The 144,179-nt window shown below is 42.4% G+C and overlaps 1 protein-coding gene, 2 long non-coding RNA genes and 1 pseudogene across 20 annotated transcripts in view; 1 reads left to right on the forward strand and 3 right to left on the reverse strand.

The window, feature by feature from the left end:
• LOC144282826 (uncharacterized) overlaps positions 1–778 on the reverse strand; it is a 17,161-nt gene extending 16,383 nt beyond the window's left edge. Inside the window, exon 1 of the long non-coding RNA XR_013351242.1 lies at positions 402–778. This is a non-coding gene — a long non-coding RNA (uncharacterized LOC144282826). The remainder of the gene's footprint in view (positions 1–401) is intronic.
• Positions 779–14,232: 13,454 nt separating this feature from the next.
• AZIN1 (antizyme inhibitor 1) lies at positions 14,233–46,464 on the reverse strand. 5 transcript variants are annotated; one of them, XM_077846842.1, is made up of 13 exons: positions 46,099–46,464; positions 41,824–41,961; positions 34,318–34,463; positions 28,878–29,075; positions 26,166–26,339; positions 25,271–25,443; positions 23,427–23,561; positions 22,116–22,197; positions 21,521–21,595; positions 20,734–20,896; positions 17,849–17,964; positions 17,330–17,544; positions 14,233–17,055 (listed from the first exon to the last, which is right to left on the reverse strand). In XM_077846842.1, the coding sequence occupies exons 4-13, from the start codon at positions 28,977–28,979 to the stop codon at positions 16,947–16,949; spliced, it is 1,344 nt and encodes a 447-aa protein (XP_077702968.1). In that variant the 5' UTR covers positions 28,980–29,075; positions 34,318–34,463; positions 41,824–41,961; positions 46,099–46,464; the 3' UTR covers positions 14,233–16,946. The 5 variants fall into 5 exon arrangements, with proteins under 5 accessions (XP_077702968.1, XP_077702970.1, XP_077702969.1 ...); XM_077846844.1 differs by having other exon boundaries at positions 34,306–34,463; XM_077846843.1 differs by having other exon boundaries at positions 34,318–34,484.
• On the forward strand, positions 45,253–116,616 carry LOC144283132 (uncharacterized). 14 transcript variants are annotated; one of them, XR_013351482.1, is made up of 12 exons: positions 45,989–46,480; positions 63,243–63,415; positions 68,608–68,721; positions 69,681–69,802; positions 79,170–79,264; positions 79,483–79,593; positions 82,149–82,211; positions 82,514–82,610; positions 82,789–82,997; positions 84,267–84,581; positions 86,689–86,870; positions 116,521–116,616. It is a non-coding gene; the product is annotated as an uncharacterized LOC144283132 (long non-coding RNA). The 14 variants fall into 14 exon arrangements; XR_013351487.1 differs by having other exon boundaries at positions 82,522–82,610; XR_013351483.1 differs by lacking the exon at positions 79,483–79,593 and adding an exon at positions 81,073–81,169.
• Positions 116,617–136,611: 19,995 nt separating this feature from the next.
• LOC144283818 (histone deacetylase complex subunit SAP18 pseudogene) lies at positions 136,612–137,219 on the reverse strand (annotated as a pseudogene).
• Positions 137,220–144,179: the final 6,960 nt, after the last annotated feature.

A 144,179-nucleotide genomic window follows, 5' to 3' on the forward strand; every position in this document is an offset into this window, starting at 1 on the left:
GGGAGTGGAAGAAACCCAGGTGCCTGTGGAGGTCGACTGCCTTTCTGTCCTCCTGGCTTCTCTGCCTTCCTTCCTGTCTGATGGGGGATGCTGATGGGACACACACACACACACACACACACACCATCAGGATTAAAGCAGCAGCTTCTGAGTGCCTCTTAGGCCACTGCAGGCGGGTGCTTTTGCCCTCCTTGAGCATCCTAGAACCACAGGATGCAGGCTCTCAAAGTGGTTACTGAACACGAACTCGGTGGCAGACCACAGCACCTAGAGCCCCTCCAGCCTAGTTACGTGGAGGAGGAAGCCCTGACTCCTTCACATGTCTCATTACTGCCTACGACTTACCCATTTTCTGTCTTCAGGGGCCTAAGGCCTAAATTCTCGGGTGGTAAGAAACTCACCTTTCCAAGGAGTCCATTTATGTTCTTCACACATTCTCAAAATTCTTCTTTCCTTTTTTTATACAGCTTCCTTCCATCTTCCTACCACCACCCCCTTTACTAAACACCCACCCACCCTCAATTTACTGAGGTTCTGGAAACCCTGGGACCCACGTTCTCTTTGAAGGGCGGGAGATGGGGGGGTGTCTCCAGCCTCCACCCCACCCCCCAGGGTCAGGGGAGGAAGTTCGGTTAGGTCAGGGCGTCGCTTCGGCTCGGCTCGGCCGGAGCTGCCCCGTCGAAAGGAAGTGGAACACCTACTCCGGACAGACTCGTGCCCGGGTGCCCTGGGGCCGAGGGTGTCCCCGCGGGGCTCTCTTCCTCCCCGCGACAGTGGCCTGCAGCCTCCGCCGGCAGCACCCCCCCCCCCCAGGCGCCCCGCGGCGGGCCCGGCCGCCCTCCCCGCCCTCCCCGGCCCGGCCGCCCGCTGCCCCGCGGCCCCGCAGGGCGGTTTTCACCCTCTTTCGCCCCTCCCCGCCCCCCGTGACTTCTTGTAAAAAGCTGCGCCCGTCCCCACCCTCCTCCGCCCTCCCGCGGCTGCCGGCCCCGGGCCGGCCCCCCACCGCCTCCCCCGGGGGCAGCGCCGTCTCCGCCCCTGGCAGCGGGCTCCGCTCCGGAGACGGTTGACTCAGAGGGTGGCCGGGCGGCCGGGGTCTGCTGTCAGCTCGGAGCGGGGCCAGGGGCGGGGCGGGGCGGCGGGGGGGGCGGGAGCGGGCGCTGCGGGCCCGGGCGCCCGTGAGTCAGGCCGCGTCACCGGAGCAGATGCCCGGGGCGGCCGGAGGCTCCCGCTGACTCATCAGAAAGCCCTGCCGCGCGGCCCGGGCGGCGGGGGGCGGGGCGGGGCGGGGCGGGGCGGGGGAGGGGAGAGGCGGCGGGCGGCGGCCGAGGTCGTCTGAGGCTCGTGGAGCCGGAAAACCCCGAGAAGGCGGCGGCAGAGGGGCGCCGGGGCGGGCTGGCAGCCGCAGGAGTCCCCGGAAGCGCGGGGACGGCTGCAGGCGAACAAGTCCCGCCCCCGCCCCCCGCCCCCGCGCCGCGCCAGGGCCCACCCCCCCCAGTCTGGCATCGCCCCCGCCGCAGTCTGGCATTGCCCCAAGCACCCCCGCAGGGGGGCGGGTGAGGGCCGCGGAGGTTCCCCCGCCCCGTGTCGCACACGCGCACACGCGCACACGCGCACACGCCCAGCTATCGGGAGGAGGCGGTTCCGAGACCGCGGCGGGTCTCCCAGCAGTGGCCTCGGTGGCGCCCGAGGTCGCGGGGTTCTTCCCCTCCCGTAAGACTTCGGGTCTGTCTGGGAAGCGAGGCAGCAGCAGACCCGAGCGCCGGCATTCCTGGCCTCACTCTCAGTACCCCGCCCCCGGTGGGGGTGCTGCAGCCACCACGTGCTGGGTCACAGCCTGGCCCCGGCGCTTTCCTGTCACTGCCGGCCAACCACAACGCCCTGTGGCTCTCAGAAAATGGAACAGAGGGACCAGAGAACTTCAGGAAGGTGCATGAGCAGAGACGATTTCTCCGGGTGACTGTCATCCACCCTGTCCTGGAACCCAGACAAATTCTGCAGCATTCAAGAATTATGGGAGACCCTTCTGTGCAAGGTGCTCCCCACCCCCAATGACAGGTGGAGGAGGAAGAGGCACAGAAGAGTCCATTGGTCCTGACCCTGCATGGAAAACCTGGCCAGGGAAGCAACCGTGGGCAAACCCTGAGCAGAACTGGGGGGGGGGGGGGGGCGGGGGGGACAGGACAACAAGCACATAGGGAAGCCCTGGTGAAGCCCTGGTGAATCCCCCCTCGGGATTCGAACCCCCGCACGTCTCCTGGCTTCCTGGTGGAGCTGGCATTAGGGTAGGGACCTTGAAAAGGGATGATTTGAACAGGACATTCCAGACAGAAACAAATGCCTGAAACCAAGACCTAGAGGACGGGAAAGAGCAGGGTGAGTTCTGGGAATGGCAAGCAATCTAGTTGGACTGGAAGAACGGAGGCTTACAAGAGCATCAGCAGCTTGGCCTAGCAGACAGATGTGGATCTCAGAAGCAGGCACAGTGGCTCAGAGGGACCTGGAGCCACAGGGTTCCGCCCTCTGCCCCAGGGCACCGAGTCATGCCAGTTCCCAGACAGATGGATTCCTTCCAAGAATTCCATAGTCCTGCTCAGTCACAGCTCCTGGAGCCTCCCTGCCTTGGATGGCTTTTATTATTTGGTGTCTAATGCAAATCCTTTTCTGTTCAGATTTCAAATACTTTCCTCTTCTGTCCTTTGATCACTATCTATTTGCATTGATCTCCCTCAGTATTTCTCAACCCCAAGAGCACATTAGAATTACCTGGGGGTGCTTTAGGAAACAAAAATTTTGATGCACAGGCCCCCTCCCTGAAATCTGACTTCACTGGTCTGGAGCCTAGGCATCAGCATTCTTTCACTGGGCAGCCAGGGACGAGAGGCACTGGTGCAGATGTCACCATGGAGGGTATCCAGGTCAGGCCCACACTCAGAGTGGGGCCTCCTGGCCTTCAGACTTCCCAACTCCAACAAACCCTGAGAACGGTCTTGGCAGATCTCCAGGAGCAGTTGGACTCCCTGAGGCTGCAGCTGAAATGTGTTTCCCAGGCATCCACTCTGTAGCCAAGGCCAAAGTTTCCAACAGGAAGGGAGGGCGAGGCTTCTGTTTGCTTCCCGAGAGCCAACTGCCAGTGAGAGCTACCATGAGCCCCACCGTCAGGAGGACCAGAGGCAGTGAGAACTGCAGGCATTTCCCATCCACTCCACATGCTGGTGGGGGCCTAGGTGGAGGCAGCCGCATCTCCTGCAGCACTGGCCCTCAGAACTGGAGGAGGGCCCAGCCAAGGACACCCTGGGGACCTGGCCTATAGGTGCTCTCTTTCTTAGTGCCAAAATGGAGGTGAGGATTCCTGCCCCTTTGAGGGTCTGGAGATACATCACTTCAGCATGGGGACAGTTTTCAGTAAACATTTTCTTCCTCCCGTTTTGCTAGTAACTCATGTCACAAATTTAGGGAAAATCTCCAAATCTGGGCCTCAGCACTCCCTCGGTGTCTGTCCACCCCACCTCCCTAATCCACAGCTTTGGGGAGGACCTTGGAGCCATATCTGAGGCCCTGTGTTAGGAAGGTCAGGCTGAGGAACTTGGCAGCGGCCTCCCTGCTGCAAGGGAAATGATGTGGATTAACATGGGGGGAACCAGCCAACCTTCCCTGGGATGGGGCAGCAGAAATATGGCCTTGAGCCGGGGGAGGACTTAGAACTACAGGAAGAATTTCCAGACAAATGACAACGTTGCCTAAAGGACGCATAAAAGTCTGTGAAAGTTGGAGATTCCACCTCAGCGCCCGACCCTGTCACCACCAAGCAGCGTGGTTCCCATTTGACAGCTGAGAAAACCGAGGCTGACAGACATTCAATACCTTGGTGAAGCAGCCGCGTCACGCGGCAGGGAGGGGGCGGGAATCCGAAAGGCGCAAAATCCTCGGGTTTTGCGCCTTCCATCTCCAGCCTTACAGCCAGGGCCCTGGAGAAACCACACTTAGGTTTGGGCGTCAAACCCAAGGGGAAAGCGTCCTCGAAATGCTGTGCATTCTCCTCCCTTTGAGTCCCCCTCGCCGAAGAGGAGATCCTAGAAGTGTCTGGTGTTTACTGGATGGTCTCTCGCGGCCAAGCTCAGGGCGAGCTAGAGACCGTCCAGAGTCTGCGGAAACAGCCGCGGCGCCTCGGGATGGCCCGTCCTTGGATCAGGCTCGGGCAGTCTGTTCCCCCCGGGCTCGGACCCCGCACGTCTCCCGGCAGCGCCGCTAGGCCCCGCCGCGGAGTCCACGCTTTGCCGAGTCGCCGCGGGCGGCCGCACCGGAGGGCCCCAGCACCCCCGGCGCAGGGCGGCCACCCGCGCGCCTCTCCGCCCGCCCCCCGCCCGGCCGCGCCAGGTGCCCAGAGGCTCGGCCTCCCCTCCCCCGCCTGTTCCCGGCGCGGCCCGCGTCTCGGCGGTCACGTCTCCCCTCCCGGCTCCAGAGCGCGAGTCAGCCGCTGCCCCGCCGACCCCGCCGACCCCGCCGCGGGGCGGGCCCCGGGGGGAGGTGGCGCCGGGCGGGGCCGTGCGCTGGGCCCCCCTCCCCCTCCCCCTCCCCCTCCCTCCCGGCCGCGCCCCAGTCGGCCCCGGCCCACAGGGCGCGGCGCGGGCGAGGCCGCTGCAGCCCGGCGCTCGGCGGGCGGGGCGGGGCGGGGAGGCCGCGCATGGCCGGCGGCGCGAGGGCCGGTGTTGCTGGGGAGAAAAGTGCCGCCGCGGCCCCGCCCCGAGCCCCGCGGGCGCTGCGCCCTCTGCTGGTGCGACCTCGGAACTGCACGCGGACCCCGCCTGCGTCTACAGCGACGACCAGCTTCCGGAGGCTGAGGGCGGGTCGGGGTTGGGTCGGTAGAAACTACTAGTAAATTAAGGATCATCAAAAAAAAAAAAAAAAAAAAACAAGAACGACGAGTCCCACGTCCAGCTCCCTGAGTGGAGCCTGCTTCTCCCTCTGTCTCTCATGAATAAATACATAAAATCTTAAAAAAAAAAAAAAGCGAGTCCTGGACATTGCAGGAGAATGTGGGAATGTGGAGAAGAAAAAAATCACTCGTAGTGCCTACATCTAGGGACACACACTGTTCTATAGGGTCTACCCTTTCAGTGCTCCATATCGGCAAAACTGTGTGCGCATTCTTTATAGAATAAAAAGCACAGCACTATCAGCTTCGCGAACGCTGAGGCCTTATTTTATTCACTGCCCCCTGTTCGGGGTCTGAAACACTGGCAGTATTCCAGATGCTCTGAAACCATTTGTTCATATCTACATGGGATTGTGCTTTACCCAATGTCAGGATCATCACTGTGCTCATGCTTAAATTTTCTTTTATGATCCCTTGACTCCATACATGTGAGTATGTAAGAGATTGAAGGTAAAATGATCCACTAGCCCCCCTTAGCTAGAACCCGAAGGCAGAATTATTCGCACTATGCATATAATGTACCCCCTACACACACACACCCAGAGTCTGGACAACACCCCGCAATTGAACACACCAGCAAAACTCGAGGCTATTCACACAAAGTAGGATAAACACCGTAAACAGCTGCATGTCAATGTAGTCAACTTTTGAGTCCAAACGAGTTTCACCAACCTAAACTAAAAACTTTGGGTTTCCAGCGTACTTTGAATTTTGAATTTGTGGTGACTGTGGACTTGTACTAACCTCTGGTCACATTCAGGGTTGCGATGACATGAGTGCTATGAGCTCATGCTTTCCCATTTGCCTGTCTCGCACACAGTAATTCCAGGTAATTGTGGGGCCAATGGATCAGATGTGAAGAATGAGGGGTCTGGGGTGTGAAGGGGTAGCATTTTGGCTAGGTTAGGCTTTTGGATCTAGTCACACCTTCCCTACTCCTGGCCACCACCTTCAAACCAGTAGACTGCAGCCCTCGTGTGGTTGCATCTTCTTCCTGGATTTACCTCCAGCACCAAGCTTGTCCCCACCTGGGGATTTTGAAAGAGAGGAGTCAAACTCCCCTGAAACACCCCACCCTCCCAGAGCACTATCGTGACAAAAAGGACACGACGGAAACTTCTCAAGAAGGGTATGGGAAACAAGACATTCACGTATGTAGCCTTTGTGCTGGGCCTTTCTGCAAGCCCCAGACTAAATATCCAACTTCCTACTGACATCCCCATTTGATTCCCACCCCAAATTTACCTCAAATGTAACATGTCCAAGAGCACACTCACAAACCTTCCCTCAAAACCTGGCCTCTTCTGTTGTGACCCATATCAGCGATAAAGCTCACCATCTACCCAGTTACCCAAGCTAGGAACTCAGGCCATCTCCCTCCTTCTTCTTCTCCATCCTTATCCAACTCATCTCATGTCTTGCCCATTCACCTCCAAAATAGCCCTCAACCCTTCCCTGCTCTCACCTCCACCACCACTGATCAAGAGACTTACCACCTTCCCCTTCCAACTTTGACTCTACTCAGGTCCCTTCTCCACAATGAAGCTAGGCAAATCCCTTTGAAACACAATTGTGTCACACATACTCATATCCCAGGGCCACTAGGAGCAGATGCCCAGGTTTATGACCTCATCTAGGATTCCACAGTGCATGACCTGCAAAGTTATTTGACAGCTCTAAAATACACCCCACCCTTAGTTATAAAAATGGTAACGTCTCCCCCATTTCTTCTAGAAAAAAAATGAAAATCCATAAAAAAGCCTGCAGAGGGCAGCCCCTGTGGCGCAGCGGTTTAGCGCCACCTGCAGCCCAGGGCGTGATCCTGGAGACCAGGGATCGAGTCCCGCATCCGGCTCCCTGCATGGAGCCCGCTTCTCCCTCTGCCTGTGTCTCTGCCTGTCTCTCTCTCTCTCTCTGAATGAATAAATAAATGAATCTTAAAAAAAAAAAAAAAAAAAAAAAGGCCTGCAGAGCCCTGCCTGGTCTGGCTTGGTCCTGTGTGGTGCTTACATTATGAGCCTCTGCATTCTAGGGACACTAGCCTTCTTCCTCAGTCACCTGAGTTTCCATACTAGGGCCTTTCTCTGCACATTGTGCCCCCTTACGTGGAACATTCTCCCTCCATCTCTTCACCTATGTAACTCCCACTGTTCAGTCACATCTCAGTACAAGTGTTCTTTAAACAGGAAATCTTCCAGAACAAGCCAAATGCCCCATCCTACACCCTTTAGCACCACATGCTACTCCTGCACAGCTGTGACTCTCGGAGTCTTACCTGTATCTGCTGGTCCACCCTGCACCTGTTTCCCCAGGATACTGTCCTGTCTGGGTTGTCCATAGTGGTGTTGCCAGTCCCAGCCCAGAGCCCAGAGTACTTGCTTCATCAATGTGCAAGTGAATGAAGGTTGAACACCTTGTTGTGTCTGCTTGCCTCTGCTCCCCACCTCAGGGCAAGCCCAGGAAGAGGACCGGAAGCAGAGAAAGGAGGGAGGGTGTTTGTGAATTCCAACAAAAAGCATCTGTTCTGTGCTTGGCTCTGGCGTTAGGAAAAAGATGCAGCCCTGTCCTGAGGAGGTACTGAAACATGGCAGCCTGAGGAAGCAATTCACCAAGATCACCTTCAAGATCTTAATGTTTAGGGGCGCCTGGGTGGCACAGTCCGCTAAGTGGCTGACTCTTGGTTTTGGCTCAGGTCTTGATCTCAGGGTCTTGGGATGGAGCCCCACATCAGGCTCTGTGCTCAGCATAGAGGCTGCTTGAGATTCTCTCTTGGGGGCACCTGGGTGGCTCAGTTGGTTAAGCATCTGCCTTCAGATCAGATCATGATCCCAGCCAGGAGCCTGCTTAGAAAAAGATAGATTCTCTTTGCCCCTCCTACTCTTGCTATCTCTCTCTAAATAGAGAAATATATATTTTAAAAGATCTTAACATCTAAACCACAAAAACAAACCCATGGATCTAACAAAGCCCCCACCACACAGGGAACTTCCCCCACAGATAAAAGGCCCCTTCTCTGGGCCTGAACAAATCAGCAAAAGTCCCCTTTCTCCCAGCCAACCAGGCCTCACGGCTCCCTGCCCTGCCAGTGCCTCAACTACCTGACCCTCTCAGACTAGAGGCTCTGGAGGCTTGCCTGGTGTGGGAGTTTCTCGGATGTATCAAGCTACGGGGACTCGGCTTTGCGAGACCCTAGGCATGTCCCTCTGTGGGCCAGACATTCTAGCTGGAAGGAGGCCAAACCCCACCTGGAGAAAGCCACACTGGGAGTCTCACAACCATATCCCTTGAATATATCCAGGTCTTCCATCCAGCCTGGTCTTACTTGGTCTTCCGCCTGGGAACGGCTGTTCACATTGGGCTCAGGGCTCCAGACGTTGTCGGGGCACCTGGAAACTTGGCTCGGGGATTTGCCGCGGCAAAGGCTGCAGCTCCTAGGGGTGGGCGCAGGGGGAGCGCGCAGGGGTGGCCGGACTCGCCTCCTCCTCCCCGCTTCACAGCCCACTGGAGCGCGCAGAGCACAGAGAGGCGGGGGCGTCTGCGAGGGCCGCAAGCAGCTTGGAACCGGGGGATGAGCACCGTGAGCCGGGGAACTCGGCTGGACCACGCGGAGGACGGCGTGCGAACTCCCGCGGCGCTGGGCACAGTCCACGCGCGCCCTCTAGTGACGAGACCCGTCACTGCCGCCCACCCCGACCTCTGCAGCTGCCGCACCAGCGCGACACATCCGAGTTTCTCTGCACCGAGAGGGGGGCCCCGCCTGTGTCCCGGTCAGAGAGAACTTTTGGAGCTCAGGTACCCCTGGCGCGGTGCTCTGCGCCGTAAAAAGGAAGCCAAGAAAGAAACTCTCACTCATAATCTATAGATGCTTTGAATTTTGTTAATTTCTTTTTAAAAATTCAATTCAATGTGTTTCTCTTTAACCCGGCTGCTAGGAGTCTCAGCGCCAAAACTGGGGTCCATCTTTAACAGGACCTTATAATGACCACCTTCGTACTGACCTCACCTCTGTTTTATCTAATTTTTAATGTCCTTCCTCTTCCCCAATTTATTGCCATTTTCCTTATCTAGTTTCTATCTCATATGAAACCTATATTTTCAAATTTTTGGAAAAAGTTGGAGTCACCAGTTACTTCCCACAGGGTCTCCATTAGCTTCCTAAGCATCTTATCCAGCAGTCATCAGGAGTGAGAGGGTTCAGAACCCCAGGATACAGGAAGCTAAAAATTCAGTGAGCCGGGGACCTGGGAGACATATCACCTATTAGGACACTTTACTAAGCACTAAATGTAAAATTCATTGAATTTTTAAAAAGATTTTTTTGGGGGGGGAATCCCTTGGTGGCTCAGCGGTTTGGTGCCTGCCTTTGGCCCAGGGTGTGGTCCCAGAATCAAGTCCCACGTCGGGCTCCCTGCATGGAGCCTGCTTCTCCCTCTGCCTGTGTCTCTTATTCACGAGATACACAGAGAGGTAGAGACACAGGCAGAGGGAGAAGCAGGCTCCCTGGGAGAAGCCTGATGCAGGACTCGATCCAGGGACCTCAGGATCAGGACCTGAGCCAAAGGCAGATGCTCAACCACTGATCCAACCAGGTGCCCCTCATTGAATTCTTACAATCTTATTTCTGTAGGTGAGGAAATGAAGCTCAGAGGCTTGGGGCAATTTTCTATACAGCTATAAATAATATGCACTTTTTATGCAGAGGTGACTGAGGCTCAGAGAGGTTAAGTGACTCATCCAAGGTCACACAGCTGGTAAGTGGTAGAAATGGAGTTAAGATGCCTCAAGTACATGTTCTTAATCACTAGACTCTACTGAGGCTTCATGAGCTCCGAGTCAGGCATCTGCCAAAGCTAGAGGGGGGAGAGCAGGGCTCTAAGTTTCAGGGTCACAGGCTGGAGGAGGAACTTGCCAGCAGAGCTGGAGGCACTGTGTGACAGCATCACCTGCAGTTGCTTGGTGTGTGATTGGGATTGGGATTGTGTGGGATTGTGTTTACTTCTGCCCAGCCGAACATCCTGGATGGAGCATGAACAGCCTCAGACCACTTCCTACGCCAGTTGTAAAGATCAAGTTGGAGCTGGTTTGTCTCTCATTTTTTACAGGTCAGTCAAAAGGGCCTAGTTGGCTCCCAGGAGTGGAAGTGAGCAGGGATTTAGGACTATTTTATTGTCCTTCTCTTAAAATAGTGACTGGTTTCTAAATACAAAAATATATCTGGAGAATAAGTGAACAATCAAATGAATGAATAAAAAAGTCGAACCCTCCCTCAGGCTTTGCCATGAAAGAATCAAACTATGTGTGAGGTGCTGACAGCACAGCAAGACGACGCCTAATGCGAACCAGGGCTGCTCAAAAGCACAGATCCCAAATAGAACTGCAAGGGAGATTGTAAAGCGCAGTCATCATTCAATCAGAATGGTTTCAGAAGCTCCCTTTGCAGCCATAAGGATGGTGGCCTGAGGGGGAGTTCCTGGTAGCAGAGACCAGCTAGAAACTATTTAGTCCAGTTAAGAGACAGTAAGTCAAACTGACAATTTTTATTTAAAAATGGGGAGGGGCAGGAGAGGGAGAGGATCCTAAGCAGGCTCCACACCTGGCTCAGAGCCCTATCCGGGACTTGATCTCTCCAGCTTGAGATTGTGACTGAGATGAAACCGAGTCGACTGCTCAACGAACTGAGCCAGCCGGGTGCTCCCAAACTGGCAAGTCTCTAGAACCAGGCATGGTTTCTGGTGTGCCCTTCGCCCTCACATGGGTGTCTGGTCATAAAAAGGAGCCACTCAGGTTGAAGAAACTAGTTCTTGGGATATGCTCTCAGGCCCCATCTGGGCTAGGCCATGGACCTCTGAACCCCAGCTTCACCTTCCCCTAGAGAACCATCTGGAGAGTTGCAGAGTAGTCACACCTCTTTGGTAGTTTGATTCTTCCATTTCCAGGGTCCTGAATCACCGTCCAGGTACACCTGCGGAGTGGACTTCATGGTCTCCCTGGATCTTGTCCAGAGTCACAGTCTGCCTGTAATACTACTTACGCAGCTCCCTGCACTAGGTGAGGAAAAGAGTGATTGGAAGTGGCAGAAAGAAAATGCTGGGCACTCCGTGTTAATGAAATCCTACACTTCCAGGGAGAATGGGGGTTGGAATGTTGTGATGAAAACAGAGGTGGTCCAGAAAGCAGTGCTACAGAACATTAAAAATAGTTGTGGAGAGTGTTCAGGTGATTTTTAAAAACTATTTTACTTTTCTGTATTACCAGAATTTTTATAATTTCATAATAGGAAAGGGTGTGGCTCATAACACTTGGCAAACTGAGGTAGCTGGTAGATTGAGGAATGTTTTTTTAAAAATAATCCTAAACTTGATTCAACTGAGTGTTGCATTCTGCTTTCAATAGTGTTTCTGGAAGACAGAAATAAAATACTAAGCACCATGTTATCCTAATATTGGTCCCTAATAAAACCAATCACCTTGGAACAAAGGTCTCAGAACAGTAGGGCTTACTTACCTCAATGTCCGGGAGTAGAGTTGAAAAGTACCAATAAAGGATTACATTCAAGCCTTCACTATCAGCAGCAACCCCACTCTCCAAAAGATAGCAATTTTGGTGGCAATTGAGCAAATTAAAAATAGGACACACTTTTCTTTTTTTTTTTTTAAAGATTTTTTTATTCATGAGACACGGAGGTGGGGGTGGGAGATGTGGGCAAGTGAGAAGCAGGCTCTTCCCAAGAGCTGGATGCAGGACTTGATCCTGGATCCCAGGATCCCGACCAGAGCTGAAATCAGCCGCCCAACTACTGAGCCACCCAGGTGTCCCAGACATTGTAAATAAAAACCTAGCCTTAAGCCATGCAGTTAAGGACCAGTAACAAGACAACCCAGCAACTGCTGTATGACACACATATGAGAAGTTTTAAGTGTCCTAGGTTTTTTTCTCCCCTAATTTCGTTTTGCATTTGGAGGAATGGACACTCAGGTTAAGAAATTTGCCCAAGATTTTACAGCTAGAACAGAGAGAGTTCTTAGAGAAGGGATGTGAGTGAGCCCAACACTTGATAAACCTGTGTCATTGTCTTAGCTTGGGTTTCCTAGACACAGCCGCATGCAGAATGGTGGAAGAGCTCAGCCCTGCATTACACCTTGGAAAAGTACCCCAGTGCCAGGTCCTTAAGAGAAAAATAATGCCACATGTACACGACATGACCATTTTCAAGCCAAAGAAAGGGAACAGGTTCTTCCCTCACAGCCCTCACAGTAACTAACCCTTATGCCTTGATTTTGGAACTCTAGCCTCTAGAACTGAGACAATAAACCCCAGTTTGTGGTACTTTGTTATGACAGCCCTTAGCAACTAATACACATCTTAGCAGAAACTGTGGTTCTGACCTTAGGCATTAAACATAGTACAGCCTTTTCCCCCATCACCTCACAAGCCTGCAACCCTCCCACTTCCACAAACCCAGGGTCTTTCTCAAAGTGCTACTTTGTTCTACTTAACCTATTTAAATCTCAAATGTGTAAAATATCTATATAATAATGTTGCACTGATATTGAGTGCTGCAGCTCCAAGCCCATTTTCCCCAACAGCCTATGGTGCAATTTTCAGAGTGTAACAATTTTTAAGGAAGATCAAATTGTATCAACACTGCATAAAAGGGGTGGCGGCATGGGGAGTAGCATTATGCTACTTGGGAATATTTTCCTCAAATGTGAACTTCTCATATCAGCTTTACACTCTAATGCCCCCCCCCCCCCGAAAGCCTAACTCTAAACCCAGTTCTTAACCTGGCAACATGAAGTCAACGTTCATAAACATTTTTAAATGATGCTTTTCTTTCGTGAACCACTACAGTGCTCCTCCCTCTCTCAGCAAGTTGTTGCATCCTCGTAGAATTAGGAGAATAATCAACCTGAAAAACGCTCTTGCTTCATTTTGGTCTTAGAACAGTAAGGAAAACTATCTTAAGAGGGTAAGTTTAAGTCATGAATTAATGCTGAGGGACATTCTCAGAGATAAAAGATACTGCACCCTTGGTTTGGAAATTCAAGAGTTGCATCAGTGAAAAATAGACTTGGAATATGGAACAGAGAAAACCCCCAGAAAACAATTGTAAGACACAGAACAGATGGGAGGAAATCCGTGAAATCCAGAGAAAATTCCTAACCCTTAGTCAAGTGTCTCCCCCCTCCCACCTTCCTTCTACATCCTGCTAAAAATTGAGTGGTGTCAAGGGTATAGGCACAGATAGTCTGGCACCATTATTTAGAAGAAGCTGATTTATCTGGGCCTAAATTTAATCTAATATCCTACTAGTTTACTGTTAAGACTTTCTTTTGTACTCTTGCAAAGTCTGTGTGTGTGTGTGTTGTGTGTGTGCGTGCGCACTCGGGAAGAATACATGATCACTTCACCTGTCAACTGCAGATTCTTAACACTTTTCTTCAATTTTCTGTAACTGATCCAGTGGCAACCTTCTCCAACGAGGCCATCAACTGCACAGGGTTTTGACAAGCATAAGCAGCGTTACAGTAGAACCAGGATTTGAAAGACGATTTGACAACAGAATTGCTTTTGAAGCTATAGTTAGGTCAAGGAATTCAGGAGTTCTGGAACATGTTTCTTACCTGCTCCAAGACAACACACAAAATGAGCATGTTGGGTAAATTAGCCCTTCTATTCATTGCCTATTTTTAAAAAGTTTGCCCAGTCCCAGTTTCCAACAGATAAAACCCAAATTCTTCAACTGTATCAAACGCTGGTCAGAGTGCCTGAAGCCTGGAGTAGTTTTGTGTTCCCCCATCTATACTCCATTCTAGGTGAAGACCTAAACTATGATGAAGATAAATGTAGTACCCACAATTTGTAGTTAAAAAACAAAAAACAAATTTCCTCAGTAACATTTAAGAGCAGGCACTGTTTTCAGGTTAACTTTAACTTGCCCAAATGGATGATCATCCATCACCAGAATTTTAAACTTAAAAAGGCTTTCTTGTTTCTATACCTTCCCATCTTGAACCAGCAACAAGCTAGGAAAAAAAAAGAAATTGAATTTATACCATTCTTATTAACTCAAATTTGACTGCAGTCCCAGAGTAAAAGGCTCCAGAAATCATAAAATATCAAAACAGTCACCTTAAAGCTGGTAGATTATTTTAAGTAGGTATAGATTAGCCTCCAGCAGTGCCAGAAAAAGACCAGAACCAGTTGTTTCTTATTCCTAAGCTAGTTTTATTCCCATTATGAAAGCCTGAGTGTGCAAATATACCATTATTTTGCCTTCATTATGGACAAGACAGGAATTAAAGTATTTGGAGGATTTATTCACAAGTTGAATGTGGAAGACTATGAATTCTTCTCTGATCTTATACCTTGAAGCCAATTAAGTATTTTTACTATATTGTTGGTCAAGTTGCTAATATCTATAGTGAGAAAATACAAAGTCCCCAACAAGGGACAAAAAAGATTGAACAGTGGCTTTTTAAATACAATATTTGCATTGAATATTACAGTGCCCACAATTACTTAGAATACCTACCTTAACTTATATAAATCAATTTCATTTAGTCTAAGTTTAAACTTCAAGAGGCTGGTAAATTAATGGATCTAGAAAACATGGCCCTGGAAACCTCTCAGTGCTCACATATATATTGAACATCATCAAAATCTTCCACATGTAATGCCCAGCATCATTTTACCAGATTTGCTACTTTATAATAAAGATTCTGAAAGAATACTCGCAAGTTAATATAAACAAAGTTGATATGCAGAATTACCCTTTCACGATAGAAGCCAAAGTAAAACATAAGGAGGAATAAAAACATTTTATCTTGTGTATTCAGAATCACACACAAATTACCTTTACAGTTCAATTTACTATATAGAAATCATTTGGGTTTTATATTTTCAGTTAAATTCTGAGCGGAGATTACAATATTGTAAAAAAAAAAATTGTTACATTAATTCAGTACTTTTTAGCATACCAAATTGAAATACATTAAGTTCAAACTTCAAATTTATGGCAAACAGTCTTCAAATACAATACAGACATTTCTCAAAGTTACCATCTCATTCACATGTGATATTTGCGACTCTTGAGCTATAATACATAGAACTTTCCTATGACTATGGCAAAGTTGACATGCCATGAAGCTCAAAGCTGTGTAGTCAAGCCAAGGACTCAAAGTTGTACCATTTTGTAAAAAACGGTTTGTCATTTCTGGACCACAAAGCACAACATGTAAAGGAGGCTGGGAATAATTCCTCCACTTTATTATGGTTTAAAAAAGTTGCATGTAGCTTGGAACTTTGCATAAAACCCCATATTATACCTTGGTAAAGTCCAAGGGTAATTACAGAGGACAATGGACTGGGGTCTTAAATTTTATTATTAGAACCCATGAAATTCAAATGGGCATCAATCAAATCAAAAAATATTAAGCACCTACTGGTTTAGATTGAAATTTATTAGAGATTCATGATCAATTTCTTTCCACCTTGAAATCAAGGTGTAAAAACCAGCTATTAAGTGCATTCCAAACTTCTCCTATGTAGCACAGGTAGAATTTTCTGTCTATTGGCACCAAAGTGAAGTCACATTTCCTCTTGGGGAGACAGAAATTCCACATCTGAACATAGAGTAAGTTAGGAAAAAATGACCCCTGTTGTTTATTTTATTACTCTTGTGATTCTGAGGTCTAGGATTACTAATATACTAGCAGTGAACAACGCAAACTCCTGGCAACAACTGTCAGGTTAGTAACACTAACTCCCTTCCCCCAGTCACAAAATTTTAGTATGAAAAGAATTAAAATTACAAAGCTGAACAAATGGGAAATAAGAAACTAAGCATAACTAAAACAAAAACTCCTAAAGTTTGAAATCATTGCAATTAAGAAATTGAGAACAGGTGTGCTTCACCCCACTCCCTACAACTCTGAATTTAAATAATATTCCGTGCAAAAGAGCATCAGGTTTCTGGATATAGATGTAGCCCTTCTCTAAGTTTTAGTGCGTTGCAGAATTCTCTGCGATTTTATCCCCCCCCCCCCAGTTTATTCAAAGTATTTAATAGAATCTTCCATTTCAGCCGAAAGATTTGTAATTCAAGGATTTACTAAGGTATTCTATGCATCCTATCTATACAGAAACACCTATTAATTATTACAATTGGTTTATGCAGAATTAACATTTTTGGTGTTAAAATTGTTAAACATCATGCTTATCGCACATCAACTCTCCATGAATCTGAACTTCACAATGATTTACCAAACATTTTACTTAAATTACTATTTAAATAACTGAAAAAAATGTACTGAGCCAAACTAAACTTAAATGGGCTATAAAAGAAAAAAAACCTTCAAAACAGTCCATATACACATCTATTTCAAAACTACCTTTCCTAGCTAGCCCCTTTCCCAAAGTTTTAGCCTGAAAAAACAGTAAAATCTACACAAAATTTTATTGCAATCATACAAGTGTTACATTAGGTCAAATACAACAAATACTATGATGCAATTTTACATTTATTAAACTACAGTTCAAAGCACAAATTTACACATTCTAAATACACTAAACATATCTAATGAAGTCACACTAGTCTTCCACTGACATTTGATATATCTGGGTGAAAGACATTTAATTTTACAAGACTTTTTAACATGAATCCTTAGTATAAAAACTGTGTACTTGTATGTAAACGATTTAATGGGGAACCCAATTAATGGGCTTCCATCTCCACTAAGTCATCCATTTTGTTGCATATTTTATTTTAAACGCTTAAGGGGGTAGGACAAACTGGTAAGTTTAAATCTGGATACATTATCTAAATTTCCCAATTACCCCCAATGAATTATAGATGAAAGCTGATTTCGTCTGGTCCCAAATAGCTATTACTAATAGATTTTGTCTCCAAGAGAATTAATAGAGTAAGATTGTTTGAATTTGTTTCACACTGGAATGTAGACCAGACAAGCTTAACCTGCAACTTCAGATCTCAAGAAGCATTAATGCCTGTTTAAGCTTCAGAGGAAAAGCTATCTTCTTGGCTCAGCTGAATGCAAGGCACAAAGAAGAAGTTCTTCATCATTGTGTCTGAAGTAAGTCCAGCATCTTGCATCTCATACCTGTCAAAAAAAACAAAACAAAACAAAACAAAAAAACCCCCAAACCCCCCAAAAACATAAAACCGTTAATTCTGAGTTTAAGCATAAAGACCACATGAACACATAACAAATGGACAATGAAATAAGATTATAAAATAACTAGTCCTCCAATAACCCTTAACAGGGGCATTTTGCTATTACTTGTGAGGCATTTGTCACAGAATTAAAATTATTAGCCGACATGTTATGTCATCTTGAATATCCAATCAGCTTTACGATGAAAACAATACCTTACCAATCGCTAAATGACATCATGTAGTAAATAGCTGGCCTCTGAAAATCATTAAAAGCAGATGGTTCATGGAGAGAATCTGCTCCCATGTTATCAAAGATAAGCCAATCTCCCACATTCAGCTCAGGAAGAAGACAGCTTTCCACAATTTGATCAAGCTCATCACAGGATGGACCCCAAAGGCTGCTTGTAAACAGAGGCTCATCTTTCTTGTATTTCTGTCAGGAGAAAAAAAAAAAGTTTTCTAAATTAAGATTTTAACTCATGTTTATTTCATGCAGGTATTGAATTTGAGGGTAGATGAGAATATTTTTTACTCTATCAGATTCAATACGCCTATGAAAGGCAGGCTTGGAGCCAGGAGCATTGGTTTTCCTTCTTAACTCCATCTAAGGAAGATAAATCCTCAAAAGGGAGCAATATTCCCCATCTTAAAAGCATTTCTCCAAAACTTGGGAGGCACCTTTTAAAAAAAAGAGCTCAGTTTATAAATGCCAAATAAGTTGTTGTTATACAACTTGCCTTGTGAACCTCTGGAATGGTATTTAAGTCCTCAGACAGTTTACTTGCAAAAGAACCATAAATACCATCATTCATATAATACATGAAGGCTGGTTCATCACTTCCGGTTTTTTCTACTGAAATAAAGCAGAAAAATGAAAATGAATTTACATTAAAATATCTAATAAAGCTAACTATGCAAGGCATAGCCGATTGAATATTTATAGAACAGACTTACAGGTTTCACATTTCCCAAAATATTTAAATCAAATTTTAAAAAAACCTGATGTATACTGACATACCTCAATACTGTCAGCCTAAAAAAACTGAAAACATACTTCACAAGGAAGACGACCAATGAACACATGAAAATATGTTCTACAGAAGTCACCAGGTAAATGCAAATTAAACTATAATGAGTTTCTACCAACACACACCTTTAGAATTGATAAAATTAAAAAGCGACCACACACAAAAAAAATCAGTAAAAGTGGGGGAACAAACATATATACCATCAGTGGGGAGATAAAATACTACTTTGAAATTTTTAACATCTACTCTGACCCAGCAATTCTACTCTTAGTCATTTCCCCAATGACTTACACAAGAATGTTAAGTTTTATTCCTAACAGCTCAGAACTGGGAACCAAATAAATATTCATCAGCAAAGAGAATGGATAAAGTCTATTCACAGTGAAATATTAGCAATAAAGATGAAACAAAAGCAGCTCAGATATTTTTTAATCTTTTTTTAAAGATTTTATTTATTTATGAGAGAGAGAGATAGAGAGACAGAGAGGCAGAGACACAGGCAGAGGGAGAAGCAGGCTCCATGCAGGGAGCCTGACATGGGACTCGATCCCGGGTCTCCAAGATCAGGCCCTGGGCTGACACTGGTGCTAAACCGCTGAGCCACCCAGGCTGCCCTCAATCAGATATTATACAGAGTTGTCCTAAAATATATGCTAGATGATTCCATTTATATGAAGTTTGAGAGCAATCCAAACTAATCTATGGTGGAAAAACCTTCACAATAGTGACTGTCTAGGAAAGAAACGGAAAAAAAAAATCCTAAGAGATGAAATTTGTTTCTATAGGGATGTCAGTATATACTTTAATTTGTCACATTATATGCTTAAGATTGTACTCCTTGTATAAAAATTTATGCCAAAAACCAACCCTAAACAGATACCAAACTACAGGTTAAGTGGTTTGGTTAACTGCTGGGATAGGAGTTAGCTATTCGGGAAACACCACCTTCTATGTATTCCAGACTTAAGCAAACATATGTAGTATACGATAATGGGAGCTAGGTTTCTCATTCTTGGGAAAGTTACAATGTGTAAGGAGAAAAACAGAATGCAGCCTGTGATATACTACTGCATGCCTGGCTTCTGATATATAGTTATGTGTGCTATGGATATATATGCACACACACATTTCCCGGTTCTCCTCAGTGAGAAAGCTTGGATGAAATGATGTATCAGTAGTACTGAATACAACCAACTCCTTTCTTGTTTTTTCAAATACCACTCTTTGTTAAAATGAACTGGAGCTCCTTGGAGAAATGGCCAATTCTAGGACTGAGGCAGGTAAAGAACCTGGGTATCTTGATGTACCATGAAGTAAAGAAGTGCTCAGGCAGTGATGGAGGCATGTCATAAGGACCCCAATTTTGGATAGTAAAAAATAATTGATTACATACTGAGTATCTAGGAGTTTACACTAATATAAATAAAGAGAAGGGAAAGCTATTCTTAGACTAACAGTCAGAAATTCACTGATGTTAAAACTAATGGGGTAAAAGTATGAAAAGAAAAAAGGTTATTTATAAATTATCTTTCCACTTCATAATACAGAAATCCACCGACATCATGTTAACAAAGTGATCAAAATGGGAAGTTCCTGGTCTTTTTGTAGCTCTTCAACTTCAAGATATTTAAAAACTCAAAAGAAAAACTTATCCTTACTAACTGAAGGAAAAACAGTTTTCTTAACATAGAACAGTACTTTCTACATTTTTTTAAAATAAATTTTTATTTATTTATGATAGTCACACAGAGAGAGAGAGGCAGAGATACAGGCAGAGGGAGGAGCAGGCTCCATGCACCGGGAGCCCGACGTGGGACTCGATCCCGGGTCTCCAGGATCGCGCCCTGGGCCAAAGGCAGGCGCCAAACCACTGCGCCACCCAGGGATCCCACTTTCTACATTTTTTAAAGTGGTATTTGTCAGCAAGAAACAAAGTCTAGTACTTTTTTGTTGGTTTGACTAGAGACAGATTAAGACTCTGTTGGCCCTCATTATATAAGAAAGTATAAAGTTAGGTTCTCCATGTGAACCATCTGACTAAGAGGAACAGGACAAGAGACATTATAGTAACATACTGGTTCTTAACAAGATAGGAGAATCACCTGGAGGAAGCTTATCTAAAAGCTTATCTAAAATACACCTATCTAGAGGTATGTGGGTAGCTTAGTTGTTTAAGTGACTGACTGGATTTTGGCTCAGGTCAATCTCAGGTCACGAGATTGAGCCTGGCCTTGGGCTCTGCACATGAGCATGGAGCCTGCTTAAGATTCTCTCTCCCTCTGCTCTACGCCCCGCCTCCCCAATATGCACATAAGGTCTCAATTATTTGGGAAAAAAAAAAAAAAAAGTAAATAAAATAAAATTAAACATCAGAACCAAGAGTTAGATTCCGGAGGTCTTATGCAGTGTTAACTTCACTATGGCATTTTTGAAAAGCCTAGCTACCGACAGCTGGCTAAAGATCACCCACAATGTTATAATCCATAAATGTCCATGTCCTACAATATTTTATACTTGACTAGTATAGGATAATTGCAATTAGTTTGAAGATGAATTTAACTAAGAAAAACAAAATTATAAACTTCGTAACTTACCTCCAGAGGGAAATTTATCATTTTCAACAACTTTCTTTGCAATGATATTAACTGCAAGTGTAAATGCAGAAGACACATAGTAGCTTCCAGGTTCTGAGATTATCTTAATGCCAGATCCTTCAGGAAAGTAGACATCCAACAAAGGGCTGATAACATGATTAACCTATGAATTTTAAACCCCACATTATGATTTCAATATTGAACTAGATAATTCACATTAAGAGATGGATATATTTCCTAGAAAACTTAAAGCCATAGTTCCAGTTATAGACCAGAAAGCTTAGCTATTTAGCAGTTACCTTCAAACAATTAAGCAGGCTTTTGAGGCATCAAAGTTTATATTATCAGAATGGCATTAATTTAAAAAAATTTCTTAACACCAAGGGTGAATGGCTACTGTTGATTGTTTCTATACCCCTTAACACTAGCAAAGGAGCAACACATCAAATCAGTTTGAGAGACGGAGGGCACAGCAGGAAGGTGAGTAGTAATGTACATCTCGATAAAACAACTTAAGCTAAATAATAATTTCATTTGTGCCATCAAGTACTCCATAAGAGCAGAAACACAACTGAATACAAACTTTTTGTAAGTTATGCTACAGAGTTCAAGGAATATTAAGCCTTTCAAAGTGGGGTAGGTCTTCTCATTGCCTCTTCACCTTCTTAGAATCAAATTTTAAGCAGATGTTTTAGGGTTTATTTCCTGCTGTTGTTATACCATTGTCTATATCTACCACTTAAGCGGAGAGATTATTCCAGTATTCCATCCACCGAACAAAGTTTACCTCTTCCAACTGAAATTCAGTTCCTGTGAAGCCTCCACCAATATCTAACATGTTCATTGTGAAACCAAATTCTCCCTAGAGATGGAAAAAAATACTTTAAATGCTTATCCAAACTGTCATGACTACAAGGACATTTCAAAAACCCCTTCCCAAGGAGGTAAATAGAATCTGTTCTGATCTTTAGTATAGCTTCAGTTTTGGTATCTACCAATAAAAGCAGGTTTATTCAGTGTTGTGTATATACTGTCTTCCTAACGATGTCTGTACTGTCTTGTAGACATGCAAGTAAGTTACTATTTCATCCCTTTACCCACTTAAAAACCTTAAATATTATCCCGGAGGGGTGCCTGCGTGGCTCAATCAGTGGAGTGTCCCACTCTTGGTTCTGAGCCCTGAGAGGGCTCCATGCTGTGTGGAGACTGCTTGTCCCTCTCCCTCTCCTCCTCCTCCTGCTCTCAGGTGCACACACTTGCGTGCACACACTCTCTCCCCCAAATAAATGGTAAATAAAATCTTTGAAAGACAAAGGAAAAAAGAGGAAAAATAAGTAACACCCTGGCTTAAAATATCAAAATAACTTAAGGAAAAAACTTACAGCCATGTCAAACACACATCGAGCATCAGATAGAGCATGTACATATACTTGAGATTCTTTGCAAGCACTTGAAACATGAAATCTGGAAGAAAGAGAGTAATAAATTTAAAGCAACAGCAAATTTTAGACACCCTTCCTATAATTCTTTTCAGTTCTCCTTCACCATATTGACACAGTATTCGCAATAACCTTATTAAATACTTAAAGAATTGGAAGCACAGGCCTCTAATTATCCAAGTTATAATAACCTGCCTTTCAGAAAAGGCAATGTTTGGGTTAATACTTTAATTTTATAAAGAATTTTTAACAATGAGTTATCAGGCTTTATAAATATCAGATAAGGACATGCCTTTCTGTATCTATAGTAAAGTAACAAGCACCACTGATAAAACTGGGTCACAAAATCTGTAATTGGAATGTATAATTTTATCTGGCCAAAAATAAAAATGTCTATTATGAAATATAAATGAACATTAATTCAGCTGAGTATTACTAACACTTATTAGTATTACTTATTAAGAGATACTTATCAGACATTCAAAACAGAATACCTAAATTTAATCGAATATGGTTCTATATCCTGATTGTGGCAGTAGTCACACAAATACGTTAAAGTTCATGAAGTATAAAACCAAGAGTCAATTTTACTGTATGGTAACAAATAGAAATATGAAAACTCTCAAATATATGTCATTATTTGTCACTTAAGGGAAAATTAAACTTAACAGTCATGATTCTTTATCCATCTTTATGAACAATTTAAAAAGATTTTGCACTGTAATGAGATTAGCAATGGACTGGTGACTCAAAAATTTGGAGCTTTGTGTCCAAATTTGACTCAGATCACAGTTCTGAGATTATGATCAAATCATTAAATCTCTCTGGGTCTCAGTTTTCTGCGCACATAAAAATCAAGAAGGTAAAACAATGTCTGATTTACTGGCGTGCCCAAGGGATTGAAAAGGAAAAAAAATTTAAAGATGGGGAAAAAAAATAAAATGACAACTCAGATGAATGCCACTTTGGTATTCATTAGAATTCTAGTACAACCTTTCCCTTCAATTTAAAGGAGAGGTTTTACATTATGAACTTAATTGAATTTTTATTTACTATTTTTTCTCTTAATTAGGAAAGGGGAGGTGCATGTATAAAGTTATATGAAGGTTAAGTCATATGTTTTACCTAGATTAAGAAAATATGTATTAAACTGAAAGTTGAATCTACTAGAGTTCATGCAAATAAAGTCTCAAAAAAAATCATCAGAACGACAAAGGTTTAACATAAAAATAGAAGTTTAAAACAAATACTCACTTAACCCCAATTATTTGGACATCAAGTTCCTTAGCACATTCCAAGAGATGCCTACAGTTCTTCAGGGTAGTGCCAAACTTCATGTTACCCTCTTCGCCTCCAATATTATCTTCTGTTGCAATATGTAGTAAGACCCTAAGAGAAGGGGAAGATGATTGGGGCAGAGTTGGTTTACATCATCATCAGCACATGTGAAGCCTGAAGATTGTAGGAAGTATGTTGATTATGTTGCCAGTGCTCCCAAATCCAGCGACGGTTGAATCAAGTGAACCTAATGAAAAACAATCCTGTACAGAGAAAAAACTAGCCATTAGGGCCTAAAGCATGAAGCTTACAAGGATGGGAATTTGGAAAATGCAGGAAGTTAAGACTCTGTTGTAGCAGCAAGAGTCAGTTGGGCTCTGTAATGAAAGACGACATTACTTTCAAATGAAGTCCATCAGTCCGTAAAACCACCTAGAAAGACTAAATTGAATAGCAATGCCATCATTGTCTTTCAGTTAAAAATATCAGGGCTTTTACACGTTTCAAGTCTCCTAAATTGCTCCAGCTAGTTAATCTTCCACCACCTACTCCTATTAATCTCCTCCATCTTACAAAAAACAAGCAAGCTTGGAGTTATCTTATGTGTCTAAACAGTAGCCTTTTAGATACTGAGTCAAATCTACTCGATATTTTCTTCCAAATCATAACAACCAAGACAAAATGATCGAGACTATCTCAGGAGATACTCAAGTAATTACAAACCACTAAACCCCACAAATATACAAATGCTGTTTGTAAATTCCTTCCCCCAAGGAAGTCCTAAGGAATGACCGATGGTCAGAGATAGTCTCATAAAAGCAAAATTATTCTTCCTATGGGTAGAATCAACTCTATTAAGTATGTACCATCCACTTTACAGTTAAACACAGTAACCCCATATCAGGGCTTATCTTCTGAAGATCATATAACAAAGATTTTTTTAGAGATAAGTGGTTAACTAAATATTTCCCCAAAAGGCCTTTATGAAAAACAAAGGTTTCCAGGGTAATCAATCTTGTCAGGACACCTAGGAATACCAAAGTCAATAATAAAAAATGTACAAGGAAAATATGGATATGATATACATTTTTAAGGAACACAAGTAATAACCCATTAAAAAATAAGCAATTTTGTACATATTAATACAATATGCTTTTAGTATATCCTAAAGTCTTGACATACCAAATCACAACCATAGTAAATTTGCCTTTTTTGCTCTTTAAAAAGTAAACTTTTTAATAATAAAAAATCTTGGGATACATGCAGGTACAAGTAAAAAAGAAATTAAACTTCCTATTCAAAGAGAAGAGTGGGTTTAAAAGAGAAACCCTTCAAAAATGTACAGACTAGGCTCCTAAAACACTGTCACTAAGGACAAATCACTTAGAAACTACAGCCAAAGGAAGATTAAACCCTCAGCTAACTAGGAAAAACAGCTGACCAATACACATCCTATTCCCAACATGACAAATAACTAGTAGGGTTGATGTATTTTCATAATCACATCTGTGGCCCTCATTTCATCATCCCAACAACCACATTTTATTCCTTGAATTAAAGATTATAAATTCATATTTTAAACTGTCCTTATCTCATCCCAAATCTACAAACAGGATCCGAAGAGGGTAGGCAATAAAATGCCATTTTCCATATAGGAACTTTAAATAAGTAAAAAAATATTGTAAAAAAAAAAATATATATATATATATATATATTGTAATATACCACTGCTCTACATAAATGTCCTTTTCCCAGGCCAAAGACAAATCCAAACCCTAGGTTGTAAAGTAATATTCACATGTACTCAGTTTTACACTTACTTGGCATTTGGGTGATTACGTGCAATTTTTTTCAATTCAACTTCATTGTCACATGTCATGGTGTTCACTCCAATTTTTGCTGCATACTTTATTTGAGACACTTGTTTGCAAGGACTTATGTAAATGATGTTTTCTGGAGATACACCCAATTCTTGCACTAAAGCCATTTCAGTCTATTAAAAAAAATTTAAAGCGTTGTTTAAAAAGTAACATTTCTATTATTTTTCATTTAATTACTACTTTATACTTTTTTTTGGGGGGGGGCTAACCTCAAATTATATAAAGTTAAATTAGGATAGCATAATGTCACAGTTCACATATCCTGGTAATGCTTACTACACTACTGTTTAAAAGCCTTCAGGGATCCCTGGGTGGCATAGCGGTTTAGTGCCTGCCTTTGGCCCAGGGTGCGATCCTGGAGACCTGGGATCGAATCCCACATCGGACTCCCGGTGCATGGAGCCTGCTTCTCCCTCTGCCTATGTCTCTGCCTCTCTCTCTCTGTGTGTGTGACTATCATAAATAAATAAAAATTAAAAAAAAAAAAAAAGGCCTTCAAAAAGGTCGAACTATACCATCAGAGAAATCTCATGATTTACAATTAGCTTGTTGTCATCAGAAATTAATGGTCTAGCTGGCTCTATCTAGCCTAAGAATGAGGAATAAAAAGTTCTTGATTAAAGATAAAGCTTTTCAAGTTTCATCTCACTGAAACTTTCCTTTCATTGGTACACCTTAAAAGTTTGTAAATTTCCATTAGGCTGCAAATTTACACAAGAGTTTAAAAACATCCAAAAGTAAAATTACCTTGCAATTTTTCTAACTGCTGTAACTAAAAGTTAAAGTGTGTTCTAAAATGTTGCTGTTAAGTGACTAAGTAATGAAAAATACTTACTTTACTGGAACAAGCAAATCCAGTTCCAAGAGCTGCCAAAATCTCAAGTACAGCTGGAGTGGAGTTGCACTTTACTGTGTAGAATGGCTTTATCTGAGCCACTATGTTCTGCCACTGACTGTGTTTCTTCACAATCTTTCCAAGATCTCCCACAAAAAATGCATTTTTCCCTGTCTATTATGATCATGGGGAAAAAAACACAAAAGAACTATTGAAAATAGAGTACCACAAGTAGTAACTCCCTCTTTTCTCCACAAAAGAGCTAACCTATTCTTTTATATACACTACTACATTTAAGGCTTAAGAGTAATTAAGCAAGATTCAGCACACAGGGAATCCAAGTACCTTTTTCTTTCTTTTTAAACTTGATTTACTGTGCTAAGCTGGCATGTAAAATATTCTCTGCTTTTTTAAAAAAAATTATTATACGGATTTTCTACTTTACAACTGCCTCAAATTTGGGTGAGTACAGAAGGAGAGCACCGGTTTCCCTCCATGCTTTCGTAAGCTATTTAAATATGTATCTCCATTATAAATTGCATCTAACAGGACAGTAAAACAACAAAACAATACTAGGAACCAGTGTTTAAGGAGATAAAGTTGAGGGCAGCCTGGGTGGCTCAGCGGTTTAGTGTCGCCTTCAGCCCAGGGTGTGATCCTGGAGACCCCGGATCGAGTCCCACGTCAGGCTCCCTGCATGGGGGCTGCTTCTCTCTCTGCCTGTGTCTCTGCCCCCCACCCCATGAATAAAATAAATAAACCTAAAAAAAAAAAGGAGACAAAGTTGATACCCTACGTATCATAGAGATGACAAACTGGAATTTAAAAAATATATTAGTACACTAAATGGCAGATAAACCTGAGTAAGAATATTCTTCCCTCAAAAGTTGAGATTTTCAGGGTGCTTGGGTGCTTAGTCAGTTAAGCATCTGCCTCCAGCTTAGGTCATGACCCCAGAGTCCTGGGATAGTGCCCCATATGGGGCTCTGTTCAGGGAGTCTGCTTCTTCCTCTGCCTGCCACATCTCTACGTCAAACGGATAAATAAAATCTTAAAAATATTAAAAATAAATAGAAACAAATTTTAATTAGGGATCTGGGGAGACAGATAAGGATTTTAACATCGCTACCCTAGGGGTAAAAGAGATGATTATAACATGTCAGGCAAAGTATAAGTTACTCAATGTTGGATGGGAGACAATCTTACACATTATCTAAATATTGTTTGAAAAGCCACGAATACAACATTACTGCTTTCTACTCTTTAATACATACTGGAAAATGTACCTTATTGGAATATACGGACTAGGAAATAGACATGACTGGAAATGTTTTTTGTGTGGCAAATATAGAACAGTTATACTCAAGTTACTCCATCCTTTCAAGATATGCCATCCCTAATGTTTTAGAGACAAATTTACTTTTACTTTAACACAAAAACAGGGGGTGAGCAATTATAGTTACCAGCAAGAGAACCGGGGTTTAAAAACAACCCCCCCCCCCCGCCGGGCCCAAGATGTTCAGTTGTAATCATCCTTGAGCCATACAATTAAATGACACTGCTAGAAGAGAATAGGGTTGCAGACTAACCCTAAGTGTTACTCAATGTGGGATAATTCAAGATTGTGGAACAAGAATAATGAAAGAGCTATTTCAAAGATTGTTATCTGACCTACAAAGAATGTTGCACAAGTTAAAGAGAAAGGTCAGCGTACTTCCACTACGAGATTCTCTAGTGACATGAGATAATTAACTATAGAATGGCTTGACTATACAGACTGAATAGTATGAGAAGTATCACTTTTTTCTCCAAAATTCTGATGACAGAAGAAAGATAAAGGGATTTTCCTGAGGTGTGGGGAGATTTGAGCACATCTGTGAAGGTCAAGAGTAGTTTTCTGGTATCTTATTACTGAACACCAGTAACACGAAAACAATTTTTCAACAAATTTGGGGAATATGGGAAATAAGCTCCAACAAAGAAATTTTATCAATAAGACAATAAAGGTACTTCTTTTTTTTTTTTTTTTTTTTAAAGGTACTTCTATCACTAAGTATAAAACAAAAATAGGGGATCCCTGGGTGGCGCAGCGGTTTGGCTCCTGCCTTTGGCCCAGGGCGCGATCCTGGAGACCCGGGATCGAATCCCACATCAGGCTCCCGGTGCATGGAGCCTGCTTCTCCCTCTGCCTATGTCTCTGCCTCTCTCTCTCTCTGTCTCTCTGTGACTATCATAAATAGGTTTTAAAAAAATTAAAACAAAAATAGTCTTTAAGTAGCAGTGAATATGAGTCTATAGAAGCTGACACTTGGTGTAGTAGAGTAAGCATTCTGTATTGTTATCAAGTTCTCAGCCAATATACACAACCAAGATTATGTGAAATATAAATTACAATCTACTCAAGCATATAGCTGAGAAAAACAACTTATCAAGGAGAACAGCCATATACCAAGAAAATAGAACATACAAGAGCTGAGTGTTAAAAGGTACAGCAGAGAAAGAATGGTTGGGAAGCCACTAGTTTTAATGTGGGATAGAAAGAAAATCTCATCGCTACTCAAGGGAAGTGGTTGCATCAAATGAAGACAATGTGGAGAAGTTATAAACATCTGAAAAAAGTACTTTTATCAGATTAACATCTTGGAAATAGAGCAACTAGAATTCAGAAATTTATACACACCGTAACTGAGAAATATGAGATAGCACACTTACCAGGGTATGTTCATAAACATAGTTATCAATAACATTTCCAAGGTTTGTTCCTTCATCCAACAGGCCAACGGAGTAGTTTGCATCATCAAGAAATCCTTTCATCTCAGCCGTATTCCACAAAGCCGAAAGTCATAAACCAGGAAAAACAAGAGACGGGCCACCAAGCCTTACGTCTGGGTCCTTAGAATATGCAACAAACTGACAAAATAGAAGTTATTTCAAAGTCTGTATTATTTCACTAGTTAACCTTAATGTAGTAGCTGTCAATGAAAGTGTACTAAGTGCGTAATTTAGTGAGGAATCTGTGATCACTTAACATTTGCAGAAACACTAGATCATTCGATATCTTTTTGGTGCCCATTTTAAAGTGAATGTGTATTTTATACTTTTAAAAACCAAGCTCAATATGACAATTTAAGATAATCCACACATGCACAGTTTATTACCAGTCAATATGGTCACCTTATAGAGTTGTAGACCCAGTCAGTATTATTCATCTTGCTTTGTTGTTCTCTCATAACATACACAATTTTAGAAAAAAAAAAATGCATTCTAAGTAAAGAAAGCTAGTGAAATACCTATCTGCAGCCAAGTAATCAAAATACTGGTCTAAGCTTCAATATACTGCCAGCCACATCCCATAAATTCTAGAGTAGGGGAAAAATGAAGTCACAGAAATGAGTAGGGGTGGAGAAAGTGACTTTCGTGGATCATCTGTAGCTTTGAGACTGCCTAGGTCTCACTTCAAGCTGGAAATGATACTGGCTCTTTCAGGTTAGCAGTGTTTAAGTCTCTTATGAGGTAAGCTGAAATCCTTATTGGACTAGATGTAGAAAGACCCATATGTTTGTGGCTGTATCATTTAATATCTATGTGATCCTAAGTCAATTTCTTTAAACTTCAGTTAATTATATTAACTACTGCCTCAAAAGGTTATTGTTAAAAAAAAAAGTATAGCATATGAATAAAAAATATTTGTTTTAAGTGTTGTTTCAGGGATCCCTGGGTGGCGCAGCGGTTTGGCGCCTGCCTTTGGCCCAGGGCGCGATTCTGGAGACCCAGGATCGAATCCCACATCGGGCTCCCGGTGCATGGAGCCTGCTTCTCCCTCTGCCTGTGTCTCTGCCTCTCTCTCTCTCTCTCTGTGACTATCATAAATAAATAAATAATTAAAAAAAAAAAAAAAGTGTTGTTTCAGAATAGCTTAAGTTGCCAACTGCCAGAAACACAAAAATGCCATACTTTAAAAGTAGGTTACAAGCGGGCACCTGGGTGGCTCAGTTGGTTAAATGTCTGCCTTCAACTCAGGTCGTGATCTTGGGGTGCTGGATGGAGCCCCACGTCAGGTTCGCTGCTTCTCCCTCTGCCCCTCCCTGCTCATACGCTCTCTCTCAAGTAAAACCTTTAAAAAAGCAACTAGGGACAAGCTAGGCATCTGGTAGGTATATCCTAAACCATTTACTAAAAACACTGAAAAGGCTAAAATACAACCTCTTCCCTATGGAAGAAATTCTTTCCCCTCCCCAAGATCACCCATTCTCCTCTGGGTAACATACTGACATAAAGGTTTATCATCTTTTCTAAATTCACTGGTCCTTAAACTTTACTTTAAGTAAGGATATCTTTTAACATAAAAAGTCCATTAGCAGAACAAGTCTTCCAGACAGGATACTGCTTATTATCTGGTACTGATTTCTGGTTGCCACATTAATAATGGAAACAGACCAGATGCTCTTGGTAATCTATTTTAAAACTTGCACAGCTTTTCCTGTGTCCTTCATTCTCCCTTTCCCTCCCCTCCATGCTGCTCTATGGTGCTGGTGTTCACCTTTGGTGATGGCTCTTATCTTACAGGTATACTCCATTTCAATGGTTCCCAAAGTGTCAGCTTTTTGAATGCACCAAATTCATCAATAAGCCATCATATTAATCAAATTCCATGAAATACAAACAGTAGTTAGTTCTTAACTTTTAAAACACTAACAACTTCATTTCCAAGAAGTCAACTATATTCAGTTTAGCTCACCAAATCTCTTTCATTCAAGAGTAGAAATAGGAAAGTTGAGAATATCTCAGAAAAGGAGTTAAGTTAGGCATATCTAAGTGAGACTTAATACTTATGCAGTAAAGTAAAATTGTAGCCAGGACTGATGCAAACCTCTGCCCAGAAAGCACTTTAGGCCTGAGGAAACACTTATTTTAAATAATCTTTAACATTTTAGAGGAATATTCAGCTATGCACTAAGGGAACAAGAAAAGATAAAGGTTACTCATTTTAAAAAGCCTATTCAAAGAAAGAGTACAGTAGAAACTTTCAGTTAAGTTTAGCATCATGATCTTCAAGGTCAAACCGCTTCCATTTATGCTATTAATTATGAAACATTCTTAAGATCTTCAGCCTGACATTTTAGGTTCTTGAGACTCCTAAGTTTCTATGTAGTATTTAACTGGGAACCTTAGGTTATCACTCATGAATCTCCAAGTAAACTGCTGCCAAAAAATCTAGTTTAAAGTCACAACAGTATGTATCTCAATTTACTATAGTTGCAGTCCTTACAGAATAATTTTCCTCTAGCATCAGGATCCTCAGTACTTAACAAAAACATCATACCCATTCCATCCAGTCTCAACCTGCTGAATGCCTACATTCCTAAGGAAAATTTTTTATGGCAGTGTGCCAGGCACTGTTATAAGTACTTTATACATATTAGTTTTCTTAACCCTTAAAACCATTAACAGTATAATCTTCATTTTAGAGGTGAAGACACTGAGACACAGAACAATTTGTTAGCTCCAGAGATGCCAACAATCAAATTGTGTTTAAAAGCTAAAAAAAAAAAAAAAAGATCAGTCTCCTCAGCACATCCTTAGAAAAAGGATTCTTTTTTTAGAAACTCAATGTAACTGTCTCTGATAGAGCTTTCTTTATCACATTTCCATAATCAAGTAACTGTTTCTTAAACATATAAATTCCCCTAGTTGTAATAAATAAAGTTTATTTATATATGGTAGAAAAACATCCTATTATGCTTATTCATAGTCTTTTAACTATTTTCTAGATTTTAACCTTGCTGTTCCTTCTGTACCTTTTGTCTAATTCTCAGATTTGAAATTATGTTTTCCTTTTTAAATCTATTTAATCAGCAGTTTACATGAAACAATGTGCACCCATTTTGACAAATGTATACATAAGCATAACCACTGCCATGAAGGTAAGTTCCTTCTGTTCCTTTTGCAGTAAATCCCCAAATCCACTTCAGCCAACCACTGAGCTCTGTCAATACAGATCAGACTTGTAGAGGTAAAATTATTTTAAAGTATAACCCAGGACCAAACTAAAACAGCTGACAAACAGTAACATGAATAAAGATAGTGGAAAGCACACCCTGCTCTAAAGGATGCAATGCTTGTGAAATGGCTGTATTATTATTATTGAAATACAACTCTCAAGTCAAAAGTAACCATAGTATTATTTATGTTAGCTCACCAATTCCTACTTCACTCACAAAAGGACTCTGATGGAAAAAAAAATTCCATTTCTTATATTCGCAGTACTTAAAAAGAATGAAGGGACTAACACACCTAAACCACTAAAACAGATGTAGTACATGTAACATTATTTGATTTCCTTAATCATACAGAGCACTGCAATAAAAACTGTTAAACCAACACTAATAAAACCTATACATAAAAGATAGTTGACATAAGTGAGCTTAGTTTATCTTCTTGGATGGTCCCTGAAGATTTTGATGCTCCCACAATTCCTAGCTCAGAATAGGTGCTCAAACAGGTGGACAAAGGAGTTCACAACTCTTAAAAATGGGGAGTTCTTAAACTTAGGATTGGCTTGTGACAGCAATAAACTCTTCCAAAGTGTTGAAAAAAATGGTCTATCATTCACATCATTCACATTCTTAAAAGGAGCCCAAAAACAGGATACAAAAATGACCCACATATAAATACAAAGCTCAACTCTCAGCTGTCTTAGTTAAAAACTCAAAGTTAGGGATCCCTGGGTGGCGCAGCAGTTTAGCGCCTGCCTTTGGCCCAGGGCGCGATCCTGGAGACCCGGGATCGAATCCCACGTCGGGCTCTCGGTGCATGGAGCCTGCTTCTCCCTCTGCCTAGGTCTCTGCCTCTCTCTCTATCATAAATAAACAAAAATTAAAAAAAAAAAAAACAAAAAAAACCAAAAAAAAACCCTCAAAGTTATATCCAGGAAATACTAATATCTCTAAAGAACCTGCAACATATAAAGACCTTCAGGAGATAGCTTTCTACCATATTCTGAGCCAACAAACCCTTTGTTCAAATGAAATGTCACTTGGAAGTCCAAAATTTCCAACTGAAAGGTTGAAATAGGTGGTAATGGGTAGGCTGATTGTGTTTCTTTTCTACCCCAAATATTATACCCCAAACTCACTGAAAGAGTCCTAAAAAGGAGCCATATTTCCAGGAGCCTTTGTCTAATTTCTTAACATGTTAGCAAAAATATTTTAAAGCTCCACTATCTCAAAAAGGTTAATGTTCTACGTTTCTGCCTTAAAGCTCTAAAGAAGTATTTTTCTAGTTTTTCAAGAAGCATTTAAAGTTACTCAGTGATGATACATTAAACCAAAAATCTATGACATATACAATCACATTCTATGGAATCAGAAAGATAAGTCTCTATGTGTTGTGGGTGAGCAGAGTTTATATTGTATACCAGATGTGCCAAGTTAATCCATCTCAATTTAAAATACCACAGGGAAATTCCAGACACCTCTCCATTAAGAATGTACTCAAACTCAGGTAATGCCACACCTACCCCCAACACTCCAATCCTGGATGTAATTTCCAACGGATACTGCACCATCTTTTATGGCTTATTAATCAGAAATGGGACTTATTTACTGCTCCAACACATATATGACCCACTACACACTCTACTCTGGTGCTGCTAGACATTGAATTATTTGCATTAAACTTCAGAAAAATCTACCCTGTGTAAATCTTAGATTTCCAAATGGAGCAAATTCATTTTTTCACAAAAGCTCTGGGGTTTAGTTTTTAATCAACACATGCTAGAAAGTATTCTCTACTTACAAGCCTTTAAGCCATATTCACAACCAAACACATTACCAATATATGGTGAAAGCAAGCTCCACTTTTTCACAGTAATACAATTGCTATAATCATAGTACTACTTTTTAAAGTAATTTCCTCTTGGATATTGTAGCTGGGAATAAAAAAGTGTTTAACATTCCTTATTTACACCTTTATTTTGGTGTTTTTTGGTATTTTTTTTTTTTTAAATGAAGAGCTGCCAAAGAAACAAAGGTTCCAAAGAACTGCACACTGCTCCCTGGAGCCTTCCATGAGGCCGCTGAGTCCTCATGTTCAGTGAGGGTAGCTCCAAGAGTAGTGGCTGCAGCAGCTGGGCACTTGCCTTGTTACACACCTGCTACAAAGGCTTCTATAGTTGATTGTACTTCAGAAGAAACTGATACATCTCTCAAATAATCACAAGATAATTCTGGCAGCAACAGCCCACTTGACACCAAGCTGGATGAATATGAGTCTTGGATTTCTGAAGTGAAGACCTCCCTGGAAGTAGAACAGGGAGAGCTGAAAGGTTGAGAGTACTATTTCAGATACATGTAATAAGGAAACCCAACCTTAATATATCAACCACTTTTCTAAAAGGACTTTTACTCATTAAAGAATGAGAACTTCAGATATTTGAATTACACTACTACTGTAAGGAAGCCTAAGAGCACTTCTGGTTTTTAATATATGATTTGAGGACTTAAAACTCAGCTCACAGCCTTAACAATAGACACAATGCTGTCAAAGTCAACTCTGCATTCTACCTCTGACAGAAATGTTACTTACCATATAGAATACCTTTAGAAATAACTGGACAAAAGAACATTAGAAGAGGATTCTCAAGGATGACTTGGCACTATAGATGTGAGGCCTGGAGAAGGTTCGAATCACCAGAAACAGTGCCAGGAAGCTACATACTGGAAATGGTTGGAAGTTCCAATAAATTGTGTGATGACCATAAGACCATATGGATTTTCACCATACCAGACCAAAAGTAAGTGATGGATAATAACACTAATCTACACTGAGTAACTTAGGATAATCAGGACAAAATCTGCTTCAATCAATGGTTAAGTGGAAACCCAGGAATAGCAATAAACACCCTTAAGCTTACTTTTCAGGTGGTGAGGTAAAAAAAGAAAAAACAAAAAACAAAAAACAAAAAACCTGATTAACCCTAGAGAAAGAACATTAAAGGTGACCGCTGAAGAATTATTTTAAAAGACAAGAGCAAGAACAAATAGGATATACATAAGGGAGGGGAAAAAAAACAAAGGAAATGAGCCCAACAGACTAAGTTTGAAGATAAAGGCTGCCCTATGAAATGCCTCAGGATTCTAAAAATAAATCTTAATGAGAAAACAAAATACAGGATTGTAATACCAATATACTTTTACATATGAAACTGACAAGATTAGGCTCCCTTTGTCTTGAGGGCCCCTGGGTGGCTCAGTTAAGCCTCTGCCTTCAACTCAGTCACTGGGGTCCTGGGATGAGGTCCAGCACTGGGAACCCTGCTCAGCAGGGGAGCCTGCTTCTCCCTGTCCCCACAGCTCATGCTATCAGATAAATAAAATCTTCAAAAAAAAAATTTGTCTTGACTATTCGATGTGAAGGCTGAATTTTTTCTGAAGGAAGTGTATGTACCTCACACAAGTAAAATAATTAAGTATGAATGGGAAATATATAACCATATTAATTTCAAGCTTTCTAAGCTTTCTTAATGTAGTATAGGGAATAAAGTCTTCAAAGAAATGCACTTAATTACTATTTTGATTCCTTAGGGCAGATCTCACTGTCACCTCTCCAAAAAGAAAGATTATTAATATATAAAACACACATACAATACAATGACTGCAGCAAGTACAAGGTTAAGAAATAGAATACTCATGAAACCCTATACATCTTTCCCAGGTGGCAGTGGTCACATCTCCCCTAGAATAAGCATGTTCATGCTTTTTTAATCACTTCCTTGTTTAATTTTATTGTTCCCTATGCCCCTAAAACTTTGGCTTTACTAGTTTTGAACTATAAATAGCATCCTTGTCATTTTTCTACCGTGACTAACATCTTTTGCTCAACATTCACCTATAGACATGACCGGAGTCCATTAATTTTCATGGCTGTGTAGTATTTTGTGTAGATACACACTTGTCTGAACTGGATCTATGGTTACTTCCCATATTACTTATATTATTTATGACATAACCTCTGTTATTTATGTACCTAAGGGCAGGGCTATTCAGACTAAGGCCTGCAAACTAGCTGATTCGTAAGAACCAAGCAGTCCATGACATTGGGGGAACAAGAGCCTTGTCTGCTGACCGGCGGTTTAAGTAGCACTGATCTATGGCTACGTACTGGGAGAACAGCTAGGTTTTTAGTGAAAAATGGTCCTCCTCTGCTCATTTTTTTTTTTTTTAACTTGTGGAAGCTCCTTATGAGTTTAGGATAGCAAATACCTCATTTTGAGGATTTGGGGGGAATTGTTTTTATTACAGTGTCCATGTTGAACATACTAAGATACTCCCCTTCCTACTTTGGTCATGCCAAATAGAACATGGTTGACCATGTTGAACCTAGATAAAAAGATACTATGCTTATTTAGGAACTCTTTATAAACTGGGCATCAGAGGATTCTTGCAGCAAAAAGCAAGCAATAGATGAAAAGTCCTATATTCAACATAAATCTAACACTGTCTCTATAAGCACATAAAATCATAGTACAGAATCATACCATAGGAGTATGGTAAAGAATTAACTAAAATTGAAAAACAAAACAAAAAACAAAAAACAAACAAAAAAAAACACTAAAATATAAAACTGAAAAGCCCTACAAATTAAGGAAGTTTTTTATTAAATATTAAGAAGAAAAAAAAAATATTAAGAAGATACGTGTAATTCTTAGGATTCCTATTAACTGGTTGCTTAAGATTGTAACAGCTAATACTACTCATGTTCACAATTAACAATCAATACCTTAGAGCAATGCTGTCCAATAGAACTTCCGGTGGTAACTGAAATTTTGTCACTGCTCAAAACAATAGCCATTAGCCATATATAGCTTGCCAGCACTCACAATGTGGCTCACACAACTAAGAATTGAATTTTAAATTCTATTGCATTTTAACTTTTAAAATATAAATAGCCGGCTGGCTAGTGGCTACTTTACTGAACACAGCAGTGCCAGAGGATGCTATTTTCATAAGAATTTTTTTTTTTTTTTTTTAATTCACGAGAGACACAGAGGGAGAGAGATAGGCAGAGACACAGGCAGAGGGAGAAGTAGGCTCCATGCAGGGAGCCCAACGTGGGACTCGATCCCAGGTCTCCAGGATCACACCCCGGGCTGCAGGCAGCGCTAAACCGCTGCGCCACTGGGGCTGCCCTAGTAAGAAATTTTAAACTTCTAAGGATCAAGTCCACACACATCACAAATTAAAATTTCAATTAAAATTTTAATTTGTGATGTGTGCATCCAAGTAACTTTGTTCAAGGTAACAAAGATCAATTCACAAGTTTACAAAGCTAGACTATAGGAGCACAAAAAGTAACAAACCATAGCAAGTTCAGAAGAGAGATTTAAAATGTGTGCTTATATAAGATAATGAAGAAAAGGCAAAAAGTTCAGAAAGGATCATTTGAAAATAATTTATTATCTTGGGTACTTCTGGCAATCAGTTAGTTATAAGGCATTTGAGACCTCAGGGTGGCTGAGTATGGCCCAGGCAGGCTGAACACTATCACTCTAATCCTTTTATGCTGAAGAAGTATTTTCTAATTGTGCCATAACGTTCTTCACATTATTCACTGGAATAGAGAAAGGATGGCTAAATCTCTGCTTCAGTTAGCTTGTGACAAATTGCTTAACTGTGCAAGGATGGTCCTGGAATGGAGGTGAAGGACAAAAAAAATATCCGTTTCCTAAGCCTTATCAATGTGAGAGCACCTCACATAGGCTTCTCTGAACACTGGCCCGCCTAGAACTGCCTTCTGTTTATCTAGATTTCATATTTTACAAGGTACAAATACCTTATTCACTCCTAACTTAAGTGTCTCAAAATTTTGGGGAAGGGGTGGGAGGAGTCTGAAGTAAGACCACACAAAGGAGTGTAATGGAACACAAAAATTGGTAGTCACTATTAACCCCCCTGGATCACTGTTTTTTATAATAAATGTAAGAACCATTTTATTCCCTTTAAAAATTGGTCTACAATGCTTTCCAATCTTTTTGGCCCTCCCAGCAAAGACTCTGAATTTACCCAAAGAAAAAAAGGCATGTTCCCCAAACACTGTTTTATCTATTAAGGTATTTTCACATTGTGCTTGTACAGAATACTTTTCTACTAATTTACATGAGCAGTGAAGAGTCATCAAATACTATTTCATGTATACCAGGGGATACATGTACTTTAAAAACAGTGTTTTTCAAGGATAGCAGTTTTAGCTTTCTTGTCAAAGAACACCACCAACCATTAATGAATATTCTCCTGAATTTGCTTGCATCACAGAATCTATAAATTATCCAAACTAAAATTTCTTTTCTCCATGGTAAATCAAAAATCTGATTTTACTATTGACAACAGCAAAACATGAGAAAACAATACTAGTAAATTCATACAGAACATTATCTCCTAGTTAAAATAATTCATTTCAGTTTAGGGCAGGTCCTATTAAGGCATATGTAAATATTACCAATCAGGAGACAACATGAATATTTAAAATGCTGATGATTCTTACTAAGTTCCTACCTGAACATAGTCAACTAATGACAACCACAGAAAATATTTTAGACAAATATTAAGAGTCCATTTAAACCATTCTATTAATTGAAGCCTATTTCTAGATTTAGATACAACTTATTAAAAAGTATGATAATGATTAATTCAATAGGACTCCATCACCAGATCTGTTAATAAAAGTAGTTGGTTAGAAGAGAATTTAGTTTTCTGGAAAGGCCTATTTAAAAATTTTTCCATTAGGCTAATTTTATTAATTATAAAACAAGAGTGACAGCTAAAATAATTTGAGAACCTAGCCCAATGGAAAAAAACATACCAGCATAAAGCCCTAAGGAACCCTTTAAAAGACTTTCAAAAGCTTTGCCACAATGAGAGGATCTTCATTAATCTTAGAAACTACTAGTGTTGAAACATTTGTCAAATATCTTTATAGAGCTCACCTATTGCATCATACACATATTCCAAAGAAAAACTATTATGTAAGCAACCACCCAAGTTTCCAAATATTTAATAAACTATCTCAAGATTCAGATGGTTACCTGACTTAAAAACCTAACTCTGAAGGGAAATCTTAGAGCTTAGACCATTTGCACAGAACTATATGCTCTGCAATGCTACATACCAAGTATTTTCCACAAAGGCCAGTGTGTTAAAGCCCTTTTAATGACTTCTGGTTTTCCAAAACAGTATTGTTGCTCCACAGGATTTTAATGTCCACCATAACAAACTCCTATTGATATCTAAGGACATTTCTGGAAAGCAGAACTTTCTCTTGCCATTTTTACTAATTCTAGCCAAGAACCTTTGGAGTCAGAGATCTTTTCCAAATTCAAAATTTCTCAGATTTTAGAATGGTACTATAGTACATATACTTCATATATATATTATACAGCATTCTCCAGGAGGCCAGCACCCCGTAATCACAATATTTCTGCAACAAAATTTAAAAATATTGGCACTTAATGGGATAAGATAAAAATAGCAACATCTCAAGGTTTTGTTTCCAAATCAGTTTAGGTTGCTTCAAGAAAGCTATAAAAATCTTAAGTAATTTTTGGACTTCAGAATTCTATGCATAAGGGACTCTGGGCCTGTAGCTTTATAGCAAAGTTCCAAGTGCTATTGTTTTGTTCAACATAATATACATCATATCTAGACATAATAAGTCAGTTACTTCGGTTGCCAGAACCTTGCAGAGTAATAAGTATCTTTAATATATTCTATCTGTGCTCATCCACTCCTGAAAGAGGAGTAAACTATGGACTTTCCCAGTACTACAGTATATTAAATAAAAACTACTTTCCCAGATTTGCCAGACTCATTTATTAAGCTATCAGTTCACTGATACAAGTTTAAGAGGAAACACCACTAGAAATATTATTCAACTAAAAAAAAGTCCATCTTTTAATATGATCTTCCTTAAATCATGAAGCCTGTTCTTGAATTTCCATTTCAGAATCTATTTGTGACTGTGATGTCAACTAGACCCCACCCCAGAAAAGTTAAATCTCCAAGTCAATGAGGGGAGAATATTAGATATATTGGAAATAGAACTGATTACTAACAAAAATTAAGAAATCCCAGACTTGGTACTGAGATGGCAGCAACAGTGCTACTCTACTATGCATACAAGCCACCTGGTTAAAGTGCAGCTTGAGTCAGGTTTGGGTGGGGCTAAGATTCTACATTTCTATTACAGATGATGCTAATCCCCAAAACCACACTACATTAATAAGTGGTGCTTAATACACTCAAAAATGAGAATCATTGTTATCAGCTTAGGGCTAAAGGAACTGTTCTAGTTTTAGCTATGATTTTAAAAATAAGCAGTATGCTCAAACTCACACAGCTAGGAGAAAACCAGTATGAGAAATCTGCTAGTCAGGTTTCTAAGTCAGTAGAACTTGCAAGAAATCCTATTATTTAAACCGTTTTCCTCCCCTCTCTTTAGCCTTGCAAATGTGTTGAAAGGTCTGCTTTAACATACTTTAATTAGATAGAGCAAACATTTTTTTTTTGATAGAATCTATTTAACAACATCAGACTATAGAAACACTATATCGATACTCTAAACTTTTCTGAAAATTTCAATTGTTATCTCCTCCAAGTCTCTGGACACTTAGAAACATCCAAACCTCAAAACCCAAGTTTCAATAGCAAGAAACGTATAATAAATTTAAAAAATAATAATAATAAACTATGTAAATCTAGCAGCACAAATTCAAAGAACAGTTTACTGTCGAATTGTATGTTGCAGTTTTAGGTATGAAATTCATCCAAGAAAGTGGCATGCTGGAAGACATACATATATCATCTCTCAGTAAGTCCTCTAAAAGCAACCAATTTTTCTCCACCAGCTGAGTACTATATAAACCCATTTTATGAAACAATTATCAACTCTAGTAATCCATTATACCAGGCAAGACGCTCAAACTAGAAAAACAAGAAGATTCATCTCTTATATCCCATATTGTGGGGTACAGTTTCAGTTAGTGGAATGAAAAACAGAATCTTTTGCAATATTTAAATGCCTACACCTTAAGTTAAAAACAAACAAAATACAAAATCTTTCCAACTTATATTAAAACCTGGGCTAGGGGATCCCTGGGTGGCTCAGCGGTTTAGTGCCTGCCTTTGGCCCAGGGCCTGATCCTGGAGTCCCAGGATCGAGTCCTACATCAGGCTCCTCGCATGGAGCTTCTCCCTCTGCCTGTGCCTCTGGTACTCTCTCTCTCTCTCTCTCTCTCTCTCTCTCTCTGTGTCTACCATGAATAAATAAATAAAATCTTAAAAAAAAATAAAAAAATAAAACCTGGGCTAGTTAAGACTTCCTAAAGCTTGGCTTGTAGTATGTACCTAAGTATAGTAATACTTGTTATGTACCCAAAATAAATTAAGTGATCCAATCATTGGTAAACAATGCATACAAAGCTGAATCAGTATACCCATAACTGTCAAACCTTTATGTTAGAACTATAAAAAGCACTATAAAAGTCACTTCACTTTAAGAGATAAGAGATAAGTACAGTTTCAAGTTTTGAAAAAAACTGAGCAACAAAGAACTCTCCTTTACTTCAATTTTACAAGAGCCCCAGCATAGATATGAAAATACTTACATGGACAAGTTAGGAGATGGAACCCCCCTATCATCAGCTAGGTTCCCAAGGTGGCTCAGCGTTGAAGTCGAACTGCTCTCTATACAGCACTTCTCCTAGGCCCTCTGGGTAGTTGTATACTTGGTCAGAAAGTTCGCCCTAAAGAAAGGAATGAAAATAGTAGTAAATAGTCCTAAATTAAGAAAATTAGCTTGTTCTTCGAGCAGATTAAATTGACTTAAAGATTAACTGTGGGAATAAGTTTTAGTTTTAAAAGAGTGTTTCATCAGTCACATTATACAAACGATGTTTTCAAAAGGTTTACCATAATACCAAGTACTTTTTTTCTGTAGTAAAAATTTCCAAGCTGCTATAAGTACAAAATTCAGAGCTTGATGTCATGATCATCTTTCCAAGTCACTTTATCTACCTAACAGTTTCCAGCCTTCATCTAATTTCATTTTCACTTTTATTCATCTTCTAAAACCCAAATTTCTCAGTGCCCTAAAATTGAAAAACTTCCAAGTACCCTCATCAACCTGATGTATAATGTTCTGGCATGATCTGTAATCTGGAACTACCCAGAACATTTCTTTTACTCTCCAAATTTCAAGTCCTCTTTACTTAAAATGTAGAATCTTACTACATACCAAAAAGATCTTAGCTGATATGCCACTTATGTGAAATAATGCTTGATAATTGCCTTACACAGCAGGCAAGTATTTAAGGGTTGTATCTCTCCTCCACATACCTTAACCTATCTAGACTTTCGTCTACAATCACTAGAACTATGAATGTGAAGTGAACTATGAATGTGAACTATGAATGCTTAGCATGTTACAAAACGCTAAATTTGAGCCATGGTTATTACTGATTATGGTTTGCTTGGATGGATTTCTCACCTTCAAACAAAACTGCTACATCTATACTTCTAATCATAATTAGGTGGTTGCACTTTAAACTAATATAACCTGACAGGACTTCCTAGAAAAGGTGATAAGGAAGCCAGAAAAAGGATTAAACTAGAAAGTATAGAGTTAAGAATCAGAAAAATTTCAAAAGTACCCCAGACATATGTAAAGCATCTCAAAAAAATAAAAATTTTAAAAAAATAAAGCATCTCTCACCACCAGGATAGACGCATCCTTGTGGTTCTTCGACCTACTAGGAGAATATGCTCACACTCTTGGATGAGTCAAGAACCCATACAGACATATAACTGTGATTATAATCTTACTATTAAATTTCAAATAATATACTCCAAAACAAAGATTTTGATTCTTCCCACACCAAGATAATTTTTAAAATAAATTAAAAGCTGACTCATGCTGAAGACAGAGTTTATTCTCAATTATCCTGTCTTAGGATAATTACTCTGGGTGAAAAGACTCATCTCACCCCTACCAGGTATCCACACAGCTATTTTGCTTAATGTAACCCAAGAGCAGTGGCGTAAAATGTTAAAGATATTAAACTTTGGACATTCAAAAATGTTCTTCAGCATGATCTCTAAAACATTTCCATCTAACAAAAAGATACTAATAGGAAATGAAGGCCCTAAAATATGAAAGGCACATTTTAGTAAAATATGAAAGGCACATAGGCTAAGAGGGCCAGTTACATACAGGATATTTGTACAGTCAAAATAAACCATAAGGAAGTTAAATGAAAATGTGTAGAAAAAGAGGTATAGGAAAAGATAATTATTCTTATTTAGAATGGTATGTGTAATCAGTTGCAATCAAGTTCTTTAACTGAAGAGAATGTCTCGTTACATCTATGTGAATAAGCATGGGAAGAACTAGTCTTGACTGAAAGCAGTAGGTCTCTACCACACACACACAAAAAAACATTATTTTAGCCTAGTATCCTCAAATTATCAGCATTTCCCTGAATAACAAATATTGTCTTTACCAATGACTTTTTAAGAAGTTGCTACGTGGCATTCTTTCCCCAAACCCCAAACTAAAGTCTAATTATGAGAAAAAAAAAATCAGACAGCCAAATTGAAGGACCTTCTACTGGATATCAGGCCAATACTACTTCTCTAGGCTGTCAAGGACATGACAAACAAGGTTAAGAAACTGTCAGAAAGAATTGGGGAAAGCATGACAACTAAATGTAATGTGGTACCTTGGATTATCCTGGAACAGAAAAAGGACATTAAAAACTGATGAAATTCAAGTAAAGTCTGCAGTTTAGTTCACAGTAATGCATCAAAGTCAGTTTCTTAGTTTTGACAAATGTACCACAGTAAAATGCTAATAATAAGAACTGAATGAGAAGTATGCACCTCCGTACTACCTTTGCAACTTTTCTGTAAATCCAAAATTTCAGAATAATTTATTTTATAAAATTAGGCGAAGTATTCACATAATGGACTACCACTGAGGAATAAAAGTAACAACCTACTGATCTACGTATCAGGGTTAAGTATCAAAAAATGTGCTGAATTAAAGCCTTTTACATAAAATAATGCTAACAATATAATTCCATTTACATGCAAGTTTTAGAATAGACAGATCTATGGTTTAAAAAAAAAAAATCAGAATCCTGGCTGCCTCGGGAAGAGTAGGGCGGGGGGAATAGCATTTGAAGGGGTAAAAGAGAAGTTTCTGGCAATGCTCTACATCTTGATAGATTTGGATTACACTACTCTTATTTTTTGTTAGAACCTACAAAATGATAGATTAAAGATCTGCGCATTGTATCCAAAGGTTTTTCTTTTTAAGAATAAACAGTATTAAACTACAGCACATACTTATGAACTGAAGATTGGTAAAGTGTTCTGGTGTCTCCAACTTTGAATGAAATACACGGAAAAATGAGATGGATTGATGGATAGCAGGATGGCAAATAAAGCAAAATGTTGCTAAATGAATCTAGGAGAGGGTACAATTCTTTTGCCTTCTATGTTTGAAAATGTGTAAGTTAAATAAATCTGACAAGAGAGGAGGCACCGATTACGTGATCACTGCACCTACTGTAACTCATTTAATTAGGAGCCAATCTTTCCTACTAAATGTAAACTCCTCAGGGCTTCTTTGTCTTCATGACCATGATCTGCATTCTCACATTTGTAAAAAAATAATAATAAAGATCAGGGCCTTGCCTGACAATCATTAGCCATATTTCTGCCAGGTTCGTCCCATCGATTCTTCCCCCCACACAGCACTTCTCCCCTTTTAAGAGTCGTCAGGTTCCCACCCAAGCTGGGGGCTAAAGGTCGAAAAACTACGGGATAGAAAACATCTTAAAAGACCCAAGATGCCACCACAAAATCCAGTTAAATCTGAACATCATAGGGCTATAAACTGTGTCCCCGACTTCAGGTTTCTGACCCAGCAGTTTAGCCCAAGACACATACACGCTCAAATATTTTGGGCAAGAGTTAAAACACGTCACCATCATTCCTGTTGGCAGTCAAAATAGCACTTGATAAGCCACCCAAGCCTACCGTTCTCCCTCTCACTGCCCAGGAATCGTGGCGCGGACGGGAAAACGAAGCCATGGTGACTAATCCTCAGGCTCCAGGAGGTGACTGGGGTGAGTGAAGGCGACTTGGCCCAATCAGGAGCGCCGCAGGGGGCGGAGTAGCAGCCCCGAGGCTTCCAGAAGGGGCCAAAGGCCTCTCCCTCGCTACCTGACACCGGGGCTTCCCTGCCTCCGGGCCTCGAGTGGCGTCAACTTTCCTCCACCAGAGGGGGGCCGCACTCCCCGCACCCCAAGAACCAGTCCTCCTTCGGCAGCTGTCACAGGAGGCCGCCGCCGGGCCCGCCCCGCTCCATTCATAGGGCCCCAGCCGTTGCAACCCTTCGCGCCGCCCGCGGGGTTACCGGAGGCGACGGGGCTCCGGGCGGGGGCTGCGGGAGCAAGGCCCCTCAAGGCTGCGGCCCGGCCCCCCTCCCCGGAAACAGCAATGCACCACGGGAGAGGGGTGGGGGCCGCACGCCGCCGGGAGACTGCGCCGACCCCCGGCGGAGACCCCCACGAGCGCCCCCACACGCACACGCCCCCTCACCTTCACCGCGGCGGCGGCGGCGGCGGCGGCGGCGGCGGCGGCTCCCGCTCCGCCGAGCGCCCGGCGGCCGCCGGAGGGCCCCGAAGCGCGCCCGCCACCCCAGCCCGCCGCGCCGGCACCGACCGCCGCCACACACACCGCCGTCCGCCATGTTCGCGGCAGCCGGCCGCGGGGCACTGCGGGCCGCCGGTCGGGCGGAGGGGCCCAGCCGGCAGGCACCCGGCAGCTCCCCGAGGCTGGCCCCGCGCCCCCGCGCCCCTCGGGTCGGTACTCACGTGAGATAACGGCCCAAAGAGTCGGGTAAAGCGTCTTCTCTTTTTCGGCGGAATTTTTAAAGAGGGATGTGGTTACCTTGAGCAGAAATACCCAAGGCGGCCTGGGCCATAGGCTGCGGGGACGACGTGGGGGGAAAAGCGCGGCACCGACACCAGCTGTGCAGCAGTGGCGGCGGCGGCCGAAGGGAGAAATAGAACAACAACGCGGGTAGAAGAAGAATGGCGAGGGCTGGGTGGGGAGAGGATTCGGCCTCGTCACGCTGCAGAGCCGAAGACCGAGAAAGGATGAAAAGAGGCAGAGGTGGGAAAAAAAGGAAACACTGCAGCCGAGCGAAAAGCCAGAGAGTGTGGGAAGGCGGCGCCGGAGCCGCCAGTATTTATGGTAAGGGGGCGGGGCCTGATGACGTCACAGCCGGCCGGGCTGCCGCGCGAGCGGGGCGGAGCAGGGCTGCGGCCCGGGTCGAGGGGAGGGAGCGGAAGAGAAAGGCGTGAGGCGCGGGCAGCGGGGTGGGGGGCGAAAGGGGGCGGTGCGGGCTACCCTGCGTGCAGGTGCCCAACGCCTGTGGCTTCCCGCCCTCCCGAGGGCCGTCGCTCCTCACCCGGCGGAGCCCCGTGCGCTCGGACGGGGGCGGGCGAGGGGAAAGGGACGCGCCGGGGCCGGGGCGCAGCGTCGCCCGCGCCTGCAAGCCCCGGGCGCCCACGCTCCCGCCTGCGGCTGGCCCCGGCGCGGTGGGAGTTGGGCTCGGCGCCCCGGCGGCCACGACTTCCAGAGTCGTGCTGAGCCGGGGGCAGCGGCTCGCGTGCACCGCCTGGGGAGGCTCTAAGGGAGGCCTGCAGGGCCTTCGCCGGAGCTCCGCCCCTCGAGAGCGCGACGCTTTGGGAGGGTTCCACCGGCTGTGCCCGGGGACTGCCCTCCCAGGGTGAGTTAGCGCACTCCTCCGTGGAAGCCAGTTCCTAAATGGCCGGGATGGATGGGCCCAGCGCTGGTGAGGTTACCGAGAGCCTCCTGACCGCGTGAAAATGTCCCCAGTGCGCGTATGTTACAACATGGTGCAGTAGGATTTTTTTTTTTTTTAAAGGAGTGTGGCCTCTATGTCATTATTTAAAGGGTTGGTGCAATTACACCCAGCCCTTGTTAATGAAGGGTCAGTGTTGGTGAGAGGATTACTGATGTTACAAACGCACGATACTTTAATCCTCCACTTCATAACAAACTTTTTAAACTGGGGAACCTAATATGACCTACATGACTTTTAATTTATTCTCATCTTTTAAAAATGTCTTCATATTAGTGATCAGAAACTTTTGAGTCCTCTCATGCTAACTCCTTGTGAATCAAGAGTCAATGACATAAATGAAATGTATATTTATACATCCCTCCCAAGTTAAAATCTATGAGATTAAGACCCTGACCTTTTTCTTCGTTCGTTTTTCCCCACCTTCAATTTACTTTGTGAGCAGCACTGTGTCTGATTAATAAATCATAAATTAGAAAAGAAGAGTAATAGCCTTCCTAGATGGAAAGATAGAAAAGCTGAAATGTAGGCTTTTGGAGGAAAGTATTAGGTAAAAATTGGGAGCTGTGGATGCTCCCTAATTTTGTTTTTCTATATTTCACTCTGCTATATCTTGACTTTTCTTTCATTCCTTAAAAATTCTTTTTGATTCAGAACATTTAGAAACACAGCACTTTACTAAACCCCCTGGTGGAAGGAGGTGGCTAGAGATGAATACACTACTTGAAATCTTGCTTACAATCTAGCAGGAGAAATAAGACAACTACACAAAATAAATTTTTTTACAGAGAAGTGATATGCAATGTGGAACCTAGTGGAGAGAGGAAACCATTGCAGCTGAGAGAAAGGCTGCTACGGAAAGGTAGTGATAAATTTTGAGAGCAGATGTTCCAAACATTGGGAAAAAGTGATTTTGAGAGCAGATATTCTAGGTAAGGAAACAAGTGAGAGAAGGCACAGAAATGAGCCAGTTTAGAGAATTGTGAGTGGGCTTTCTGGCTCCAGTGTAGGGGCCTGGTTGCTAATGAGATAGAAAAGGTAGGTTACAGTGAGATCGAGAAATGATCAGAGCTTGGACTTTATTCTGGAACCATTTAAGCAGGAACACGATATACTCAGATGTTTTCAAAAGATTATTCTGGTATCAGTGAGATTAAAAATAGGTAGAAAGTTTGGAAGACACAGTGTGGGGACTCTTTAAAAAGTTAAGAATGCTAAGGGGATCCGAATGGATGGGAGAGAAAAGGCATAGAAAGCTAGAAGGTAATCTTTGAATGTCAAGAGAGATAAGAAGGTGTCAAATGATTTGGGTATATTAAGCTAATTAACAGGGAGGATTCTGGAATTATGAACATAGGTAGAAATAGAAGAACCCAGTTTGGAGGAAAGAATATGAGACTGCTTTGAGCATAGTTGAAGTTGTTATTGTAATATCCATGTAAAGATGGTCCAAAGGCCCCTGGAAATAGGGAGATCTGGAGCCCTTTGGGCTATGAATTTGGGAGCCTTTCTTATAGACATGATGATTAAGAAAATGTTGAGGTCTACAGGAAAAGGGATGTAAGTACAGGAACCTGAGAAATGCCAGAGAGAAGAGAGGCTGGCAGAGAAAACCAAGAGGACCAGCCAGAGAAGTGGAAGGAGAATCACCATAGTACAATGTCAAGCCATGTAAGAAGGATGGTGTTCCAAGATAGAAAAAGTGATTAAGATGTCTTATCACTCAAACAGGATGGGAAGAGGGTTCTGATTCTGGCAAGTGACAAATCATGGGTAAACTCTGATCTCCTGTTAAGTTTGGATTTTTATCCCTAAAAAGTTTCAATCATGGGAGTGGTTTGAATTTCAGAAAAAGACGACTGTGAAGATAGGAAGAAGGAGGGCTACAAGCAGAGAGAACACTTGGAAAGCTATTGTAATGATCCATCAAGAATGATAAGGGCCTGAAAAGAAGTTATCTGTGACTTTTAACTGAGTAATTTCAGTGGAGTGGGAGGCACAGAAGTTAAATTTGAGTGAGGAGTAGCTGAGGTGAAGTCATTGGATGTTGACCACTCTTTCAAGTGGAAGGTACTGGACCTGAGCCTAATTCAACATCATTTATACTATGAAGCAATTCAACAACCTATTATTCAAACGACACGCCCTCATGATTAGTGTTTGTGTATTCAAAATTAAAGAATAATGCAGCTAGCACTATTGTATTTATTGTAGTTGAGGAAAACAATAGAACCTTAAAAATTGTACTGCAGTGGACTAGCCAACATAGTATGTAACTTTAACAGAACGATAGCTTCCCTAATGAGAACAGCATATTTAATTGTGTTTGGGGTTTGAGGTTTTGGTTTTTTTGCCAAGTTAGGTTACTCATATATAAAAACACAGGTAGTGCCAGGGAAACTATTATTATTAAACAGAAAGCTCTAAGATAAAGTGATACAGTACCATTCACACTTAGGTCATCCTGGTCCATTGATTCAAACTTACTTGCTTTTGTGCCAATAGTTATAAAAGTTGGAATGAATTAGATTGATGATAAAAACAAGTCACTCAAAAACAATAGGTACACCTAAAAACAGACTATAATAAAAATATCTTGTTATCACATATATAAATATGACAAATGTAGAGCCCAATTATAATCAAGAGTAAAAATACCAGTTTAATGGGAATCTTTAAAGAGAGCTTAATAAGCATTTTTATTGCTAAAGTGCATTCTTTGAGTACTCATTATATAGAAAACTAAAATATATAGTTTTTGTTTTGGGTGTTTTCTGGGGATTTTTAAAGTTTTAATGTTAAGTTTCATAGGTAATGGTAATACTCTGAAATTCAAGCATTTTAAAGAATACTTTGTAAAAATAACATCTTCAAACTGATATATAGTAAAAAAAAGTACATTAATAATTTAATTAATCTATGATGTATAAATAATATTTCCACAGTTCAAGTTTTCACAGTCAAAATATATAGGTTTTGAATAATTAAAACATTCACATTTTTAAAAAAGTTTTATTTATTTAACTAATCTCTACACCCAACGTGAGGCTTGAACTCACGACCTCAAGATCAAGAGGCCCATGTTCTTCCAATTGAGCCACCCAGATGCCCCAAACATTCACATTCTTTTTTTTTCTTTTTGATAAGCAACATAGCAAAGTTTATTGAGTGATAGTAAAGTGATAGCTCAAAGCTTGCAAAGAGGGAAGGGCCCAAGAGGGTTGTCATTGGAGTTTCTAAGTCTAGGGTTTTTATGGACTTGCTGAAGGGCTTTTTTAATCTAATTAACCCTCCCTGCACCTGTCATCCAATCAGATTTTTGTTATCTATCACGTGGGAAAGGGGAAAGGGTAGAGGTCTCCTTCCAGGGTGGTGTAAATCCTTTTAAGGATTATTTCCTCCTGGCATGGGGGGGGGGGGGGGTTGTCCCTGCCTGCCTTTCTTCCAACTATCCTCCATCATTCCCCACTAACTGTAACCCTAACTGCTGTTAGGGGAAAAGGTTCACATCTGATCATAGCTACTTCCTGCTGGCATAGGAGTGGGTGTGTCAGGGTATTGGATGGGGCAGCAGTCAGGATCCCTCTAGTTCTAGCCTGTCAAGGGATCCCCTGTAGAAGTCTGGTTTGACCTCCATGTGAGACTCCACCATTTGGATTTTGATGACCTTTATTCTGGAAAATATAAAGTGGGTTAAGGCATTTAGGAGGCAAGTCCCAGAGCACAATGCAAGATGGAGCATAGCCTAGCATAAATCAGTTAAACATTACGTTTAAGAAGACTTACATGTGTCTTCTTGTTGCTTCCACTAGTTCAAGGTCCTCTCTGGATTCACAGAAGTGTTTCTGGTTCCTTATTGTTAGGCCCTATTGGGGACCAGGGTTTGACTCTGGAATGGTGGATCCAGGCTTCAAAAATCACTGTATATGGGCCTTCCCAGACTGGCTAGTTAGCTGTCCTTAATGGTTGAGATCCCAGACGACCTCCCATAAAATGTTACAGGATTTGCTCCTCCTTCAGTGCCCGTGATTCTTGGTCACACCACTTCAGAGAATGAAGAGGTAGACCAAAGAGTGGTGGGCAGTGAAGCAAAGCTTACTGAGCGATATTAGAGTGATAGATAGTATAAAGCTTCCAAAGAGGGAAGGGACCCAAGAGGGTTGCCCAAACATTCACATTTTAAAACATGATATTTGGGGATCCCTGGGTGGCTCAGTGGTTTAGTGACTGCCTTTGGCCCAGGGCATGATCCTGGAGTCCTGGGATCGAGTCCCATGTTGGGCTCCCTGCATGGAGCCTGCTTCTCCCTCTGCCTGTGTCTCTGCTTCTCTCTCCTTCTCTGTATCTCTCATGAATAAATAAATAAAATCTTAAAAAAAAAAAAAAAACATGATATTTCAGTTGTCTACCACATATTTTGGTACACTCATAGTCTTGTAAAAAGCTAACTTGTGGGCAGCCCCGGTGGCTCAGCAGTTTAGTACTGCCTTCAGCCCAGGGCCTGATCCTGCAGACCCGGGATCGAGTCGCACCTCGGGCTCCCTGTATGGAGCCTGCTTCTCCCTCTGCCTGTGTCTCTGCCTCTCTCTCTCCATGTGCCTCTCATGAATAAATAAATAAAATCTTAAAAAGAAAAAAGCTAACTTGCTTCTTAAGAATCTGGTGCTATTGGGCTAGTGAAAATGGGTAAAAGTGTTTCCAAATTACTTTGTAGAGTAGGGTTTCAGATTATATACCATTCTCTCCTTGAATGGAGTAGGTATAAGGTGCAGTCCTTTATTTGCTAAATATCTGTTGTTTAGAGCTTTACCTAGGCTGATTTACACCTCCGATGAAAAATGATTTGAAAAGAGATTTTTTTTATTGTCATGTTTAATTTTTTTCCTCACAAAATTTAGGTACCAGGTCAGTAGAGTTCTGTGCCCCTGCATCCCAGCACTGACTTGAAGTTGTTCATGTCCATCACCCATCTTTGTCCACAGGATCATTTAACCTGTTGAAGGGTAAGCCTGGCAAGCAAAGAGTGATGGAGCCCAGATTCAGACTCTTGTGTAAGGGAAAAGCAGGTTTTTTTCTATTTTCATTTTAGTGGCTGTGTATGTCATTACATATGGGTCAGCATTTTACTTCTCTCAAGTGACTTGGATGGTTTTTCTGTGATAAGCGGGTCATAAGCAATACACTGACGTCTTTTATTACAAATAAGAAATGTAACAAGTTATTCCTGTTAATTTAAGAGGACTGCTTCAGAAACCTGTGTAAGCAGCCAAAGAAATTATCCAGTTTTACAAATTAAATACAACATACATGACTAGAATAATCAATCGACATGATCCATGAGTTTGCTGTCTTATGTCTTCATCTAATCCTTGGAAGTGAGGAAATCCTTGGAAAGTTAATTTCATTGTCGCTTTGCTGCCACACATTGTCTGATAACAAATGTTTTATTGGTTAGGTAATATAGAGTAAGATAGGCTTGTGTCTCTCTGTTTCAAAACAGCTCCTGGGCAGATATCCCTAAACTTTTGGTTATGGACATAAAAAATAGGAGCTCTGAAATCTATGCTTGTCCAGTTTGAATTATGGTTTGCTTTATTTTCTCTAATAAATAACTTAGCCAAAGTGCTATCACATGAGTACCTATGTGATTGCTAATGAGAGTAACTCTGGGCTACATTGTATTTAACAAGAATTTTTAAATTACTTTGTCATTTAAAGTTTTGCAAATTGTAACATGTAACTTGTAAACATTTATGTCAATTTAAATTTGCTTTATCTATTGCTTTATGTAACTTTAACCAGGAGAAAAGTCCATGCAAATAAATAAATAAATAAAATAAAAGATTAGTTCTTTACCAAAATAGAAAGAAGAAATATAAATGACTTGCTTTCACAAAAATAATTAATCTTTTTGTGCCATTCTATCATCTATGACATTCTAAAAACTTTCATTTAGTCTTGGCTCTACTTGAGTAAGTCACTTAATGCTAAGCCACCTCCATTTCTTTTAAAAAACGTATTCCTTATTCCTCTGGAAGTACTTCTCCTCTGCCATACCTTGAGTTCTTCTGGTAACTGCCATCTTCTTCACCCTGGCCTCCCAAGCCACAGGAACTAGTCCAAGAATTAATCGCTTCTCATCCTATCTTGGGGGTAGGGACAGCTTACCAGTCATTGGTGCATGTTGGATTCAGACCATTCTTTGCTTGGTTAGTTGAAGGAGGACTGGACAATGGAATCATTTCTTCTGTGGCTCAAGTTATGACTATATGAGCCAGGAGTTACCAGTATCCATGGTCCCAGAGGAAATCTATGTGAGAAAATGAAGCCAAGTCACATATGAAGAAGGGAGACTTAGCATTCTGGTTGTCCCCTTTTTTCTTGCTCTTCAGTTATACCAAACAGAGAAATTCATCTTCCTAGTGTAAGTTAATAGCTTAGCTTTTTATCACTTACAACCAAGAATCCAGGCCTACACAAGCTAAAAAGAAAAGATATCATTTAGTTAGAAAAATCAGTTGCACAAGTATAAGACAAGAGAGGCCTGATTGTTCTCTATCTAAGTAGCACCAAGAGAAGGTAGTCACCCACAAGCTTGCCATGAATGAACAAAGGCATGAAATTGCTAAAACCCAAAAATCTGAATGCAATAATTTGGGGCTGCATGAATAAAAGTATAGGTCAGAAAGGAGGTAGCAATTTAGTTTACTAAGCCCCAACTGTAGCTCTTCTGTTTGGGAGTTTGTAAACAACTTGGAAACAAAGTTTTGTTGTAAAGTTCTAGGTAGTGCATTGTACAGGAGAGTGGAAACCACCCAGCTTGGAGTAAGATAGCCATAAAGGTGAGTCTAGAAAACAACATATTATTAGGAATGATAAGAGTATTAGAGATTGGCGGGCAAAGACAGAGGGAAAATGAAAAAAAGTACAAACAAAAGCTACCATTTTTTACACACCAAGTGCCAGGCACTATGCTAAAGCCCTTTGTATTAAGTAATCTTTCAATATGCCTCTCAGATAGGTTTTACTATGCCCATTGTACAAAGGAGAAAAGAGAACTACAGTGAGGTTCAGCAGCTTGCTCAAGATCACACAGTTGAAAAGAGAAGGTCTGGATTCATATCCAAAGATGTCTAATGCCCAAGATCCAGCCAAGCCCCTCAGCCTGATTGCTTCTTTGAACACGTCTGTAGAATATGTCAAGCTCTGTAGATGGATGAGAGAAACTGGTGTCAGTCCAGATGGGAGAGCTAGGACCAGTGGGTTCCCTTGGCTAGATGTGCTATTTTATCCCACCCCTTGAGTTTGTATGTGGTTTGGTTTGTGTCTTTCTATGGCCCTTTTACTTCCTTGTCTTACATTACTATTGTCTGAACTTTCTGAACAAGATATTATTAAGCTTCTTTAGGGCAATGACTGTGATTATTTTCTTTTTAAAAATCTCACAGAACACTCAGCATGGTGGTGCCTTACACATAGACCTCTAGTTACTTCCCAAAAATACAATAAGGGATAATGCCATGGGATGTCTTACAGAGGAGAAAGCTATCTTGCCACTGGGTTTGTTCAGAGGTACAGAGGAGATTTCTGCCCTGGGAGGATGTTGGACCAGAGGGACCTCTTAGACACTTTCCTTCCTTACCCACACTATTCGTTGCTATTCATTATATGCTATTTTTTTAAAAAACAATTTGATATTGTTTTAACTTTAAATATGATGATTGTATATTAACATATAAGAAAGTTTTATTTATAATTCCTACCTTGCATATATTGAAATTAGGATGATTTTTATCTGTGATTGGCCATTTTATTGATTCCTCCTCTTCCCAGGGAAATCAATAGCCTACAATAGAAGAAAAAAAAGAAAAGAAAATGCCTGTGTCCAATTTAAGAGGAATAATAGTCCTTTTAAAATAAATTTTAAGTTGTAGTCACTGTTTCATGTTATTTGTGTACCTCGTTACCAAGAAAAGAGTGTTGCTATTCAAAGAAAGTGAATAAATAGAAAATGAGGGACACTGTAATAGTACAATATCAAGAATGCTTAAAAAAAAAAAAAAAAAAGCTGGTCATTGTTCTTTGTATGCAAAAACAATGGTTCTTAACAGCATATTGACTCCTAAATCAAATTTCCAACTGCCAGCAGCAACCCTCGAGTGGGAGATGATTTAATGCAGAGGGTGTGTGTTGTGGCATGCCTCCAGCTTGCCAGGCACCGTATCCACTGGCAGCAGAGTTACATGACTTTCAAGCATTGGGATCCAACGTTTACGTGCTAACACCACAGTAAAATGATGAACTAAACCTTTTAGTTGTTAGAGAACAATGGTCAAAAAAGCAAAATCAGTATTCTTCCAAAACGATGAGCTGGCATTGTTTAGGGCTTCCCATCAATGCTTCATCTGCCCTCTGGTTGCTTGGATCTGGGGGAGACAGATCAGATTGGGCCAAAGCCTGGGCGATCAGACAACTTCAGAGATTAATGCAGACTTGCAAGGAAAAACATAAGACAACCTATTATTCTACAGTGGCACTCCGATTTCTGAGGAGAGAAGCCCTTGGAAAACCCACTTAATGTTCTGTTATTTGTGCCACTTTGGGAAATTACCAAAGTAGCTTACTTCAAGTTCAGCCACACTCTCAAACCAGCATCCAGAATACTAAATCTGTAGGTGAAGAAAGCAAGAAGGTGCTAGAAGGTGGGTCAAGTATGGAGGTATATGAAGCTCACAAAATTAATAAAAAATGAAAAAACTAAAACATCAGCTTTATTGTAATAGAGTGATAGCCTTGAAATAGGAAAACAGACTTTACGTTTTTCCTAAGTACATTGAAATTATCTTAAATTTCTGAACAATTTAATGCAAGTTTTTAGTTAGTGTACTTAAAAATATTATTAGAAAACAGTTGAAACTTAGGAGTGCTAATTTATTAAAATGGCTATAAGATCTGGTAAACTAAGTTAAACTATTATTTCTAAAGATATATTTGAAATCATGATAAAATTCCATGAATCATTATTTCACATTTTAATAAGTTTGGAGATTTTTCAAATTATGAAATATTTTCTTCATGCTTACCATATTTCCAGCTTTAGAATCAATACATAAGAACTCCATAGTCCAAGGGCACCTAGTGGCTCAGTCAGTTGAGCATCCGACTCTTGACTTGGGCTTAGGTTGTGATCTCAGAGTTGTGGGATCCAGCCCCAAGTCAGCTCCCAGGCCCAGCAGGTAGTCTGCTTGAGATTCTGTGTGTGTGTGTGTGTGTGTGTGTGTGTGTGTGTGTCTGCCCCTTGCCATGCTTGCATGTGACCTCTCCCCCTCAAATAAATAAATCTTAAAAAATAAAAGAACTCCACAGTCCGAAAGCTTTTTTAAAAAATATTATTACTTGAGAGAGAGAGAGAGAGAGAGAATGAGGGGAGGGGCAGAAGGAGAAAGAGAGAAACAGGGAGCCTGATGTGGGGTTCAATTCCCAGGACCCTGAGATCAGGACCTGAGCTAAAATCAAGAATTGGATGCTTAATCAACTGAGCCACCAAGGTACCCCTAATCATTAAGCTTTTAACTTGACCATCTTGTCTCCTGATAAACTACTGGTTTATTCTTTAATTAAGAATCCGTGCAAGTATAACTTTCCTCTCTGGAAATTCCTATAACTTGTCTCTCTGAGTAAAATTGGTTTTTGCCTTCTTTGTGCCCCATGTCTGTGTCCAGCTTAGTGGATGCAACATTTATTGACTTGCCCAATTTAGGTGAACCAGCTACAAAAGTAAGGAAATGAGTATGAGCATCTATGAATATAAGTGTTACATACTAAAGTGGTCCCCAGTAATCCTGCCTTCTCTTGCTCCTACCCTTGTATAATCCTTTCCCCTCAAATGTGGGCTGTACTTATCAACTTTTTCTAATGAACAGAATCTGGCAAAAGGGAAATGCTACTTCTGAGATTAGGTTATAAGAAGACTGGGGCTTTATCTTAAGCACTTTCTTTCTCTCACTCACCCAGAAAGAAGCCAGCTGCCATGTGGTAAGTGTCCTTATGGAGAGACCCACATACTAACATACTGATGACTCTAGCCAACAGCCAGCAGAGACCAGAGGCCACAGAGTGAGCTTGGAAGCAGAGCCTTCCCCACTACCCCTCAAACCTTCATAAGACTGCAACCTAAGACCTAGAGAAGTCAATAAATTGTCAAGTTCCTAGAGCTATCCAACAGTAAAGCTCAAATTCCCGTCTCTTTTCTATCTCTTGATTCAATTCTCTGCTAAATTTCTGTCTTCTTTCCTCACTATATTTCCTGTCTCGGATAATTCATCCATTTTTACAGAATTGTCTGACAAGACTATTCATATGACTCAAAATTGGTATCACTAGCTTTGTTCTTTCACTAAAGTGTAGCTATAAATGGCCAACTGCTTCTAGGACATTTTTTTTTTTTAAGTTTTATTTATTTAGGTCATCTCTATACCCAATGTGGGGTTGGAACTCACAACTTCAGATCAAGAGTCGCATGCTAGCTACACCAACTGCTAGTCAGGAGGCCCTAGGACATTTTTTCTAGGATGTCCTGAGTCCTCTCAAACTCAAGATTTCATCACCTGTAAAATGTGATCGTTATTCCAAATAGCCAGATGTAAAGTCTTACTTAGCTATGAGATTCGAACAAATCTGGGTCCCAAACTAAATTTGTCACTGTCTACTCCTTCTGCATAAACTGATCCTATTCCTTTTTCCTCAAAGTTTTGAAAAATTTTAATCCTTTCTTGTCATCACTTCATCCGTGTATAAAACAAGTGCTGCTTTTTATTTTGAAATTATCTTCTCCTTCCTAGTCTAATCCTATACCATATCATGTTTAGATAGAAAAACCTGTAACAAGTCCAATTTTTCCAGCCCCTCCCTATTCAATTCATGGATATTTCTCACACTAATCTTCCTTAAATGCCATGTTCATCAGTCCCTCCACTGGCAAAAATCTATAATGAACCTCTGTTTCTTAAAAATCATGTCTTGACACTTCTGCTGGCTTATAAATCTCTCCAGAACCCAGCCCCACCCTTGGGAGATAGCCTTCTCATCCCAACCTAAGCTTTCAGCTTTAGTCTGGTTTGCTCAAGAGCCCTCAAATACCCATGCTTCTGTCTCCTTCTGTGACTTTGTACTGTTTCTTCTTTAAAATTTTTTTTATTGGAGTTCAATTTGCCAACATTTAGCATAACACCCAGTGCTCATCCCACCAAGTGCCCCCCTCAGTGCCCATCACCCAGTCACCCCAAACCCCCGCCCACCTCCCTTTCCACTACCCCTTGTTCATTTCCCAGTTAGGTGTCTCTCATGTTTTGTCACCCTCACTGATATTTTCACTCATTTTCTCTCCTTTCCCTTTATTCCCTTTCATAATTTTTATATTCCCCAAATGAATGAGACCATATGTTTGTCCTTTTCCAATTGACTTATTTCACTCAGCATAATACCCGCCAGTTCCATCCACATCGAAGCAAATGGTGGGTATTTGTCGTTTCTAATGGCTGAGTAATATTCCATTGTATACATAGACCACATCTTCTTTATCCATTCATCTTTCGATGGACACCGAGGCTCCCTCCACAGTTTGGCTATTGTGGACATTGCTGCTAGAAACATCGGGGTGCAGGTGTCCCGGCGTTTCACTGCATCTGTATCTTTGGGGTAAATCCCCAGCAGTGCCATTGGTCATAGGGCAGATCTATTTTTAACTCTTTGAGGAACCTCCACACAGTTTTCCAGAGTGGCTGCACCAGTTCACATTCCCACCAACAGTGCAAGAGGGTTCCCCTTTCTCCACATCCTCTCCAACATTTGTGGTTTCCTGTCTTGTTAATGTTCACCATTCTCACTGGTGTGAGGTTGTACCATTTTTTTGTTGTCTATCCAGATCCTACTATCCAGTGCCCCAGCTCAAGTCCAACATCTTGTTCAGATCCCAGGAAGCCTGTTCCACTGTTACTAAACTTGATGTCACAGGTCTCTGGTCTCTTACAGCTGCTATTCCTCACTGAACCACCCTATTTGCATACTACATAGGTGCCTAAATGTAAATGCCCCCAGTCATCCATCTATCCTGTACACTGGACCCCAGACTGCCTTGTGCCTTCCTACACTCATTCCCCTGCTGCTCCTTTCTTTCTCATATCCCTCTGCTGCTTCCTTTGGACCACCATTTCATGGTGACCAAGTCTTTCCACATCCCTAAACTATCTCCCACTGCTTGCCTTAACTGAAACCTGGTTATCTTAAAAGAATAAGCTTCCTTTGCCTCAGTTTTGAATTGTGGGATATTTGCTCTACCAAACCTCATATATTCAGGGTTGGGAAGGAGAATTGGCCTTTTCCCAGCTCAGTATTATGGCCAGACCATTACTCTGAAAATAAGTAAAAGATGAAGCCAGCTGGTGTGCCCATTCCCTATATATGCCTGTATCACGTAACACCTTCCTGCCATTCCCACAATAATTAAAGAGAAAAAGCACCTAATTCATTATTTTCTTTTTTCTAAAGCTCCTATATTACAGCTTTTTAAAAATAAATTTATTTTTAATTGGTGTTCAATTTGCCAACATATAGAATAACATCCAGTGCTCATCCCATCAAGTGCCCCCCTCAGTGCCTGTCACCCAGTCACCCCCGCCCCGCCCACCTCCCTTTCTACCACCCCTAGTTCGTTTCCCAGAGTTAGGAGTCTCTCATGTTCTGTATCCCTTTCTGATATTTCCCACTCATTTTTTCTCCTTTCCCCTTTATTCCCTTTCACTATTTTTTATATTCCCCAAATGAATGAGACCATATGTTTGTCCTTCTCCGATTGACTTATTTCACTCAGCATAATACCCTCCATTTCCATCCACGTCAAAGCAAATGGTGGGTATTTGTCGTTTCTAATGGCTGAGTAATATTCCATTGTATACGTAGACCACAGCTTCTTTATCCATTCATCTTTCGATATATTACAGCTTTAAGACAATTTTCATTATTATTTTTCTTTAAAAAGATATTGTAATAGTAAAATTCCCCTGTAGTCTATCTCCCCGGCACTCCAGTAATGACCACCATTCCCAGCCTAGAATGTATCCTTCTGAAACTGCAGTCTTGAACCTCCTTGCAAAGAAAACGTCTTTGTAGATACCTTTGGAGCCCCTTAGCCTCCCAGTATTTTTGCTGCTCAACTCCAGAGATCTTCACCTACCCTAAAGTATTCTGCATTATTAGAGTTCTTCAACCCCACCATTCCTCCTTGCCCTTCTGGCTACCTCATGCCACCCCCATACCTGCTCTTCAGGTATAATTGCCCAATCTTTTTTTTTTTCTAATGGACCTGAAATTCACATAACATAAAATTAACCATTTTAAAGTATATAATTCAGTGGCATTTCATGTATTCAAAATGCTATATAAATACAAAGTAAATAAATAAATAAATAAATAAATAAATAAATACAAAGTAATTTACAGATTCAAGTGTAGTTATCAAAATCTTAATTTTTATTTTTTTGCAGGAATAGAAAATAGAATTCCTAAAATTCATCTGGAATCTCCAGGGACCCCAAATAGTCAAAATAACCTTGAAAAAGAATAAATTTGGAGAACTTACACTTCCTGATTTCACAACTTACTACAAAGCCACCATAATCAAAACAGTATGGTACTGCCATAGTCTAGACATATAGATCAATGAAAGGAAATAGCTCAGAAATAAATCCTCAAATATACGATTTTCAAATGATTTTTAAAAGAGTGCCAAGACCACTCAATGAGGAAAAGACAGTCTTTTCAACAAATGGTGCTGGGAAAATGTATATCCACAAGGAAAAGATGGAGTTGGACCCTTTACATCGTAGACAAAAATTAACTCAATGGATCAAAGACCTGAATATAAGACCTAAAACTATAAAAGTCTTGCCAAAAAAAAAAGGGGGGGGGGGAATATCTTCATGACATTGAATTTCAAAGTGATTTCTTGAATATAATACCAAAGCACAGGCAAAAAAAATAGACTAATTAGACTTTATGAAAATTAAATACTTTGGTGCATCAAAAGATACTGTTTACAGAATAAAATGGCAGCTCACAGAATGAGAGAAAATATTTGCAAATTATATATCTGATAAGGGATTAATATTTAAAACAATGTTATTTTTGTGAGCTAAAGGAATTAAAATGTAGGGATCCCCAGGTGGCTCAGCAGTTTAGTGCTGCCTTCGGCCCGGGGCATGATCCAGGGGTCATGGGACCTGCATGGAGCCTGCTTCTCCCTCTGCCTACGTGTCTGCCTCTCTCTCTCTCTGTGTCTCTCATGAATAAGTAAACAAAATCTTTAAAAAAAAATTAAAATGTAAAAGTTTACTCTTGTATATATGTACATGTGTATATATATATATTATAAAATACAGAAAAGTATATATGAAGCTGTGTATCATCTACACACACACAAAGAGAGACTGTATAAACTTCATGAGATTCGGGACTGGCATATATAACATTTTTTCCTAAGGCCTGGTTCAAGGTCTTGGCCCATAGTAAGTTATCTATGTATACATAGATATTTTTTAAAGATTTATTTACATATTTTAGAGAGAGAGGGACAGAGAAAGAGAAAACATTCAAGTGGAGGGCAGAGGGAGAGGGAGAGAAAGAATCTCAAGCAGACTCTGTGCTGAGCAGAGAACCCGACACAGCGCTTGATCTCACAACCCTGAGATCATGGCCTGTGCCAAAACCAAGAGTCAGATGCTTAACTGACTGAGCCACCCAAGCGCAGCCCTTCAGTATATATTTTTAATGAAATGAATGAGGGAGAGAAAAAAATACTCTACTTAATCCTCATATTACCATCAGCATTATTTTTCCATAATTCAGATCTGATCATACTGTTCCTTGCTCAGAATTCTTGCATGTCTTCCTGCCTAGTGTCCTCAGAATCAAGTGTGGACTTGGTTTTTGTTTTGTTTTGATTTTTGTCTTTTAAGATTTTATTTTAGTCTCCACTCCCCAACGAGGGGCTTAAACTCACAACCCCAAGATCAAACCCCAAGTCACACACTCTACAGACTGAGCCAGCCAGTTGCACCCAGCATGGACTTGTCACATGGCAAGGCAGACCTCCCTCCATCTGCCCTCTGCCTCCCTCTCCACCCCATCCTCATCCTGGTACAATGGAGGGAATGGTTTTAGCCTTTGTGCACTTGGTGAAATAGGAACAATAGGTGCCATCTCAAGGATTGCTAAAAGGATTGAATAAGGTAGAATTTGGAAATGTCTGGCATATAGCTGGGGCAGTCCGCTGCTGCTGGTTTCTTTCCCTCCCCTGTACCCTACTCTTCAGCCACACTGTAGTTGTTTGCCCTCTCAGAGCCAAGCGTTAACTCCACTCCCATTATTTTGCTCATCTTTTTCCCACTACTTGGTGTGTGTCTTCCTGATCTCCCACCTCTCTCTGTAAATGCTAAATGAATACTTCAAGACATATCTCAAATTGCACTTACTTGGTGAAACCATTCTACTCCCCCAGGAGATGTAACCCTTTCTTATGCTTCCATATGATTTTGTAAGACAGTTTTTCAGAGATTTTCAGAGACTGTCTTATAGTTATTTGTGGACATATCTCATAGACATGTGTCTATCCTCAGAGCCCAACACAATATTTATTACATTGAATTGATTTTTTTTTTACCAGGAAATTTGGGTCTTAAATTTCATAACTGGAATACATCATAAAATCATTCCAAGTACACTCTACCTATAAATAGTTCCTCTCTTTATATGATAACATCCAGCCTGGCAATTTAGCACCCTTGCCACCCACAGCTCTCTGGAGGCTGCACAAGACAATGTGAGATAATGTGATTTCTAGAGCTGGGTGGTGGTGATCGTGGGGGTGGGGAAGCCCACAGCTGATTGGGCCAGGGGTGGACACACACCTGACTCAGGAAGAACCAATCACTTGCTCTGAAATGATTATGTGGCCCAGGGTAATTTCTTCATCCCTGAAAAATTTCAACACGGATTGCCAGTAATGGGTGGGTGCTAGAGCTTAGTGGTCATGGTATAGGTCCAGGATGAGCAGTCCTATTGTGTCTCTCACAGGATGAACAAATAGAGGAAGGCAGGCAAAGTGGAAGAAAGGCTGAGCTGGCTCAGAATCAGAGACAGAGTGATCCTATTCCTGAGGGTTTCCCAGTCTCCTGACCAATTTGAATGAAGCCCACCAGTACTTTGTTGTCCATCCTTAGATCCTGTGAGATCTCCATATACTCTCAGTAAGTAACCTTTTATACATCAGTGGACCGATGTTTCTTACAGTCACATGCATCCTGACTGCAAAAAAGTAGTTGTTTTGCTGAATCAGCTTCAGCTTGTAATGTGTCCAGTCACCTGGATTTATATCTCATCTTTGACTCTCCCTTACTAGCTAATTATGACTTTGGACAAGTTTCTTGTTCACTCCGTGTCTTGGTTTCTTCAGTAGGTAAAACACAGTAATTTCCTATAGTACTTTACCATTTATCATTTATACACTTTCCATACACTACATAGGCAAAAAATTTTTACCCACATCTTACCAACTTTCCTAAAATTTCACAATTAAATCCTAGTGAAAATGGGACTCATACACCTGTCTTCTGACTTTCTACTCAGGTCACCATTAGGTGTACCTCAGAGACTATAAATTTCTTAAAAGGATGATAAATTGCAGATTGACTGAATGAATGAATAAACAAAGGAATAAACTCTTAAGATTTCTCTCATGAGAATTTCTGTTGAAAGTCTTTCAAGTCATCAGAGGTAACAGTGGCCTGTTATGAGTACTGTTTCAAAATATATTGATATTAGGTTCAGTAGTAGGGCCACCAGATGAAAGATTGTGATTAACTTGGTTGTGATAAAGTGCTCTATTTCTGAAAATATGCATAATATTCCTGTTTGTGACACGTGCTTCATGAGGATTCCGGTTACTATCTAAAAGTTTAATTTCAAGGCTGTGGGCTCCAGACCTTACGTAGACCCATGGGCAATACCTGGTACTTCCCCACTTTAAAATGTACTCAGGAAAAAATAAATAAATAAATAAAATGTACTCAGGTCACAAAAAAACTTCCAGTACTAAGACGATACCACATGGTTCAGTTCCCCAGACCTTCACACTGACCCCAAGCCCACTGACACAGCCTGACCAGGTCCCACCAGAGACAGCTCTCTTCCTTTCCTTCCTGGTGGCCAGAGCTGCCAGTCAGGCTGATTTTGCTCAGAGCTTGTAGCTCCCTCGTGGCCAGGAAGAGGCTGATCTCTGCTGCTCCTCAAAGCTGCCCTGCACTGTTCTGCGCACAGCCCTGCTGAGTCACCACTCTTTCCTCCCAGCTGCTGCCACCAGACCACATGGCTTCTTTCTCAATTCAACCCGAAAGAGAAGAGCACGTTATGCAAACTAGGTGCCAGCACAAGACCACAACCCTATTCCTCCCTCCCACCAAAAAGCACGCGGGGGTGGGGGTAGAGGGAGCTGGGCTTCTTATGTAATTCAAGGATTGGCCAACTGAGTGCTTGCTTCAGCATCACGTATGCTTTTAAAAAGGTGGAGTGGGGGGAGATTGGCCAACACAGCATGTTGTAATTATGCCTGTGTGAGAAAGAAGTGGAGGGAAGCATCAGGTTGGGGGCTGGTTCACTGTTGAAAGGGCTGACCCTCAGTTGACCTGGTCAGTATGGCTCAGAGAAAAGCATCGAGGGTGTAAGTTGAAGAGATGATAAGGTTATAAGCTCTCTTGCCATAATGACGATATCTACTATTATAGCGATATATAATAATGTTAGTAACTGATATCTTTACTGTATGCTATACCTCATGTTAGTTCCTGTGCACTGTGAATAATACATGTAAACCCTTTAACATCGTATTTGACACAAAGTAGGTGCTCAATGAATGGCAGGTATAGCAATAGTATTATCTTACTTATCCTTAAAACTACCCCTAAATCTTTGCTAAGCCTTTGCTCTTCCATTAGTCATTTCTTCAGGAAACATCTACTGAGCATGTACTATGTATCAAGCACTACGTTAGGCCCTGGGGGCACACAGAAGACTACTAGCTCCATGCTCCTCCTGACATGGATTCCAATTTAGCTTAACCACTATCTTTCTGGGTGATGTTGGGCATTCCCCTTAAGCTATCTGAGCTTAAATTTGTTTCAACTGTTAAATGAGTACAATAATTTCTATATCATAGATTATTGATAGAAATCCTATCCAGAGAGTTTAGCTTAACACATTACTCATACAAGGGGAAGCTCCTAATATAATCTTAGCGTCATTTAATATAGAACTTTTATTTATTTATTTTTATTTTTTTATTTTTAGAACTTTTATATATCAATCTTGAAAAAGAATACTAAGAAAGAATTCCTTTTCAGGCTCATGCAATAATTAGTAAGACCTGGGATTTGAGCCCTAGGCAATTTGTAGGCTGCATAATGAGCCAATGCAATTCAAAATTTGAAATCAGGAATTTTTTTTTAAGATTTTATTTATTTATTCATGAGAGACACAGAAAGAGAGAGAGGCACAGACACAGACAGAGGCAGAGGGAGAAGTCAGGCTTCATGCAGGGAGCCTGACATGGGACTCAATCCCGGGTCTCCAGGATCACACCCTGGGCTGAAGGTGCCACTAAACCACTGAACCACCCAGACTGCCATCTTTTTATTTTTTATTTATTCATGAAAGACACAGAGAAAGGCAGAGACATAGACAGAGGAAGAAGCAGGCTCCTCACAGGAAACCAGAAGTGGGACTCAATCCTGGGACAGGGATCACGCCCTGAGTCAAAGGCAGATGCCCAACTGCTGAGCCAACCCAGGCGTTCCCTGAAATCAGGATTTCTTTGAGACATGCTGATATATCTAGATTCCACATTTCCACCGGACAGATGAAATACCAATATACATGAAAAGGAGATGTTTAAAACTTGAGGAATCTGATTCAAGCATAAATTCAAATCCTTTAAAAAACCTAAGACGCTTGGCATGACATGAAGTTAAACACAACAGCGGCCCTGTTGATGAAAAAGTCAATAGCTGTAGAGCCAAGCAAACCTCAACAAACCCGCCTGAAAAGCATTTTTTTGTTGTCGTTGATTACTATCCAGAGATAACATTTTTGGAAACTTTGAACAGAATTAGTTTGCAAGGATGAAGCCCTTGCTTCCACCCAACCCTCTTCCCCCTTTCCGTTTCTTGTATTCTGAGAACATTAAAGTCTTTGAATCTGAATAATTTGCCGTCCCAACAAAGAAACTAAAATCAAAACTGATTTGGGGAAAAACAGTAACTTTCTGACCTCTTTGTACTCACTCTTCAGGGAAATTTTGTATGCTTGTTTATTTTCTTAATGTCTCTTAGTTATGTTTTTTTCTTGTTTTGGTCTTATATATGAAATGTTCCATCTGTGCATTCATTTTCTGGATTTATTCCCTAGAATTTTGTGTACAAGAAAGCTTAGAGCAGTATTTCTCAGACTTTGTTCCCTTCCAATCTACAATAAGAAATGTATTTTACATTTTAACTTAAATACACACATATTTACCTATATACCTAAAACAAAATTTTTGGGGCATCTGGGTGGCTCAGTCACTTAAGCATCCAACTCTTAGTTTCAGCTCAGGTCATAACCCCAGGGTTGTGGGATCGAGTCCCAAGTTGGGCTCTGTGCTGGGAGTGGAGCCTGCTTGGGATTCTCTCTCTGCCCTCCCCCTCTTAAAAAAAATGTTTCATGAAATAGTACTATACATACTATAACATATGCACTATGATTTTTAAAATTTTACTCTATCTTATATAGTAAAAAATTGAACCAGAGGTCCAGAAGGGGTAAGGAAGGGATAAATAGGTGGAACACAGGGCACTTTTAGGGCATTGAGACTATTCTCAATGATGATATGATAGTGATGCACACATAACATAACGCATTTGTCAAAACCCATAGAATGTGCAACACAAATAGTGAACCCTAATATAAACTATGGACTTTAGTTAATAATCATGTATCAATATTGGTTCATCAGTTGTAACATATTTGCCTTCTGTACAATTTTTATATTAACCGAAGAATGAAATCTATCAAAAATACTTTTTTTAAGTAAAATAAAAATGAAATTCAGTTGTAACTTATTTCACTACTCACGATTGGTTTGCACTCCACAATTGGAAAACTTGTGGCCTAGAGAGAGTTCTTTGGCCTTTTAACCAGCTCTGTCGATCCATGGGGCCAGGCCTTAGACAAACTACATGATGCTGTGTCTCACCTTTCTCATCTGAAGAATGAAGCGTTTGATCAGATAAATGCCAAGATTCTTCCCAGCTCCAAAATATTATAAATTCTCATTTTAAAATGTCTTGGAATGAAGGAAAAACTTATTAAGCATAAATTATAGAATTATATATATGCTTTTTAGACCAACCCTATTTTTATAGGCAACTCACAGACACTCTTTCTTTTTTTAATAGTTCAGATTTTATTTTAGTTATTTGAGTGAGTGAGAGTGAGCACAAGCAGGATGAGAGGCAGAGGGAGAAGCAGACTCCCCCTGAGCAGGGGGCCTGATATAGAGCTCAGTCCTGGGACTCTAGGATCATGGCCTGAGTCCAAGGCAGATGCTTAACCCACTGAGCCACTCAGGCATTCCCTCATGGACACTCTTCTCTGTACTATTTAAAATAAATAAAATGAGGGGCACCTGCATGGTTCTGTGGGTTGTGAGTCCATTTCTTGGGTTTGGCTCAGGCCATGATCTAATGGGTAATGAGATTAAGATGCGGATCAGGGCTCTGTGCTCAGCGAGGAGTTTGCTTAAGATTTTCTCTCGGGATCCCTGGGTGGCGCAGCAGTTTGGCGCCTGCCTTTGGCCCAGGGCGCGATCCCGGAGACCCGGGATCGAATCCCACATCGGGCTCCCGGTGCATGGAGCCTGCTTCTCCCTCTGCCTGTGTCTCTGCCTCTCTCTCTCTCTCTCTCTCTCTCTCTGTGACTATCATAAATAAATAAAAATTAAAAAAAAATTATTAAGATTCTCTCTCTCCCTCACCCTCTGTCCTTCCCATGACTCACACATGTGCTCACGTGCTTCCGTGCACTCTCTCTCAATCAATAGAATGAAAGGTAATGGTTTCTCAGCAAAATACATAATTACATTTCTCCCTGGGTTCTTAATTCAAGAGCCCTGTGGAAGAAGCAAATAAAGGGCATTTGAGAATGATGCAAATGGTACTTCCTGCCCTACTACCAGGATCTGGCAAGAGCTCAGTTCTCACTGGCTCCATTTGTTGTTTGCTGAGAGCCTACCATGGGCCAGGCCCTATGCTGGGAGTAAGCCCCATGTTGTCCCACCTCTTGTAGCTTGGGTCAGGACAATCAAATTAGGCTACCTCATCTCAGATCTTTCTTGCTTTCTTTACCCCAGGACCACCTTAGGAAAGACAGCTAGCTGGGAAGAATGCTCGTAGGCTCCAGCTCAGGCAGATCTGGAGTGAATCCCAGTGCTCAGTGTTGCTTCTCATCAGCTGTTGAAGCCTAGGTAAGCCATCTAACCACTACCTTCAGTGATCTCAAGTGAAAGTGGGTAATAAAATCCCATTCATAGGATTTTCTGAGGATGAAATAGGGAATGGAACTAATATCCTGGTACTGCACAGTACTGCAAAGCAGGGGAACACACCATGGAACACCTTTCTCACTTTTTATCCTTGTTCTGCCCCCTTTGTGCCTCACACCCACTTTCTGCAATCATCAATATTACACCCTCTTCCCAAACACCTGGGAATTGGTACTTCCACACCGATCTGATTTCCTTGCCTTATTTTCTAAGAACAGGTGACCCTAAGTGAGTGTGAAACAAGTCACCTTCTGTGTGTTTCCCCTCCTATGCCAAGAAGTCCCTGTACGGGAATTCAACTGACATTGAACTTCAGAGGTAGCCTAGAGAGGGAAAAGGATATCATAGTGAAATGGCAGCTCTCTGGGAGATGCAGTTCCCATCATCTAGCTTGGTTTTAGTGGGACTGCTCTGAGATTGATTGCATGACTAATCATGATGATAGGCATCTAAGTTATTCTTATTTAATAAAAATCTATAATGTCTGGGCAGGTATAATACATGTACACACAAGTATCTCTATGCCTCACAACCATCTCAGAAGGCTAGATTTTCCCTTTTACAGATACAGAAACTGAGTCTCAAATTCATTTATTCATTCAGGGAAAATATATTTTTTTAAATCTTCTTTGAGAGAGAGAGCATGAGCAAGGGGAGGGGCAGAGGGAGAGGGAGAAACAGGCTCCCAATAAGCAGGAAGCCTGATGCTGGGCTAGACCCCAGGACCCAAGGATCATGACCTGAGCTGAAGGCAGACGCTTAACAGACTGAGCCACCCAGGTGCCCCCAGGGAAAATTCTTAATGAATGCTTACTTTGTGACAAACATGAGATTAGACACTGGGGATGGAAAGCTGAGTAATATGTAATCCATACCCTTAGGAAACTTAAGATCTGGTAGAGAATCTGGCAGATCAACAGACAATTGTCTTCCTGGAGCCAACTCAGGGAAGGTCAGAAAACACAGAGGATGGTACCTGACTAGACTGGGGTTGGCAGAAAAGGTAAGGATAGAAGCCTCAGGTCTTTTCTTAAGCCCAGTTGATCTGAAGTCTCTCCCCTCTTTTGTACCTTTCCCCCTGCCCTTGTTGTTCCCCACCAAAGGAGCAAACCTAGAGCAATATCCTGAAGTCCCATAAGGACTCTTCTGTACCTTGGACTATGCAATACAAGTGTCCGGGGGACCATGTGCATCTTAACAGGAGTCCCCCAGAGAGAAAGTGTACTAAAACTAGGAGGACCACATAGTTTATGCCCAAACCAAGACAGTTTTGAGAATGAAAGGGACCCTGTCAACCATTATGCCAGGCTAACAGGTGTAAACTGGGTGTATCCTGGCAACCTGGAACAGAGGTTTAGGTTAATACAATAACCTGAAGGAACGCTTATGATGAAGAGGATCTCAGGTTGGAAGGTTGATTAGTGGCAAAGATATTTGGGATGATAGTTCCTATATATTCCTTGAGCCTTATCAGTAAGCAATGACATGGGCCCGAGTTTTGGTTCTATTTCCCTGATCTCAGGGAGCACTGCCTGATAGTGGGTGTGGGTTTAGGGCATGATTGCTTTAGCAACAATCACAGAAGTTCCTGGGGAATAGTTACCAGGGTGAGGGTACCAGCTAAGGGAATACCCAAGAAAGAGCAGCCCCCTGCAGGGAGTGGGGCCTCCCCTACTGGTAATTGGAATCCAGCAATCCCACTGATTGGCGGTGGTGAGCCAAACCCACGTCAGGTCTTGCTGATGCATGGCTGGACTAAAGAAAGAGCTCATTGAATTGTTCATGGAAAAGAGCGGTGCCCAGGAGGCCGCTGGAGAATGCAGCCACCTCAAGCACAGTGCTTGGCGGGACATCAGGGCTGAAAGGTACAGCAAAGGCCTCCCAGAATTGGTAGTCAGGGGCAGGGTTTTGTGTCACAAGCTGGTCATGGCAGGGACAGAAGGGATCTTGCAGGTTTGCTGTTTGTGATTCGCTGCTGCTGGAGGTATCAGAGGGTGTTTACGCTGTGGCTTAGCCTTCCTGTGAAAGAGAATACCCAGCCCTGAGTGAGGGGGAGACACCTGAAGCAGCAAGCGAGAACATGCCCCCAAGACTTTGTCAGCAGCTCTTTGCTTCTTGCTTCCTAGACGCTACCCCCACAATCTGGAGCCAGAGGCCTTGGTGGCCAGATAACCTGGAATCTAATCCTCGGATCTGATCTTGGCTCCATGGTCTCTGAGATGGATGAACGAGGTCACAGTGATAAAACTTACTTTACTACATGCATGGCATTGTTCTCATCACTTTGTGTCTTTTTTCTCACTCTTCACAGCAACTCCAGGCATTATTACTGTCCCCATTTTACAGATGAGGAAACTGAGGCATGGGCTAATTAGGGAGTTTGCTTAAGGTCACACGGCCAGATAGTGATGGAGTGAGGATTTGAACCTCACCGTGTGACTCTAGGAACTGAGCATTGGGCCGCTACCCTACACTGATTCATGAATTGTAACATGGGGGTAAATGTAATGCCTCCTTTCTACGGTGTTGTGATATTCAAGTGGGATAATCCGTTTACAGCATGGGCACCGTGCCTGCATGCAAAACAGCGTGAGCTACTGTTGGGGTGATTCGTCATGGCCTCTCTGCAGCCCTGCTACTCTGTTTCTTCTCAGCCTCCTCCAGACAACTTTCTAATTGAACTCTACAAGACTTTCAGCTTCTTGGGTTAGGACACATTGTCTGTTCAGCATGTGTGGAGGGGCTGGGCAGCCAAGATCAAAAACTGGGATCAGTGGGGATTCTCTGCTCACCAAACAGTATTCCAGGACTTCTTCGAGGATTTAGGTTATGTTTACTCCTCCAAGCAAAAGGTATAGAGATTCTTCTATAACTTTAACTGTTGGAGGAAAACAAACAAACAAACAAACAAACAAAAAAACTCCATAGCAATAACAACCACCGTCCTGGGGTTTTTTCGTTTTTTGTTTTTTGTTTTTTTGGTGGCTCCCTTGCACTCACAGAAAAACAAAGAGAACAGATCAACTAAAACCATTTATGTCCAAGGCCCCCATATATAAGTGAAAGAAAGCTTTTTCCTTCTTGGGCGGGGGCAGTTATGTAGAGGTGGGGGTGGGGTGGGTGAAGGTGGGTTTCCCACTATCATAGTGCCTCCCTCCAATTCCAAAGCTGATGTCAGACTTAGTGGCCCAAGAGAAGCCCCAGGGAAACCCCAGGTCTGGCTTCCCTTCATACCAAAGGGATTCTTGCATCTCCTCTGGATGCAGCCCCCGGTAGGCAGCCCCTGGATGCAACCCAGCCCTTCCATAGGGAGAAGTTCCTGCTGACTCACCTCATAAAGAAGAAACCTAGGAGCTTGTAGATGAGTCTCTGGGGTTCCTTTTTTGATTTTTTGTTTCCTTTTCCAGTCCTATGGGGTTCAGAGATGTGTTGTCTGGTTATTAGGGAGCTGCAGGCCCAGGGACCTTTTATGCTCATACTTACCCATGGGGATTTAAGCCCTCCAGTGTTCACATCAGCACTCCAGGAAACTACGGGTGCTGTAGACCACTGTGGGACAGGCGGAGCAGAGAGGGCTGGGACAAGCAGGCCACTTCTGAGATCACCCCAAGAGACCTGCAGAGAGTTGGTGAGCATGAGGATTAAAGATAAGGAAAGAGTCTACAAACCAGTGACTCAAGACTTCTCTAGCTATTCTGGGACAGCTCTGTTCAGGCACTGGCTGCTAGAGGATACTGTGTAAGATCAAATGCTGTGGTACCATCTCTCCAAGCTGTCCAATCATCTCTCCTTCCATTTTCCAGCTCTGCAGGGGACCTATAGACCTGATTTGCCTTTCTCCAGAAATGTACATGGAGGAGAAAGAAGAACTAGGAAAGATGAGGGGAAAGGGAGATGAAGAGAAAAACCAATTGCAAGGATTCTCTTAGGAGATTTCTCAGGGAAGGTTAATTTGCACCCCCCCAAAATTACAAGTTCTGTTTTTAGAGCAAATAATGTTATCTGCATGTGTATAATTATAGCTCCACAGGGAGTTTTGTGTTTTCCTAGATCCCCCATTTCCCTTTTACTCAACAGAAAACTCTAGTGGGGACTGCACAAAGGCAACAGAGAAGAACTATGGAAGCCTTGCAGCCACATTACTTCAAGTTTCTTGAAGTCAGGAGGAACTGAACTTGATACTTCCTGGTAGGAAGAAGGACTTGTGGGGGCTTTGGGGCCCCAAGGGCAGCAACCCCAGAGACCTCCAGGATGATCTGGTTTGCCTGAAGCCCCTGTCTTAAAAGCTTGCTTTCAGCAAAGAAAGGCTGGATTTGGCTAAGAGATAAGCACGGGCGTGTTTGACCCTTTTGTGTCCTTCATATATTAATATAACTAGACAAGAAGGGAGGAGGCTGACCTCAAAGGGACAAAGACTGTTTTCCTTTGAGCTAAAGGACCCAAGATCTTTTTGTTTTGTTTCTGCCTGGAGGACAACGTTGAACTCATTCCAGCCCTGTAAAAGGTCACCTCTGTGGGCACCCCTCGTGGTGGTAACTTTCTGTGAACCTGTTTGGGAGGACCACATTCTGCTTAATATTGGCCAAAGACACCTGAGTTTGTTGTTGCTTGTTTTGTTTTGTTTTGCAAGAGTGGGTATAACAAGCACTTTAGAGTCTGGTTACCCTGATGCCAAAAACAAATCCTAGTACCTCTTGCTTCTGGCTCAATTGTCCCCAGCCCTCTCATGTAATCCAGTTAGAACACAGAGAACAGAGAGGAACTGACTTCCTCCTTCCCGTGGGTGGGTTCTGTTAGAGTTTTCCCCAGATCAGCCAACAACAGAGCCCAGTGGCTGGGACCCTGCCATGCTGTCCTCACTCCCACCCCCAACTCAAATTACTTCACAAAACAGCAACAATTAGCTGCCTGGGGCAAATGGTACACTACAATCTGGACAGCTGGAACAGTTTGTCACAGGCCGGTTTGTAATTTTATTTATTTTTATTTTTATTATTATTTTTTTGGTTTGTAATTTTATATATACCGGCTCCCACCCAGATTTCAACACATTAGTAATTATCCTACTCCTAAAACCTGGAGACTGGGAAAAAAGGAGGGGTAGGGATTCAGAAGAGCAGCTGCAGGGCCTGTCGTGCTTTCCTATGCAGGCTAATAATAGCTCCCAGTTATCTAGCACTAGCCCTGCCAGGTATGTGCTAAGCATGGCTCATTTATCTCCTGTAATCTTCACAACAGCTCTGGAAGGTGCAGGTGATCCCCCTCTTGCTGATAGGGAAACTAGGGCTCTATGAGATGGAAGTGGTTGGCCTAAACTCATGTAGCCAGGAAGTACTGAAAGCAGGTTTGAACTGTCCTGATTCTGCACTTTTAAGCATCATTAGGCTATACGGCTGCTTCAAGCTGATGAATTTAACAAGAGTAGGTGCCAGGAAATGCCAGTTGAGCCAGGAAGGGAGCCATTGCTAAAATGCTAAACCTGAGGAGTTTGAAACCTGAGAATTGGCAGTTTACTACTGGGAAACCACAGGGCCAGGGGAGGTGTTTCTGGGACACCAAGTGGGGACACAGCAGCCCCTGCATGCCTATTTAGAAGCACCCTTGGCCTGATACTAACCCATTTTGCAAATTGCAGAGGTATAGAGAGGCCGTGGAAAGGTTTTACAATTTATTTTAATGTAATCTCTCAGCTAAAGGCTGGTGGAGAAAAAAATAATGAAGTTGATGTTGGTTAAGTCATATGCAAGTATAAACTGATCTTCTTCTAAGAGATTTTGAATGTAATGAATTCCCCTCCCCTGGGAACCTCCCAATACCTAGCTCCAAAAAAGCCCCAGTGAGGCTTCTTTATCCTTCTTCACCTCAGCTTCCTATCCTCACCCCACTGGCTGCAGGTGTCTCTGTGTGATAATGAGGACAGCCACTGTAGTGAGTGCCAATACCAAGGCAAGGCACCAAGCTATCTTCTCCCTTACTACACAGCCTGACATGCTGCTTGGTGGACCCCTTCCATCTGTCTCACTTTGATAGGTACATTTCTTTTCCATTACTGTGTGTTTGTTTTGTGGTTGCTGAATCCAGAGCATTACATATATTTTTAAGAGAATGCTTACTATATGCCAGGCACTGTTCTGAGTCCTATACATGTATTAGTTCTTTTTATCTTCAGAAAATAGCATGAAGTGGGCAGTACTATTATCTCAATTTTATATGTGATAATAGTTGAAGCCCAGAGAAGTTACTTGTCCATGTTACACAACTAGTGAGTAGCAAAGCCAAGGTAGGAATCGAGGCCTCCTGACTCTGGTATGGTCTTAGCTGCTCTGCCATAGTGATTTTGGCCTGAGCCAGGTATTCATTCATGTGTCTCTTCCTGGGCATTCCATGGTTGGGTTGCTACTGCCATAACTGGCACTTGACTGTAACAGTGAAATGACATCACATTCCCAGGTGAATGCCATGGAATTTTGCGTTGTCAAGGAAAATATCACAGAGTGTTGTCAGTGCTCTCTACAGGGTGGCTCTAAGTGATTCACCTTCCTCTCAGACAAATACAAAGAAGAGAACTCTCTGTATCTGGGCACTGTGACTCAGTTTCTAATGTTATTGATATGATGCTGGACACCATTGGCAGCATCATTACCTATTCATATCACACGGAGTCAGCCATCTGGGAAAGGCACACAGAAGAACATCAGAGGAGGAGCAATGTGTGGGGTCATTCAGAGGAACATGCCAATTCCAGAACTTAAGAGGTGCCTTGGATGCAGTGAGGATAATAATAGCTAATGCTTAGGAAGCCCTCACAATGTGCCATCCCTGGTCTAAGCACATTCCAGGAAGTATCTCATTTAATCCTCACCGCAGCCCTCTGATGTCGATCCTATTATTATCCCCCTTTGGCAGAGGAAAAAAAATGAGACACAGAGAAGTGATTTCCCAAGATCACAGGGCTCATAAACAGGGGATCCAGGATTCAAACGCAGCCAGTGGGTTCAAAGACGGAGCTCAAACATGGCACTACAACTGGTACTACTTTCTTAACCGCAGCTCTATTTTGAGGAGATGGGGATTTTCAGCCATCTTATAATCAGCTGCACTTCTGGTCTTGAGTGAATGAGGCCCCAGAAACAAAGTGAAAAGAAAGCCTGACCTAAAATAATGCATGACTCCTAGTTAGGGAGAAGGGTTGGGAGGGCAGAAGTTGGGACAGGATATCCTCAGGTGGGCACTGAGAGAAAGAATCAGAAGAGGATTTCTTAGTCAACATCTGAGTGAGCAGGGGACATGGGGAGGGGCAACCCCAGGGTCTTTCCCTTGACCCTCTGAGTTCTGGTGATCCTTCCCCTCCTGACTTGACCTCGCTGGGCTCTTATTCTTGCCACTTGTTGCTGTTGGTTGCTTGCCCCCATTTCTGAGGTGAGAGATCAAGTCTCCCAGCTGGCAACATAGTTTTCATTTTAGCATTCAGAAGGCTGGGCATCACCACTTTGATGGGTACTGATTATAATGTGACTACTTTCTTTTGAATAGAGTTTTAAAATTAACTCTGCAAATCATATATCTGATAAAGGATTAATGTCCAGAATATATAAGGAACTCCTACAACTCAACAAGAAAAAAACAAGTAACAACAACCATGAGGCAAGGACTTGAGCGGACATTTCTCCAAAGAAGATCTACAAATGGCCAATAAGCACACGAAAAAGCTGTTCATCATCACTTGTCCATAGGGAAATGCAAATCAAAACTATAAAATCCCCCTTTATAAGTACCCCCCCCAAAAAAAAAGTTGTTAAGGGAGCAGAGAATGTGGAACTCTTGTGCATTAATTGTGGGAATGTAAACTGGTGGAGCTGCTGTAGAAAACCTTTCACTTCTAGATATATACCCAAAAGAATGAAAAGCAAGGACTCACATACTTGTACACCATTGTTCGTAACAGCATTATTCACAATAGCCAAAAGATGGACAAAACCCAAATGTCTATCAGTGGGTGAAGAGAGGAACAAAATGTGGTATATCCATACAATGACATATTATTTAGCCATAAAAAGGAATGATGGTCTGGTACATGCTACAACATGGGTGGAAATTGAAAATATTATGCTAAGTGAAATGAGCCAGACACAAAAGGACGATATTATATGGCTGCCCTTGTATGAGGCACCTACAATAGGCAAATTCATAGAGAGGAAGTAGAATTTTGGGAGGGGGGAAATGAGACATTTAGTGGGGACAAATCTTCTGTTTTAAGATAATGAACAAGTTGTGGAAATGGATAGCAGCTATGCAACATTGTAAATGTACTTAATGCCATTGAAATTTATGCCTTAAATGGTTAAAAACGACAATTTCCATTATTTTACCAGAGGGGAGAAAACCACCAAAAAGTTTTGATGCAAAAAGCTTTGTGGGGTTTAATTTTTCAGCAGTTTATAATTTCATTAACATTCACCTCATCTACCCCACAGAGAAGAGTACCATGTGAAAACCACACTTGGCTCTCCAAGTTGGAACTAAAAACACCCCTACTCTACTCCTTGGAGTTTCCCCAAAGTGAATCTGTCCCACACATGGTTGCTATTGGACTCTACCTGTTGCTACAGTGTCATTCTGCTGTTACTAAGGAATGTGACCTGTCCTGACTTTCAAAGCATTCACGTAATGCATGAAACCACTCTGTTCTCCTTGGTATAAAGCCAAGTACTTAAATCCTAGCTCACTTTTTTTGTTTCTTAATGATTATCTGGCTACAATTTAAACTCCAGCCATTGTTTAGTCATGGACAGAGCCAATTGTGGTGTTTAAACTTCATTATTATTTAGACAGCCACCGAGCCAAGTTTACAGAATTCTGGAAGGCAAGCTTAACCTTAGGGTACCTTCAGCAGTTGTTCTCTGTGGCCAATCCTGAGAATTGAATTTGGAGCAAACTATTCATCCATTTACAACCCAAGTTTCTTCTGTGTATTGGAAATGTAATGATGAATAGAACAGTACAGCAGAGGGAATATAGTCCATAATGTGATATCATTGTATGGTGGGGGCACCTAGCCAGCTCTGTCAGTGTGACTTTCAAACTCGGGGTCATCAGTTTGAGCTCCACATTGGGTGTAGAGGTTACTTAGAAATAAAATATTTTAAAAATATATAATGTTGTATGGTGACAGTTGATAACTACAGTTATCGTGGTAAGCACAGAGTAATGTATAGAATTGTCAGATCATTATGCTATCCACCTGAAACTAGTATAACACTGTGTGTAAACTAGACTTCAATAATACAAAAAAAATTTTAAGATGAATAAGGCATGACTCCTGCTCTTATGAGGCTGAGAGTCTAATAAAAATGTAGAAATAGTGCTAATAGAATAAAGTAAATGTTGAGGCACCTGGGTGGTTCAGTGGGTTGGGCATCTGCCTTCAGCTCAGGTCATGATCCCAGGACCCTGCATGGGGATCTCTTGTTGGTGAGGAGCATGCTTCTCCCTCTGCCTCTGTTCCTCCTCCCCTGCGCATTCTCTGTCTCTCTCTCTCTCTTTTCCTTCTCTCTCAAATAAATAAAATCTTTAAAAAAAAAAAAAAGAATAAAGTAAATGTTGATAGACATGTGTCCAAAGTGTTGTGGGGTGATCAGTCAGGATTGGCGGCAAGAAGAGGGGCCACCATGGTTCACAGAGAAGATGGCATTTGAGCCAAATCCTGACAGAAGAGTGGAGCTTTCCAGGGTGACAAAACACGATGGGGGGACTTCAAGGTGAAGGAATGGCATATGCAAGGCCACAAAGTATGGCAGGATGGGCCATTCAAAAAAACCCCAGCAGTCATGTGTGGGTAGAGCAGGGTGAGTGGGGATTGGCAAGATCCTGGAAGAATGTAAAAGAAATTTAGAGGTTATCATATACTCAATGGGCAACCCCAAAGGACTTTAAGCGTGGAAGGAGCCTGGAGGGGCACAATTGCGTTTTCATTTCCAAAAAGAAATTTAAAGTTTGTTGCATAGATTTGAGGGATTAAAAGGTTGACACAAGGAGGCCAGTTGGAAGGCTGTCAGAGTAATGAAGGTAAGAGATAAAGAAAGCCCATATTTAAGAACGAGTTCAGAGGTAACAGAGACAAGATAATGACTGTAATATTTTAATAGATGGGGGTCCAAAATGAGGCCACGTTTCTGTGCATCTTGGACCTCTATTATATTGAGGTGAAGGCTGTAGAGTTCCTATGGGAGCCCTAGCCTGGCATAGGAATGGGGTCTATAACTGCTCCTTTCCCCCTTCCCTCTTATTACCCTTTCTCAACCTCCCTCCATTAGCTGAAGTCGTGGTTTTTATTTACTTATTTTAATTTATTCTTTTATTTTTTGACTTAGTTTCACAGAAGCTTCAAAAATCAAGAAAGTATAAGAAGACAAGTGAAGTCTCACCTGTCCCCCCATCCACTCAATGCTATCCCAACCCACGAAAGGTAATCACTGTTTCTAGTTCCTCATACATCCTTCCAGGGATATTTTTAAAAGTACATCCAAGAAAATAGGATGGTACATTCTTCCCTTCCTCCTTTTATTTATTTTTTTCCTTGAGGCTCCTTCTTAGGATAAGTTTAAGAATCCTAAGGGAGCTCATTCAGTCTTAAGTCAGTCCTGGCTATCATTATGTCTACTGATAAGCTCTTCTCCACTGTAGCACTTAAAGGCATAAGAGCCCTGAGGTAGAAACAGATCCAGCAGGGAGAGGCCTTATCTCATCAGGAGGCCTCATCCATTCCTGGACCCACTGCAGCACTGGGCAGTCCAGGTAAGATTGATGAACCCAGTGGAAAGTATAGGCTTCTCAGGCTGCAGAGAGAGGAGCCCTGTGTTATGCTTAGATATAACTGCTCCACAGCCAAGGGGACCCACATTTTTGGTGACCATTGGCCATTTTCCCTGGGCCCACCCATGAGGTCAAGTGGCTAAACCACAAGGGACCAGCTCTGGGCACTGCTCCCAGAGTCGTCTCTCCAAAATAGAACCCCACTTTGACCCTGAGCCTTCATAGGGGTGCTGCTGGTTCTTCTTTCCTGCCAGCCAACCTCACCCCAAGCCACCTCAGTCTGCACTATGAGTCCAGCAGGGATGTTACATTAACTTTGAAAGTAAAAGAAGAGGCTGGGGCAGCTGGGTGCCTCAAGTCGGTTAAGCATCTGACTCTTGATTTCAGGTCAGGTCGCCATCTCAGGGTGGTGGAAATCTCAGGGTGTGGAGCCTGCTTTAGATTCTCTCTCTCCCTCTCCCTCTGCCCCTCCCTCCCAAATAGGGAGATCTTGCTGTTTCCTTCCAGAAGTTCTTGCAGGTTGCAAACCTGGGTGCCTTTGGGAGGAGCACCACCTCATTTCACACCCAAAAGCAGTTCAGTCCCAAGGTCATAAGGACCCAAGAGGTTTTTGATTTCCCATGCTTGGGGCTGAGTTCTTTTCAGTGCATAAAGTGGTTAAGTTTGTGATAATAAAGGAGGACTGAGTTTGTGGAGGGTCAGGGAGGTGAAATCAATTCTGAACTTGCTGAGTTTATCCCCGCAACCTCTCACCTTCCTATTATAAACATAAATCCTGGTTTTAATGAGGTTTCAAAGCTGCCCATCACCAAATTTTCCCAAGTCTATACCTTCCATGGTTAACTTTAAGCTTCTCCTGAATTCTCTTCATTAAGAAAATCATATTCTGGAATTTATTTACACAGGATATGCAAAACCATATACCATGTGATACTCATGGGATACAACTTGATACCCACCAAATATAATAGTGTTTAGTAATTTTACACAGATATTTGAATGCCAATGAGAAGAGGATGGCTGTGTAGAGCATGAATTTAGCTACCAGAGGCTACTGTCATGCCACATGTATAATCAGGATTCAATAACTCAACTTAAATATTATTAATAGCTAACACTTATAAGTACTTACTAGGTGCCAGAAATTGGTCTGATCATTTTACATGCCTTATCCCTAGGAGAAAGGTATTATTGCTGTTGCTGTTTTTACTATTACTGTATTTGTCACAATTTACAGATGAGAAAACGGAAGCCGGTAGAGGTTAATAAACTTGCTTTTCTTCAGTTACACTGTTAGGGTATCAGTTTGGCTGCTAACAAGGCCCAAAATAACAATGGCTTAGACAAGATAGAAGTTTAATTCTCTCTCATGTTAATCTCATCGTGAGCACTCCAAGGCTGAGAAGGCAGCTCCACCTTGTCCCAGCGTCAGGCTTCTTTCATGTCTTCTGCCTTCCTTAGGGGCTATGTGATTCCTCCCTGTCAAAGATGGAGCAACATCTCAGTATTTCCAACCGAGGAAGAAAGGAAATGAAGGATCCAGTCTGCCCCTTCAAGGGTATGACCTAGAGGTTGTGTTCAGATCCCAATGGCCAGAATGTGGTCGCATGACCATGCCTAATTGCAAACAGGCTAGGAAATGTAGTATTTTTTCTTGAAGGTCACATACCCAGTTAAAATTCAGTCTGACTTCCAAGCCAGAACTCTTAACCATTACATTGATCTTACTGTTGTCTAAAAAATTAAATGAGGGTCAGGAGTTGGTTTGGTCTTTCTGATCCTTCTCTACAGTATGAGACTTTCTTTTTAATATTCTACTTTGCATTTGTGCACATGAGCATGCACGAGTACAGTTGTACACACATGATACAGCTTATAACTCTTCCAGTGAAAAAGTTTTTCAGTATGGTTGTGTACTGAAGGGGAGTCCAGTAACGTTTCTTTTCACTTTGTCCTTAAAGACTTTCAAGTGTTCGTTCGTTCCTTCCTTCCTCTTCTTTCTTTCTCTCTTTCTTTCTTTCTTTCTTTCTTTCTTTCTTTCTTTCTTTCTTTTCTCTTTCTTTCTTTCTTTCTTTCTTTCTTTCTTTCTTTCTTTTCTCTTTCTTTCTTTCTTTCTTTCTTTCTTTCTTTCTTTCTTTCTTTTCTTTCTTTGCACTTGCCAAATGCCACACACTCTGTGATGCTTCATATATTATGCCATCATCAGGTAATGATTTTCTCTGTCACCAGACTGTAGGATTGGGCTTAGAAATCACTCCCCACAAATGAAAATTCCCAGTCTTTCATTAGAAAGTGCATCAAGCTAGGGTAATTTTTAAAAATACTTAGAAAGTATGGGAACATTCACAATTAAGTAATGTAATGTCAAACGTCACAAATTTGCTACAATTCTGTAATTTTCATTAAAAGACCATTCCCATTCCCAAGTGCTCTATTTTAGGGTTACCTTAGTAGGATACTATCAAAATCAGGAAGCTCCATAATGGCCCATGTATGTCTAACTGCACTCCTGATGCTTCTGTTTTTTCTCACCCTAGTAAAAGCAACTTTGTGAGGACCTCTCAAGACACTTGAGACATGTTTTCCAAAACCAATTTTAAGTAAGTATTAATTCAATGGAGCATTCCTGGTGTGGCTCTTTCAGCTGTGCAGAATGCCACAGCAATGAGGAAATTGTTTGTTTCAGAGCAGGAGATGCCAATGCAATGACAGACACTTTTTTAAGGCATGTAGCTGGTGGCTGTTAAATCTACATTTCCTGACATTCATAATGGCCCGTTAGCCACTGGATGTGAGCAGAGAGAGTTAGTTAATACTTAGGCCTTCTTTTTCATAGTGTGTTTAACAATGCAGAGTGCTTTTAAATAATTATTTCATCTAATCTTAACAATAACCCTATGAGATCGGCAGGGACATCTTGGCAATGTAAGAACATCCTAAACGTCATTCTCACAAGACAAAGGCCTACTCTTCTTACTCTACAGCATGAGTACTCCCTAGTAAGTAGAAAGCACACTTAAATTATATTCTTTTCTTTCTTTCTTTTTTCTTTTTCTTTCTTTCTTTCTTTCTTTCTTTCTTTTTTCTTTTCTTTTCTTTTTTTTTTTTTGTTTTTTTTTGTAGAGGTGCTAGGGATCAAACTTGGGTCCTTATATACTTTAATTATATTATTTTCAGTGAACATTCATTGAGCCATCCTTTGGGCCAGGGTACTGTGAAATGATGGGGTGCCACCAAGGAACAAAACACAGTTGCTTCTCTCAAGGAATTCCACCTGTCAGGGGAGAAACAAGAACACCTCTCTCTATCATCTGATGCTGAAAGTGCCATACTGAAGTCTTCCAGGAAAGTGGAGTGGGGGAGAGAAGGATTCAGAGAACTGGAGGGTATGTTTTTGCTGAGTCTTGAAGTGTAAGTAGGATCTACCTGGCAAGGAAGTGCAGGGAGGACGTTTTAAGGAGTGGTCACAGCATGTGTTAGGGACAGAGGCATGGACTCTGTGATTTCTTCAGAAAATGGAGAGAAGTGGGTGGCTAGAGCATGGGTGTGGAAGGAGGAATGCATTTGATTAGGTTGGGGGAGGCAGGCTTGTTTGCCAAAACTACCTGGTCTGGATTAGTCCAGCAAACCAGGAAGGTGGTAAACAGATCTAGTTGGGTATCCATCTAGCCCCAAGGGCTTTTTGACTTGGGGAAGTTACTTAACCATCATCTGTAAAATGGAGGTGATACTCATACTCATGGGTTAGGTTTGAATATTAATGACTCGTGTATGTAAAGTGCTTAGCATATAGTGTTGAATAACTATTAACTACCATCCAGCTAATATTTCTTTACTGTTTTTGAATGAAATTTCCTTGAGAATGGATGAATCATCTCCCTACACACAATATTTTGGGTATAATTTAATAGAGTTCACAGATCCCCTGAAATTGTATTCTTACTGTTTTTTTTTTTTTAAGATTTTATTTATTTATTCATGAGAGACACAGAGAGAGACAAAGACACAGGCAGAGGGAGAAGCAGGCTCCTCACAGGGAGCCTGACGTGGGACTCGATCCCCGGACCCGGGATCACGCCCTGAGCCAAAGGCAGACGCTCAACCGCTGAGCCACCAGGGGTCCCCGAAATTGTATTCTGAGTTTAAAATCCTGCTATAAGATATAGGGAGTCGTCTGATGTTTTAAACAGAAGAGAGATGATTTTTTTCTTTTTGAGGGAAATACTGGATACTAGTGAGGGGAACCATCTGTGGTTCTCAAATCTGAATGTATACTATAATCAGTTGTGGAGCTTTTTAGAAATACCAGTGCTCTGACTTTACCTTTTGGACATTCTGGTTTAATTAGTCTAGATGAGCCTGGGCATCAGGATTTTAAAAATCTTCCAAGTGATTCTAATGTGTAGCCAGCTTTGAGAACTACTGAGTTAGACTACTATTGGTCAGCTGGAAAAAGAATAATAACAGCAGAGTAGGAACAAAATATAATAAAGCAGGAAGATTCCAGAAACATTTTGGAGATAGAATCTACAAGACTGGTGACCAATTAGATATGGTGAGAGAGGAGGGTATGATGTCATTCCATTAACACAGAAAGAAGGGGAAGAGGTGTTTGTGTCCTGTTTATTGCTTATTGCCTTTTCTTTAATATGTAGGAGATAGCCAGGAAAAAACAGTTCATTCAGCAAAGATGTAGTTGATATACATTTCTTAAGTGCAGACTGTGGCTCTAAGTTTTGCTCTGGCCATCTCTGACAATCCTGCAGAACATGGAAATGTCAAACAGGCAGCTGCAAATACCAGTGTGAGCTATCACCACCCATAAGTTCATGGCCAAGTAATTGTGGAAGAGTATGGCTGAAATCATCCAGGAGAAAGCAGAGAAGGAGACCAGACCACCAGTGGTGGAACTCAGAGGGTCCTGGACCCCAAGGCCACACCAAGGAAGAGGAAAGCATTTGCGTGCAATGGTGAGGCAAGAGTTTCCTGAAGGAGGGGATGATCATTGTGTGAAATGAAGCACAGACACTGCTGAACCAAGAATCTGGGAGCAGGCCCTGTGTTCGATAGGAAGTGGCCATGGCTTTGGAGACAGTGGCAGGGACAGAAGCCAAATTCCAGGGGGTGCAGACAAGAAAGAAAGTGAGGAAGCATGAGCATTGGTGTAGGAAGTTTGGGGTAAAAGCAATGAAAGCAGTAGCTGCAGGGGAGGAAGGGTGGAGGAACAGAGCTTTATTTTAGGTTGGAGTGGCATTATTGTAGTCTGAGGGGAAGGAGCCAGGCGAGAGGAAGCCATCTAAAATGCAGACAAGGGAGGAGACCTCTGTGGAGCCAGGGCTCAGCTCAGAGGCCCAGGGCTCACAAACACTGGGTGAAGAATTAATTGCTCTTGGAGAGAGGAGTAGGGATGCTGTTCTTCCAGGTGAAAGTGAAGTTTCCAGAATGGTATAGGCCTTATGAGAAACCACCCATGGTCATTTCTGAATCCCAGCACAGCTTCCTCCCTAGTCTCCTTTCTAGGTCCAATTCCCAGAACTCAGTCCGTTTCTTTCTCTCCTCAAATGCTGCACCACTCAGGACTTGAGGCTGGTGGAGAGTGAGCTATAATATCTAGGGTTTCCACCTTTGCTTTCCCAGCATTTGGAATTGATGGTTGATCATGATGCATGAAGAACCGAGCTGTGGTTACAGATTCTCACAGCGTCCTTCCCTCACTTTCACTGGTTCTTCTTTTCTTTCCCAGAGAGTACTCTCCTCTGGGTCTCTCATCCTGCACCTTGCTTCCAGATGTGTGGCCTGCCCACTGATTCCCCTGCTCTTCCTGACTCTACGGGTGGGATGCCCAGGTGGGGCTCTGTCCTATGCTCCTTCTCTTCCCCGAGTACATGCTCTCCCCAGGCCACCTCCTCCTTGCTGTCACTTTAAATCACATCCCAGGCCTAACCTCTCACCCTAACCCCAGAACTCACCATCTCATGACTAACATTTCTACATGCCCATAATGGAACTCTGGATTTTCTCCCCCCATCTGCTCCTGCTCATGTTTTCCACTCTCAACATATGCCTGTGGTATTGTTTCCTCGATTCCTCGAAGCCCAAAACTCCAAAGTCACCCTTGATTCTCCTCTTTCCTTCAATCCATTACGAAGTCCTATGGACTCTACTTTCCAAAATAATGTTGAAATTTGTCTACTTCTTCCATCTCCAGTCTAGTCCAACACTGTTCACCATGTGGTTTGCAGACCAGCAGTATCAGCACCTGGGAGCTGGATAGCAATGCAAAAAAATCCTAGAGTCCTCTCCAGAATCAGAACCCCTGGGGTTAGGATCTCCCAGAAGATTCTGAAGCCCTAAAGTTTGAGAAGCACTATGCTTGTCCAAGCCTTCATGGTCTCCGCCAGTCCAAGCCACTTCAATAGCCTCCAGGTGGTGTCTATATTTGCTCCCTTGTATCACTATTATCTACTGTCCTCCTAGCAGCCAAAGTGATTGTTTTTAAAAACAAATCAGATTGTGTCACACACATATACTTGCTCCCATCCCCCCACACTAGTTTAAGACCTCATAGCTTCCCACTGGGTGTAGTACAATCCAGGTTCTCTTTACTGCCCCTCCGAGCCCTGAGGGAAGTTCTGGCTGCATCTCTCACAGAACCTTCCTGCTCCTTTTCTCCGGGCTCCAGGTACCCTGGCCTCTTCTTTCAGCTGATCCTCTCAGGCTGTTCCTGTCTTGAGACCTTTGCTCTGGCTGTTCCTCTGCCTACAGTGCTCTTCCCCTGCACTGCAATAGCTGGTTGCCTCAAATCATTTGCTTCTCAGTGTACCTAGTACCTCCTTTAGAGAGGCCTTCAACAACTAACCAACCCAAAGGAGCCCTTTACCAAATTAGGTTTTAACCTCCTGCATAATACTTATCACTACCAATGGGGTTTTTTGTTTATTTGTTGCCCAATGTAATGTAAGTTTTATGAAAATAGGAGCCTGGTTTGTCTTGTTCATTGCTCTGTCCAAGAGCCTGGTGCATAGTAGATGTTCAATAAATATTTGCCGAATGAACTTTATTTCTTCCTTATCGTAGGCCTGTGGTTGCTATGGGTGAAGTGCTGTCCACTCAGATGCTCAATTACTCCTCTCACATGGCTGCATTTCTGGGAGCCTCCACTCATCTCTGTGAGCCCTGGGTCCATGTGATAGTATGGTCCCTGAAGAGCACAGCTTGAAGGAGGCTAGAACCTGAGAAGGTGTTAACCTCAAAAGGAGGTAAGAACATGAGAGAACATTAGCTGGCTACTTTCATGGAACTTCAGGGAGGGAGTCTGGGAATCGATGCCTAAGGGCCTCTATTTTTGTGGTGTGGTTGTTGAGTAGTGCGTAAAGTCGCCTTGTGTCTATGAATGTGGACTTTGTGGTCAGGGAAGCCTGGGTTCAAACCCTGGCTTTGAAACATACTGTCATTTATTGCTCTGAGACCCTGAACAACTACTTCCATCTTTATACCTCAGTTTCCCCATTTGTGAATTGGGGATAGTAATAGTACCTACAACAACAGAACTGTTGAGAGACGTAAATGAGATACCTGTAATGTACAAGGCAGATGGTAAGCCACCTCAGAAGTGTTAGCTATTATTATTGTTGTTGTTGTTATTGTTGTATACCAAGAGGGAAAATATGAATAGCACTGAAGACTTAAGAAGGAAGAAGAAGAAGAGGAAGAGGAAGAGGAAGAAGAAGAAGGAGAAGAAAGGGGAGAAGGAGGGGGAGAAGGAGGGGGAAGAGGGGGAGGGGGAGGGGAGGGGGAAAAAAAGAAAGTAGAGCCATACTCAAATGAAGAAAAATGCAAGCTAGAGGTACATTGAGATGTCATTTGTCACCTTTCAAATTGGCAAAACCTAGAAAGTTGGCTAACACTGTCATTGGAGATATAAGGAGGCTGGTGGGAGGGTGAAGTGGAACAACTTACCACCCTGGCAAGAACATTGGCAATAGCTAACAATATTGATATAAACATATCCATTGGCTCAGGTAGTCCACTTCTAGGAATTTATGCTACTGATACCCAGGCACACGTGCAAAATTATGTATGAAAGGTTTAGCACTGTTTGAATATCAAAATATTGGAAGCCACCTATCTGTCCATGAGCAGGAAAATAGTTAAACAAATTGTGGAGTATCTATATAATGTAACCAATAAAATGAGAAAGTTCCTTCATATACTCATGTGGAACACTCTCCAAAATAGATTATTAGGTGAAAAAGGCAAGGTACAAAATCCAATGTATAGTTGGATATAGCAACACAGATCATGGGTGGAAAATGTATGTGTTTATGTATTCTTTTTAATAACAACAGAACTCTGAGAGGACAGAGTAGAAGAAAAATGTTTTATTGTACACTCTTTTGCATCTCTTGAATTCTAAGCTATGTGAATGCACTGTGAAAAAGCTGAAGTTCTGGTTTTTAAAATCTTAATTGTTAGCATTAATGCCTAATGCCTCTAGCTGAGGAGTAGTTCTAGGAATGGTGAATCTCCCTTAATGGTGAATCTGCCTTAATGTCAGAGGAAAATCATTGGCAACAAAGATACTAAATATCTAGACATCCTTTGGGCTCTGTGCTTGATGGTGTAATAGTTGGCTTGCAAGGGAGATGCCTGCAAGTAGATAATAAACTGTGCCTGTGGGAATGTATATCAGCCTGCAGAGAATATTCTGAATCTCTCTTAAGTTTTTTAAAACAAATTTTTTCTTTCTTGCATTTCTTTCTTACTAGCCTTAAAAGCAAATAGCATGTATCTGGAAGAGACAAATAGCATATATCCAGAAGTTTTAGAACATTATCGTTTTCGCTGTGCTCTTTTGGAGAGAAGCAAGGAAAAAAGAGAATATACTTTTCTTTACATTTCTTCTGCATTCCTTTTAGCTAGTGATTTTCTGCAAGGTAAAGTCTTCCGAAGGGTGCTGCCTCTCCATTTTGGGAGTTTATCTACTTGACCACCCCTCCTACTTCTGCCAAATTGCCCATCTCTGTCAACTTCCTTACCACATGTTGTCAAGCCTTATGCATTCCTTTTAAAATTTTGAAAGATTTTATTTTTAAGTAATCTCTACACCCAATGTGGGACTCAAACCTACAACCCCAAGATTAGAGTTGCATGCTCTACCAACTGAGCCACCAGATGTCCCAAGCCTATTCTTTTCCTTGCCTCTGACTTCCTTCTAAACCCTTGACTCCTGGCAAGCTTGGTTGTTCTGCACCCTACTACTTAAGACTCAGGGAATATAGATGGGTGTTGATATTAATTAGTTGATGAACATTGACTGAGTTCCTACTATGTATCTCACACCCTATTAAGTGCTAGAAACTAAGAGAGGAATAAGAAGTTATTCTGATAGTTTTACCAGATAGCTCACAGTCATTTAGGGAAATAGAATTATGATAGAGTGTGAGAAATACAGGAGTGGTATGTAAGCACCAGGAAGGGGCACCTAACCCAGCTTTGTTGGGAAAAGGGTGTTGAGAAGGGGTTTCTGGGGAAGAGAGGTCTGAGAGGAGTCTTGAAAGATAAGTGGAAGTTAACCTGAGGCAGGCATGTGGGGAAGAGGCTCTGGGAGGATGAGGGCTGGACACTGGAGGTGAGGACTGGACTGTGGAGGAACCTTCCATGGTAATGGGGTAGTGGTGCAGCTCCACAAGAGCAAAGGCTTGAAGGTAAGTGTGTGTGTGTGTGTGCATGTGTGTCTGTGTACGCACATGCAGGCATATGTATGTATTCATGCAGTTTAACTAGGGCATTATGACGTGTGCAGCAGGATGTGGCAAGAGATGAGGGAATAGAGTGTTTCAGGAAGGAGGAAATAACCAGTAATGTCAAATGCAACAGAGGGTCATTGACTAACAAGTAGTAGGTCACAGGTAACCTTTCCAAAGAAGTATCAGGAGCGGTAAGGCCTGAGCCAGGTTCTGGTAACTGCAGAATGAAAGGGAAAATGTAGGACTCAGATAATAGTTAACATTTATTGACTACGTTCTGTACGACAGGGTTCTACATTGACACATTAATTCTCACAACAACCTGAGAGGTAGATAGTATCCATAGGCTTATTTTACAAAGGAGGAAACTGAGGCACAGGAAGGTTAAGCAAACAGTCCTACAGTTACAAGTGGCAGAACTGGGAGCTAAAGTTTCCAGGATCCAAGCTGCAATTCCAGAAATGTGACAGTTGGCCAGAGAGTGACACGAGGCCAAGATTATTTTTTTTTTTAAGATTTTATTTGCTTATTCATGAGACAGGACTCAATTCCAGGACCCCAGGATCATGACTCGAGCTGGAGGCAGATGCTCAACCGCTGAGCCACCCGGGAGTCCTGAGGCCAAGATTATTAATTTTTATTCTTTTTTAAGGCTGCCAGGGATTGGAGAACATTTATAGACCAAAAGGAGGTGCCTGGAGACATGGAGAGAGTGATGATTACTAGAGCAAAGTCCAGGAAGATAAGGAGATAAGGCTAAACCCTGGGTGTGGCAAGAAGAATGTCACCAGTTACCTTTGAGAGACCACAATTTTTGCGGGTGGGGGGTGGGGGGGAATCCAGAGGGAAGCAGAGTTTGGAGAGCAAGGCCTTACCAGCTGCTGTTAGGGCAAAGGGGGTGGGAATGGCGGTGGGTAGGATGGAAACAGCCAGGCCGCAGACACAGCATAAAGGCACATGATGGTGTGACTCACACGAATCTGTGTTTTGGAAAATGGAAATTTCAGGAGCTGGTAGGCCAGAGCTTAGGGTGATTGCCTGTCCCAAGGAACACACATGCATTGAACTAGAAACAGTACTTAAACCGACCTCGGCTGGATCCCCGAAGGCAGCCTGACCTTTTCAGTCCCTCAAGCCTCTTCGCAAGAGTGGACACTTCATTCTAATTAATAAATTATTTATAATCCTTGTTATTAGCCAAAAGGTGCTGGTTTTGCAATTGGCATTTAACAATTCTGAGTTATGTTCTGATGATGATAGCTTCTTGCAAACCGTGGTCGTTACCCTGGATTAAGCACCTGGATACATATGGTCAGCCCTGCAAAACGCATTAGCCCTTGGACCTTTACACCAAGAGTGAGTGAGACAGGGCCATTCAGTGACCTGTCTGACATCTGTGTTGCAGCGAAGATATAAACCCACATCTGTTAGACTCTAAAACCAATAGCTTGGCCACCAGGTGAACATACCTGTTATCCGGACTTTCCATCAGATTTCTTTTTGAAGAGTCTTACAGGACGAATTTTAAATGAAGGGCTTGTAAGACTCTCCAAGAAAACAGGATATAGCTACTATTTTACACTGTCTTTGCTTCCAAACACAGGAAATACCTTATTTTAAAACTTAAGAATTTTTATTGGACAAAATTCAAATGTGTATTTCAGAGAAATAAACACAACACAGAATTAACTGTCACATGTTGCTACATCTCCCCCTAGACTTTCTATAGGCCTATAGAAAGTATATGTATATGTATGTATATATACATAGCATATATGTGTATATGTGTGTGCAGATATATTTCTTTATGTAAAGAATATCATTGTGAACATATGCACACATAAAAATACAGTTTCAATGTCATTTTTGATACCTGCCTTGAAATGCTTTTATAACATACTTACTGGTGCCACAGCCACAGTGTGCTTGGGAAGATAAATGATGATGAATAAGAATATTTTGCAATTTACTTGATAGATGCCAGGAGGAAGTCTTCGGATTTTTTAAATAATTTGTATTGGAAGGCCCTAACTCTTCTATATAGATCGGGGGGAAGTAGAGGGTAGGGGATAAGCATAAAGGCTTTCAGAAGCCAGACTGCCTGGGCTGAATGCCAACTCCCAGTTTCCCCATTAATTAGCTGTGTGACCTTGAGCAACTTGCTTATCCTCTCAGTGCCTCAGTTTCCTGACCTGTATAAAGGGGAGTAATAGTACCTAAATGAGTTAGCCCATGTAAATACTTAAAACAATGCCTGGCCCTCATAATATTCAATCAATGTCTGTGTTTCAAAGTGTATTCATCTGTAATATGTAAACATTCAAGCAAGTGAGTGATTTAGTCCAAAAACCCAGAGTCTATTAGACACAGCTGAGGCAGATATAGAAGTTTTTTGGATCAATTCCTATGGTGGGGACTGGGAGTCTGTAGCTTTACATACCTCTCCAGGTGAATGAGTCTTATAATCAGCCAGGTTTATAAGCCACTGTTCTAAAACACTGGACACAGTTGGACAGAAATTGGATGGTGGATGAGAGCAGAAAGATTCAGCAGAACAGTGAGTTTGAGATGGCCCTACCCAGACACACAGTGGCCCTTTGTTAGTAGCATAGCAGGCTGATGTGATATTTAAAGCTGGAACTTCGTCAGCTAAAAACCGGGTAAGATAAAGAAGGCCAAAGTAATGAAAAGGAGGAAGAAACCTGTAGATAGAGTAGGTTTCCTTCTGAAGTTAATCAGTTCTTTTTTGGCAGGGATATTTTTTCTATTTGGTTCTTTGTGGTTTTGTCTATCTTATTTTTAAAAGTATTCAGAGATACATTTTGTCCTTCTTAGGATTCAGCTAAGATTGATTTAGTGTGTGCTGGGCACTGTGTAGTGGGTTTTAGGCTTTATTTCATGTAACCTTCCAATTAACTATATGAGGTATGTACCACTGTTCCCATGTTACAAATAAAAAGACTAAAATTTGGAGGAAGTTAGATACTTGCACAAGGTGCAATATCCATTTTCCCTTTCTTCTTCAGTAACACAAGGCCAACTTTATTTGGGGTAGTAATGCAACCAGTGAAAAAGCTACATTTGCCAGTGGCCCTTCCAGCTAGGTGTGGCCATGTTGTCTGGTTCTAGCCAATGAGATGAAAATGAGAGGGTCTTCTGAGAAGGTTTGTTTTGTTTTAAGATTTTATTTATTTATTCATGGCAGACACACACACATACAGAGAGAGAGAGAGAGAGAGGGAGAGAGAGGGAGGCAGAGACACAGACAGAGGGAGAAGCAGGCTCCATGCAGGGAGCCTGATGTGGGACTCGATCCCAGGTCTCCAGGATCACACCCCAGGCTGAAGGGGGCGCTAAACCGCTGGGCCACAGGGGCTACCCCGGGAAGGTTGGTTTTTTTGTTTTTTGTTTTGTTTTGTTTTTTTTTATTTTTATTTATTTATGATAGTCAGACACAGAGAGAGAGAGAGAGAGAGAGGCAGAGGCAGGCTCCATGTACCGGGAGCCCGACGTGGGGACGTGGGACTCAATCCCGGGTCTCCAGGATCACGCCCTGAGCCAAAGGCAGGCGCTAAACCACTGCGCCACCCAGGACTCCCCCTGGGAGGGTTTTTTAAAAGGGTATTGACTCTGCCTTGAGGTCCTCCTTCATTATCTTCCCCGATGCCTGGAATACAGACGCGGTGCTAGTAGCTTCAGTAGCCCATCTTGAACTTTAAGGCTATCAATTATACATTAGATGGTAGTGGAGAAAGAAGGAATTTTGGTCCTTGTTTTTTTTTTTTAGCTTTTATTTATTTATTCATGAAAGACATAGAGAGGCAGAGACGCAGGCGAAGGGAGAAGAAGGCTCCTTGCAGGGAGCCTGATGCGGAACTTGATCCCAGGACCAGGATCACGCCCTGAGCCGAAGGCAGACGCTCAACCACTGAACCACCCAGACACCCCAGAATTTTGCTTCTTGATGACCGTGGAACTGCTATGTCTGCCCTGGGCTGCCTAACTCTTACTTATACGAGAGATAGATAAACCTCTATCTTGTTCAAGTTTTTCTTAACAACCAACAAACACAATCCTAACTATAACCGTAGCTCATGCTTATGTCGTGCTTTATCAAAGCTAGCCACTTGCCAGACACTTTTCTAAGTCATTTTTGTATATTGACTAATTTTGTCCTCACAACAACCCTATAATGGAGGTACTACTGTGTTATTCCCATTTTGTGAATTTGGAAATTGAAGCAAAGAGAGATTCAGCAACTTGCCCAAGGTCACACAGCCGGAGAGGTCGGAGCCAACAACACAGAATTAGATGTGGGAGTAGAACTCAGGTCTGTCTGACACCAAATCCATGCAGTAGTTGTATTATCCTTGTGACAACTGTAACTGTATGGCCTCTCTCATATTCAGTATGAATATGGTACACTTTGTGGTTTTCTTTGGGTCAATTTTACCTTCCACTTTAATTCACAAAATGGAGGACCGCTAGCTGGTGGCCGTTAGAACGAAACCATGGTCTCTCCAGAAGATCAAAACAGACGTCTTAGGCCCCACCTCAGATCCCTAGCTCCTTAGTAAAACCTGCAATAGAAATGTGATGAACAGGGGCCGGGGCGGCGGGGCTGGCGGCGGGGGCGGGCGCGCAGGGCTGCGGGGGGCGCAGGGCTGGGGGGGCGGGGTGGGGGCGCGCAGGGCTGGAGGGGGGCAGGGCTGGGGGCGCGCAGGGCTGGTGGGGCGGGGCTGGGGGCGCGCAGGGCTGGGGGGCGGGGCTGGGGGTGCGCAGGGCTGGGGGTGCGGGGCTGGGGGCGCGCAGGGCTGGGGGCGCGCTGGGCTAGGGGCGCGCAGGGCTGGGGGCGCGCAGGGCTGGGGGCGCGCAGGGCTGGTGGGGCGGGGCTGGGGGCGCGCGGGGCTGGTGGGGCGGGGCTGGGGGCGCGCAGGGCTGGGGGCGCGCAGGGCTGGCGCGGGGCAGGGCTGGGGGCGCGCAGGGCTGGGGGGACGGGGCGGGGGCGGGGTCCGGGCTCGGTGCTCACGCGGCTCTCCGCCCCCAGAACGTGCTCCTCAAGATCCGCGGTCTTCACGGACGCCAGGGAGTGGAGCGGTTCGTTGGAGCTGCAGCGCACGTCGAGGGCATCCCCAAGCGCCGCCCGACGAGCAGCGGCTGTACAGGGATGGCCAGCTTCTGGATGACGTTAGACTCTGGGGGAGTGTGGCTTCACCAGTCAGACGGCGGCGCCGCGGCCGCAGCCACTGTAGGGCTGGCCTTCCGAGCAGATGAAGCTTTCGAGGCCCTGCGCATCGGACCCTTCTCCAGCCCACCTGAGCTGCCAGACGTGATGAAGCCGCAGGACTCAGGAAGCAGCGCCAGCCAGCAAGCGGTGCAGGGAGAGGGCCCTGGGCCCACCCCCAGCGCCCCCCAATAAAAGAGATTCGGGTGTCAAAAAAAATGCCATGAATAGGTTCCAAAAAGTTAATTATTTTAAAAAGCATTCATGAAATCCCATTTGCCATTGTTTCCATTACAAAGTTGTTTTGCTTTCATCAAGTAGAACTCCATCATCAACGGAACTGCACTATCCATCCATCGGTTCATTCATTCAACATTCAGCATCTGCTCTGCTCCAGGCACTCTGCCCCATGCTGGGATAATGCAGCAATGACAGACAAGGTGGAACTCACAGTATGCAGAAAGCAAAGCAAAAAATTAACAAATTAACAAACACACAGGAGAATATCAGATACAAACATATGATGCAAAGGAAAGAAGTGGTAGAGGCTCCTTTTAGGAAGGTTTCACTGAGGAGGAGATATTTGAGCTGAGACTTGGTAGTGAAAAGGAAGTCCCTTGGAAAAATCAGGGAAAGGCCTTCCAAACTGAGGGAACAGTGATTCCCTGGGGTCGGAGTGAGTGTGGTCTATTCAGAGGACAGACAGAAAGCCCATGTGACCGGAACACGAGCAAGGGAGAATGGTGCAGGGTGAAGTCTGAAAGTTTGGTAGGCCAGGTCATGCCAGCCGTGAAGGCCAAGTTAGGAGATTTTACTCTAAATGACAGGGGAAGCTATTGTAAGGTTTTAGGCAGCATGGCTAACATTTGTCACTCTGGTTGGCTGGCATGCAAAAGCTCTTCCTATTTGTGGTAACCATAAAAGTAACGGAAGGCAGGGTCCCAGTTCTCACTGTGGTAGCAAAGGCTTAGAAGGGATGAGAATGTCTCCTAACCTTTAGAACAAGGCCAATCTGATGCTCCAGCGTGGGACTTTGAATCATGAGGGTGTGTCTCAAAGATGCAAGGCCCATTAGAAATGATTAGGATGGCCATGGTGCAGTCAGGGGTGACAGGGATGTGTGTGCGGGGGCAGTAGAGTCCAGCATATGGGAATGGATCAATGGCCTTTGGCACCTGTCTGCCCTGAGTGTCCTGTGGAAAGGAATCGGAGGCTGCCTCCTCAGCAAACCATTCCAGGAGCTTCACTGTGCAAGCCTTCCTCTGTACTGTGGTCTCCAGTCTTCCTCTTGATTCTCTGGAGTTCCCTAGTCAGTTTCAATAAATTCTCTTTTGTTCAAAAGTTAGCCAGCGCTGGTATCTGTTATCGGAAACCGAGCACCTTGACTAGTACTACAGGAGAGTGATGCAATCCAAGGCACATTTTCAAAAGATAACTGGCTGATAAGTGGAAAATGGATTAAAAAGTATATCAGCCAAGGGCCAATCAGAAACGGAGATTGCAGTAGGTATTTCAAATAGATGGGGTTTCATATAAAGAATTGCTTTCACATGCCTTAGAAGGCTGAAAGTAAAAGGAAGAGTACGAGAAAAAAGAAAGAGGGTAATAATCCACGGATTGGTAACTGCAAGAAGCAGCCGCTGCCTCCTAAGGCTGGAGAACAGGTGGTGTCACCACCAGGTACCTAGGAGCTCGGAGGAGGGACTTCCTGGAGCTGGTGCTTGGATCTCTGAGGAAGCCCTACCCTGCTCAGACCTCTGAGGAGGGGATGCTCTCTGGCTGGTGCTCTCGCCAAAGGAGCATGGCTGTGTGGGTTCTCAGACCTCCTGAGGCTCAGCAGGTGAGGGAGCAGGCAAGACTGCTGCTGGCCCCTGGGGTGCTGGGAGTACTCCAAGTTCCTGGAAGCTGGGGGCAATTATATGTTGCTGCTGGAGCAACGCTGAAAAACAGGAAGTGGAAAACAGGAAAGGCTCCTTCTCCCTTCTCCCTTCTTTCCACTTTTCTTTCTCCTTCTAATGCTTTACATTGCCGAATCCAACAGGAAGCCAGCTAACTGGGAGGAGGGGAGATGAAGTTTGTATCATCCCAAATCCATATTACGCAGAAGAGCTTAGACGGGGATCTCAGAGACCATACATAAATACCCAGTATAGGAGCATCAAGACCAGAAGGTGGTTCTCAGGTCCCAGAGGGGGTGGCCTTTCAGGAGATAGGTGAGACCCCGCAAGGGAACATGAGCTGGAGAAGCTGGAGAGTATCACCACTCGTGTAGTGCTCAGGGCCTACCTACTTCAATGAAGAAGTGATCCAGGGATCCCTGGGTGGCGCAGCGGTTTAGCGCCTGCCTTTGGCCCAGGGCGCGATCCCGGAGACCCGGGATCGAGTCCCACATCGGGCTCCCGGTGCATGGAGCCTGCTTCTCCCTCTGCCTGTGTCTCTGCCTCTCTCTCTCTCTCTCTCTGTGACTATCATAAATAAATAAAAATTAAAAAAAAGAAGTGATCCAATATTTGAAGAAGTTACAATATCCACATGACTACTGTTATCAGTAGCTTTGATATGTATGAATATTGGCTGGATCCAGGAACAACATGCCATCCATCCCACAGCATCGTGCACTCCTTTCCATGGTGGCTTACTCTTCCCTTTACATTTTGACAGTTTCTTGAGGGGCAAACATGTTCATATTAAAGTGGTCTTTATTAAAAGAAAAAAGATGGCAAGAATTGATTTGAGATTAGAGATAGAGTTGGCAAGAATTTCCCCTGAGAGCTTAGGTATGAATTTAATATTAATATTGTCCAGATTGGATACTTGCTCTTTGACAGGGTAAGAAAGAGCCCAACAAGGGATGGAGAAGCACCAGAAACTCCAGCAGAGGGAAGCTATTAGCACCTCTTGGCCTGATGGGGCAGGAGAGGGAGCTGCAGCCAGGGAAAAGGGGACACCAATAGGACCTAAGTCTCCCATGGGAGAGTAAGTGCCCCACCCACCCTATCTCTCTGCTTACTCTCCATCTCCTGCTGTGTCTCCCAACCAGAAACCAGAGGCTCAGGGAGTCAAGTGCTGCAGTAGGCGGAGACCAGCCTTCCAGGCACAGGGCAGGAGAGGCAATTGGATCTATAGGAGAATATTTCCTCTACTTACCACATTTGTACGGCCTTTGAAGTAAGGTAGTTTCAAATCAGTTATTTCTTTTTATACTCAAATGTATTGTGATGGTTAATTTTACGTGTCAGCTTGACTGGATCACAGGTGTCCAGATATTTGGTTGAACATTATTCCAGATGCTTCTATGAGGATGTTTCTGGATGAGATTAACATTTGAATCCATAGACTAAGTAAATTGTTCTCCCTACTGTGGGTGGGACCTCATCTAATCTATTGAAAGCCTAAATAGAACAAAAGGGCTGACTTTTCCTTAACTATGTCCCTGCCTAACTGCCCACGAGATGGGTGCTGGGCTTTTTCCTGCATTTGGACTTGACCTGAAACATTGGCTCCTCTTGGGTCCTGAGCCAATGCTCAGGACCAGAAAATCACCCTTGACTTTCCTGGGTTCCCAGCTTGCTGCGTGCTGATCTGGAGCCTTGTTAGCCTCCATACTCATGTGAGCCTATCCTTATAATAAACCTCTTTCTCTACTTCTCTCTATATATTCCTGTTGGTGTTGTTTCTCTGAAGAATCCTAACTAATCCTTGTGAACTAGGCAGGGCAGGTATTCTCTCCAGAAAGAGATGAATAGGACTGTTTGGAAGGATCAGTAAGAGGATAGAAATTAAAATGTAGGTCTTAACTCTCATTCTTTTGCACCATCTGTTTAAATCATGCTCACTCTGTTTATGGAACTCTCGATAGTGGCAAAGGTCCCAGTGATCGTTTTTTCTAAAACAGCATCTACCCACTCACCCAAATAAGACCTTGAAACTCCTTCTCTCTTTTCTTCCCAGCTAAATTGTTACCAAACTTTCCAAATATCCCTTTAATCTGTTTTCTTCCATCTTCTGCCATAATTTAGGCCCTCCCCTGTCTTCCCTGGAGTGTGCTCACAGTGAGTACTTACACATGTGTGTTATTGTTGATTAAATGTGTCTCCTGAAAAAGAAAGAAAGAAAGAAAGAAAGAAAGAAAGAAAGAAAGAAAGAAAGAAAGAAAAGGAAAGAAAGAAACAGAAAGAAAAGAAACAAAGAAAGAAAAGAAAAAGAAAGAAAAAGAAAGAAAAAGAAAGAAAAAGAAAGAAAGAAAGAAAGAAAGAAAGAAAGAAAGAAAGAAAGAAAGAAAGAAAGGTGTCTCTTGCACCAAGGTTAGGGTCCAGACCCACTACTGTGACACCAACTCTTGTCACACACAGTAGTCTCAACATATTTGTTGTTAAATTAACTGTCTTCCTGTCTAGTCTCTTTCTTTCTTTAACCATACTGCCAAGAGTAAACTTTTAATATGCAAATATGATCTTTCCACTTACCTGTTCTTCATTTTAACAAAAGTACCAAACTAGACGCCTATGGGCAGATCTAAAATGTTTTGTTTAGCTCCCAACTTTTTCAAAAAAATTTTTTGAATAGTTGTCAACTTAAAGAATCTGGATCTATCTGATAAAAGTCAGGAATTTCAGCTTTTCTAGATAAGATTTGGTAACCTGGACAAGTCTCAGTGTCTTGTCCTGGCTTCTAGGCCTTCTGTTGTCTCACCCTGCCAACAGTTCTTCCTTCAGTGCCTCCTGGGATCCAAATCCACCTAGATTTTTTACAGGGGACAGTACGTGTTCCTGCCTCTGTGTTTTTTTTTTTTTTAATATTTTATTTATTTATTCATAAGAGACACACAGAGAGAGGCAGAGACATAGGTAGAGGGAGAAGTACGTTCCTTGCAGGGAGTCTGATGTGGGACTGGATCCCAGGACCCCGGGATCAAGACCTGAGCCAAAGGTAGAGACATTCCAACCACTGAGCCACCCACGTAACCCCCTGCCTCTGTGCTTTTGTCCTGGGAAGTCCTGGATGCCCTTATGACCAATGTCCACATCTCATCATTCATCTTCTGAATCCTGCTCAGCCTACAAGACTTGGCTTGGCTCTCCTCCAGGAAGGCTTTCTCCCTGGCAGTAGTCATTCCTCTTCTCACTGTGAGAAGTATTCCTCACAGTGTTTTGGAATTATGTGCAACCTGTACAGCCCTTTTACCAGATTAAAGTACCAATACAATTTGCATTTCTTCTGTGTGTCCAATAAATTGCTCACAGCCTCCTGTACCAATTACTGGGACTCCAGTCACCTGAATTTGAAAGTGAGAACTAGAAGATGTCATCAGTCCCCCAGTGGGCCCCTATTTTACACTGTGGTTGAGTCTGTTACTATCATACAGAGTTAATATTAAAAGTTGGTTTTGTAAAATAGTATGTCTGCTACAGGGATGATAGCCTTGCAAGTTCATACTCCTCACTGTCCTCTGAGGGAAGACCCTTTCAGAGTTGTCCTTAGTTAGAAATGCTTCTCTAGGACTCCTTAACTTACAATCTTGTGCTCATCCTTTCTCTCTAAGCCCACTCTGTGTACCAGGTCAGCCAGGTCAGCCAGGTCAGGAGGGGCTTTCCACGGACTCCCCCTCTGTTCTGATTAAGTTCTTCTTTGAAGCCTTCCCCTCCTCTCTCACCAGGGGACCTGAGTAGGGACCATCCCATTTATCACAGAGATTTTAGCAACATTGGGCCTCACAAGGGAGAGGTTCCAAGTCTCTATTCCTCCCTTCCTGGGAAGCCCCTGGTCTGCTACACAAAATACCCTTTTTCTTAGCAGACCAGCTCTATATGCTGGAACAATTGAGAGGGCCAGACCTTCTCATGCTGCAAAGAATGTTCTATTACTCTCTTCCTTTTGAGGAAAACGTACCTTCTTTCTTATATTTAAAAAAATAGAGGGACCATCCAGGTGATTTTTCAAGCAAAGACTTGCTCCAAGCTGACTAGTATAATCTATCTGGAAAACTGGCTCTGACAATTTGTGAATAGGACAGCTTTACCTGATAACAATTTTCTAAGTTGTACCTTGCTTAGGTGGGGTTTTTGTAAAAGACTCAGAAGTGGAGATTTCCATGCAGACTGTTTTTGAGAGAGTGTTCTCAGGAACAACACCTATAGGTGAGTGAGAGAAGCCAGATTGGGCAAAGGAAGGAGCTGGACTGTGATACAGTTGTCACCAAGGCCTCAGATGATCCCACAAGGAACGCTGGGGCTAGGATGACTCTTCAGTGTGGTCTCCAGGGAAAGCAAGGAGGCTGGCCATCGTACCCTCTCAATGACCCATCACTGACCAATCATAGGATATGGATTGCCCCAGCTCTAGAGGTCACAAGCTTGGGGGAGGCAGCTCCCATTAGCCAAGGGCAATTCCTGAGGGTGGACTCATCTGTAAGCCTTTAACATTAACACATTCCCCGTAAGTGGGAGCAAAGTGTCTCAGTTTTGGTTGGTTGGTTATTTATTTAATCTCTTACACCCAATGTGTGGCTGAAACTCACAACCCGGAGATCAAGAGTCTCATGCTATACAAACTGAGCCAGCCAGGCACCCCAAAGTGTCTTGCCTGAAAACCTGGAAGTGCACCAGTGTCCAATATATACCTATCCAGGTACAGTTTATTTATAGCTAGCTGTCTCCTCCCCTGTACTCTAAGTGCCTTGAAGGCAGAAAAACAGGTGTGCCCAACAGAGTACCTGAAATACAGTATCCACTCGATTAGTAACTAACAAATGAATGAATAAATGCATGCGTGAAAGGGTAAACATAAGCTCAATGGCTCAATAACAAATTGTTATTGGTTGCACTTATGCAGAACTTTACATATGTGAATTATTCTGCTAAAAATGTTATAAATATGTAAGTGCTGCGAGCAATAATTTCTAATAAAACCTGTCATCAAAATGAATTAGTAGTTAGTGGGCACAAACTAGGAGCATGACCCTGCATTAGTCAACTCTCCCAGAATGCATCTGTCTTAATAAAGCACTATTTAAAGGTTTCAGAGCTGACATCCTAATTCATCTCTTGAATTGCTTTTTAGACCCTCTACTTTGTTAAATAAATTTCCCCTCGTCATGTCTAAGCCCTGTTTTCATTATATACTGTTTCCAAAGTTTATTGAGCATTTTATCCTTGCTGTCATCTGTTTTTATCCTGGCTGTTTTTGCATTTCTTCTGATATTTGTAATCTTTTTGCCAGTGGTCCAATTTCTCATGGATATTTGTCATTTTGGCTCTCCAGAATAGCAGCTCCCTTCTGAGAAAAGCTCTGTCACAGCCCCACCTAACCCTAGTGAGTGGAGGCAGATGGTCATAGAACCCTGCCCACCCCCAGCCACAGTGATTGGCCCATGGTTGAGCACATGATCAAGCTTGACCAATTATAATTTTTCCCTGGGATCTTTTTTTACCTTGGGGAAAAAGGGAAAGAAGAGGGCTTTTTTTTCCCTACCTGTGAGGTTTCCTGTCCCCAAGGTGAGGGGAACAGAGGCCACTCCACCACCACCACCACCTTTTTTTTTTTTTTTTTTTTGAGATTTTGTTTATTTATGAGAGACAGAGAGAGAGAGAGAGAGAAGCAGACACAGGCAGAGGGAGAAGCAGGCTCCATGCAGGGAGCCTGATGTGGGACTCGATCCCAGGTCTCCAGGATCAGGCCCTGGGCTGAAGGCAGCTCTAAACCTCTGAGCCACCCGGGCTTCCCAACCACCACTGCCCTTAAAGGAACCCTCCAGCAATAGGAGAAAAAGAAGTCAACTCAAGAAGAGAAACAGTATGACAGGTCAGGAGAGTCCTGAGACCTTTCACATCCCTAATTCCAGGAGCTGAAATCTCAGAGACTCACAGTTTCCTGAGCTCCCAAGGCTTAGCTATCAAATTCTCCCTTCATCTTGGGAGCCACCTCAGTCTGCTGCCAAAAACCTCTCTTTGAGTTTAAGCTGGTTTAAGTTGTTTCTAGTACTTCCTATCCAGAGACTCCTCCCGCAAACCCCTGCCTTTTCCTAAGATCATTTTGTAGCTTAGAGGATTTAAACATTTATAAACCTTGTGTTGTCAAGGCAGGCCACCTACAGGAGGTGACAGAGCATACAGTTTAAGAGCATCAGCTCAAGAGCCCCTGGTTCACATGCTATCTTTACTACCAACTAGCTAACGGACCTTAAGTAAGGCACCTGTATTGTCTGTGCCTTAGCTTCTCATCTGTACAATTTGCAAAACTATTAAGGGGTCATGGTGCACATTAATGGGATTATATCATTACAGCCCTAGGACAGCATCTGGCACATAGCAAGAACTTAGTAAATAACAACTGTAAGGAACTTTTCCCTCTCTTGTCATTGATGTCGGGCAGCCCTGGTGGTACAGCGGTTTAACGCTGCCTTTGGCCCAGGGCGTGATCCTGGAGACCTGGCATCGAGTCCCACGTGGGGCTCCCTGCATGGAGCCTGCTTCTCCCTCTGCCTGTGTCTCTGCCTCTCTCTCTCTCTCTGCGTCTCTATGAATAAAAAAAAAAAAAAAAAAAAGAATCTTGTCATCGATGTCTCTCATAGCACAATCACCCTGTGGGATTTGGTATCCATTGATTTGATGCAGAACCTCACTTTTTTTCATTCTTACTTTCAGATCGTTAAATAAATGTCTACTTTTGCCATTTCATGGCCTTTCTCTTAGACCACATTCTCTTTTTCTTTCTGCTGATGGTTCCATCCTGAGTTTTGCTCCTTGGTATTCCTTCTCAGTTCTTTTTCACAATATCATCCTCTTCTTCCTTTACAAGATGCTTATTTATACTCACACTGGAACATTCCTACTACAAGGATCAATTTGCTGTATGTTTATTTTCTTTGGAATCCTCTTTCCTTTATGGAAGCAAGGTTATTTATCAACCTATGTTGAGCTCTTCCCAATTTGGTTAGGGCATGCTGCAAACTGCCCCTATAATTGCAAGGCCCTGTGATAATGCTTTTTTTGGCCATGACACAAACCACAGTCAAAAAGGTCTTCCTGAGTTCCAAAGGTCAAGCAATTAGAATTTTCTCAGGCTTTTAGAGGAGTGGAAGCAAGGCTTTTCCTCAGGGAGCATGTGTTGATTATTCTTTAAATGAGTACAAGGCACCAGGTTCTAATCCTGGCTCTGCATCTCCTCGCAGGGTGCCTAACCTGTTGGAGCCTCAGTTTCTTCATCTGTTACATGGGTTTGCAGAACACCCTAATGTTGCGTGAAAATTAAAATGAAACAATTTGGTACTTTGTGAATTGTAAGGTACTGCATAAATGGGGGATGCTATTTGGGGGGGGATGCTATTAATGCAAACTTTAGTAGGAACCCTATGACAGATATAAAATGGGCTAGCTCTCTTTAGTTTACTTTGCACAGTGCATGTGCAAACAAGACAAATGCAGGCTAATTTGGTGAAAAGCCACACTTGGGACATTCTTGGGTAAAGCAGACAAATGGAATCAGGTGCTCATGTCCACAGTCCCTATATTTTTTAAAAAATTTTATTTATTCATCACAGACACAGAGAGGCAGAGACATAGACAGAAGGAGAAGCAGGCTCCCTACAGGGAGCCCAATGCGGGACTCAATCCCAGGACCCCGGGATCACGGCCTGAGCCAAAGGCAGATGCTCAACCACTGAGCCACCCAGGTATCCTCCACAGTACCTTTAAATGCTCTGGAGAGGGCAGCCCTAGTGGCGCAGCGGTTTGGCGCCGCCTGCAGCCTGGGGTGTGATCCTGGAGACCTGAGACCGCTCCCTGCGTGGAGCCGGCTTCTCCCTCTCCCTATGTCTCTGCCTCTCTCTCTCTCTCTCTGTGTGTCTATGAATAAATAAATAAAATCTTTAAAAACTAAAAAAAAAATAAATGCTCTGGAGAAAAGACACATCAAGGAGTAATTTCTATTTGTAAACCTTACTAGGGGAAAGGTTTTAGTAGCAGAATAAAATCCACATTATAGCCTCTCCAAGGGGCCTTCCCTTAATTTGCCTTCACTGCTGTCATTCCTGGACACTCTTTTCTCGCCGAGCTAGGCCTAAAAGGGTCATCTGGAAACTTTCTTGCCCCATCTGGCTCATGTGATTTAGAATGTTCTAGTGCCTACCTCTAGCCCCACATCTCCCCACCCCCTGCAACCCCCTTCAGTTGTTGTATAGGCTCAGATTTTCCCCCCCGCCTGCAAGACGGGGATAGTTAAATTCGTAACACATGCCTCGGCAGAACATTTTAGGAACACAGAGGTGACTAATACTGCCTGGGGAAGTTGGAGAAGACTTCACAGAGCAGCTAATTTTAGAGCTAAGTGCTAAAGGCAAAAGGGATGTTGCCACAAGGTAAAGGGTTGGGCAGGAGCCCGCTCCCTGCTCCCTGTCCCCCAGCAGAGAATAGCTTGCCTTTGACTAAGGCATGAAAAAGCTTGCCTGGCACAGGAAACAGCAGGTAGCTGCTCCCTGCTGGAGTCAGGGCTGCATGGGTAGAGAGGGGCCTGGGAATCTAAGGATGGTGGGTAGGGAAGGGTTGGCTGGGTCTTGCAACACCAGCTGCAACCACCCACTGCCCCATAGCTTCCCCCAAAGCTTTAAAGAGGCATCACTTTTCTGTCCCACATGGTAGGTGATTGTTAGATGCTCTTCCAGCCAACCTTTGATTGGAGTTCAGAAAATTTCCCAGGTGAGCTCCCCAGTCAGTCTCCTGTGGGGTTAGGGTGGCCTCACCTCCCCCTTCTCTTCTAACTTCAGCATCTATCGTGAGCCCTCCTCAGTCCTTCTCTCTGGGGACAGAGGGCCTCTTATGCAAATAAGACTCCAGTGGCCTGCAGTGAGGGGCCGGGTTACCAAGGTCAGTATTCAGATCAGGGTTTCACTTCTCCTCTGCTGTGTACTAGCTGTAAACTGCAGCCAGACCCTTCTCCCTGCCTGTTTCCACATTGGGCTTTTACAAGAATTATGTGTGGGCTTCTCTGTTCCCAGTCTTACTTTTTTCCCAGTGATCCCTATCTCGGTGAAAGGCATTTAATGGTCACCCAATTGCTAAAACCAGAAACCTGAGAATCATTCTTAACCGATCCCTCTTGCTAATACCTGTCAGCTGGCACTGTCAATTCTACCTCCAAAATACACCTTTTCTCTCTCTGCCTCTACTTCCTTAGTCCCAGCTGACACCACCTGTTATGTGAGTACTAGACTATTGCCGTAGCATCCCAGCTGCTTTAATGCCACTCATAACCTTCACAATGTAGCCAGAGCGATAGTCTTAAAATGTTAATCAGGTGTATGGCACACCAACTGAAAACTCTGCAGTGGCATTCCATGTCACCGACAGTAAATGCCAAAGGCCTTATCATGGTCCACAAGGTTCCATATGGATTGGCATCTGCCTTCCTCTACCCTTGTCCTCATCACTATTTGTCATCCATCTCCATGAGCCTTCAGACAATTCCTAGAATATGCCAAATGCCAAGCTCTCTCATGCTTGAGAACTTGTCCTTCCCATTCTCTCCTTTTGAAATACTCTTCTCCTGGCTTTTCACATATCTAGTTCCTTCTTGGCTAAAATGTCTCCCCCTTGAGTAGCCTTTCCTGTCTTCCTAGTCTATAATAGGTCCCTCTATCCCCATACTCATTTCTTCATAGACTGATCGCAGCTTATCATTACTTATTTACTTGTTTTAGTCAGGCTCACTAGGATTAGAGCTTGAGAAGAGGATTTGGGTACAAATGATGATTAAGGAACTATTTCCAATGGAGGTGGCTAAGGGAGTGGGAGGTAACAGAACAGGGATGGGGGAGAGGAATAAAGGATGGGATTTCAGGTAAAGTCCCAGCCTCAACCTGATCCCATAGGGCAGCTCTATAGACTAACTCCTGCCCATATTTATCCTAATGTGAAGCAAATGAGCTGCATTTTCCTATTCCTGCACCAGTCAGTTGTTGGCTAAGGGTGACTGAGGGTGGGGTCAACTCTCAAGCACTTCTCACTTCTTCCACCTGCCCTAGAGCAGGTATGGCCATCACGGCAAACATACATAGGAGCCAGGTTTGAGGCACACAGAAATAGTGGAAGGGACCCAAGGAACAAGGCTAGGATAATACTGGCTACATTTGCTGATTGATTGCATCCTGTGCTAGAAAGGAAGCCTCACCCCATCCCACCCCACCCCAGAGCAGATACCTTATCTCCTGTCACTTTCATATCGCTAATGCTATTTGCTTAGTTCCTACCACATAGCTGGTAGTCAATACATTTAAAAAGATTATTTATTTATTTATTTATTTATTTATTTATTTATTTGAGAGAGAGCGCACACGTGTGAGCAGGGGGAAGGGCAGAGGAAGAGGAAGAGAAAAGTCTCAAGCCAACTCTGAGCTAAGCATGGAGACCCACTCAGGGCTCAATGTCATGACCCTGAGATCACAGCTGGAGCTGAAACCAAGAGTTGGATGCCCAACCGACAACACTACACAGGCACTCCATCAACACATCATTTCAATGAATGAATGAAGCTCCTGGTGCGGTGTGTGACATATAGAGAATGCTCAATTAATATTATTGGAAACTAGAGAGGGAGGAATGAATAGGCATAAGGCTTCAGAAACATGGTTATTAGAAAAAGTCAGTTAATGGAGTGCCTGGGTGGCTGAGCTGGTTGGGTGTCTGACTCTTGATTTAGGCTCAGGTCATGACCTTGGGGTCGTGGAATTGAGCCCCACGTCAGCCTCCCTGCCGAGCATGGAGTCTGTTTGGGTTTCTTTCTACCTCCCTCTCACACCTGCTCGTGCATGCTCTCTCTTTATCTAAAAATAAATAAATATTGGGATCCCTGGGTGGCGCAGCGGTTTAGCGCCTGCCTTTGGCCCAGGGCGCGATCCTGGAGACCCAGGATCAAATCCCACATCGGGCTCCCGGTGCATGGAGCCTGCTTCTCCCTCTGCCTATGTCTCTGCCTCTCTCTCTCTCACTGTGTGCCTATCATAAATAAATAAAATAAATAAATAAATTAAATAAATAAAAATAAAAATAAAAATAAATAAATATAAAAAAATCAGGGGCACCTGGCTGGCTGGCTCAGTTAGTAGAGCATGCAACTCTTGATCTTGGGGTTGTGGGTTCAAGCCCCACGTTGGATGTAGAGATTACTTAAAAGTAAAATCTTAGAAAAGAAAAGAAAAAGTCATTTCTAGAAAGAGAGAGACTGATTCTGGAGAAGACATCTGAGCTATTAATAAATAGAAATCTCAAGTATAGTTGGAGGCAAGTAATAGAGGTGGGTGGGGGTTGGATAGACCAATCCTGCAGTTAGAACATGGAGAGTCTAGGTGACAAGCAACTGCCCACATCGGGAAGTAACAGCTTCAGAGTTCTAGGCAGCACAGGATCTGATCTCATTTGAAGAAAGGCAGGATCTCAGGGCCTTGGTGGAACAGGCTTGGATTCAGTACAAAGATTTGGTTCTGGCAGGACATGGGAACACTGGGATCAGATAATAAAGCAAAAGCCCAGGACCACATGCAATAACTTTTTCTGGTCACCCAAGCCTTTGAGAGTTCTATTAGAATTCCTGGTTGCAAGGTAGGATGATTGACTCATCTGAGGACCCTCCCAGGCCTAGGCAAACCAGGACAGTTGGTCACCCTATTGCAAGGAAGCGACATGTCACATGATGGGTTTCTAGTCTGAGACAGAGGTCTGTTTGCAGCAGCTATACCAGGGAGTGGCATTGGGATCATCACCTAAAGCAAGCATGTGCACAGGCAGGAGATGAGCTGAAACACTTCCTCAGCCAAGCCCATGGAATGCTCTGAGCCTGTGATGGACCTTCGGAGTTGCCCGGAGTTCAGTGTTGCCAGATTTAGCAAATAACAATACAGGATCACCAGCTAAATTTGAATCTCAGATAAATAATGTATAACTTTTTACCATAAGTATTTTTATCCGGTACATTTAACATACTTAAACTGAGAGAATATTTTGTTTATCTGAAATTATCTGAGGATTGTGGTTTGTTTTTACAATCCAGCAATCTGACTTGAATTGGACTGAGGTGCCAGGTCTTTCTGCCCTGTGTTGACCAGTCTTGGGATTCAGATTGGTCCAATAAAGCAGGTGTGACCTTGGGTAATGAGACTCTCTTCAGCTGAAGCTGTTCTGAAGAGGGCTGACAGCTGAGGACCGCCTGCCAGCAGCCCACTCAACAGCTGAGAAAATAAATCCTTCAGACTTGAAAGGGATTTTGGAGAGCCCATCACAGTGTCTACTACAGAAACAGACTCTTGATAACTTGTTTACTGGAATGTACTAGAAGGGTATTGTGTTCACAGAATCAATGGGAGGGTGGAGCATGGGGCTCAGTAAATAGCCACGAGAGCTGAGCAGCAGGAAAAACATGGCCAGGTCACACCACCGGAAAAAACCTGAGTTGTATAGTTACTGCAGATAGCAAAACCTGCCTTCACCTTCCAGCAGACTCAACCCTGCTGCTGCCATATTGAATCATCCCTGTACTCAACTGCTGTGTCAGCCCTTAAGGATGCCAAGTCCTGGTGTGGGCATCCAATTGGCCTATTTGGATCGTATGTCTACCATCCCCCTCCTGTAGTCCCACCTTCCATCTAGTCTTTCACAAGTGTGAATTCTCCTAAAAAATAAAAAGGGTACATTAGGGCCTGGAGCTAGGGGCAATATTAGGAGCTGGCAGCATCTCTAAGACCATCTCGTGGTTTGGATCAGTCCTTGTCCCTTGGCCCCAAGGAATGTGATTGTAAGACGTGGAAGAGAAAAATCATGCGTGATCACAGAATATCTGATATTCTCAAATGTAAGATGCAGATAGCAGTGGGTAACCCTAAGAACTCCAGGACCAGGGGTGAACCTGATTATGTAGATACCTTACTCAAACCCAAATGTGATTTTCCAATGTAGAGGAAAGTGCCTTTCTTGTGTGGAATTTGCTTTCTGTTGCTACAGGACCAGCCTTGCTGTATTTTATATCTGACAGAATGGAGTAGGAGGAATGGAGCACCCCTTCAGGTGATAGAGGATTTCCATCCCATGTTTAATATTTAGGAGATATTCTTAGATTTGTATGCTGATATACTATATCAGCAAGGAATATTTAAAAATGGGACATTTTACAAATAAATGAGTTTGGAAGCTGATCATAGCAAAGATGTATAGAGGCTTTTCCAGGATAGGTTTTAGTGGGTAGATGTGACCTGGTGGGGTCACCAGGCCTTGCAGGTCCTCAGTTCTGCAGATTCAGAAACTTTTTGTCTTTGTCCATCCATGCATCTATTCAGCAAATGTTTAGGGACACCTGGGTGGCTCAGCGGTTGAGCATCTGGCTTTGGCTCAGGGCATGATCGTGGAGTCCCCGGATCGAGTCTCACATCAGGCTCCCTACATGGAGCCTGCTTGTCCCTCTGCATGTGTCCCTGCCTTTCTGTGTCTTTCATGAATAAATAAAATCTTTAAAAAAATGTTTAAAAAAATAAAAAAATGCTTATTGGGCAGCTAGTATGTGTTAAGAATTGTGTTGGTACTGGAGATGCAATAGCAAACAGGGTTGTTACCTTATATAGTTTGCATTCTACCGGGAGACAGACCAAAAAGCAAGCAATCAGACAAATTAATTTGCCTGTTTCCATCTATGAAGAAGGAAACAAATAGGAGACTGAAGTAGAAAATAAAGGGTGGGGAGGTTAAGATGCTTTGGCCCAAGGAGTTTAAGAACCTTAGTCACGACCACATGATGATAGGTGGAGAGCTAGGACTAGGATTAAAATATGACTTAAATAAGTTGTACGTCTTGCTGAAATTTTATAAGAATACCTCTATGTAACCAACATCTGGATCAAGAAATAGAAGATTGCCAATACCTTAAAAGCACCCCTCATGCTGAAAGGATCTATGTATTTTAAATTTTAATAGAATTCCTCAATTGCTTTCTAAGAAACTTCACAATCCCCAGCTGAGCACTGAGAACATCCTTTTTCCTATCAGCTCTGGGCTACTGCAGGTGACATCCAACTGCACTGTAGGGTGTGGGATGCAGAGCCTGAAGGCCATTTGTAGTGGCCCCAGAAGTGCTGTCTTTATCATTTTTTAACTTTTCTTGTATTTGTGAAACTGCGTCATACTCCTTTGTGTGTATTCCTCCTAGCAATTGGAACACAGTAAGCCCTCAAAATATTTGCTGATGGATTGTTAAAGTGATAAAAACATGTCCCTTCCTTTTCTCAAAACACTTCTAAAACTTTACCTTTTGGGTCCAATAGTGCATGTTTTATTGCATGCAGAGCCAAAAGAGAGTGGAGTTTAGAACCAGGAGACTTGAACTTGAGCTTCAACTGTGATATCTGGAAATTAATGTGATCTTACATATGATCTCTCAATATTATATATTAAGGAATTTTGACCCACAAACAATACCACAAGCAATTATAAAAGTGAATTTCAAGAATGTATTTGAAAAGTTGTTTTTTTTAAATATTTTATTTATTTATGAGAGACACAGAGAGAGGCAGAGGGAGAAGCAGGCTCCATGCAGGGAGCATGACATGGGACTCGATCCCCGGTCTCCAAGATCACACCCCCGGCTGAAGGCAGCACTGAACCGCTGAGCCACGGGAGCTACCCTGAAAAGTTGTTTGTAAACTGACAAATGCTACTTACCTGTTAGTTAATACACTATCTACTAATCTCTTGATATGTATTTAACTGTTGATTATTAAGATAGTTTACAAGTTCTATTTCTGATTCCACGTTTTTTTAAAAAAAAGATTTTTATTTATTTATTCACGAGACACACAGAGAGGCAGAGACACAGCCAGAGGGAGAAGCAGGCTCCTTGCAAGGAGCCAGATATGGGACTTGATCCCAGGACCCCAGGATCATGACCTGTGCCGAAGGCAGATGCTCAACCACTGAGCTACCCAGGCGCCCCTCTAGTTCATTTCTTTCTTTTTCTTTCTTTCCATTTCTTTTTTTTCTATTAGAGGGCGAGAGCGCGTGTGTGCAGGAGCAGAGGCAGAGGGAGAAACAGACCCCTTGCCGAGCAGGGAGCCCGACTCAGGGCTCGATCCCAGGACCCTGACACCACAACCTGAGCCGAAGGCAGATGCCCAACCAACTGAGCCACCCAGGTGCCCCTAATTCTACATTTAAATGCGTATTTTGTAGCAAAGACGTTAATTACTGACCACCAAATAAACCACAAAGTGTATACAAGCATCAAAAAAAAAAAAAAAAAATTAAATGCGTATTTTATTCCTTGAGCATGTATTGCCTTCCTCTTTTTTTTTTTTTTTTAAATTTTATGATAGTCACACAGAGAGAGAGAGAGAGAGAGAGAGAGAGGCAGAGACACAGGCAGAGGGAGAAGCAGGCTCCATGCACCGGGAGTCCAACGTGGGATTCGATCCCCGGTCTCCAGGATTGCGCCCTGGGCCAAAGGCAGGCACCAAACCGCTGCGCCACCCAGGGATCCCTGCCTTCCTCTTGTTGATTTGAAAATAAGCTAAAGAATATTTTTCTTTGCTACTTTATTTTTTTCCCTCTTAAAATAGCAACTAGGGCTGCCCGGTGGCGCAGCGGTTTAGCGCCGCCTGCAGCCTGCGGTGTGATCCTGGAGACCCGGGATCGAGCCCCACGTCAGGCTTCCTGTATGGAGCCTGCTTCTCCGCCCCTCTCTCTGTGTCTATGAATAAATAAAATCTTAAAAAAAAAAAAAAAAAAAAAGTCTAAAAAAATTTAAAAAATAAATAAAATAGCAACTATTAGAAGAGACTCCTAAAAGCTGAAGACTTGGGATGCCTGGGTGGCTCAGCGGTTGAGCATCTGCGTTTGGCTCAGGTCCTGACCCCAGAGACTCAAGATCAAGTCCCACATCAGGCTCCCCGCATGGAGCCTGCATCTGCCTATGTCTGCCTCTCTCTGTGTGTCTCTCATGAATAAATAAATAAAATCTTAATTAAAAAATAAATAAAAGCTGAATACTTTCTGTGAGCAATTAAAGAGTTATGTTTCAGCGGCCTCCTGATTGGATTGGAGACAGTGAGTACTGACCTCTTAAACCTGCGCAGCTACTCCTCATGGCCTCTTTCTTCATCTTCCTATTACCTCCTTTGAAGGGTTTCCTGTGGGCAGCCCTCGCGGCTCAGCGGTTTAGCTCCGCCTTCAGCCCAGGGTTCCGGTGGTCCTGGAGACCAGGTATGGAGTCCCGGGTCAGGCTCCCTGCATGGAATGGAGCCTGCTTCTCCCTCTGCCTTTGTCTCTGCCTCTGTCTCTCATGAATGATTTAATAAAATCTTTTTTAAAAAAATGAAAGGAGGCATTCAAATTGGCAAAGAAGAAGTCAAACTCTCCCTCTTCGCCGATGACATGATACTCTACATAGAAAACCCAAAAGTCTCCACCCCAAGATTGCTAGAACTCATACAGCAATTCGGTAGCGTGGCAGGATACAAAATCAATGCCCAGAAATCAGTGGCATTTCTATACACTAACAATGAGACTGAAGAAAGAGAAATTAAGGAGTCAATCCCATTTACAATTGCACCCAAAAGCATAAGATACCTAGGAATAAACCTAACCAAAGAGGTAAAGGATCTATACCCTAAAAACTATAGAACACTTCTGAAAGAAATTGAGGAAGACACAAAGAGATGGAAAATATTCCATGCTCATGGATTGGCAGAATTAATATTGTGAAAATGTCAATGTTACCCAGGGCAATGTACACGTTTAATGCAATCCCTATCAAAATACCATGGACTTTCTTCAGAGAGTTAGAACAAGTTATTTTAAGATTTGTGTGGAATCAGAAAAGACCCCGAATAGCCAGGGGAATTTTAAAAAAGAAAACCATATCTGGGGGCATCACACTGCCAGATTTCAGGTTGTACTACAAAGCTGTGGTCATCAAGACAGTGTGGTACTGGCACAAAAACAGACACATAGATCAATGGAACAGAATAGAGAATCCAGAAGTGGACCCTGAACTTTATGGTCAACTAATATTCGATAAAGGAGGAAAGACTATCCATTGGAAGAAAGACAGTCTCTTCAATAAATGGTGCTGGGAAAATTGGACATCCACATGCAGAAGAATGAAACTAGACCACTCTCTTGCACCATACACAAAGATAAACTCAAAATGGATGAAAGATCTAAATGTGAGACAAGAATCCATCAAAATCCTAGAGGAGAACACAGGCAACACCCTTTTTGAACTCGGCCACAGTAACTTCTTGCAAGATACATCCACGAAGGCAAAAGAAACAAAAGCAAAAATTAACTATTGGGACTTCATCAAGATAAGAAGCTTCTGCACAGCAAAGGATACAGTCAACAAAACTCAAAGACAACCTACAGAATGGGAGAAGATATTTGCAAATGACGTATCCGATAAAGGGCTAGTTTCCAAGATCTATAAAGAACTTATTAAACTCGACACCAAAGAAACAAACAATCCAATCATGAAATGGGCAAAAGACATGAAGAGAAATCTCACAGAGGAAGACATAGACATGGCCAACATGCACATGAGAAAATGCTCTGCATCACTTGCCATCAGGGAAATACAAATCAAAACCACAATGAGATCCCACCTCACACCAGTGAGAATGGGGCAAATTAACAAGGCAGGAAACAACAAATGTTGGAGAGGATGCGGAGAAAAGGGAACCCTCTTACACTGTTGGTGGGAATGTGACCTGGTGCAGCCACTCTGGAAAACTGTGTGGAGGTTCCTCAAACAGTTAAAAGTAGACCTGCCCTATGACCCAGCAATTGCACTGCTGGGGATTTACCCCAAAGATACAGATGCAGTGAAACGCCGGGACACCTGCACCCCGATGTTTCTAGCAGCAATGTCCACAATAGCCACACTGTGGAAGGAGCCTCGGTGTCCATCGAAAGATGAATAGATAAAGAAGATGTGGTTTATGTATACAATGGAATATTCCTCCTCAGCCATTAGAAATGACAAATACCCACCATTTGCTTCAACGTGGATGGAACTGGAGGGTATTATGCTGAGTGAAGTAAGTCAGTCGGAGAAGGACAAACATTATATGTTCTCATTCATGTGGGGAATATAAATAATAGTGAAAGGGAATATAAGGGAAGGGAGAAGAAATGTGTGGGAAATATCAGAAAGGGAGACAGAACGTAAAGACTCCTAACTCTGGGAAACGAACTAGGGGTGGTGGAAGGGGAGGAGGGCGGGGTGTGGGAGTGATTGGGTGACGGGCACTGGGTGTTATTCTGTATGTTGGTAAATTGAACACCAATAAAAAAATAAAATAAAATATAAATTAAAAAATAAAAAATGAAAGGTTTCCTGTGCCCCCAAATCTTTCAGCTTTTTGACTTTGGGCTACACTAGCAGCCTGTTCCTTCTGCCCCAAAGCCTGTTTTCCCATATTTCAGTTCTTCTCCTTCCATGTCACAATTTGTGATATGTATGTACCTGCTATACATATAGACAATATTTAAGTGATGTTTATATTTTTTATTTTGATGGAGATATAATTGCAATATAATACTGTATCAGTTTAATTATTGACTTGATACATTTATATTTGCAACATGATTACCACCTTATGTGTGAGCTCATCACATAATTATTCCTTTTTTGTGGTGCATTTTTAAAAATCAGTTTACTTTTATAAACTTAAATATATTTGTACCATGATTACATCAATTCATTTTGAAAACTGCATTTCACTGCTCTAAATGGATAGTTCACTGCTGCTAACTGTAAAGATAAACCGTACTATAAAGATACTATTATTGAATTCCAGCTGGATACCATACGCCCTGAGCCCTAAGACTATCTTACGTTTAAAAAAAAAAAAAAGAAGCAGTAGGTGGGAGGGCACACCTGGGTGGCTCAGTTGGTTAAGCGGTTAAGCATCTGTCTTGGGCTCAGGTCATGATCCTAGGGTCCTAGGATGGAGCCCGCATCTGGGTCCCTGCTTGTGTTCTTTCTCTCTCTCTCTCAAAGAAGCAAATTTTTAAAAAAAGTTTTTATTTATGTATTCATGAGAGACACAGAGAGGCAGAGGGAGAAGCAGGCTCCTCGCAGGGAGCCCAATGAAGGATCGGGACTCTATCCTGGGCCCGGGATCATGCCCTGAGCCAAAGGCAGATGCTCAATCCCTGAGCCACCCAGGCATCCCATAAATAAATCTTAAAAAAAAAAAAAAAAAAAAAGATAGTGGGGCACCTGGCTGGCTCACTCAGTAGAGCACGTGACGATCTCTGGAGTTGTGAGTTCTAGCCCCATTTTGGGGGTAGAGATTACTAAGAAAAATAATAATTAGAAATTTTTTAAAAGTAGCAAGTGTTAGAGAAGTCTTAAAGGCAACTAGTAGCTAATTGAGACTTCCTTCTTGAAATCATCAGCAAAGGGTTAAAAGCAAGTTAGAAAGAGCCTTTTGAGGCAGCCTATAGAAGGGGGCTGAGGCCAGGCAATTGTAGGACCGATCTAAGGCCCCTCTGCTGCTGAGTGGATCTATGGGAACTGGCTGGGAGTGGAAACAATGCATGGCAAATCTAAATCTTAAAGGAAAAGGAAATGCTAAATGATACACCTCAGCTTTAAATCATTCCTAAAGCAGAAGTGCACACACACAAAACACAGCACCAAGGCTGAAACAAGGAAGAAAATTAAATGACCCTTATTCCCCCTGACTGCTGTGGAAGTCTATGAATCACTTCTTTAGAAAACAGGCATGAATATATCCAATTAAAGCACATTGCTAATCTGATAGAGGACCATGATCCAGATGCTCACGTAACAGTTTCCCTATTTAGAATGAAAACGCTAGCAAGAAAAAATAAACATAATATGATCATAATATATGCCCAGCTTCTTACAGTATCTTTTGTCTTCTCACCCATTACCTTTCAGGATTTTCGAAGACAGGAATTTGGCTCTCTTTAGTTCCTTTGAAGCTCCTCCAAGCAACTAATAAAATGTCCTACAGGCAACAAGCCTGGATTGATACTGAGCTGTGTGAACCAAAATCTTTAAAACTGAGCAGTGGCAGTTGAGTGGGAGGACGCCTATTGATTTCCTTTATTCACCTGGGTCATCCCAGGAGCATCCCAGGAGCATCCCAGGTGTCCTCTGCAGACAGAGCATTCTAATCAAGCTCACTGCTTTGGAATGCTAATTGGTATTTGGTGGTTGACATTCAGTCTTAGGCATCAGTCTAAATTAAAGTGAAAGTCTTCAGGGGTTTTTCCTCCCTTTGGTTAAGAAAATGACCTAGTTAAGGGACAGGCAAACCAGGGCTGGAGGGCAAAATCTCACTCTGTCACCTGCTTCTTCAGTATGACCTTCAAACTGAGAATGTTTTTTATGTGCTTCAGTGGTTGAAACAATACCAAAACAATTTTTTTATGACACATGATATTATGTGAAATTCAAGTTTCAATGTCCAATGTCAGTTTTATTAGAATACAGCCGTACTCATTCATTCATATATTGTCTTTGGATACTCTCCTGCTACAATGGCAGAGAAGTTGTGATTAAAATAGTATGGCGCATGAAGCCTAAAATATTTCCTATCTGATTATTTATAGAAAAAGTTTGCTGACACCTGACCTAGACCATTAGTTTCTGTTTTGGCTGCACCTTGGAATCATTTGGGAAACTTAAAATATATATATATTGATGCTACTGATGCCTGGTCTGATCTGATTACTTGGTCTAGAGACTGGGACTTTTAAAAGTTTCCCAAGTAATTAGAATGTGTAGCCAAGTTCAACAAAGTTGACCTGGACTAGCATTTCTCAAACTTTAGTGTGATATGAATCACCTAGGGCCTGGTTAAAGTGCAGGTTCTGATGTAGTCATTCTGGGGAGCTACCTGAAATTCTGAACTTTTACCAAAAAGTAAGTTTTTACCAAACTTTGGTAGTGCCAAAGTTACTGGCCTGTAACAAGGACCTATTCTATTTTCTCCCAGAAAGAAAGTCAACAACAACCACCCCCCCCCAAAAAAAAAAAACAACCCTTTCCATGTGTCTTTTATCTAGGTTAAAAGATGCCACAGAACAAATGTGGCTTATCTCACAGACTTTTTTTTAGAGAGGGAGAGAGAGAGAGAGAGAGAGAGAGAGAGAGTAGGGAGAGGGGCAGGAGAGGGACAAAGGGAGAGGAAGAGTGAGAATCTTAAGCAGGCTCTATCTCACAACCCTGAGGGCATGAACCTGAGATTATGACTTGAGCTGAAATCAAGAGTTGGACACTTAACTGACTGAGCCACCCAGGTGCCCCTATATTGTAAACTTTTTTTTTTTTTTTAAGATTTTATTTATTTATTCATGAGAGACACAGAGAGAAAGAGAGGCAGGAACAGAAGCAGGCTCCCCACGGGGAGCCTGATGTAGGACTCCATCCTAGGACCCCGAGATCAAGATCTGAGCCAAAGGCAGACGCTCAACCACTGAGCCACCCAGGCACCCCTGTATTGCAGACTTCTTAAGAAGCCTCAGTGGGGGATCCCTGGGTGGCGCAGCGGTTTGGTGCCTGCCTTTGGCCCAGGGCGCGATCCTGGAGACCCGGGATCGAGTCCCACGTCGGGCTCCCGGTGCATGGAGCCTGCTTCTCCCTCTGCCTGCGTCTCTGCCTCTCTCTCTCTCTCTCTCTCTCTCTCTCTGTGACTATCATAAATAAATTAAAAAAAAAAAAAAGCCTCAGTGGATGGGAAATTCATCCTGTAAACTGAAAGGGATTTTGATCCTTTCCCAAAAAATAAATGGTTTTGAATTCCTGCCTTCACATCAGTTAAGACTTTCCATTTTCACTGAAGCAATGAAAGAATAATTACAGCTTTCTCCTTTCACCCTCCTATTCCTAAGAGAAAAGTTTTGAAGAGCGTGTATAAAGAAATCCTCTGTTGGTTAATGGCCTTGAAATTGTGTGTGGATTAACAATTAGTCTGAGTCCAGTGACTGGAGGAATAACTCCCTGTCTAGAACTGAACTTTAGGAATTAACTGGTAGAATAGAATGTCCTTCAGGGCATGGAATATTCTGGAACCTTATTTTGGCCTAAGTCATTTAAAACCCCTTTTGGGTAAACTTGAAAAAGGAGACCCTACCAGATCCCATGAAGATATTTATCCCTAACTTCTCCACTCTTTGCTATGAAGAGGGTAAGAATGTGGAATTTCAGGATCTCTTTCCCTTATTTTATTGTTAAAGTGGTGGATATATCCTTTTAATCACTTTTACAAACAGATTGCTGAGTGTTTATCACCCTCCACCTATTTATTATTGGGATCTACTTAATCTTCTGAAATATAAATATGCTTGAACCATAAATATGTTAAAATGTTGGTGATGAGTTCTATGGAAAAAAGGTTTCACTTCCTATTTCCTGGTCTTCTGAAGTGAAAAGCCAAGGAAATTATTTTATGGCAACCCTCATTTGCATAGAACAGTCTTCTTTCACTAAGTGTAGGAGGTCTGCTTTTGAGATGCCTGTGACCTGACAGACTGAAACTTTGATGACTCAACCCCAAATTTCACCCTGCAACTGAAAGCCCATACTGAATGAAGACCCCAGGATGCCTTAAAAATGTGGTAGTTAATGGGGTATGGAAGGAACAAGCTCAGTTAGAAACACCCCTGAATTAGCCCTCATTCAAGCAGGTGTCAGCCTCTTAATATACACTCTGCCCCTCCCCCCCTCCACCTCCAGCTGCTGCTGCTGTTAGAAGTTCTTTAATCAGATTAAGGAAAATGATAGAAGTGGAAGTTTTAAAAAGTTGGAGATATGATTCACGTATCATAAAATTCACCCATTTAGAGTGCACCACCCAGTGGCATTTAGTACATTTACAGAGTTCTGTAACTATCACCACCATCTAATTTTAGAACATTCTCATCACCCCCAAAAGAAACCCTGTGTCCTTTAGCAGTCACTCCCCATTTCCTTCCTCTCTCTCCGGCCCTGGCAACTGCTAATCTACTTTCTGTCTCAATGGAAGAGGAAGAGGAAGAAGATTTTTGTGCTGGGTGCTGGATTCAAAGTATAGGGATCCTCAGCTGGCTCTTTTACCTCTTCACCTCTATGGGCCTCAATTTCCTCAGCTGCCAGGTGGGTGGTGCTTAGTTTTGGCTACACATTAGAATCAGTTGGGGGACTTTGAAAAAATGCTGATGCTTAGAGATTCTGATTCACTAGGTCTGGGTTGGGGCTTAGGCACCAGAAATTTTTAAAAGCTCCATAAGGCAAATTTACTCCAAGGCCTTCCTATCAAAATGTGGTCCTGGAACCAGCTGGGAGCTTATTGGAAATTCAAACTCCCAGGCCTCCCCCCAGATCCACTGAGTCAGCAGGTGGGCATTGACAGGACCCCAGGTGATTTGTGTGCATATTCAAGTGCAGAAAGCTCTGCTCCTACGTCCCATCCAGCTCTAACAGTCTAGTTTTGTGATCCGGGCTCTTGCCTTCATGGGCTACCAGGTGATTTTAGTAATCAGTTCCCACAAACCAGAGTTTACCCCACACTGGAAAATTGGCTCTCCATTTGTCGCTGAACAGGATATAGGAATATGTCATTGGCAAAGCCTTTCCAGAAGTTTGTTCAGTGATAGTTAATTACACAGTAATTTGGAAGAACATCAAGTCATTTTAGAGTTGTTTTATCTACTGTCCAGAAGGAAAAAAAAAGTATTTAGGTCTCAACCTGTTGCCAACTTCATATTCCATACTAAGCAAAAATCACATACTAGGCAGGTTGTTGGTTTTCATTTGAAGCAGTATAAGCAGAGTTTCTCAGCCATGGCTGCCCATTTAGGTCACCTGGGGAACTTTTAAAACTCCAGATAGCTAGGCTCCCCCACCCAGACCAACTAAGTCAGAATCTTGGTCATTTTTAAGGCTCTCCTGGTGATTATAATATTAAGTCCAAGTTGAGAATCACTGGTATAGAGGTTTTACTATCATTACCCTATTCTGATGTACTGAAACCTCCTGGTTTTGTCCCTTCTTAAGGTACTGAGGCGGTTTCCAATGTGTTATCATTGATCTGTTCAGTACCCATATGCTGAACATCTTCATGTCTTAGGCCTAACCAGCAGGATTTGAGAGGAGCCTACCAGTGCCAGAGACTTGGAGAAACCAAGCAACGTAAGGGTTTGCTTGATCAAGCTCATGACAGTGGTAGCCCTGACACTTTGTATTATTTCTCCAGGGGTTCCACGTGCAGAAGAGAGTCTGCACTGCCCACCTGAGAAAGTAGATCATTGGATATGCAAGTTTGACTCTCTTTTGGTCCTCACATCCATGATGATGGCACTAAAAAATCAATCAAAAAATAGGTACTGAAAATGGTGTCCAGCACCAAAGGCAAAAATTAAACGAAGAGCCGTCCAGGATCTGACCCATGAGATAAGGCATCCTTAAATGGAACAGTTAGCAAACAGTGCATGGCAGGATAGAGTCAAGGGTTCCGTTGCTGGTAAAATCAGCAAGGACTGCAGAAATTCAGGGGAAGTGAAATCAGTGCTTATTGGAATAGGATGGAAAAGCCTCATAGCACAGGTAACTCCCAGAGGGGCGACTCACTGGCTCAGTCGGTAGACCATGTGACTCTTGATCTTGGGATCATGAGTTGAAGCCCCATGTCAGGAGTAAAGCTTACATGAAAAAAAAAAAAAAAAGATGGCTTATGAAGGGAGTGAGGATGGTATTCTTATGACTGTATATTGGTTATATTCACTATGAGCCAGGCATTGTGCTAAATGATTTCCAGGTATAGTTTTATTTACTCCTCTCAACAACATTAGGTAAGAACTCTATCCCCATTCTGTAGATGATGGGACTGAGACACCTAGAAGCTTAACTTGCCCAAGGTCACATTGAATCTGGTCTTACGTGACGTGACTCCCAAGTCCATGCATTCCACTATACCATGTTGAATATCCACATAACATTTATTAGTTGTGTGCCTTAGGCAGGTTTTATATATGTCATTTAATCCTCAAGATAACAACTCTTTCTGGTAGACAGCCTCATTATTCTCAAGTTTGGATAAGGAAATTTGGACACAGAGAAGTGAAGAAACTTCCCTGAGGTCTAGGGTTGCCAGATAAAACACAGAACAGCTAGTTAAATGTGATAAATAACAAATAATAGGTTAGTATAAACATTGCATGGGAGGTACTTATGCTAGAGAGTATTCATAGTTTATCTGACCAATTTAAATGAGTCTCCTGTTTTGCATTTGTTTGTTTTTGCTAAATCTGGCAATCCCACTGAGGTCACGCTTCTGGCAGGTGATAAAGCAAGGTTTGCATCAGGTGGTCAGACTCTAGGGTTCATGCTTTGAACCACTGCATTCCAGTGTGGCAGAGACATGGGTTAGCTTGTGTGGGAGGAAGTGAGCCAAATTTCCTTGTTGGCTCAGAGGTTAGGCTGAGAGGGACTGAAGCAGCAGTGGACTTTTCCACCCCGCGCTCACCTCCTGAGCTCTCTCCTATTGCCTCTGCTACCCCACCTGCTGGTGGCACAAAAGTTAAGGGAGCTGGGCAATGCAGTCTTTGGTAATAAATGTTTGACTCTGATGCCAAATACCGAAGGGTAAGGAAAACGGGAAAAAATAAGAAAGAAGGAGAGATGATATGGGATTCTGCAGACACTCTCACACTCACCACCCCTTTGTAAAACACAGGACCACTCACGAGGATAAAAGCGTGTACGTGGAGCATCACCATAACACATAGCAGGTACGTGACCATCTGATAGACCACTACTGACCAGGGAACTAGAACTATGTCAGGGAGCCTTCCAGCTGGTCAGCTAACAGAGACACAGGGTCATCAGTACCCCCGGCCATGCAACTGGGGGCTAGGAGTGTGGCTTAGGCCAAGAGGCCTGAAAAAGTGTGATATCTCCAGGGTAGATGCTGAGTTCAGCAACAGCACTTCCCACCTAGGAAATCTGGCTCAGCATAATGAGCAGCAGGGGTGCTGCAGCTGCAAAAACAAACTTGTGTGTGTTTACAGAAGGTGAGCACTTGTGTAATTGAACATCAAGCAACTATATCACAAATATGGAAGTTTAATGGGACCAGTGTGATACTCAGGAAGAGGCAATAAGAATTAGTAATAAGAAGATAAGCAGAAGCAGATAAAATAGTCCCGGTTGTGGAGGAACAGGGATTCATAAAAGAAAGAATTCACTGTATATAAAAATATACACAAACATTTATGTTTAAGAAAGACATGTGCTATATTGTATCATTTAGTAAGGTTTTAAAAATGTTTATTTCCTTTTGTCCTTTTCCAGAGAACTGAGTTAAAGAACCCCATGAGATGGGATATATATGAGTATGATTGAAATGGCTGAGCTGTGGCCCAAAGATGCCAGGCATTGGCAGTTTAGGGCCATTTTCAAGACTGTTTTGAAAATTTATTAATCAGTCACCTTCCCTCCAGTCTCTCTGTCCTCCGGTAGTTCCTCCATACTGTCGCTAACATTTAGAGGTAAATCCTGGATGGGTTAACTTGCTATCAGTTGCATAAAAGAGAAAATTGCAGAAGTTTAATGCCTTTTTAAATCTCTTTCCAAACCACTTTCCAAATTCTTTCATGATCTGTTTCCCCATACATAGACTACACCTACCTAGTCTTTATGGATTATCTGGTTCAAACTGTGCAAGCTTCCTCTTTTCCATCTCCTTTCCAGACCCTAAATCACAATCTTCAGGACAATAGCTGACTGATCACCAGACTTTTTGAGACCTCCATGCCTTAGCCTGTGCTGTTCCTTCCATCTGATCCTCCAGTGGTATGCTGGAACTGGCTCTTACTAGCTCAGGCACATCTCTAGTCCCAACTCTGTTCAGTGGCATCACGTTGGTACCTTGAAATCTGACTCTGTGGGAAAATGTACACCATGGAAATTAGCAAATCCTATACATCAGGGCTCCCCCCCCCACCACCACCATGGAATTCCAGTTGTTAAACATTGACTAGCACACCATTGTCATCTCCTACTCTGCCTGGAAGATTCCTACTTATTCTCCAAGATAAATTGCTTCTCTGTGAAGCTTTTTTGACTCCCACAGAGGAACAGGGAGAAAAAAGCAACTCCTTTGTGTTGAGCATTTGGGCTGAATTATGTATTAAAGCAGTTGTATCATATTATAATTATGATTGCCTTCTTGATAAGTGCTAACTGCAAAGATTGCAATCTATATTGATCTTTATTTTTTTTTTTTAGGATTTTATTTATTTATTTGAGAGAGAGAGAGAGAGAGAGCACACACATGAGTGGGGAGGAGAAAGAGAAGCAGACCTCCCGTGAGCAGGGAGCCTGACACAGGGCTCAGGCCCAGGACCTTGGGATCACGACGACCTGAGCCAAAGGCAGATGCTTAACTGACTGAACCATGCAGGCACCTCCTATATTGATCTTTAAAATTCTAGGGACTTTGAATGTATCTTTTATAAATAGTGAGCTCTTAGTGAATGTCAAGTATTCAATTAAGTAAAAACTAGGAGGAAAAACTGGATTGCTTTTTTTAAATCTATCTCTGTTCTCGCAAAGAGTACTCCCTCACACCACAATCAAAACTGAATATTTGACTGTCTTCTGGTGGGTGACTTTTAAAAGTCCACAATAAACAAATTTATACAAAGGCATCGCCAAGTATACTTGTGGCATGTTTACAAGTGTAGAAGGGGCTGTAGGAGCTGGTATACAAAGATGAAAATTTTAGGTCTATGGGAGGCAGGTGGGGAAGGCAGTTTTGGTCAGAGGTGCTTTTTAGTGACCTCACTTGTTAAACCCATGAAGGTAGAAGTCATGCTTAGCATAGTACGTGCCTGAAGTATGGACTTTATAAAGTAGCTACCACTACCACCTCCATCCTCATCCTTTTCATCATCATCATTGAATACTAGTGATGGATAGAGCTAGGCAAAGCTAAGAAACCATTTGACTAACTTGAAACTGTGTTTAAAAGCTTGCAAGCTCCTTATTTCACCCTCTCATTTTTCTTTAAATTTATTAAAGCATCAAAACATTGTGAAGAAAGCTTTTTTTTCCCCTGTGACTGTTAGGATGCTTTGTAAATATGACTCATCCACCCTCATCTGCCAGTGAGAAAAACAGACAGTAAATATTACTTTGATCTGATTTGAATAGTTGGGGTAAAATGATTGGCTGAAAAGACCTTCCCTGTAATATATTGAAGCCAGCTTAACCAAAAGCTAGGATGTAGTGAATGATTATGTCAAATTCACCCTTAAGAAAGCAAACAGTCGGGATCCCTGGGTGGCGCAGCAGTTTAGCACCTACCTGCCTTTGGCCCAGGACGCGATCCTGGAGACCCGGGATCGAGTCCCACGTCGGGCTCCCGGTGCATGGAGCCTGCTTCTCCCTCTGCCTGTGTCTCTGCCTCTCTCTCTCTCTCTCTCTCTCTGTGACTATCATAAATAAATAAAAATTAAAAAAAAAAAAAGCAAACAGTCTATACAGAAGCAACAGTAAAGTTTGCCTGCTGTATTCTGATCTTGGTGCTGCAGTAAGCAGTTTTGCAGCAACAGTGAAGTGTTCTGACCTTACTGCTCGTTGGTCCTTGTCCAAAGGCCAGAGACTTGCAGCAATAAAATCAGAATAGGCATTATTGTGGGCTGCAAAGGTGCTTCATGGCAGAGATGAGGCCTGGAGTACAGGTAGGGATAGATTATAAAGATTGTCCTGAGGGAAGAAAGTTAACTGGGGTAAATGTTTAGAATAGCATTTCCTGCCCTATGCTTTGCAAAAATGACATTTGGCAAAGAGCATTATAAGGCCAAAGAAGTTTGGGAAATATTGCATATATCCATCTTGGATTACACTATGTGTTACATGCTCTGAGAACACCCAAAGTGAAGAACCCTGATTAGCTTTGTTTAGCCTAATTTTCCCAAATGTGCTTGATCATAGAATCTGCTTTTGGAGGATACCTGTTTACATCTTTTAGAATGCTCAAGTACCATGGAACCTTGTTGGGAAACACTAATTTATAGGATGATTTTTCTGAAAACTATTATTTATTGATGCCTTTTTTTGAGACCTCAAAAGATTCCATTTCATCTTTGGTTCACACTACCTTATGATCACAATTTCAACAAAGCTTCTCTTGTATTTTATTTTTCCCCTTTATTTTTTTTTTAAATTTTTATTTATTTATGATAGTCACACAGAGAGAGAGAGAGAGAGGCAGAGACACAGGCAGAGGGAGAAGCAGGCTCCATGCACCGAGAGCCCGATGTGGGATTCGATCCCGGGTCTCCAGGATCGTGCCCTGGGCCAAAGGCAGGCGCCAAACCACTGCGCCACCCAGGGATCCCTATTTTTCCCCTTTATCACCAACCCTCCCCCTTCATGTATTTCCTATCTTCCTTAAATAGGCCTTCATCTTATAAATACAGTGCTTTGTGTGTATATGTTTTATGGGTTTTTTTTCCCACTATTTTTTTTTCGCACCCAGTACTACGTTTTAAAGAGTTAAGACTATTGTCCATTCATCTCATTTGTTGTTTTATCTGCTGCACAGGATTCCACAGTATGCAGCCCACCTCCTTATTCATCCAACCCCCCACTAAGGGATACCAAGTTTGTTGACTTTGGGTGCCTTGAGCCTGGAACTCCAGAACAGACAGGGAATAGTGATATTTACCAGATAAATAATTTGGACAGTTTTCTTCTATTAAATACATAAATAACCTGGCCAATTTTGGCAAAGCTGACCTGATCAAGTCTTGGTAATCATGAGGATTGAATTTCAGAAGAAGCAGCCTTCAGATAATTTTCTAGAGCCGGGACTGCAGATTGCTTGACTCAGATTATCCAAATCTGCCATCCTAAAATATCAACTCTATGCAGTTTTCAAGACTGTACCCCTGACCTTAAATATGACTGTTGAAAATAAAACACTTTCTTAAAAATTCATCAAGTGGGGGATCCCTGGGTGGCGCAGCGGTTTGGCGCCTGCCTTTGGCCCAGGGTGCGATCCTGGAGACCCGGGATCGAATCCCACGTCGGGCTCCCTGCATGGAGCCTGCTTCTCCCTCTGCCTGTGTCTCTGCCTCTCTCTCTCTCTCTGTGTGACTATCATAAATAAATAAAAATTTAAAAAAAATTTAAAAAAATTTCATCAAGTGGGCTTGTGGCAAGTGGGCTTGAGCTGGAGCTTGAACAGTCTGCACATTTGAGCAGGTCAGGGGAGCAGGGGGGATTGGCATAAGGTCCTGAAGAGTCTCATGGGAAGTTCATAATGAAACACCTTGACCGGGGATCCCTGGGTGGCGCAGCGGTTCGGCGCCTGCCTTTGGCCCAGGGCGCGATCCTGGAGACCCAGGATTGAATCCCACATCGGGCTCCCGGTGCATGGAGCCTGCTTCTCCCTCTGCCTGTGTCTCTGCCTCTCTCTCTCTCTCTCTCTGTGACTATCATAAATAAATAAAAAAAAAAAAAATTAAAAAAAAAAAAAAAAAGAAACACCTTGACCTTCTCACAATTACCCACCCCAGGACTATCTAGTTCCCATGTAGTACACTAAACAAAGTATTTAATATTAGCAACCCCCTACTTCAGATTGTAACTATAGCAATCTGGGGAGTCAAAAGAATGGCAACTTTAGAGGAAGCTTCTAGTGGTGTTGAATAGGAAGTATCATAGAGTTCAAGAACTTCTTAGCAATAGAGGAAACTCTTCCAGGTAATTAAAGTACCTGGAATTTGTTCTCAACTTAGAAGATTTTCACTTCCTTCAAAGAGTGAATGATTGTGAAAGCCTTCTCAATACCCTACCAACTTTCTGATGGACCATGAATGCTGCATTTCCAGGCACAGTGGCTGGCAGGACACATGGTTATAGTCTAAACTGTGAAAAATATATATTGAAAGAGTAGAGATTTCCTAAATTTCAGCAGTATGTGGATTCCTGCCATAGCTAGTATTAATGAATATTATTGACAAAGAGATAGCTGAACTGAATTCGGTCTTTATGTACAAATTGAGAGAGAATTTTCCACAGTTGGGATTAATAGCCATTGACAGCCCAAATTCTTGATTGAGGCAGAAAAGTTTCACTGGACTACAGGAAAAATGAGCTGAGTTGAACCACACAGAGAGACTTCTGGATCAGAATATCTAAGGGTTTTTACCAATTCACTTAAGAGGGAGGATGGATTCATCTAAAAACAATTGTGTATTATTTGTAGTGTTGCTTCCTGCCCTTAGCTCAGTAGCTCCATACCTAGAATGTAGGAAGTACTCAGTAATATTTTTAGAATAAATGAGTAAATATAAGGAGCTTAAATTTAACTGGTGGCTATTGCATAGATTTCATTTTATCTATTTATTTATTTGTATTATTAAGATCTTATTGGGGGGGGGGGCACCTGGGTGGCTCAGTGGTTGAGTATCTGCCTTGGGCTCAGGTCATGATCCCAGGGTCCTGGTATTGAGTCTTGTAGAAGGTTCCCCACAGGGAGCCTGCTTCTCCCTCTGCCTATGTCTCTACCTCTCTCTGTGTGTCTCTCATGAATAAATAAATAAAATCTTCTTTAAAAATCTTATTTTTTTAGAATATGTTCAGCTTCACAGAAAAATTGTGGAGAAGGTACAGAGATTTCCCATATACGTCCTGCTCCCATTACCAATATCCCCCACCAGTGGTACATTTCTTAAAATTGATAAACCTACATAGACATGTCATCATCACCCAGAGTCCATAGTTAATCTTTGTGTTCACTCTTGGTGGCGTACATTCTGTGGGTTGGACAAATGTGTAATAATATATATCACTATTATAGTATCGTACAGAATATTTTCACTATACACCCCAAATCCTCTGTGCTCTGCCTATTTATCCCCCCTCATTCTCTGACAACCATTGATCCTATGATTTTAGATGGAATCATCCACCACTAAAGGCTACAGCCTTTTAGATTGGCTTTGTTTACTTAATAATATGCATTTAAGTTTCTTCCATATCTTTTTGTAGCTTGATAGTTTATTTTTTTAGTGTTGAATAAATCTATTGTCTGGATGAACCATGGTTTATCTATTCATCTACTGAAAGATCTCTTGGTTGCTTCCATGTCTTGGTGATTATGAATAAAGCTTCTTTTATTTTTTTAAAGATTTTATTTATTTATTTTTTCATGAGAGACACAAAGAGAGAGGCAGAGACACAGGCAGAGGGAGAAGCAGGCTCCATGCAGGGAGCCCTATGTGGGACTCGATCCTGGGACCCCGGAATCATGCCCTGAGCCAAAGGCAGACGCTTAACCACTGAGCCACCCAGGCGTCCCATGAATAAAGCTTCTAATATCGGGATGCCTGGGTGGCTCAGTGGTTGAGTGTCTGCCTTTGGCTCAGGTGTGATCCTGGGGCTGGGGATCCTGCGTGGGGGCTCCGTCCCAGAACTCTGGAATCATGACCCGCTGAAGGCAGACGCTCAACTGACCGAGCCTCAGGCATCCTAGCTTTTGACTCTTTTGGGTACATATTATACCAAGAAGCACAATTGCTGGACAGTGTGGTAAGAGTATGTTTAGTTTGTAAGAAGCTGCCAACCTGTCTTCCAAAACAGCTGTACCAAGTTCATTTTATTATATACATTTATAAAACCATAAGTCAGGGCACCTGGGTGGTCAGCCTGTGAAGTGTCCAACTCTTGATATTGGCTTGGGCCCTGATCTCAGGGTTGTGGAATCAAGCCCGCATTGGGCTCCTTGCTCAGTGGGAAATCTGTTTGGGCTTCTCTCTGTCCCTCTGCCCCTCCTCCTGCTCTCTCTCTAAAATAAAATAAATAAATCTAGAAAAAAAAAAGCTGTAAGTCAAAGGACCCCTTTAGATATTTATGTGATCTACACCTAAAAACTGTAGTCATGACTAGCCAACCACAGTGAAGAGGCCAGGTGAGCAGCTAATGTGAAGAAGGAGGTGTTAAGAAGGCTTATTTTTGGTAGGATATGTTGTATGTTGGATTATCTGAGGGGAAAAAAGAGCCAAATGTTAGGCCTTGTACCCTTGTTTGATTATTGGATTACGTTCATTTGATGTCTCTTAAATCAGAGGAACAAACATCCTGCTGTCTCAGTGTGAGATTTCCATGTTCATGTCCTCAGTTTAGGGTCTTTTCCACTGTCCCACTATGATATAGTCAAACGAGTTCCTCCTAGATGAGCCTCCAGTGTAATGTAGTACCCAGCCACATCTGTGACTCTGTAGCCAAACACAGCCCAAGCTCACCAGATCTTTCAGCAGAGCGCACAAGCCATCTGTTCACTTGGCACTTTACTGATGCATATGGGAAAGGGGACAGATGCAAGGGCCTGGCTTCCAGCCCCAACAACAATAGTAATGACTTACGAGGAATATTTATTTTGTATATTTACTCAGATGTTTGGAAATGAGCTTCAGAAAAATCAATAAAAATAATGCAAACTGTGGGGGAACTTGGAGATAATCAATTCCTTCTCCCTGGCGTTGGACGATAATTATAACTATGCATTTTGAAGGAAAAAAAACCCACACATTTATTTAGGTGTTTCTACTCAAGCATGAGTCTAAAATACAATCAATCTCTCTCTTTTTCTCTCTCTCTTACCATATGTGTATGTATATGCACACCCACATACATATATCTATGCAATATCTAAATACACATGTATACATATAAATCTATGTGTATTACACATGTACATATACAAATATCTACTTTAACGTCTTATTGGGCATATGGGGAGGTAGAGAAAATATGTTATAATCTTTGTCCATTGCTGAGAAAGATTTTTATCTTAAGGCACTTAGGAAGTTCTGTTAATTAACCCCTTCTGCTAGGGATACTTAGTAGAGTGGTGTGCATGAAGGGTTGGAATACGTGGACTCCCCTACCTTCCAACCAAATGCTACAAAGAAGTTGTGACCTTGTGGATGTCATTAATGTTTCTGGATTCAGCTTCTTTAGTTCCACAATGAAGGGATTGGAGGAAAGGGTCCCTGAGGACACAGCCACTTCTAACATCCTGGGACTCTGACTCCCTTCTTGGCCAATATCTCCCCTCTGGAACATCCAGGTGAAGAATTTATGGACATTCTTGCCATCTGGCATTCCACATAGGAAGCTGTGTAGAGGCCACCAGCATCCATGCTCCTTTCCATTGGTAATACTCTGAGTTCCTTTAAGGGAGCCACCCCTGCCCCTACTTCCTGTCCCTATGCTCTAAGTGTGGCTCTGACCAACTCTAGGACAGGCCTGGACATCAGTATCCCAAATCCTCAAGGACCATGACCAGTCCAGTTAGAATGAGTCCTAGGACTTTGCCTTTCTACCTGAACCTGGAACCTGGAAGGATGTGAAACGAAGAGCTGCAGCAATCTGCCTACCCCACCTGCCAATTACTACCACATTATTGATTATTGCTGCCAACTAAATTCTGAGACAGAGAGCAATTATCTCAGAAATGAGCCAACAGAGAAGTAGAAGAACCCAGAGTTGGGGGTACCTAGAGATCCTGATGCCATAGTTTGAGTGCCTGAAGCCTTGGACTTACCAGTCCCTTGAAGCAACAGGCTCCCTTCTTGTCTTAACTTACACTGGGTTTTCTATCATATGCAGAAAGAGCCCAGACTTTTCCAAATATCGTTTCACTAACACCCAATTTTATTGAAAAGGGCTCAAGAATTGCAGATGCTAACATCAGTTATCATAGACCCTGACATGACAAGGCAGTTTCCCTTCATTCACTGTCTACTTGAGCTTCTTCAGGTATTTTGAATTTTTTCCATGAAGGACATGTAATATCATGGTCAAAACCAATACAAGAAAGTTAACTCAAAAATCTTTAAAATGGCATAATAAAACTTAAAGAAATGTATTAAACCAATGCTGGTGCTGCCCAAAGAACTACTGGAAGTGCCAGCAGGCCAGTCCACTGGTGAGAGAAAAGTTACAGTAATTAGGAATCAGTGAGAGGCACTGAGGAATGAGCAATGACTTTTATTTTGTGATACGCAGTTGCATTGCAAAATGTTCTTCAATAGGCAGTGTCTAATTTTCATCTTGTTTTGCAGTCATTAACACAAAGGTTAAATCAAGAGAAGAATCTGGGAAGGAAATCAATACTCCTCAGCTCCTCCATTATTGCTTTTCTTTTGTGTTTGACCTTTTTTTGGTAGTGTACTGTTTTGATTCATTTCTTATTTCTTTTTCCATTTTTTAATGTTTTGTGTGTTTGTTTTTAGTCATATTCTTAGTGGTTAGTCTGGAGGTCACAATTCAACTCTTAAACACTCAATAATCAGCTTTGAATTAAACTGATTCCGTAAAAACCCTGCTTCTGTGCAACTCCATTCCCCTTTTATGTTGTTATACTCACAAGTTACATCTTTATGCATTATGTGCCCATTGATGTAGATCTATAATTATTGCTTATGCATTTGCATTTTAAACCATCTAGGGGAAAAATGAATTACAAACTAAAAATGTAATACCTGGCTTTGTATTTACCTTTGTAGTTCTACTTCTATGTTAACATTTCTTCTAGGACAGGTCTTCAAGTTGGCATGTGTGAGGATGTGAAGATGTGAACCAACTGGGGAGTGTCTTGGGAGGACACCTGGCAATCTTTTCCCAAGAAACCTAGATCAGAGCTAAAATCCACCAAAGAACCCCATTTTGAGCTGGATTCATGGAAGTGCCATTTTCTCTGCCTTATATAGGCCTTGTCCTGGGAGTCAAGGCATCTGAGTAATAGTCCTGATTCTGTCCCTAATTAACCATGTGACTTTGGACCAAATCGCTTATCTTATTGAGGCTTTCTTACTTATTTATAAAATTAGGTGTTCAAGAGCAGGTGGTCATAACTTTTCTGTAGAAGGCCAAATAGTATTTTAGATCTCACAGGCCATAAAGTCTCTGTAACAAGTACCCAGCTTTGCTCCTGTAGTGCAAAAGCAGCCATACAAAACAAGTAAATGAATGGCTGTGTTCCAATAAAACTTTATTTATTAAAACAGGAAGCAGGCCAATTTGGTCTATGGGCCATAGTTTGCCAACCCCTAAGAGTCCTTCTAACTTTAAAATATAAAAGATCTGATGATCTGCACTGTCATTATGGGTATCCTTTTATTCCTTCACACCATTCTAGAACATTATCTCTATCAACCAACACACAATGGCAAGAATCCACTAGCACTGTTTGTGTACCTATAGACCAATAATTTTTTTTGTATTTTATTTATTCCTCCCAACAAGACTACTAGATGTATACTATTATAATTACCATTTTAGTATGAAGGAATGAAGAGAGGTTCCCTACCAGGTCCCAGACCATAGTGTTGGCAATAGCAGAAAGCAGGCTGGTAGGCCTCCAAAACCTTGTGATATGTCCTCCATCTCAGGTCTCCTAGTTTAAAGGTTTTTTAGCATAGTAGAGAATCCAATTTTCTTGACAGGGAAAAAATTTTTTAAATTTACTAATCTTAAGATTAAGCCACAAACATTCCACACAGACCATCTTTTAATTATAAACAACTAAAGTGATCAGTTCCTGACTTAAAATGCTATCTCTCAAGATGCAAAGCCGACAAAAGAATATATTGATACCCTCAAAAATCTCTCCATCTGTCTGGCTAGACATATGAAAGAATTAGTGAGCAAAATACAGTGCCAAATTAATTACAATAGAAGCACTTTTGATTACTCTTCACTGACTGCAGTTTCCAGGCAGTCTGACATATTTCCTCAGGACCATTCTGCCCACAGCACTCTGAGTACCTCTCCAGAGCAGGACCCCTGGGTCCTGTCTTAGTACCCATGGAAGGCTGTGGCAAATTACCACAGCCCTAATGGCTTAAAACACAGTTCTATTATCTTACAACTCCAGAGGTCAGAAGTCCTAAATCAGTCTCACTGGGCTAAGGGCAAGTGTTGGGCCAGGATAGTTCCTTTGGAGGTTATGAGGGGGGAAATCTGTTCTCTTGCCTTTTTCAGCTTCTAGAAAACTTCTGTATCCTGGTTCATGGCGCCTTCCTCATGTCACTCCGACTTCTTGCTTGTATATGTTATATGTTATACCACCAACTGCCTCTTTCTTTTAAAGACCCTTATAAGAGATTATGTTGGGGTCATCCAGATAACCCAGGATAATCTCCCCATTTCAAAATCCTTCTCTTCCTTGCATCTGCAAAATCCCATTTGCTATGTTGACATTACAAGTAAAACAGCTAGTTATTTTACCAGCAGCATGGGTTTGAGAATAGCAGAGGATTTGCAAGTCAGAACAAGCAAGCTATAGCAAAAGCCAGAGGCAAGTCCAGAGAACAAGGGAGAGGAACGTTCTTTTATGGAGGAAAGGTGGAAGTTGAGGAGGCTGTTATAAACAAAGAGTCCATTGGAATAAACTGGGAATTCAAATTGTAGTGGCTTTTCACTGGCTGAATTGTGACTGTATCATTGTCTGGGCTGTTGCCAGGCAAAGAGAAAAATCTTCCTTCCTCTTGCTGGAGTAGTAAAGCAGCAGCAACTAGCAACATGCCTCTCTTCCTGCTGAGGTCCTTAATTGCAGATTCTTCCTGTTGGGGTCTGTAGCTGATATCAAGTGGTAGTGCCTGTGGGCTCCCCCTTCTGGCCTCTGGAGTCTATGAGAAGTGAGGTTTCCCTGTATGAATTTTCATAGCCATATAAGGTAACATTCATATGTTCCTGGGATTAGGAGAGGGGCATCTTTGCCAGGTCCCACCTGCCCCTCCCCCTTCCTCTCTCATGGATGAATCATACTTTTAGCAACAGTTGGTTGTGTTGGTTTCCAGCACTGCTTCTGTGCTTCTTCTTGTAACTACCTAATCTAACTTAAATATTATGAAGCCAGTGAAATCTGGGGGCAAAAAGAAAGCATTGCAGTGGCTATGGAACAATTAAATAAATGAAGGCAAGTCATTTTTAAAAAATGTGATCAGATTAGGTGTAGCCAGGAAATCTGTGGAAATTTGAGAAAAAAATGTCAGACCCAGTGGAATTAAACAATATGTGATAGGGATGCATTGGAAGAAAGCTGAAGCAGAATGCTTCTTAAGGAAGACCTACTTGAACAGGCCTCATGTAAAAAAATTTTTTGGTCAAAAAATGTGTATTTAGATGTTTGTATTAAAAGTTTAAAGCAGGTATATTTAAATTATTTTCCCACTTTAACTTTTTAGGTTAACTAACTCTTCAGTCTTATTAAATTTGATTCAGGGCTTCAGAGATGATATTAATCATTTAGGGCTGCAAAAATTGGGGAAGAAGCTTTTATCAAGAGTGGGGCTTAAAGTACTCCTTGAAAGTTATGGAGGATCTGAATAGGTGATTGGGGTAGAGGAAGGCACATGGGATGAAACAACATATTCACAACTGTCAGGTGGAAATAAGTAGGACTGATCCTTTTGTAAAAACGTAATCTCTAGGGGCATCTGAGGGTCTCTGTCAGTTAAGGGTCTGCCCCGCATCAGGGCTCCTTGCTCGGTGAGAGGCCTGCTTCTCCTTCTCCCTCTGCTTGCTGCTCTGCCTACTTGTGCTCTCTCTCTCTCTGTCAAATAGATAAATAAAATCTTAGAAAAAAAAGTAATCTCTACACCAATGTGGTACTCGAACTCACAACCTCTGAGATCAAGAGTCACGTGCTCTCATATGATGTTGATCAAAAATCTGACCTGAGGGACGCCTGGGTGGCTCAGTGGTTAAGCGTCTGCCTTTGTCTCAGGACGTGATCCCCCAGTCCTGGGATCAAGTCCCACATCGGGCTCCCTGCATGGAGCCTGCTTCTCCCTCTGTCTATGTATCTGCCTCTGTGTGTGTGTGTCATGAATAAATAAAAAAAATCTTTAAAAAAAGAGAAAAGTCTGACCTGAAATGAAAGAGAAAGAAAAAAAGAAAAAAAAAAAAAAAAAAGAGCCACACACTCTTCCAACTGAGCCAGTCAGATAGATGCCCTAGGGATGATCATTTTAACCCCTAAGGTAGAACCTTGATAGTTCAAATGGATCTCATTTCAGCAACCTCAGCAACACCAGGAAGCTGGCTTGAAATTTGGATGGTCAGACCTCATCCCAGACCCACTGAGCCAGAATCTACAATTTAACAAAAGCCCCAGGTAATTTTATTTGCACATAACCTGTGACAAGGGCTGTTCTAGAGAGAGCAAGAATCTTCTTCTTCTTCTTCTTCTTCTTCTTCTTCTTCTTCTTCTTCTTCTTCTTCTTCTTCTTTTTAAAGAATCTTCTTAAATGGAAGAGTTAATTTGGTATAAGCAAAACAGAGTGGCAACTGAGTTTATTAAGTACCTAATATGAGCCAGGCAAACTAGCAAGTGCTTTGCAAAGCCTGTCTTAATTCTCAAATGTCCCAGTCTTGTGAAATAGAGGTGAACTTCATTCTCAGTAATGAAACAATCTTCTCTGCTCTCTGTGATCCCTTTGGTTGAACTTGATGTAAAGAATACATTAGTGTCTCAAAGCCTCAAAAATTGCTTCTTAAAATTCAATATTTAAAATATTTTGACAGAATATTTTTTGCTCTCTTTATTCCCTGGATTGCAAACTCTTACAGTTGGGATGATCTCAGACGCCTTAATAATTTCCACCTATGAGAAATGAGATGTAACTCAGAAGCCTGGTTAGAACAGGGGCTTTAGTATATGTGCTGCTGAAGCGCGCACAAGAACAGGGGCTTAAAAAAAAAAAAAAAGGCAAGAAATACATACTGCTAAGAGGACTTTAGGAATGATAAATCAGGGGTCCCTGGGTGGCTCAGCGGTTTAGCGCCTGCCTTTGGCCCAGGGCGCGATCCTGGAGGCCCGGGATCGAGTCCCGCGTCGGGCTCCCGGCATGGAGCCTGCTTCTCCCTCCTCCTGTCTCTTTGCCTTTTTCTCTCTCTCTGTCTATCACAAATAAATAAATCAGATCGAGCCAAATCTCAGAGAGTTTGGAATAGATTCTGGGTACTCTTTTTTTTTTTTTTTTTTTTGAGGGAAGGAAAAAGAATTTATTTTACATAACTGATTGAAAAATAATTCAAGAAATAGTAAATAAAACTTAATATGGTCTCATGCGCCCTGAAGGAGGTGGTGCCCGATTTGGAGGTGTGATTGCTACGTCCAGATAGTCTCCTATTTGGAACTTCTGTGACTGCAGGGTCATGGAGTCATCAGTCCCCTTCCTCCCAGACATGGTGCTGCCAATCTCCTTTACTCGATAGCCAGGCCTTTTAGGATCTGTAAAAACAATTGCAAAATTGAAGTGTGTGCCCTTCTTTCTAGCTCCTGGGTAGACTTCTTTTACTAAACTAGTCAGTTCTTTCAGTGTTGCCTCCATCCAAGTGTAGATCTGGAGCTCGCTGGACGGCACGTTTCCGCGGGAAAACTCGTCCATTCGGTGGTGGCGGCCGTTATTGGTGGTGAAAACACGCAGCAGCAGCGGGCACGTTTTCTCCCGATCGATCGGTTTCTCCGGCTCCTTCTTAATTTCCTCGTGGGTAACGCGCGACTCCACCGCCATCTTCCTCCTTCGGCCCGCGAGACCCAGATTCTGGGTTCTCTTGTAGCACTGCATGCCCCAGCAGTTTATGCAAAAGGGGCCAAGTCCTTGCTTTCCTGAGGAAGCACTGAGACTTGCCTTGTTCAGACTAGGAAAGATAAAATTGTTGTACCTTCTTGCTTATCTGAGCTCAGTGCTCAGCCCCACTGAACAAGGTAGAAATACCAGTAGCAATCCAGAATTGGGCATTTTCGGGGTGCCTGGGTGGCTCAGGGGTTGAGCATCTATCTGCCTTCGGCTCAGGTCGTGATCCCAGGGTCCTGGGATTGAGTCCCCCATCAGGCTCCCCATTGGGAGCCTGAGTCTGCCTCTGCCTCTGTCTGTATCTCTCATGAATACATAAACAAAGGCTTTAAAAAAATAAAGAGTTGGGCATTATCAAGAGCCAGGAACACATGTGTGCCTTGCTCCCTGAGTTGGTTTTCAATGGACTTCCCATTTTTTTTTTTAAGATTTATTTATTTATTCATTCAGAGAGAACGAAGAGCGAGGCAGAGACACAGGCAGAGGGAGAAGCAGGCTCCATGCAGGGAGCCCGACGTGGGACTCGATCCCGGGTCTCCAGGATCACACCCCGGGCTGCAGGCGGCGCTAAACCGCTGCGCCGCCACCGGGGCTGCCCTGGACTTCCCATTCTAATTAAATGACTTTCAATAAGAAAGAGTCCATGGACCACACCCAGCTATTCTCTTTATACAATCAGGGAGGGCAGACAGAGGGTCCCTAAAACTGACCCAAGCGCTGGGTGAGCGGCAGGATAACTAGTGCTTACCATTACTGGGTTTAACCCCAGAACTAAACCTCCTCATGATGGAGATGCGGTGCCGCTGAGGGGCTGGCAGGGTTGAGGTGTGCGGGCATTCCTTTGCCTCAGACTTTCATAGAGCACACGTTGTATTCTAGAGTCAGAAATCTGAGTGTGGGAAGAAGTGGCTTAGCCCTGGAGAAAGAGAAATGAGAATCATGGGTCTCTGTAAAGAGCTGGAAGTTTAAAAAATCTAGGCTGTGCTTACTCACCGACCGTAATTCAATGGGATTTTTCTTTGCCAGCTCCCAATACAGCCATAAAAGTGCCTGGAATCAAAGAAAAATTCCTACAGAGCAAGGGATCTTCCCTGCCTTTACGCTTTAAACCTTGCAGGGAGTATAGCGCTATCTAATCAGTCTATTTAAAAATACTTAAAACGTTTGGGGTGCCTGGCTGGCTCAGAAGAGCATGAGAGCTTGAGTTCAAGCCCCATATTGGGTGCAGAGATTACTAAAAAAAATAAAAATAAATAAATAAATAAATAAATAAATAAATAAATAAATAAATCAGCAAGCTTAAAAAAATAAAAATGCTTAAAACGTTCTATACATGTATTAATGTTTAGTATTGTTTTTACATTATTTAAAATTTTACTTAAATGATATCATAGCATATATATATATATAGAAATTTTCTGTTCAGTGACTCAATATTATGTTCAGAGGTTTATATTGAGGTTTAATATGTTTTATTTTATTTTTTTGAAGATTTTATTTATTTGTTCATGAGAGAGACACACACACACACACACAGAGGCAGAGACACAGGCAAAGGGAGAAACAGGCTCCATGCAGGGAGCCTGATGTGGGACTCTATCCCAGGACTCCAGGATCACGCCCTGGGCTGAATGCAGCAGTAAACCGCTGAGCCACCTGGGCTGCCCTGATATGTTTTATAAATTATGTATTATATTTGATCTGTTTTAACTATGTGGTTTTGTAATTTGTGAATATGGCACATTTTATTTATCTATTCCCTTACTGATAGGCATTTAGGTTGTTCCAACCTTTCACTATTTCAATTTTTCACCTATATGAATAACCTTGTATTTTCTTCTTGAGCACAGGTGGGGAATTTTCTCTGGGATTTATGCCTAGACATTCTGCAGTTTATCTTAATTTATTTTCTTAAAAGAGAGAATACAAATATCTGCCTAGTGCATGGAATAGCTGTTTGAACAAGTAACACAGTAAATATAAAAATGCTTTGTAAATTGTGAGACATCATATAAATAAACAGCATTATCATTCACAACTTAGTATAGTGATCTCCGCAATCTGGTTTACTAGAGAGTTTATATTTAGGAGACTGAGAGCGTTCCTCCAATTATAACATCTTTACCATCACAGAATAAATTTTTTAAAAAGTTACTTCTAACATAAAACTGAAATAAAATTATTTGATGGATTGTTTAACACAAAAAGGTCTTAGGATATGGACACATATTGTTGGAGAAGTAGTAGACATGGGATGAAATTTAGGGTATAAGATATTTATTAGGGATCAATACTTAGAAAAGTATCAGGGAGGAGGAGAAGGATTAAGCAGAAGTTGAACTGTGATATAGTGCCACAAAGCTTTCAACCTGGTGGGGAGCCCTGAAGTGTGGATTGCCCATCTATGTCCTGCATCAGATTGAAAGGGCTGGGTGTTTACACTCCTACCTTACTAGGCACCAGAGAAAGGTGTGAGCTCAGGTGAAATGGCTCTCTGCTGCTGTGGCAACTCTGAAGAAAAGGACAACCAGAGGTTATTTATGGACCGCTCTCCCTGCAGCTGGGCTGCACCTCTGTCTTTCCTTGAAGGGAGATCCTGGGCTGTGTATCCCCATACCCTCCATCTCTTCATGCTGCTTGGATCCATTCTCTGTGGGCATTGATTGAGAGAGCAGCTTCTCCAGGATTCCAATGGCCTCTATTCTTAAGGTACACTTTTGGAGAAACAAATCCTGCCCCCATCACTACAGTTGGCCTTGGGCCACAGTTGACCTACATCATTTTCCTCCTTCACTATCCATTCTAGATCCCCCTCACCCTTGGCTATCACCTCTTCTGGCCTTGGAGTCCTACCTGGAGGCTTGAACTAGACTAGAACATCAATGTGGGGCCTGAGTCCTGGTCACCATTTCCTTCTCAGGTCAGGCTCCTGTGTACCTGTCCATTTACAGTCATGATTGGGCCATATTTATTCCTGACCGTGGTATAATAGCCTTACCTGCTCCTAATGATCGGGGTCAATCACCCCTGCCAAAATGATGACTTTTCTTCTTGCCTGCCAGTCCTTGGACACAAGAAGCTCAAGGTGTTTGGGCAGCAGCTATAGCTTATGATTCAATGCTCTCCTGCTGGGTCTCCTGGCAAAAGTGAGTCCTCTTTGGGTCAAGGAACTGTAACCCTACAAAGCCCAGCAATGTGGGGACAGGAAACACAAAGTACCTCAGAGGTGGGTCATTGAGAATGATGGGTAAATGGGGCCATTGGGCTTATTTATTATTCCTATTGGGGATAAAAGCTACCTAAAGATTGTTCAATGCACATGTTGTGCCCTGCAGGATGCATCCTCATAGAATAATGTCTCTGGCTGGCACTTTAGGTCTATCTTTAGCAGGCTGTCCCAACCCCATTAGGCTTGCAATGTCTGAGTGATAGGATCAGTGAATCCCATGGTCATGGCAACTCCTTCCTGGTTAAGTTAGTTCCCTTGTCTGACACAGTGTGGGATCTGTTGTGGGTCAGACACTCTGTAAGTCCTCAGATAGTGGTGTTGGATGAGGCTTTACAGGTAGGAGAGGAAAGCTCATACCAGAATATGTCCTGTGGGAATAAACTGCTGGCCCTTCCAAAATGGAAGGGACCTAATGTCCTAATGAGGCATGAGGGGCTCAGTATCGGTCTCTGTTGCAGACAAATTGGACATTGGACAGTGGCCTAGGTAGATCAGTCTTGGCAAGTGTTGAAAGTACAGTAAGTCCTGGGGCACCTTGGTGGCTCAGTCAGTTAAGATCTATCTTTGGCTCAGGTTATGATCCCAGGGTCCTGGGATCGAGTCCCACATCGTGCTCCCTGCTCAGTGGGGTGTCTGCTTCTCCCTCTCCCTCTGCTGCTTCCCCTGCTTGTGCTTGCTCTCGCTGTCTTAAATAAATAAATAAATAAATAAATAAATAATAAAATCTTTTAAAAAAAGGAAGTACAGTTAGTCCTTGCTTTTGCATGGTTTCAATATGCAGAAACTTCAGTTACCATGATTTAAATAATAACACCAGTCCCCTAAAAACCATGGTTCAAATTTCAATTTTAATAGTGTACTCTGTGCATAATTGCATAGATTGCAAACCTCCATGTTAGCTCTGTAGTCCAGAGATTGCTATGTAACTAGAAGGCTGCATGTCATGATCAGTACTGATCACATTACTTCTTTCAAAATCAGTTGACAATTGTTCACTGCCCATCTTTGCTCAGTTCACACACAGGCAGCTGAGCATCCAGTCAAGTTGCCTGCTTCCCTGTGGAGAAACCCCCTGGGGACAGTCAACAATAATGGATACTCAAAAGAGAGAATTGGCCAACAAAGATGAAAGTGCAGCAAAAAAATTCCAAAAGTGACAATGCTGGAAGTGAAATTTGAGTTATAAATTAATTACAGAAGAAACAGCAGATTGTGGGAACACATACCCAGCTGCCCTTGAGGATCCTTTAGAGAGATGGACAGCAGAGGCCCCGGGTGAAGGCTGAAGGTAGTGACAGGGATTGAGAAAGTGGGAAGAGAGAGAGAGAGAGAGAGAGAGAGAGAGGATGGAGATGTCCCAGAGGAAGTGGACCTGGCAAACACGTCATGCTGAAGCAACTCTGAAAATTTTCATGAAATTCAATTTCAGTTTCAATTTCATTGAAAGCACAAAGCATAAAATGTGGGGAGCTGATCCAGACCTAGAAAGGAACATAACAGTTCCCCACAGAGGCATAAAAAGATGTTCTTTCTGTGTCAAAAATTATATAAGAAGGTAAATAGTGTCCAAACTATTTTGGCTAAGTTTACTTACCTAGGAGTAAACCACTAGTTTCTATGCATTCCCATGTTTTAAGTTATAGTGTACTGAATAAATATTAGTTGTACTATTGTCTTTCATTTCCCTATACATTTATAACCAACAGTAAAACAGTTTTTAGTATTTTGACAAAGCTTTTAAAAAGTCACAGAACAATTGTAACTTTTTTCCATTGACTATTAAGATTGCTCTGCATGGTTTCAGGGTGCATGGTCATTTTTTTTTAAGATTTATTTATTTCTTAGAGAGAGCACCTGCATGCACTGGGGACAGGGGCAGAGGGAAAGGGAGAGAAAGTCTCAGGCAGACTTCCTGCTGAATGCAGAGCCTGCCACAGGGTTCCATCTCATGACCCGAGATCAAGACCTGAGCTGAAACCAAGAGCTGGGGCAGCCCGGTGGTGCAGCGGTTTGGTGCCGCCTGCAGCCTGGGGTGTGATCCTGGAGACGCGGGATCGAGTCCCATGTCGGTGCTCCCTGCATGGAGCCTGCTTCTCCCTCTGCCTCTCAGTCTCTCTCTCTCTCTCTCTCTCTCTGAATAAAATAAATAAATCTTAAAAAAAAAAAAAAAAAAAGAAACCAAGAGCTGGACGCATAACCAGCTGCACGACCCAGACACCCCTGGGTGCATGGTCATTTTTACCATCCTGCACTAGTGTGCAAGGTGAGAATTGCCTTTATGTGCTCTTGGAAATATTCTTAGTCTGCATCTCTGTCACTGTGGCCTCTCCATTCACGTGCCTGCCCATCAGGCCAGTCCTAGGGTGGCCAGTGGCTTAGGAAGTTCAGAGTCTGAGATGTCAAAATCTTTGGGGGCAGTCACCAAGATATCTCCATTCCATCTGTCAGGATTAAAGGTTTTTCTAACTGAGACCCCAATCTTGACGCAGACCTGCCTTAATTTTTTATGGAGTCCTATCTCTTAGCTGAAAAAGTCCAAAACTTTTCTTGTCCCCCCACTGCCGGGCTGAAGGAGCACCTTTGAATATCCAATGAGCCTCCTGGCTTTCAGAGCTTGATCTCATACTTGGTTTTCACCTTAGCTGCTCCTTAACTTTCTATAGTCATGGTTGGGACTTAGCAATAGCCACCGAATCCCATTATCCTTGTATCTACCTTCTTCCAAGTTTCAAATGCTTGATACATTGCACCCAGTGGTGCATTTGCTCCCCCTGGGACTCCTGACCAAATCACCCCTGCCCCAGTGAGAGATGTAACAATTGAATGGCCACCCGTACTGGCAGTGTCTGGACTCTACTTGCCACCAGCGATGGGGTCCTTGGGGCCAGCCCAGGAGTGTCTGACCCACTTCCCAACCCACACTTGATTGCCTGCTTTCTGGTGACACCCCCAGCCTCAACTGTTACAGGTTAGAGTCTCCAGAAGTTTGGGGAGCAAGGTGTTGATTAGAGTCTAACATCTGGGGCAGCCCGGGTGGCTCAGCAGTTTAGCATTGCCTTCAGCCCAGGGCCTGATCCTGGAGACCTGGGATCGAGTCCCACATCGGGCTCCCTGCATGGAGCCTGCTTCTCCTTCTGCCTGTGTCTCTGCCTCTCTCTGTCTCTGTGTCTCTCATGAATAAATAAATAAAAATCTTTTTAAGAAAAGAGTCTAACATCTGTAAAAGGATGTGATAGGAGGCAGGACCACTTTGAGGAAGACATGAGCTACCACATCCACTCAACAAAGCCTTGAGCAACCCAACAGCAAAATCTGGAGGAAGCATTTATTGTCATCATGGTTTCCCCAGTTAGGCCAAAACAGTTATGCTAAATATCCCCACTGTTTTCTCAGTCACCAGACTTGGGCATGGAAAGGGTGTGACCTTGGATAAAGCAGTTCAAGCAGCTGGGGCCCACCTGGAAGGAGCTGACAGCTGGTGGCACTGCTCCTGGCCCCTGCTGGGCAGCACCTCCCCCTTGAAGGGGGACCTGGGGACACCTCTGTGCCTACCGCTCAGGGGAGAGACCTCCCTTACCCCTAACTCTGCCTCACGTAACAGTGTTGACAATGTGCCTTCTAGTTGTAAACCGATCAGAGAAAACCACAAAACCGGAGTACAAGTCTAACAGCATAAACCTCATCCTGAGAAAGAAAAAAAAAGAGAGAGAATCATTTATTCA

Source organism: Canis aureus, chromosome 14, assembly GCF_053574225.1.
Source record: "Canis aureus isolate CA01 chromosome 14, VMU_Caureus_v.1.0, whole genome shotgun sequence".
Lineage (NCBI taxonomy): Eukaryota > Metazoa > Chordata > Mammalia > Carnivora > Canidae > Canis > Canis aureus.

What these genes read in the sequence shown, in the direction of transcription:
- AZIN1 (XM_077846841.1), bottom strand. Translation starts at nt 28,979, where the DNA reads ATGAAAGGATTTCTTGATGATGCAAACTACTCCGTTGGCCTGTTGGAT. An exon ending in GATTTGCTTGTTCCAGTAAA is followed by an intron (nt 25,444 to 26,165) that starts GTAAGTATTTTT and finishes TTTTTTTAATAG; the next exon opens with ACTGAAATGGCTTTAGTGCA. An exon ending in GTCCAAATAATTGGGGTTAA is followed by an intron (nt 22,198 to 23,426) that starts GTGAGTATTTGT and finishes TCTTTCTTCCAG; the next exon opens with ATTTCATGTTTCAAGTGCTT.